Source organism: Mercurialis annua, linkage group LG7 (genome assembly GCF_937616625.2).
Source record: "Mercurialis annua linkage group LG7, ddMerAnnu1.2, whole genome shotgun sequence".
NCBI classification, from domain to species: Eukaryota; Viridiplantae; Streptophyta; class Magnoliopsida; order Malpighiales; family Euphorbiaceae; genus Mercurialis; species Mercurialis annua.
The window spans coordinates 42,636,882-42,781,060 of NC_065576.1; the positions used below are offsets into that span (position 1 = coordinate 42,636,882).

Genomic DNA, 144,179 nt, shown 5'->3' on the forward strand with positions numbered 1-144,179 from the left:
CGTTCGGGCTCTTTGTTTAAAAAATAAAATACCTTTCTCGGTAAAATTTTTTGCTAGTATGTATGGTCTAGTTTTTAATGGCGAGTACGACTTCGCTTATTTTAAAATTCTTAAGTCGGAGCCTAGGCGAATAGTTGAGAATGTTACCACGTCCCTTAAACGTTTTAGGGTGGATTGGTTTAGACTTAGGCATCCCTCGGCTTTTACCGAACTGCCTCGCTGCTGGTCATGTGTATCTCCGGAGCATACTTTCATTAGGAGGGATAAGATCCGAGAAACAGCACATGCTCGTCTTCAGGTTTTGTTGGGGCAGATCGGCCCTGTGAATACTGAGGAGCTCATTCCTCGGTTGAGGATTGTAAAGTTTAACCCTAATCGCCAAGGTTGTTCTCGGTTTTTATTTTTGTAGTTTTTGTTTGTCTGTTGTATTCGCTTTGGCATAAGTGTGTCGTTACGTTGTACGTCGGTGGTTTTTAATTTATTTTGTTATTTTGCTTTTGTAGCGATGGATATGGCTGCTTTTACTGCTGGGAGGCGACCTAGACCGACTAAGGGACAGACGTCCCGAACTGTGGATGCTTCTCAGCCGAAGATGGCTGATGTTCTTAAAGCTGGTGGTCCCGGTATAAATTTGGAAGCGGTGCCTCCTCTTGCTGAGAAGAAACGGAAAAGGGGGAAAACTGTTGGCAAGAGGCCTTCTGATCAGGGTGTTGACCCTTTATCTGCCGAGATTGACGCTTTTCAGGATGCGTCGGGTGACGAGAGGCCGAATGAGCCTGTTGTGTTGGCTTTGAATGCTGGTATGGCTGCTGCTGGACCGGGGGTTGAGTCCGTGTCTATCCCGGTTTTCAATGCTGATTTACCGGTGACAGATAAAGGTCTGTCTCGGAAGGGGAAGGGTAAGGCTGTGGATACTGTTGAAGTCCCGGCCGAGAATACAGCTGATCCGGTTTTGACTTCTTCTGTCATTGCTCGGTATTTGAAGAGGAAGACGTCGGCGGATACTGTTGAGAATTATCCTACCGCTCTTTCCCTGGCCCGTCTCTGTTCTCTTCCGAAGGATGTCGATGGTATGAAGATTGTTCATCCTCGGGATTTTATTGATGGGGGTTGTTCGTTGGCCTTTCAGGTAGAAATTTTTGATTTTGTTTATATGTATTTTTATGTGGTTTGTGCTGATCCTGATTTTTATTTTTGATAGTTGATCAACCACCTGCTCGGTGCCCGTTCGGTTCAGGACGATTTAGTTAATCAGGCGTCTGCTGATCAGGAGAAAGCCGAGTCTGCTGCTGCTGCCTTGGAGTCTGAGCAGATTGCTCGAGCCAATGTTCAATCTGTGCTTGATAATCATATCAATGAGTATAATGCGCAGATTGCCGATCTGAAGAAAGAGGTGGCTAGTTTGACCGAGGCTCGAGTTGAGCTAAAACGAAAACATGAGTTGGAGCTCATCAAGCAGAGAGAGCAGCATGATGCGGTTTTGGCTGAGCAGAAGCGGTTATCTTCGGAGGAGTTGGAGAAGGCTATGAAGGCTGTTCGAACCGAGGTTACAGCTGAGTTCGGTCAATTGACTGACCTTCTGGAGGATGATCTGAAAGAGAGAGTGGGGCCTCTGTTGCTCCCTGACGCTGATTCGGAATGTCTTTATCTGGACGTAGCTGCTATGTATGAGGTGTTCCTGCGTAAGAAGGCCGAAGTGTCTGATGCGGCTACCAAAATGATAGCCGAGCTGAGCAAAGAGTTTGATCGGATAGATCAAGAGAACGCCCAAGTTGCTAGTGACCAGAGGAATGGTCAGACAACTGTTTCTCCTTCGGTGCTCGGCCAGCTTGATGTGCGTCATTATGAAGAGGCCGGGCTGAGCGAGGGTGGTGGTTCCATGTCTGGAAATGGTGCGCAGTTGCCCGATGATATTTCTCAGGCTGTAATAGATTAGTTTTTGTAATAAATCAACTTTTTGTTTGGATTGTTCCCAGTGATCTATATATATAGTTTTCCTTTTTTGTTTGTATCTTTGTGCTCGGTTTTTATTTGGTTATTTGTTTTTTCTGTGTTTCTATGTTGTTTTAACTTATGAGTTTGTTCGGAGAAAGCGATTGCTTTAAGTCTTTTAAAGCTATTGCTTTGTCTAGATAAAGCGATTGCTTTAGGTCGTTTAAAGCTATTGCTTTGTTCGGATAAAACGATTGCTTTAAGTCGTTTAAAGCCATGACTTTGCCCGGATAAAGCGATTGCTTTAAGTCGTTTAAAGCTATGGCTTTGTGCGGATAAAGCGATTGCTTTAAGTCGTTTAAAGCTATTGCTTTGTGCGGATAAAGCGATTGCTTTAAGTCTTTTAAAGCTATGGCTTTGTTCGGATAAAGCGTTTGTTTTAAGTCATTTAAGGCTATTGCTTTGTTCGGATAAAGCGATTGCTTTGTTCGGATAAAGCGATTGTTTTAAGTCGTTTAAAGCTATTGTTTTGTTCGGATAAAGCGATTGCTTTGAGTCGTTTAAAGCTATTGCTTTGTCCGGATAAAGCGATTGCTTTGTTCGGATAAAGCGTTTGCTTTTTTCTAACTATGGTGTTGCACATCTCGTTTTTGTTTTTTCTTTTTCTTTTATTGATAGGTGAAAAACTTGCATTTTGGGCCTACAGCCGACTTTGACCTAAATGCGAGTGAAAAAACCCCTGACAGACTCGATTAACTGAATGTTGTCTACTGGTAGAATCTTTTGAGAACTCTGGCATTCCAGGTTCTTGGTAGGTCTCTTCCGGACATGTAGGTTAAGTGGTAGGCTCCACCTTTTCCTACTTTCTTCACTTGGTAAGGCCCTTCCCAATTAGCTCCGAGCTTGGAGATGCCTGCGTTTCCTCTTGCTATATCGGCTCGTCGTAGTACCAGGTCGCCTACTTCGAATGTCCAAGGTTTGACTCGTTTGTTATGATATGTTGCCATCCTTTGTTTGTATGCTTCGATGTGCATTAATGCTTGATCTCTTCTTTCTTCTAGCAGATCGAGGCAAATTTTGGTGTTTTCTTCGTTTTGCTGTTCGTCGAAGTATTGTACTCTGATGGTGGGCATGCCAATTTCGACTGGTACCATTGCTTCGCACCCATAGGTCAAACTGTATGGTGTTCTTCCTGTGCCAGCTTTTGGGGTGGTTCTGTATGACCATAGTACGTTATGTAGCTCGTCGGCCCATCGACCTTTAGCTTCGTCGAGGCGTTTTTTCAGGCCATTAACAATGGTCCGATTGGTGACTTCTGTCATTCTGTTGCTTTGTGGGTGGGTGACCGAAGTGAACCTTAGGTCAATTCCTTTTTCCCTGCAGAATTCTTTGAAGTTTTTGTTGTCGAATTGCTTCCCATTGTCGGTTATGATGGTTTTTGGAATCCCAAAACGACAGATTATTTCTCTTCGGACGAAGCTTCGAACTCGCGCTTATGTTATGGTGGACACAGCTTCGGCTTCTACCCATTTTGAGAAGTGGTCAACTGCTACTATCAGGAATTTTCGCTGTCCACTTGCCGTTGGAAAAGGCCCGACAATGTCTATTCCCCACATGCTAAATGGCCAAGGGCTTACTATTGGGTTTTGTTCCGCTGTTGGCTGATGGTGGACGTTTTGGTGGTACTGACATTTTTCGCATTTTTGTACCAGATTTGCTGCGTCTTGTGCCAGTGTCGGCCAGTAGTAACCTTGTAAAACAGCTTTTCGGCAGAGAGCTAGATGCGAGATGTGACTCCCACATATACCTTCGTGTATCTCAGCCAATACATATTTCCCTTCTTCCACTGTGAGGCATCTGGACCAGGGGTGTGAGAAGGATTTTTTGTACAGAGTCCCGTCTCTGTATGAGAAGTGTGGTGCTCGGCGCTTTACTTTCTTTGCTGCTTTGTTATCCTCGGGCAGATTTCCATTCTCGATGTATGAAATGATGTGTTCCATCCACTGATCTAAAGGGTTTATGAGGAATGTGACTTCAGGATTTTGGATACTGCTGAAGTTTTGAACTGAGCATGGTATGCTCGACATTATCTCTCTGGATGCTCCTGCCTTTGCTAGTGTGTTTGCTTCGGTGTTTTCTTCTCTGGGGATTTGCTCCAACTCCCATTTCCCGCCTTCTTCGGTAATTTTTGTAAGTAGCTCTTTCACTCGGTCTACGTATTTTTTCATTTCCGGGTCTTTCACCTCGTATGACCCGAGTACCTGATTAACCACTAGCTGAGAGTCACTCTGGATTTTGACATATTCAGTCTTGACTACCGTAGCCATCCTTAGTCCATTTATCAAAGCCTCATACTCTGCTGCATTGTTGGTTGCTGGGAAATTTAGGTGGATCGAGTGTTGCATTTTGATTCTGTGTGGTCCTCTTAGTATTATGCCTGCTCCGGCTCCGGTTATATTTGATGCCCCATCGACCTGCAGTGTCCAGCTGGTAAGACCCTTGTCTACTTCGGTGGGTTGGTCGTGTGTTGTTGTTTCGGCTACAAAGTCGGCTAAGATCTGGGCTTTCATTGCTGTTCGCGGCTCGTATTTGATGTCGTACGATCCTATCATGACTGACCAGTTGATTAGCCGTCCTGATGTTTCTGGTCTTGCCAGTGCTTTTCGTAGGGGTTGGTTTGTTCGGACTATAACAGTGTGAGCTTGAAAGTATCTTTTTAGCTTTTCCACTGTTAAAACCAATGCGAGTGCAAACTTCTCAATTTTACTGTATCGGATCTCGGGACCTTTTAACACCTTGCTTGTGTAATATACCGGCTTTTGCTCGGTCAATTCCTCCTTCACCAGTACCGATGCCACTGTTTCATTAGTGACACTTAAGTATAGGTATAATACTTCTCCGGTTTCCGGCCTTCCGAGCAATGGTGGTGAACTCAGGAATTTCTTGAGTTCTTCGAAAGATTGTTGACATTCCTCGTTCCACTCGAACTTTTTCACATTTCTCAATGTTTTAAAGAAAGGGAGACATCTTTTGGCCGAGTTGGACACGAATCGACCGAGGGCCGTGATTCTTCCATTTAGCTTCTGAACTTCTTTAGCTGATTTTGGCGCCTTCATATCTAGGATTGCTTTCGTTTTTTCCGGGTTTACCTCGATACCCTTCTGGGAGATGAGATATCCTAGGAATTTTCCTGCTGGGACTCCGAAGGCGCACTTGTCCGGATTTAGCTTGAGTTTGTATTTTTTTAGCTTTGTAAAGACTTCTTCCAAGTCTCTCGCATGATCTTCTACTTTTTTGGACTTGACGATGATGTCGTCTAAATAAACTTCCATATTGCGACCGATCTGGTCTTTGAACACGAAATTCATTAGACGTTGATATGTTGCCCCTGCATTTTTTAGTCCGAATGGCATTTGTTTGTAGCAGTATGTGGCGTTGTCGGTAACAAAGCTAGTTTTTCCTTCATCATCTTTGTGCATTGGGATTTGGTGGTATCCTTGGGCTGCGTCTATGAACGAGTAGACTTCGTAGCCGCTGGTTGAGTCGACCAACTGGTCGATGTTTGGCAAGGGATAACTGTCTTTTGGGCATGCTCGGTTTAGATCTGTGAAATCTATGCACAGTCTCCACTTTCCGTTCGGCTTTTTTATGAGCACGACATTGGATAGCCACTCCGGGTAATATACTCTTCTGATGAAGCCTGCTGCTAGCAGTTTGTCTACCTCGGCTCTGATGGCGATCTGTCTGTCTATTGTGAAGGCTCTTTTCTTTTGTTTGACTGGTTTGTGTTTTGGGTCGACATTGAGTTTATGTGATATTATGGCCGAGTCGACTCCCTCTATTTCGCCTGGTGTATTGACGAATTCGACTTCGTTTCTGATCAGCATGTCAGTTATCTCCTGTTTTACTGGCTTAGGTAGTTCTGCGCCTAACTGGACCGATCTTGGTGTTATACCTGCCAGACTAACTCTTTCTATCTTTCCGTGTGGTTCGAGCTTTCCTTCATCCGAGTCTGGTATCTCCATTGTTTCAATGGCTAGCGTCTCTGATACCGCTTCCATCGATACCAAGTAGCACTGCTTGGCTATGTCCTGCCTTCCCCTGACTGTTACCACTCCTTCCTCGGTTGGTATTTTCATGCACAAGTATTTAATGCATGTGACAGCTCCTGTGCTATACAACATAGGTCGGCCGAGTATGACGTTGTAAGCAAGCGGCATATCAACAACCATGAACAGTGTTTTAAATTTCTTAGTGATGCCGACCAGGCCTCCTTCTGTGGATCCGTTTTCTTTCCCCAGCTCTACCGTTAATTCTGCTACCCTTCGGCTTGTACCGGTGTTCCCCCTAGGCCAACTAAGGGGGTTTTGACTGGTTTAAGATTCAGTATTGAGCAGCCGATTCCGAGATATGCCTGTTTCGTGATGAGGTTAACTGAGCTTCCTTCGTCTACCAATTGTCTCATCACCCAGAAATTTTCTATCAAACCCGAGATTACCAGCGGGTCCTGGTGGGGAAAATCTATTCCTTCCCCGTCAGTTGGACCGAAGCTTACTTCTGGCATAGTTTTCGCCATTGATATGTTCATTACCATCTTCTGCCTTTTCCGTCTTCCTCGTTTGTATTCTGGGTCCGTCATTCCGCCTGCTATTGTGTTAATTATTCCTGACACGTTTTGTCTTTTTGGTGGCGGTGCTTCCTCTCTTTTTCCATTGTTATCCCTTTGGTTTCTTCCTCCTGAGTTGTAATTTTTGCTCTGTGCTACAAAGTCTTTTAACCGACCGACTTGTACCAAACGGTCGATTTCTTTTTTCAAGCTTCCGCATTCGTCGGTAACATGGCCGTGACCGTCGTGGAACTGACAATATTTTTTCCTGTCTCCCTCATATTGTAGTTTGGGTGGGTATCTCACTGGCTCATTGTTATTTTGTATCCACATCAAGATGTGTGATCTCGGGGTATTGAGTGGAATGAAGGCTTGGTCTTCTACTTTTACTGGTCGGTGTGGGTCTGCTCGCTGTGGACCGGCTTGTTGTTGGTTTCTTGGTCCGAATCTGTCGTGCCTGGCACTTTGATCGAAGTTAGGCCTCGGTGTTCGGAACGATGTTGTAGTTTGTGCGGCTTTTCGCCGCTGTTCTTCGTCTAAATTTATGTAGTTCCAGGCTCGGTCCATCAGCTGGGAGTAAGTTTGTACTGGGTTTGTTATCAGGTTATCCCGGAAGGCCATCATTGTTGTGTTGTCTTTCATTGCGTCTATCACAGTATCATCATTCAAATTTCCCACTTCGACCGCTTCTGCGTTGAATCGGCCGATGTAACTCTGCAGACTTTCTCCTGGTTTCTGGTAGCAAAGTTTTAAGTCACTGGACTTTTTCTTTCGTTGTATGCTCGGTGCGAAATGTGTTCGGAAAGCTCTTGCCAGCTCGTCGAAGCTTCGGATGGAGCCTTCTTTTAGGCTTTGATACCAGATGGCAGCTGGTCCTTTTAGGGTAGTCGGGAAAAGTTTGCAGACGGCCGCTTCGGACAAACATTGTACCATCATGACCACTTGGAAACAACTCAAGTGCGTGATCGGGTCCCCTGTTCCATTGTAATCGTCTAACTGCGGTGTTTTGTAGTTTAAGGGGAAGGGTTCTTCTCGTATTTCTGCCGACAGTGGGTTTCCGATGTTTAGGAAGCTTGTGTTTCTCGGCTCTCTCCTTCTACATTTTTCCATCTCGGTTCTGACTCTTTCGGTGATTTCTTGCTCCAGGTTCTTTTTCTTTGGTGAATTAGCGCCCGAGCTGTGTACGCTCTCCTCGATCTCAACCCGTTTTGGTGTCTTTTTATGCCCCTCTGGAGTTTTATGTCCGGTCTGTGCTGGCTCTGGGTTTTGTTCTCGTGGATTTTTCTCGCGGTTTGCTTCCTCGGGTGTTTTTTGGCCTTGGTAGAATTTATGTGGGTAAGGTGGTGCGGTCGGTATATATGGTGGAGTGGTAGTGTTATCCTGGGTTGCAGTTAGGGCTGTTGGTCGAGTATGGACCTGTTGTACCTGTTGAAGGAAAGCTAGCTGTCGAGTATGAAATTCGATGTATTCTTGGATTTGTGCTGGCGTAGGATTTTGGACTTCTGTGGTGGTTTGTCCAGGTGCGGGGGTGGTGTTCGGGGTGAATGTGAGGTTGATGGGGGTTACACCCGGTCTTAAGAAAGTTTGAGTGGTTTGGTGCGTAGGGGTGGAGTATGATGTTGGAGGAACGTTACCCGACGATGGCATTCCCCACGGGTAATGAGTGGTAACCCCTGACATAGGGCTCGGGTGAACGCCCGCCATCGATGTAGTGACCGGGCAAAACGAGCTTTCGCCGCTAGCTCTTCTCGGTGGAGCGTTGAGCCCCTCTCCCGTTCTACTGCTTTGCGTATTATTGTCTCCGATTGCGGGATCATCTCCTTCTACTCTGCTCATCCTATTAGTTTCCAGAAGGATAGAAAGGGGGAAGCTTTCTTATTTTCTTTCCCACAGACGGCGCCAAATGATAACTTGTAACCTTGAATCGTAGCTAGCTCTGATGAATACTTCTAGGCCGTACCTACAAGGTGCAAAACAACCGTGAGAAGGGTGCCGGAAGGGGATTCCGGCAAACCACTCCGACGGTCTAGTTAGTAACTGTTTTAGTGAGAGAAAGAATAAGAAGTGAAAAGAGGCTAAGAGTTTTAGAGAGAGAAAGAGAATTAACCTTTTTACCTACTTTTCTTTTGCCTTTTATACTAAGTTCTTTGTTTCTCTTTGTCTGGGCCGACAGGTCTGACTTCATTCTCTTTGTCTGTGCAGCTGTTTTGTCTGGAATGTCAGAGTACGTTCTGACAGATTTGTCCCGTGTGTTCGGAGTGGTTGTGCTCGGTGACTACAAGGATATGCTCATTTTTAGGTTATCGCTGTGATCGGTTTGTGATGTCGTGACATTCCGGTTTATTCTTATTAGTTGCGTTTGGTGTACTTCGGTGAGTCCGAGATGTGTTGTGAGTCGCCCCTGGTGTGCTCTATTTGTTATGTTTGACCTATCTCGGTGGGTCCGAGATGTGCTGTGGATTGGCCTTTGCTGTTCTCGGTCCGTTTATATGTTTATCAATAAATAAATTTAGTGGACTACTATTCGCCGCCCAAAATTACTATCCACGGCCCAACTTTTTACCAAGATACCCCTAAAAAAAAAATCAATCCTCTCAACTCAATTAAAACCCCAACAAATGTCCGAGCGGATTTATAATAAAAATATTAAAATCGACTAAAATAATCGATTTTTAATTTTTTAATTTTTTTTTTTAAAAAATTAACGGGCCATCGCCCTGAAATGGCGATGGCCCAATGGACCATCGCCATCTTAGGGCGATGGTCCATTGGATCATCGCCATCTCATGGCAATGGTGGCCATTGTCATGAGATGGCAATGGCCTTTTGGGCTATCGTCATTTTTTGGCGATAGCCCAAAGGGCAATTGTCCCTCAGGGACAATTGTCCTTCTGGACCATCGCCCTGTGCAGGGCGATGGCCCATAAAAATTTAAAAATGAAAAAACAAAAAAGAAAAAACCGATTAATTATTAAAAGTTTTCGTTCTCTATTTTTAATCGATTCTAACATTTTTATTATAAATCCGCTCGGATATTTGTTGGGTTTTTTAGTTGAGTTGAGAGAATTGAGTTTTTTTTTTAAAAAACTGAAAATGGTTTAGGGGTATCTTGGTAAAAAGCTGGGCGGTGGGTAGTAATTTTGGACGGCGAATAGTAAAACCCTAAATTTATTTTAACTTTAAATTTTCATTTTAGGAAAACTAGTACTGATTATAGCCATGAACCGTAACCAGTAGATTCTAACTTTGTATGAAGTGTGAATCGGATTAGGTCTTGTTTATAAGGAAAACGGTAAAGTTTAATCCTTATTCTCAACTTATAAACTAATTGTTCACTTAATTGGCAATTTTACCTCTCAACTTATAAATTAATTTGCCAAAATCGAGCTAATTGACTATAATCATCAAATTTATGGCTAATTTGTCCACAAAGTTAATTTATATATTAATTGTCTTTTTTTTTTTATAATTTAAGAGAGGTGAGCGTTTATAGGAGGATTTAAACCCACGATCTAACAGTTTGTTTCCCAGTATAAATTACAACTTATTATTTATTGATAACATAGCCAGTAACAGAAAGGCAGCAAAGCAGCCTCACCTACATGGGACCTCACCAAATAAAGCAAACCAAGGAAACTGGACCGAGATACCTTCACTAACTGACATACCGGAATGCAAATTACACGGATGACCCGATCAAACAAAGGTTATCAGATATAACTGATGCGGTAGACTGAATGGACTTACCAAGCTCGGTACCCCTTTCAAGACCGAGCTGGAGTCCATAGTAACAAATTCTCTTATATCACCAATAGTATTTGACACACGGAAAGTTCTCCGCATCACGTTTCTTACTCGATAAACGAGACACAATGAGGAGCTGCCACCTCAGCTAACCGATTTTGTGGGGATCAAGAGAAGAGAAATGATTCACTATGACAGGTTTGTACTTGGTGAACCTATATAAAGCACTTTATGTACAAACCCTAAAGATAATTCTTTTCTGACTCTACACTCTTTTTCTCTTCTCTTCTTCCTCACTTTCTTACTCAAACTGACTAAACCGTCAGAGCGATTTGCCGATGTCCCCCACCGGTAATTTGGCTGGCGTTCTTTGCTCTCCTCTTATCTTTTCAGGCCATGTCGATCGGATCAGGCGGCGGTGATTTATCACTTATTAATTATGCATTGCTTATAAATTGAGGGTAAATTGCTACTTATGACCATAATATTATGGCCTACTCACTCAAAAACCCCTCACCTTTAAACTTTTTTTCAATTCCACTCCGACGTTGAAAATTTGTCAATTTTACCCACTTTTGAATTTTCCGTTTTCAATTGAATAAAGTGTGCGGTAAAGACGTGGCTGATCTACATCCTTCTGAAGCAGGTAAACTCCATGCACAGGAGTGGAGTCAATTTACACACCAGCTTTACCCCAATATTTTAATTTTTGTTAATTTTTTTACTTAAATGATGAAATCATTCAATTAATTAAGTCTAAACATGAAATTAAATTCTTTTTTATTCAAAAAAGTACAAATAAGTCCTTTATTTTTAAAAACTAACTAAAAACCATAATCAAATTAACACTAATTTAAATTCTTAATTAATTTAACTAAATTTAAATAAATTTTAAAAATATACAATCAATATATGCGAGACATGGAGAATGTTTTAAACAAATTTCCAAACGCAAAAGACGTTAATTTAATTTTTCAGGGTACAATTGAAACACAAAAATGCAAAATAGGGTAAAATTGACAAATTTTCAACGTCAGGGTATGATTGAAAAGGGGCTAAAAGGTCGGGGATTTTTAAGACATTAGGCCTAATATTATTAAAAATAACATTATAAAACACATTAGTTAAAAGGAGAAATTCTTAGGTAGACTCAGTCCACCACGTCATCCGTGGACTAACCAATCATATCATAACACCTCATTAAAATGTGGGTATTCTTGTAATATCATTATTCAAAAGTTATGTAAATGACAAACGAAATTACAAGAATACCCTCATTTTAATGAGGTGTTATAATATGATTGGCTTAGTCCACGGATGACGTGATAAACTGAGTTTACATAAGAATTTTTCTAGTTAATAGATTTTTTTTTCCGATTCAAATGTTAGTTAACTGATTGTAGTATTGTTGATGCTAATTTTAAGCGGACGTTCATTTTCCCGACAAGTAAGCTACATGATGCCTTCTTTTGTAGAATCAAATGCAACATGGGTATAAATGTAGCACTTGATTTATAAATTATAAGTATATGTATTTGGCACAATTTGTAAAAACAATAGATCCGACTAGTAACAAAATCAATATAGAGCATGAAAGGCCGTTCGATAGAAAAATAAATCTCTCCAAAACAAATTATCGATGAGTTATAAGTGCAAATAATTTAGCCCTTTTGTTTCAATTATCCATATCCATATGTGTATTGTTAAGCATTATTCTCTCTCTTTTAAAATTCACATAACATTAATTAATACATTTGGTGAACGTGCTGATATAACCATTTATTCTTTTAATAAAAATAAAGGGAGTTATAGTTTTAAAATATAAATTTGATCACATTATTAATCGGCCCTTTCTGTTTTTTCAAAAATGATATAATGCAAATGATGTTTGTGTTACGAAGACAATAGTGAAAAATTAGACGGTATAAATGGTAGGATAATAAAATGGATACTCTTTTAGCATAAGTGAATCCCATTACCAAATTAAGAACTTCACTAAAAACAAAAGAGAAATAATCACATTAGAGCATCCCCAATAGACTCTCTAAAATTGTCAAACTCTTTAAATTAAAGAGTTTGACAATAAATTAGGAGTCCAATGGACTCTCTATTCTTTATATTTAGAGTAGAGAGTGAAAATGGCTCTCCACATGTAGAGAGTCATTTTCACTCTCTACTTCATTTTTTAAATAGTAAAATTTTAAATTTTAAAAACTAAGGTGGTTATTTTTATTTTTAAATATTATATTTTTACTTTTAGTAAAAAAACTGAATAAATAAATGAATAAAAAATTAAATAAAAAATTATTTTATTAATATTTAATATTTTATTAATATTTTTTTATGAAAACAAAATAAAATAAAATTTAATATTAGAGAGACAATTAATTTAATATTATTATTATTTAATACTTTTATTTTATTATTAATTATTAAAATTATATACAATAAAAAACTGATATTAAAGAGTCCATTGGAGTAAAATTTTAAATATCACTCTTTATCTTTAAGATGCTCTTTATTTTACAAAAGATGCTCTTTATTTTAAAAAATACCATTGGGGATGCTCTTACCCACAACCCATGAGTCGGTTTAGTTCGACCTAACCTTAATAAAGGATTTCAGAAATTAGCCATAATGAATTATTTTGGTTTAATATATAATTTGACCCTTAAATTTATACTCTTTTACCCATCTAACTTCTAAATTTAACGTATCATTTATCGAACTTCTAAATTTTTTAAATAATCCAATTTGACCCATGAACTTGATAAATACGTAAACATTAAACCCCTTTATATCCACCTAACACTTGGAAATATTTTAGAAGACTTTGTGTAGGAAAGGTTCAATGTTTACGTATTTATCAAATTCAGGGGTCAAATCAGATTATTTAACAAGTTCAGAGGTACGATAGGTGATATATTAAATTTAGGGGTTAAATGGGTAAAAGAGTATAAGTTCAAGAGTCAAAATATATATTCAGCCATTTACTTTTACGGAATACTCTTTTATCATTTCGAAAGAAAAAAAATTAACATTTTTGGGAGAATTTGATTTTATAATTTTTTTTAAAATACTCAGCGTGTATATCATTTAAATTATAGATCATTGATCGTGAAGACAAATATAGAATATTATTAATAATGGGAACAACTTAAGCGAAATTTAAATTCAGAATTATTCTTTTAACTAGTAATTCACTATTAATATTTTTCATTTACAGTATTGAAACTAAAAATCGGATATTGATTTTAAATTAATTTATCCTCTAAATTAGCACATATTGATTAATTAGTATAAGAATTAATTTTATTACTAAATTAATTTTTTTTTATTATTAATTACTATTGATTAACTTCTTAAATCTCATGTGTATATTTCTAAATTATAATGCAGTGTAAGTTAGATATTTATAGCAAAACTAATACAAATAGTTAATTTTATGATCAATTTGGTATTAAAGATAATAAACGTATTAAGTGATCAAATGTATAAAATAAAGAGAAAATTGATTATATTTTTTTTTATTAAATTGAGGTGGTCATTTTCATATGATAGTGAAGATTAATGTAAGCTCAATAATTTGAGCACAATGATATTTAATTAGAGTTGACTATTCTACAACAGATCATGATGTTGCCTCTACAACTACACATATGCTCAAATTAAAAAGATAAAAGGATTAATTGCAAAAGAAAACATAAGTTTTAGTGTCACAAAATGAATTTTAAATTTTAAAAATATCAGACGTCAACAATTAATTTTTTTACAGTTGCCGAACAATATTTCGATAAAAAATGTTAATATAAATGCCGAAATAGTATAAATTCCGATGTCCACAACAATGTTTTAACATAATATTGCTCGGTTTTTGAATTGCAATTTGTTAAAATTTAAAATTCATATTATAACCCTCAAATACGCTAAATTTTATGACTTAGCTTACATTTAATTGAAGATAAAAATACAAACCCTCAACAATTACACGAATAACATGATAATTAAGAACAAAGAAAAATACAACACCAAGAAGGCAAGAACCACAACAGAAATGTACTAAAACTCAGAAATATAACCAAACTATTTCTAGTAATGTAAAATAGAAACATTACATCTCATCGTAGAATAAACAGAAGTCATGTCTACAAACATAGTTTCCAATGTAATAAACCCGCTCGCATACCTGAACTGACCGGTTCCCGACAGAATTGGAATCTCTCTAACCTTATCGAACTGCTTACTAAGCCCTTGTAACACCAATGTACTATCGTTATACTTATCGTTAGTGAACACGATCGACATGATCGCCAACGAGTTAAATCCGTCCAAACCAACGATCGCATTCACACCTTGTGCTCGACCAACCGGAGTCGAAGTGTTATCGGGTGTTTCAGTTATTTCGTAATCGTTTACGAAAATTGTTCCAAATTGCACGAAGGAGGCTTCGTTGTCCGATAAGCCGGCTACGGGGATGACGGTAGATTTAGGGCCTTTGAAGATACTTTGCAAAAAGACTGTCATATTTGTTTCTTTGAACTCTTTAGAAGAAGCTAAGTTGACAAATAATATGGCTATGAGTATTGAGGAGACAAAAAATGTTTTTGTTGCCATATTAATTGATGTTTATTTGCAGAGAAAAAATTTGTATTTGGGTATGAAATTCCTGAAAATCTGGAGTGGTGTTTTATAGATCAAAGAGTTTGCTATGAGATGTTGGCGACTACTACTAATAATGTGTGATAATGATAATGTAAGTACCATTCAATATAAATAAAAAGTTCCAATTATTTAAATACTATGAAAGTCGTAATTAGGTAAGCATGATTATTATTGAAGAAATTAGAAAGCACATGGATGTGAAAAAGTCAAAGATACTTGTTTTTATTTGGGTTAATTGCTTTAAAGATCATCAATTTTAGTTTGTTTTATAACTTTACAACGAACTTTTAATTTTGGCAATTTAATATACATGTCTTCTTACAATTTGAAACATCGAGCGATTTTGTCTCACATGCTAATGTGGACACTGAAATAAACACTATACCGGTGTCCATATCAACATTTGTTAATAATAAATTGTCCGGTGTTTCGAATTGTAAAATCTCAAAAATTGATTTCGAATACTGTCAAAATTGAAAATTCGTGTCAAAATTGCAAAACACATTAAAGTTTGTAATTTTTAAAAAATTAATCTTTTTATTTTAGTAAATAAAATGATTCATGATGAAATGTATAAATCAATTATTGGGTGCTTTTTGTGAATAGTTTATAAATAAATATTACTTTATTTATATTAAATAATGAATTTAAATCAACTTTATTTGATGATAAGTAAACAAAAAAAGTTAAAAGTAAAATAGCCATAAAAATAGCTTGATTATTGGATTACAAACAATGATAGATCCAGAGATTTTATATAAGGTGGCTAAGAATATATGGGCAAAATATAAATTTTAAGATAGAAAAACTATACTATTAAATTATATATTTATATTTTTACAAAAGTTCAAAATAATAAAGTAGATAAATGCTCACCACAAAAAGCTCTTTTTAGATCCGTCCCGATTTTAAATAAAATTGGAAATTCTCTTGCCACTTAAGCAACCCAATCAACCACAAATAATGAAAAAGATGAATCAAACAAGACATACGTTAATTATAGAAAAAATATATACCTTTTTTTTTATTATTATGTGCAAATGGCTAATAATCACCCATGTCACCTCAACTTTGGGGGTACGGGCGCTAAACCCACTGATGTTTAAAAACGGACGCTAAACCCCCTAATCTTTGTGGCGGCGCTCACAAAACCCCTTTTGCTCCAAATTTGACCAAAATACCCCTGGCGCCGTTTTTTCAGTTAATTGTCATTTAAAAAAAAATCTGACACGCCAGAAATATACCTTAAAAATTTCAAACACCCAAAATACCCCTAATTTAATTTAGAAAAAGACAAAAAAAAAACCAACTCAATCTAATCTAGTGAATTAACCCAGCAACTAACCCGACCAATACCCCAACCCGACCAACCGACCACCGCCGGAAAATTTTCCGGGCATCTTCTCCGATTCTAAGACGACCGGAAAATTTTTCGGTCATCAAAAAACCGACAACCTGTTCCTCAGAGGAACAGATCAGCGCCGATCTGTTCCCTGAGGAACAGATGTTCCTCTGAGGAACATATTTTTTTGATGACCGGAAATTTTCCGGTCATCTTCAAATCGGAAAAGATGACCGGAAATTTTCCGGTCATCTTCAAATCGGAGAAGATGACCGGAAAATTTTCCGGCGGTGGTCGGGTTGGGGCATTGGTCGGGTTAGTTGCTGGGTTAATTCATTAGATTAGATTGAGTTGGTTTTTTTTTTGTCTTTTTCTAAATTAAATTAGGGGTATTTTGGGTGTTTGAATTTTTTAAGGTATATTTCTGACGTGTCAGATGATATGACAATGTCAGATTTTTTTTTAAAAAAATGACAATTAACTGAAAAAACGGCGCCAGGGGTATTTTGGTCAAATTTGGAGCAATAGGGGTTTTGTGAGCGCCGCCACAAAAATCAGGGGGTTTAACGCCCGTTTTTAAACATCAGGGGGTTTAGCGCCTGTACCCCCAAAGTTGAGGTGTCATGGGTGATTATTAGCCTGTGCAAATAAATAATATTTCAAATTATAATCTTTTACATTAAAAAAAATCATTTTTTTCCCATCAAATTTTTTTTTTACTTATATTTAATGATAAATGAACTTATAATTTGAAAGTTAGAAATGTATCCCTGTAATACAGCTTACAAATCTCAAAGGACAATTTAAAATTAAGAATAAGGCTTAAATGCACAAAAAATCACCAACTTTCGCGTGTTTTTGGTATTTAACACGAACTTTTAATTTTGGCGTAAAAATACATGAACTATCAAATTTTTGCATATAAGACCAAACTTGCATTTTTTTCAAAAAACGATGTCGTTTTAAGGCAAAAACGGCGCCGTTTAAGGAGAGAAACGGTGTCGTTAGATAGTTCGTGCATTTTTATGCCAAAATTAAAAGTTCGTGTTAAATACCAAAAACACGCGAAAGTTGGTGATTTTTTATGCATTTAAGCCAATTAAGAAATAAACAACAATAAAATTGAAGTTTAGTATCTTATATACACGTTACTGGATATTATATACGTAATGCTAGAAGCATGTTGAGTATTTTAATAATATGTTAATGACAGAAACATGTTTAATAATTTAATTTATGTTAGGATGATAAAACAGTCCGACTATGGCATTACCAAACAAACCTGGCAAATCTTGCCTCTCATAGCTGGCCAGCGAACTTAGAAATTAATTTTTCCTGAATTATTTGCACAATTGAGACCCTCATTATTTATATCGATTATTAACTTAAATTTTAATAGTTTTCTTATTCTAAATTGATACCTAATGTTACTAAATGTAAATAATTAAAACCTTCTTCCGACAGATTTTAATTTTACCAGTATTATGCAAGTGTTGTTAGGAAAGATTTTGACATTACACATTTTTAGGTCCATGTATTTGTCATGTTTTTGGCATTGGATCCTCTACTTATATTTGTTAATATTTAATCCTTACAACTTTAATTTTGTGTCCCTCCGTCACAGAAATATATTGAAGGTGTCATTTCAAACCAAAAAAACCCAATTTAGGTAATGCCAAGAATAAAAATAATGCAGTGACTAAATTTTAATAAATCAAATTAAAAAATGAATAAAAGACTCATCACATTCGCACAAATGACGCGTGAAGTATATGCAACCTATATCCACGATGGAAAGACCCAATGTCAATAAAATTGAAAGTGTAGGGACTCAATGTTGACAAATAAAAATATTGGGATTCAATGCCACAAGTGAACAAATGCAGGAGTCCAAATATGCTTTTTGCCAAAGATTTAGTGATTCCACTTTAGTTTTTATGTTCCCTCTCTTTTTCATCAAAATAAATACCAATTACAATCAGAGCAAGTCTACTGCTACATGCATTATCTAGTTTCATGTGTACACACAAACCAGACAACTAAAGCATCATTTAAATGTTAAAGAATAATAACATATCCACACTAGTCATATAGTAATTTAATTTCATTGATACTTTCGAAGCTATAGCTAAACATATTTGGTAAATATTCTGTTGGAAGAGGGAAAATAATTAATCCATTGCCCGACTGACACGTGCATCTTTCACCATCAAGTTTTGAAAGGGACCAATTACCATTTTCCGTGATATTTGGTAAATTATATACTGATTAAAAATGAGAACTCGAACTTGATTATAAGACCAGACAAATGTTAGGAACCTAAAAGGTACGGGTGAGCAGAAATCCTCTGAAACCAAAAAACCGAGCATCCAAATCCGGTTTGGTTCGATATTATAACAAATTCGGTTTTCTAGTTCTGTTCGGTTGGACATACAAAAAATTCAGTCAAGTTTCAATTCATACCAACAGAAAAACCGCCGGTTCGTTTCAGTTAAAAAAATTACACACGGAGTATCAGTTTGGTTTTAGAAAAGAGGTGAATTTTGGTTTGGTTTGAACCGAATGCACACCCCTACTAAAAGCATGTAGACTAATGCATAGAAAATGCTTATGAGTTAAACTGCACATAAAACATAATGATGGCCTGATGCTTGAGAAATTTTCTAACTTAAAATGGTGCCATCATATTCATACAACTCTACAATGAACCAACTTCAACTCTAAAGCTGTCTCATCTTTCCAAAATCAGAATTCATATAACTTTACTGCATATTAAGTAAAAAGGGAAATTTGGATTAGATAATTACTTGCTCACTTGTTCTTGCCATCAGACTCTGACTGCATTTGATCCATAGACTCCAACTGGTTCCTCAGGTTTTGATTGTCCTCGAGCAAGCGATCATACTCGATAAGCAATCCTTCAGACTGTTTTCGCAAAGCCTCCACTTCGGTTCCCACAGCCTTTGCCTCCTTTGACTTTGCCTCGACTTCATATTCTAGATTTTGTATTTTATGTTGGAGGGTCTTAATCTCCTCAGTCAGCGCCTTGGCCTCCACATTTTTTCCATCATCAATTCCCCGGCTCTGTTTCTTAGCAGCCTCCATTGTCTTCCTGAGCATACGCAGCTCTCTAATGTAATGGTGCAATCTGTCTATCATCAATGCCAAGAACAGAACAAATCCTGCATGAAATTGTTTGTCAAATTAAATACTGAACGTTTAACAATAATTTTGACATGCATAGGTTGAGGTTGAGAAGAAAATAACTAGTCCAAGTGATAGTGCTGGCAATTAAGTAAGAGACCGCATGCAACAAGATATAGCAGTATCCATATTACAGGAAACAAAAAAATTGACAAGTTTTCAAGACTTCAGTGCGCATGCCAACCCTTGTTTTTCTGGTATTCAAATAAAAAAATAAATCAAGTGCCTATACATATTCAAATATTTTGAGGCACCAACTTTAATCAGACACTTGAAGAGAGAAGACAAACAAGACAGTGCACTTAAAACATCAGCAGCAAATACTGAAATTGATCAAGCACTTTAGAATTTTGCACAAAATTCAAATGTATGCTCTGATTTCTTGCACTGCATAATAAATAGGCAATAGATCATAAGAAAGTATCAGTAACCCAAATTTGAAGTAAAATAATGTCATGTGCGTGCATCCTAATAGAAAATCCTAGAATGACAATCCTCTAAAAGGTGCCTAAACTGCAGATTTCCCTGCTGTCTATATAAGCCAAAGGAACAACATGACACATCTAACAATACACTATCACCATCAATTGTTCAAGTATACACATAACATTGAACAGAACATATCAACAAGCATGTCATTCACTTAAAATCATCTATGAAAACATTCTCAAACTGGAATGGATGAATGATAGGTCAGAGTCACTGCACAGATCAGATGAGAAGTTCTGATAGTTTAAGAGGCACCAGTATAAGCAGTTCAATCTACAAAATTTGTCCATTTGGTAACAGTATCAAACTTTATTAGAAGTGATAAAAATCACAATTTGGATCACTCTGATTCTTTAGATATAATATCTCTTGCAAGAATGCCTTTTTGAGTCTTTTTTGTATGCAGTTAAACAATATTAGAATCTGAAATCACAGCTTTTATGTCATTTTTGAATCAACTCAAGATGAAAACCATGCAGATTGATGAAATATTTATGGTAGAAACCATACAGAAAACTCAGTTCTTAGTTTTATTTGGATGTCTCTCTGACCAAATTATGTTCTAGACACAAGAAAATAAACCTGAATCCAGAAGAATAGTTCACAAATATCAAAAGCAATCTTCTCCAGGAGAAATATCAAATGCACTTACCATTGGTTTTATCAGCTATCAATTTAGTTTAACGTCTAGTTTCAGAACAAGAAACTAGCACATGATTAAAATTTCATGAAGCATCAAGCATGAAGCATGAACCTAACCATTAGGGTTCAGAAACTCAAGTTAAGCACTTGAATGTCAACAAGTCCTATTATCAAAATCCAGTGCTATAAAACTTCTATATAGACGACAAGGAGATGGTGTCTTAATCATAATTTAAGGACAACAATAACTGAACATAGAAATGGACACAAGCTAAACACACAATTATCCACTTGTCTACAAGCTAAAGCTTCTAAAAGACACAGTGCTGTCTTAGACCCTTGTTTTGTTTTTTGGTGACAAGGACTCACTCCGCTGAGCCAAATCCTAGGATGACTGTCAAACCCCGGGATATGGTGGGCAGCAGCCCAGCCTCTACCACTCCATTTTGTCAGAAAGGGTGTAGCCGGATTTGAACCTGCGACCTTGGCGCCCAACCACTAGACCAAACCCGTGGGAGTCTTAGACCCTTGTTAACACTTAAAAGCGCCAAAAATTAGTGGAAAAACAAGCAATCAAAATTGTAAAAGAAGTAAACTTTTTGATTACCCATGAGAGAGGCTTCAAGCATATGCTTAGACATGAGAACCTGATCAGTAGGATTAACAGCACCCATTTCATCAGTCCGGTTTTGGATATTCACCATACTGTAAACACTCGACAAAAACACAGCAAACACAGTCCCACCAACTGTTTTAACCATAACCGGACCTCTCCCTCTCTTCAAACCATCCAAAATCATAATCACCAGCTTTCTCAAAGGGGTTTTGAACAATAGGGTTAAAATCAACCCCATTTCTCCAAAAATTACTGTATAAAGCAGGTGTATCATACTGATATCTGTGGAAGATTATTATTTTTTGTTTGGTTGAAGATGAGCTCAGTGATTGATTAGGGTTTTGTAACTCTGTAAATTCGAAAGATGAAAGGTTTCAACACGTGGAGGGTTTGTGGGGCTGCAAAGAATTTGAATTGAAAATTCAGCGGTTAGATGAAATTGAGAAACTTTTTCAAAATTGAAATTATTGCTCTGCTCGGTTTCTTCGGCTAAAATTGTCGGCAGAAAATACAAGATTGAATTCTGCTCTGAGTTTTCGTCAGAGATAGCAACGCCTACTATCACTGTTAAAAGACAGACAAACAAACCAATCACTTCAACCAAATAAATTCAAAAGTTACGGTCCAAATAATTATTTATTTTTTTCTCAAAAAAGTTAAATTAACAGTAAGATTACTCAATTTGTTTTTTTCAAAAAATCAATAAATCAAAACTAGACAATGTTTATTTTTTAGTTTATTTTCTGTAAAAAAATTAATTTTATTTGGTTTACATCCAGTAACTCAAAATTAAATACCAAAAAAATAATTGAGATACACATTAAATATTCCAGAAAGGCGTTTGAAATGCGCATCAGAAAAGCGCGTCAATCACGCATCAGTGAGTGTCAATATATCAGCAATATTTAAATATGTATTTCTTATTGTTACTGGCGTTTTGCGTTTTTGTGAAAACCGTAACAACAAGTGGGAATGCGGGCGTGCCAGGAAGTAGATTCCAAATTGTGAACTTAACTTCTTAAAGAGCGATTGGGGTTTGGTTAACCTTATTACAAGTACACCAAAAAGTAATGCTGAGAACTTGAATGAAAACAAATAAATTCAATCGTAAAGTTCTTTACTGATTGATAGTTGAGAATACAGAGTGTTTGTGTGTTTTTGCCTTTGGCCTGGTTTTTGTTGGATTTGATCGGGACTTTTTCTCTTCCTGCTCTTGTCTTATTTATAGATTTTGTCACTTGAAAACTGCTGCTTTATCTTTCAACTGCACAGTTCTTTCCCACCTTTAAAAACTGCCAATCGTGTCTATTGTTGCTTCTGCACGTGCTTTTTGACCTCTAATCTTCTGAAAATAACCTTTTTGGGCTTATGGGCCATTTAAAACATAATTTAGTGGCAATTTTAAACATGGGCTTAACCTTCTGAAAATAGACTTAGACCTTCTGAAACTTCTAGAAACAACTCGTCAACTTCTGAAATCAATCTCTGAAATCAATCATCTAAAATCAACCTCTGAAATAGATTGAGTCAACTTTTGGAAATTAACTTCTAGAGTCAACCTCTAAAATTAAACTTCTGGAGTAGTCAACCTCTGGAAATCAACTTTTAGAAATTAACTCCTGAAGCCGACCTCTGGAAATTAACCTCTAGAAATTAACCTATGGAAATCAACTTCTGAAGTCAAACTAATCAACCTCTGAAAATAAACCTCTGAAATTATTTTTGGTCAAATCTTAGCCAAAACTACTGAAATCAACCTCTGAAATTATATTTGGTCAAATCTTGCTCAAAACCTCTGAAATAAACCTCTGAAATTATCTTTGGTCAAATTTTGGTCAAAACCTCTGAAATAAACCTCTAAAATTATCTTTGGTAAAATCTTAGCCAATTATTCACGGTAGCTTTTTCGTATCTTTTAAAAGAATATGGGCTTTTATAGCCTTTTGGCCATATTTTTAATTTTGGTGCAAACAATGCTCCCTATATAATTGGCTTTTTAGGAATAAAGCCATTTATATATTTTCTTTAAGCAAAATTATTTTCTTTTAGAGATTTTAGAAGGTCAAGAGAGTTTCACTCCTTCTTCTCCAAAACCTAGCAAATCTTAATCTCCAAAAATTTTAAATCAATTTTTCTCTCAATCCACCAAGCATCGATCCCTAAGATTTGTCTAGCTTAGTTAAATAAAATCCACCAACTCCGGCTACCACCACATTGCCGGCAGTCAGCAGCCAGGCAGCCGCCTCGTCTCGCGCTCTCCAAGCTTTCACAGCGGCAGCAGCAACCTCCAGCTCTTCTCACTCAGCTCCAACGACAGCCTTCACACCATCCACAACACAACTCCCATGACGTGCGACGATTCTGGCGACCCAACAGCAGCATCGTGGTTCTCCTTTGCTTCCATCAGTGGCAACAGGTTGCTCGCCATCGTCAGCGGTAGAAGGTCGCTCGCCATCGCCCAGCTGCTACAGCAAATATCTCGCCAGCCAACCCAGCCAACGCTTCGCCCAGTAGCTTGCAATCTTTATACACAGTGGCTCTAAAATCAGCGGTAATTTTTTTATTTTTTTTCAATCTTAATTTCATTAATATGTTTCTGAACATCTTGGCCAACCTCTGAAATCAACCTATAGCCAAACCTCTAGAGTCAACCTCTAAAATCAACCTCTGCCAAACTTCTAGAATAAACCTCTGGTCAAACCTCTAGAATCAACCTCTGACCAAACTTCTAGAGTCAACTGTTAGCAAAAATACTAACTTGTAGTAATCCGGAAATACGGAATCGATCTCACGAAGACAAGAGGTTTAAAGTGAGCAAACACGTATTTGGAAATTCAATTCGGAAAGCAACGATCGATTGGAATTATAGTAATGATTACGGAATTTAAAACTAGTGAAATTAACACTTGAAGCAATTAAAAACTAAAGCAATTAAATAATAAACGGGATAAAACAATAGGTAAAAGGCGTTTAGAGGTTGTTAAATCGATTTGAAACGTTCTAGCTAACCGGGGTTGATTTGGTAATTAGTTTGGGTCAAGTTTTTCTAAAATGCCTAATCCGCTCTCTCGAGTCCGCAATTAGAACTAATTATAATTAAATTAATACCCCGAAATCTAAATCGCTCTCGCGTAATTAGATTTCGATTATACCAATTTAATCCAATCACGAAGTTTAACCTAAAACCGATTAAGCCCTAAACCGCTCTCGCGTGATTAGGCCCTAATTAAGTGATTTGCTAATTCCGGGTTATTAAGTGACTCTCGCCTAATTAATTACCCTCTTAACCTAGGATTAGGAGATCAATCTATCCTGGCCATTAAGCATACAAATCACTACAAACCCTAATACCCAAATCAAACCCTAGTCAACTAATCACAACCGAACTTCATCAACAACCCCTAAACTAAAGATTTAGCTACTCATCACAAACATCATAGCAATAACTAATAAGTAAGCATTAGGAGTAAACATAGTTTAGAGATTAATTACCTTGCAATAATTGAAGATCCAAGCATAAAAGAGATAATGAAGAACAATAATAAGGAACCAACAATCTTCTATTAATAATAATAATCTTCAATCCATAACATAAAACTCAAAATAGCACTAAGAACAAATGTAATTCAAAAAGCTGAGAATAGTAAAAGGAAATGGGGGCTACAAATTTAAATCTAGTGCATAACCCTAAAAAGGAAAATAAGGTGTCCTTAAATAATACTACCCAAAACAAGGAATAAAGTACAGCCCAATCTTGGATGTTTGGCCCAATAAGGAAAAGTCCAAAAGCTGAAATCCCCTCTTTTCTTCTTGTCTCGAATCGAGACACACAACTTATGGATGTGTCTCGATTCGAGACACATCTCGCATACAATTCTGCTTCTCCTTTTCTAGTGTCTCGAATCGAGACACACATATAAGTGGGGTGTCTCGATTCGAGACACCTCTTAACAAAGGGGGGGGGGGAATCACGTCGCTTGCTTCCGGCTTTAGCTCCTTTCGCGCTTGACTTCCGCTTCCGCTCATTTTCCATTATTCCGGCCTCAAAACTCTCCGTAATGCTCTTGATTCCCTGAAACATACACACCCTCTATAAGGTATACAATTCCAATGAAAAACAAGGTGAATGCATATAAAAGCATACGAAAAGACATCCTAAAGATAGGAGTATTTTACTCCTATCATCAACCAATGAACAAAGGATCACTTTACCCCCTAAACTTGGAATAAAGTATCAAAAACGTCCAAATTAGCGAAACCGGATCACTTTTACCCTGAACTTGGCAAAACCGTCTTAAAAACCCCCCATACACTGACTTGGAACCTTAATTGGAGAGTGAGTTTCTAATTATTTATTATTACTCTAATTAATCATACTTAAATATTGATCTAGGGGCCTTTTTTTCAAAAAATTCAATTTTTTTTTTCAAATTTCCGGCGAGCTATTCCTCGTCGGAGAAGAAGAGCTGGTGCAGCTCCGGCGTCTGTTCTTTGAAGAACAGACCAGATATGTTCTTTTGAGTATTTTTTTGAGTATTTTTGATTTTGATATAAAATATATGAAAGGAGATATTAATTTCATCTCAATCTTCCTAACTAGAGAGTTCTTACAAAATAGGTCATGCTGTCTCTCAAAAAGAGTAAGGACAAAAACCCTTAAAATTACCCTCTATAAACATCACATCAAAAATCAATCAAATCCTAGATTCATATGGTCGTCGAAGAGCAAATCATAATAAAATTCTTCTTCAAGTACTCATCCTAGTTCTACAGCTATCTAAGACTGAGTGACATCTCTTTCCAAATTGTTAGAAAATATTACTGGTATTACAAAATCTTACATCCCAACCAGCACCGACAGAAACATTAGGTATAACATCTGGACCCATTTTTACGAACAAAGAGAAAGTATTTGATTGTAAAACATTGCTTCTCAAAACAATTTACAAAGTAACTCAACACAATCTTCTCAAATTGTTTTAAGTCAGCAAGACACAAAATCGGTTTCTCAGTATTTTTGAAACAAATCTTCAAAATGTACTAACCATGGAGAGTGACTTTTTTCATAAAAACCCCCTCATGGCAGTACAAAATATTTTTCCAAAGAGCTGGTATTTTAAATTATAGAATTTACAAAAACCTTAGTTCTACTACCAAATGATTTTGAAAGTGATAAAGTCAACTGCTTTCAAACATTTTTTACTTTGCAGATAAGATCCATCAAGACCCTGCATATCCAACCTGCAAAACACAAAAAATCTTGTCTCTAAGTCAATGGGGTCAAGATTTAATAAAACCGAAATTGTTCCATATTTTTTCCAAACTACCCAAACACATTACAAATTTTAAAATTATTGGGACTATTAGCATGTCTAGTCCAATTCATTTCTTATATAAAATTTTGGGAGAAGTCACTCTTGGTTATCCATTTTGACGAGAACAAGTGTTTCAAATTGATTTCACAATGGTGGATTATTTTGGGGTCATCCAGAAATTCTCCTTCCCCCAGCCCAAAATACATATGACTATTTTTGCACCACTTACAAACCAACAGACGAAGAAAAATATATTTTCCAGCCTTTTCCACTTCTATTCAAAATTGTTTACTCATTAGGTTTTGCCTTGGTACTTTGACTACAACATAAACTCAATGCTCTTATCATTCTGACTCGAAAATTCAAAATTAATGGTGGGATAAGTACAAGACTATCAATATATGTTCTCAATCTGTGATACATAACTAGTTAAGAGAGTCCATGTTCAACATTACAAATCCAACAACCTCGACATGTTTGGCCTAAAAGTCTCATGCCCAGACTTTTCTAGCCCCAAGTCAAAAGCGAAAAGGAATACTTTACAATCATGTAGCAACTATTTTGGACTAGGCCCAGTTCGTCTGCATCATCACAATCGAACCTATAATAAATGTAGGAGACAATAATAATAATGATCGCTTTAGTTTCTCTCTCTCTCTTGTTTCCAAAAGGATATAGGCTCTACCATTTATATGCATAGTTTGCTATATATATATATATATATATATATATATATATATATATATATATATATATATATATATATATATATATATATATATATATATATATATATAAAACGACAAAAGATAAAAAAGGACGCTACCTATATGGAACACCGGGCAATCCACATAGAGTGCAGCCTTATCATTTACAAACATAATTGAACACATGACATTGGCCCTTACGCCAGCCACCCACACCAAATTATTCAGTCCACTACAAGAAAAATTTCAGACAGCTATCACTCAAGACAAGAGGGTCCCTGCCAGCTACTATACCTTACAAACTTCTAAATTGAAGCACATAGCTTGGATCACAAGATTTTAATAATGGAGGAGCATCTTACAGACCTAAGGCCACGAATCTCTATAAAAGAAAGAGAAAAGCCTTAGTTGAGGGACACCTTCGAGAGAGAGAAAGAAAAGGAATTGCGAATAATTTTTAGAATTGTATCTCGTGTTTTATGGTTATTTACTTAATATATGGACTTTACAATTGATAAGTAGTAGCTTGCTTTACAACTTGGTTTTACAGAAAACTTTAAATAGCACATTTATAAATCTTCAATACAAGTAAGTTTATGTTTTAGTTTTATAATTCACCTTTCGTTTTAAATAATTTTAGTGTTATATATATTTATGGTTATTATTATGTCTGTTCCATGCATCATACATTATCTTCACTCATTTGCATTTCAAAACTCTAACTTAAAGCGTGAGTTAGAGTTTTTTTTTCAAACGATAGAAATTCATTAAGAAGATATGATTACAACATATGAAAGTCATATCACAATACATTATGATCTTTCAAATTTGAAACCATTAGAAGCTAAGTAACAATTCCGGATAAGCAAAAAATAATCAAAAGTGCGAAAAAATCTGTGACTATGTTTCCGCATAAACTTAACAACGATGAAACTATGTTTCTCGTAGACGGAGTACTTGGATAGTTCTTCTTCCGATTTGCTTTTGAAACCGCTTGATCTGGTTGAGCATAGCATTCTAATCTTCATCTTCAATGAATTTTTAACAAAGATAACCCAACAAACCTCCCTACTTTTAGATCAACCAAAGTTTAAATGGATTTTCAAAACTCTCTGAATATAGATCTACAAGAACTTTGATAGATCTAAAAATCCTCATTTTTAAGATCTTCAAAAACTTGTATAGATCTAAAAACACCCCACATATATTTTAGATCTTAAAGAATCAGATCTCAAATTTAAAAACCCACCAAAAACCTTGATAGATCTAGTACCTACAAACACCAAAGACCTTCTAACTTATTCAATTATGAAAAATACAAATCACAACCCAAAAACTTCAAATCCAAAGACTTTATTCAAATAAAAAAGAACATAATAGATCTATAGTAAATAGTGTTATGGGCGGGAGAGAAAATGATTTTCCGGCTATCCGGAAAGATCATCTTCTTCCACCCTCAAAAAGTAGAGAAGATGTGAGTTTTTCTAGAGAGAAGGGAGAGAACAAATTTTAGAGAGAAGTTTTTTTCAAGTATAACTCAAAACTTCTAAATAGTACACACTCTAGTACTCTCCGCATCTATCCAAGTCTGGTGTAATATTTATCTGGTTTATATTGTCATGTCACCAATGTATATTCCTATCCGCATTGCTCAGAACAAATGCCGTTTTGTCCTATCATTTTAAGGATAATTACTACAACAATTCAGTTTAGATTGAACAAAAAGATAAATTCAACAATGACAGGGCATTTATATTGAATCAGATTGATATATATTGAAGAAATATTTCACTTTAAATGCTGACTAATATAAATCAGTAATCATTATGATTTAAAATCATAAGGATTATAATAATGTTCCATCAATTTATCAGAAAACAATTTATCAGAAGTTTAAATGAAATAAGCATTTGCCATGTCTGTTCCAACCATATTTTCGTGAATTATTCAAAAAAATTTGTTTGAATATTTTAGGTTTAAACCTTTTTCCCTGCTGCTGTTAAGATTAAATAAACTAACGTTCATGAACTACAGCATTGATCTATCTACATCAATATCCGGAGAAGTCTTATATGAACTACTCATTAATTAAGTGACAGGTAACACTATTAAATGTAATTGAACAATCAATAAAATCATTTAATTTCTCATAAAATATCGTATTAATAAATGTGATACTTATTGATCGACTAATTATATTTAATAATAACACATGCCATGCAATTAATAAATTGTTCATAATCTTAAAAGGCAAACTACGTTCATGTAATAATCTGATACCCACTACCTCACCGTAACACCTCGACTCGACAACAAGCACATGGCAGATGAATAATGGTGCCGATCATGTATTAATTAGCACCAAATAATTTACAAGATAAATTGGCTAAACTGTTGTAACAAAAAATTCCAATGTGAAACACCAATATCTGTATACACAAACTAGGAAGTAGTTTCAGATTTCCTAGAGCAAAACCTACTATGATTATTTACAAAATTATGAACACAACTCGCCTGATTTCAGGTTCTTCAATCCGCAACGTTAAATATCCTTCTAACTGCTAAACAAAAATCGCATATCAGCCTCTGTCAGTTTTCCAAGAGCCTCTGAATTGCCACCAACAGTCCTGTAAAGAGCCATCATAAAGACAATTGAATAGAAATTGCACGGTTAAACCCAAAATTTGTAAATAAGAAATATGGAAGACAAATTAAAAGAGACCAACCCTTCAAATACTAATTCCTTTTTGTCTTGTAGCCGCAAAATCCTCTCCTCAATTGTGTTCTCGATAACGAATCTCACAATTCTATAAACACCCACAAAAATGTAAGCCCTCGAGAAAATTACTAGAGAGATCTAAAATTCACTTTGCCTAATTATAAACCTAAATGCGGCACCTTATTGGTTTATATTGCCCTATACGATGAATTCTATCCTGCGCCTGTCGCTCCACAGCTGGGTTCCACCAAGGATCCATCAGGAAAACCTGAACATGGAGCTGTGATTTAGAACGGTACTCATAATTCACAACAAGAGGGATCTCTATGTACATCTAGGATTTTACAAACACTTTAATTACAATGGTAAGAAAACTGTCACAAACTTGAGAATCTCGGCCCCTATCATTATATTGAAAAAATGAAAGCTGACCAGCAATCACTCACTTTTCTTATTAGCACGGAATTGAATAAATAAGCAAACTAATTAAATAAATGACTTTAAATAATGTTAAATGCCTTACTATTGGAAAAATTACCAGAGCATCATGCATAAAGTCAAAACACCAGAACAAGGAAAAGAGGAGCACTAACATGTGATGCTACTGTTAGATTGAGAGCGACACCTCCGGCTTTCAAACTCATCAAGAAAATTCTGCAATCTGGATCCTCGGTAAAATTCTTGATAGCATTATCTCTTGCAGGCAAAGTCATGCTTCCCACTAACTGAACACAATTTATGCCAGACTGTACAAATGGTCCTCCATTAAATTGAAGTCTTTTCAGAAAATTCAAGTAAATAGAAATAAAAGATATGCATGATAAAAGAAAAATAATTTACCTTTTGGAGAGAGTAGCTTATAAGATCTAAGAACGAAGTGAACTGACTAAAAACAATTCCTTTTGCAGAACCATCCCTTTCAACCATGAACCTAATTTCTTCTCTCTGTAGCCATATACATTTCTTAAATTATGAGAAAAAAAAAATCCTGTGAAACTGTGATCAGCACTACAGTAGAAAATATGACTATTTATGAATGAAGCTATCCTAAAAGGCAGCATTATTTTTTTCACAGATTTTTTTGCCTGCCCAGCAGCTTCCATCTTCCATATCAATAGTTTTCACTCAAAAAACATTCTTCTCTAATTTTAAATTCTCTCTTAAGAGGATTTTCGGACTTATACATCACCAAAACTAACATCAATATCAAATGAAATTAACAGAATACTTCAACAAAATACATACCAGAGCCTCTATCTTTGTGCTTGTCTGAAAATCCTCTAAGTGTATTCTGTTTATAATACTAGAACTTCTAAAGCCCTTTGTTGTTGTTTTAGTAATCTGACCTCCAGCATCCGCTTTCGTAGTCAAATCAACAGTAAGTAGACTAGAGCAGGTAGGGCATGAGACTTGTCCCAAAGAAGCAGAGAAATCAAGCAGACAGGCCTTACAAAATACATGGGCACAATTTGTAACCTGAAATAGCAAATAAGGTTAAAAAAAAAAAAAGCTTGTGATAAGCATGGTTGTAAATTTATAAAGGCACAATGCAGAGAGCCCCCATGTACAAGCAACATTGAAACTGAACTGCAGGATACTTTTGGCTTGTTAGAATACTTGATGGGGATAATTGAACTGCAAGATATTTTTAGCTTGTTAGAACTTAGAATACTTAATGGAGATAATTGAACTGAGGATCAACATGTATGTATTCTTTGCTTTTTTAAGCAATCAAGCTACAATAGCATGCATAGACAACAAAATGGCTGAATAGAAGCACACTGATGCAAATAAATATTCCTTATTTCTTAATGTGGACATTTGCCGAGATGACTTCTAATTGTTTGGCAAACATGTCAATGTCAATGTCAAGTCTCATGCATGAAGATCTGCATAGTTAAACTTTAAAAGATAGAGGCAGCATTAACTGAAAATTTTAATTCAAAAAGAATTACGAGCCAAAGCGTAATGCATTTTAATTTATAAAAATGGACATCGCATGCATAAGACCCAATTTAATGTGAATTCTGAATAATCAACCGAAAAAATCTGATTGCAATTTGGTCAGTCACATCAGCAATTTAAAAATTTATATAACATACATATACATAAAAAGAACGACGTGTTAGCTCCATATAAGGACACATGTCTTGCTTTTTATATATAAGGATTACAAAAATATATGTCTGTATAATGCTTTCCAGATTAAATCCTACCTGAAGCTCTTCATAAAATTTGAGATAAATGAGCAATTTAATAATATAATTTTATTTTATAACAAATATATGTAAATATAACATTTCTATTCAATTTGATACTAATTTTGTGTTATGATTAGTATATATGACAAACTATATAAAAACAATATAGTATATTTCCTAATCATGTAAATGTAAAAAAAAAAAATTATTTTGAATATATGCTTATTAATATAATAATCAAGTTAAAGCAAATAAAATTTAAATAAATTCTATTTACTAGAGAAATTTTAGTTTAATATAAAATTATCTATTCAAAATAAAATGATTTATTTATAATGTAGTTAATACTTATATACTGCTCTAAATAATTTTCAATAGTTAATTATTTTTCATTTTTTTAAGTTAATAATTATAAAATTCAATTAGATAAATAATTTGTGGGTGGCACGAGATCAAGAGCTAGTTCTATAAAATCATGTAGATTTAAGGACAGCATGAAATTCAGGGCCCCGTAACTCAGGTACCCCCAATGGTTTTTGAACAAAAGATAGACATGAGAATCAAGTCTCCATTTGCTTTCATTGAACGTTAATGTCTGGATAACAAGAAATGAGAATTACATACTATCAGAACTATAAAGCCTAATCTCCTGATTTTTAACTGTGAAAGGAATCAACCTTTATTTAGTTTCTCACCATATTAACCCCACTAACTAGCAGAACCTAAAGAGTATAGAAAATATCATAAAGGGGCTTTAGCCTAGGGAGGAATAAACTAACCAAAAGATTGAATGGGTGCAGAGAAAGACAAACTAAACTTCTAAATATGTCAAAAAAGAAAAGAGGACTTAATTACAGATAAAGAAAACTAACCACAGGATCTTCAGCAGGATCATGGCAAATGTCACAGACTTGCTCTGCATCATTAGCATCAGCCAAGTTTCCTCCTCGCAATGCTGCAGTTTTGGAGTACACTACAAGGTAAGGATGATCAACTGCCTGCAATTGAGTACAAAGAGAGTCTAGTAATCAGCAGACAAGAATATTCCCAAGGACAAAAAGTTTAATGGGACACAGCTTTTCATTTCTTCTGCTAGTGGAAGAATTTCTTTCCAGTAGAAGGAAAAAACAAAAAATAACGAACTCGTAATTTTAAAACAAAAATTATATCATTATTTAAATTATGAAAAGAACTTCAAATACTTATTTTAACTGAGTCAAACAAAAAGAAATGCATTTCAGAAAGACAGAGATTATCATGAAATTTCACAATGAACATAGTTTCACATTTATAAATTGAAACAGGACTCTGCAGTAGAGTCAAAGAGACCAAAATCCCCAACAAAACCCCCTAAACCAAAATTGTGAAGTTTCTCCCGCTATTGTTTTCAGAGACAGTTGATCAATTGGACAGATTTGCTCAGCATGTCCATTCATGCCCCAACTTGACAAATTAACTTTTCATCATGAAGAAAATAATCACCTGCCGTAAACGAATAAGAAGTTCAAATATGTGCGCGTAGTTATTCATCACAGTTCCATCCTGGACATATCTGTAGAGAAAGAATAGCTGGTTAGACTTGTGGCATTTTCACAATATTTTTGGTCATTAATTTAATTCATTAGCACAGATAAAAGCAATTTAACTAAAAGAAAAATACAACAGCATAAAGCATTAGCATGAAAGAATTTTAGGAATGATATAATGGAGCAAACTGAAGATGATATCAACAAAGCAAAAACATCACTTACGCATTAAATCGTGCCTGGCTTTCATTATATAAGGACTGATAATAATCTTCTTCTTTGACATCCAGTGTATCCTGCCTCAACTTAACCTAGAGAAAAAACAGTCAGGATTAATATAAGACTATCTAGAATTTGCTACTGAGTAAACATTGCTAAAAGAATGAATATTCCAGATACTAGTTGGAAACTTACCATCCTAGGAGGAAGAGCAAGATCAGCAGCTCTACCCTTTTTGGTACGTCTTAGCACTATGTTCTTCAAAACTTTGTATTTAAGCAATGTCATTGCCCTTCTTCCAATCTCATTAGCTCCATGAGCTTGTATCGGATTAGAAACATACTAAACAAGGATAAAAATTAGGGGCATAAATTAGATTTCCTCACAGAACTATGACAACGGCTTACAGAAAAAAAATGCCTTATAGAACATATATAAGAATGCCTTACATATGAATGAGGGCAGTTAACAGAATTAAAAAAAATCCTTACAGAGCACAAATTAAAATGCCTTGCAAAATAAGATGACAATAACATGCTAAAATATAAATATGATAATTAGAAAAATGGAGAAGATCTGTCGAGCTTACTTTATTCCACCAACAAAAATGCCTCACAGAATTATGAGGGCAGGTTGAGCATTGTGCAAACGACCTATAAGCAAGCATAGGATTAATACCCATATGAAAAAAGGTCTTTTAAAATTTCAGCCAAACATCATTGAGACTTTATACAAGAATCAAGTGAATACAAATTAGTCAGAGACAGATGGTGAGAAAAGAAAGGAAGAGAATAGAATAGAAATGAGCTAGTCAGGGACCAAAACAGCTGCTCTGTGGATTGAAGAACAGAATACATGGTCCAGACTCTTGCTTATTAACATGTGAATACAACAATTAGCTTGAGTTTCCCAAAGGATTCAAGTTTAGAGAGCTTTAATACCTAAATTGAAGGTAGACCGTAGAGTGTGATGTGAAGGTGAAATACAGCTGTAATAAGTAATGATTTATTACATGCTCGTCAGTCCCCATTATGCAGAACAACAATTACTTAATGTGAGAGGTCATTCAGTAGAAGTGGTGGACACATAAAAATGTAATTCCATTTTCTGCTACAGTTAACATAGGCGTATAATCAACTCTATTATAGATTCACAAAACAGGCAATCAGATAAAGAATATTTTAAAAATCAAACCATACTTATAGTTGAGGGTTTGGCAATCGCAATCTTTGCACAAGTAATAAGAGTATGGGACTATTTGCAAGAAGCGAACCTGTACATATGGAAGCTCAGTTAAATAGGTCGTAAAGTGCTAACAACTGAAGTAACAGTTCTTCAAATACAATAAACTCACCAGAGAATAAAGTTCTCCCACTCGATTTTGAAGGGGAGTGCCACTTAGAGCCCATTTATATGAAGATTCTAAAGCGAAAATAGCTTTTGCAGTATTACAGCGTCTATCTTTCACATAATGAGCCTATATTGGAAGCAAAGAAGGAAAAAGAAAATAAGGGAATAACAAATTTGAAAAAGAAATACAGGAAGTAGATTAAATGAGTTTATAAAGGCAAATATTTCCACTTTAACATTTCAATAAGTAAAATGAGTCAAATTTTCTGCAGAACGAGTGAAAAATACTAGTACAATACACGGAAGCTGTCAAAAATTTTTTGATAGAAAAAATAATACAATCAAATGTCACAGCACAAACAAAAGAGTGCTATTTGGTATTACATACTTTAAAATGTTCTTTGACTAACACCGATACAAGTTATTAGGATGAATTGACTTTGTAAAGCACTAAAATTAATGTGATTTAGGATTCCGAAAATCTATGAAGCCAGTTTCTTAATTTGTTGATACAAAGTACGCTTAAGTTTAAAATTTTACAAACAATAAGAAAATGCATGAACATGAAATGAGTAAAACAGAAAACTCTGTTCAATCCTGAAAACATTTGTCAGTTACAAATTTCCGTTTAATTTTCAAAAAGAAAAAATGTAATAAACATGAAATTCATTAGTAACAAATAACAAAATGTTCCTTGTCTTCATAAACTTTCATCAGCCATTTACATAACATACTCAATAAAAATTGTCAAAAAAAAATAGAGCCAATTACATTTATTAATAAAACAAACAGACACATTTTGGATGGCATAATTATCATTGGTAAATGTAGAGTTACAGAGAGTGAGATTAAACTGAAATAGAAGAAAGCCTTCTGCTTTGATAAATAATACAGTTTCTTATTCCAGATTCACCACAAGAACTATATCACATACTCCAAGTTATTGGTCTAAATGCAGGTAAGACATTGTTACTGATAAAATTCCTACAATCAGATTTGTTTAAATGGCTTCAATTAAGTGAACATGATTCATGATGTCATTATCACTTTAATGAGAGGAACCTCACCACAATTTCAACTATTTACAGAATAAATCAAATATGGAATGATAAGATATAAACTAATCTAAATTAAACATTATCACTTTTGCTGATTAATTCAGTATTTTAAAGGCAAATATTTCATACGGCATGAGCTACAGCAAATTGAAATTTTATATTGGGAGGAAAGCCAACAGAATTTTTCGAAATAATTTAATCACTTCCAACACAGAAGCAATTAGAAAACTCGTTAGGCTAATACCAGTACATTCACCACATTTGCCAATAAATCAACCTAGTATAATGAACTGATTAGCATATAGATTTCAATTTAGAAAAGTGCAAGGGACTGCTGAGGATTATAAACCTGATTTATTGACTAATTTAAATAAAATAATTTTCCTTCAGCCTCGTGAATTTTGTCCTTTTATTTTAAACTCAAATTGTATCATCAAAGTCAATTGCATATTCAGAGGATGTAATATAGAACTCAGAACAATAACTTCATGCCAACTAACCTCATCCAAAATAATACGATCCCACTTCATAGAATGCAGAATTGATTTCTCTTTAAGTAAGGCTTGTTCAACTTCTAAAATTTCAATATCATTTCCACTATCATGCTGTTTCCGTTTTCTCTTACCCCTCAATACATCATCCTGAACTTTGGTAGATTTTTCTTTCTCCAGAGGTGATAATTCAATTTTTAGCTTTTTCTTGTCTTGCTTAGACTGCTTTGCAGTTCTAATGGCATCCGGCCCACAAAAATATTTCAGGTGAGTAGCAAGCTTGTTTGCATAAAATGGCTTCCCACAGTAAGAACACTTTATCTTGGGAGGCATCATGTATTTTCTGAATTCTGCCTCAACAGTACTATATGTTGTTATCACAAAATCATAACCAGAAAATTTTTTAGGGCTCTTTCCTCTATTAGTCCCATGATAAACGAAGACATTTGTGCTTCCTTTTGTGGTAAAACGATCAATCTCACTTACCCACTGACTCACAGCAACCACAGGACAAACTACTAATGTGGGCCGGCTTACATCAGGATCAATGGATGTACCAGATACCAATGTGGGTCCATTGGACTCGTGAAATTTTCGAAGAATTTCACGTTTCGCAAGCACAAGGGAAATTGCTTGAATAGTCTTCCCCATTCCCATTTCATCCGCAAGAATTCCACCCCTGGTGGGCGACTCTTCCTGTTTCAAAGCCCAGGCCAACCATTCCTTCTGATATCTTAACAAAGGCATTATCAACTCTGCTGGTGGCTCAACTGTTTCAGTAACAAATCCCTGTTGATCATCTGTGTCAACGTTTTCCGATAAATGCTCGTCTATCCATTTTTCATTCTCTTCCTCCCAAATTTCCCACATCAATAATGGTTTTGACTCATCCTTCTTCCTTTTCGAGGGATATTGCTTCTTTTTGACTGGAACAAAGTTTACTTGAGCTGCTCCAGATGTCTGTGCCTGTTGTTGTTGATCATCATTTGTCGCAGCCGCATCTCCCATATTCCTTCGCATGGAAGACTCTGCCCGATCAATTTTGACAGAAGCCGGTACACTATTTTCTTCACCTACAAGTACATTCCAAAACATAAATAACATAATATCACTATGCACTAGCCTACCCTTTCCTTACACATGCCTCATCTATCTAACCAAAATACCAATTCCTTAAGCCCTTCTTCAAAACAAATCATATGCAAGAATCCATTTAAATTCATGTACTTTAAAGTTTAATTTAACCAATTCCTAAAGCCCTTCTTCAAAACAAATCATATGCAAGAATCCATTTATAAACATATACTTTAAAGTTTAATTTGATTCCTTTCAAATAAAACTAATACTTCTAAAAAAATGCTAGCAATTGAAATTCTTCAACAATCAGTATCAACCAAACAAGCATTCATTTCAATTGACTAAATACATGTGTACGTGTTCATTACCCGAGCTACTATCATCGTCATCGCCATCATCAGAATCTGAAGGCACAAAACACGATTCACTATCCGAGCCACTGTTAACCACATTGACTTCATTTTTTTCATCTTCATCACAATCATTCCCTGTTCCACCATAACAAAAAAAAGACACACACATACACTATTAATAAACTAAAACTAAAATAGCACTAACTATAACACGATCAAACCACTGAACATAACATCGATTCAACAATCCAACCAAATAAACCCTAAATATGAATTTCTAAGTTTTCCGCATACAGAAGAAACAAAAAAAAGAACAGTAAAGAAAAATGTACCGTCGGTTAAGGGTTTAGCGAGAGCTTTACGAGAACGGAGATTCATGTTAATGAATGGATTATCGATTTGACAGAATGAGAAGAGATTAAAGTTTTTCCGGTGGGGGATTTTCCGGCGGGGAAGATTAAAGGTTTTAGTTAGGTTTTGGGTTTGATAATAGTAGAAAAGAGTGCGAGAGAAGACGGCGGGAAAGGGTTAAAATGAAGAGGGGGGCTAAACGGCGCGAAACACGAAGAGTCCTTAAGAAGATACCTGTATATGGCAAAACTCATTTAAAGGTCCCTATAGTATATTTTTTTATTTATTTGGTCTTAAAAAATTAATTGAGATTCATCAAGTTTTTATATTTTTTAATTAAAAAATTTATATTTTTTAATTAAAATTTTTATATTTTTAATAGAAATCGAGTGAAATGAAAAACTTGCAGCCACTGATAAAATTTATAACCTTGTAGCGTTAGTTAGTGTCTATAATTTATAAATTAATAATAAAAAATAATGTACCCATTATTAAATATGAGGTTAAAATATAATTCAACTTAAATAATTATGTTTTAAATGTGTAATTTTTTTCCAGCTCAAATTTAAATTATGACTATAATTAATAACGTCTGACTGTAATGTTTTTATTTTGGTTAAGATAAGAATGTGATAATTAACATTGTAAAAATATAATAACATGATGGGTCTTAATTAATTTTAAGAGCTAAATAAAGGAAATATTATAAAAAATCTAAAAAAAGGGGGGAAAATTACAAAATTACATACTTTCCAAAATATGTACATTGAAGTTTATAAAAATACAAAATAATTTTTCATTTTTTACATATTGTATCAAAGATGTATTGATAATATATCGAACATGTATTAAACATGTATTAAAAATGATTTTTTTATAATAAAAAGAGTACGTAAATTATATAAAAAAAATTAACGAACGTTTATTTTTTTATATTTGCGGCAATGATGTGAAAGCTTTTCTTTATATATAATCGGAAAGAAAAAATAATTATGTGAGGAATTGAATCAACGGCTAAACAGTTTGTTGTCTAGCGCTTACACCATTTGATATATAGTCCATTGGTGATGTATAAGACTATAAGTTTTATGAATCACTAACTCAAATTATATGGCTGTAACATGGAAAATATATATTCATCTCATTTGGTAAAACACTGCTGAATTTATGGTGAAAACAATTGTTTCAGCTGTTTATTTATAGGTTCAAATTTCAATCAGAAACCATATGATCATATATTTGGGTTATTTTCTTCTTAATAACGCAATGAGCCACCATTTTCCAGTTTATTGTGAAATGCATTTAGCTACTAAAAGGATTTGAATGTTGCCAGTTTTACATTTGTACTATAATTTGAATGACAATTAAGATTGAGGAGTAGATAAAAACAATTCAAACACTAGTAGTATTTTCAAAATATTGTTAACAAATTAATAATACATGAAACCCAATTTAATTGGGTAGCAACGAGTGCATAAGCAATACAAAAATTACAAACAAAACACTGAAAAAGTTGCACAAATTTGGTTTTGAAGTGCTCAATTACCCCCACCACCACCTCTGCCGGTTCCTGTACCAGTGCCGGTTCCAGAACCAGAGCCAGACCCAACTCCTATGCCGATGCCGATTCCAATTCCAATTCCTCCACCTCCTCCACGGCCACCACCAAGACCACCTCCTGCACCTCTACCACCGCCTACCCCACCACCAGCCCCAAATCCACCTCCATGTCCTGATCCTCCACCAAGGCCTCCACCGCCGCCGCCTCCTCCACCTCCACCACCACCCCCTCCGGCCCCACCTCCAACACCACCACCTACACCACCTCCGGCTCCAAACCCTCCACCATGACCTGAACCGCCACCAACACCACCACCACCTCCTCCTCCTCCACCTCCACCGCCTCCTCCTCCAGCACCACCTCCAAGACCGCCACCGACACCACCCCCAGCCCCAAAACCTCCTCCATGGCCTGAACCACCACCAAGACCGCCTCCACCTCCTCCCCCACCTCCTCCACCACCACCTCCTCCCGCACCACCTCCAACACCTCCACCTACACCACCTCCAGCTCCAAAACCTCCACCACTGCCTGAACCGCCACCAACTCCACCTCCTCCTCCAGCTCCACCACCTCCTCCGACTCCACCACCTCCTCCTAGTCCTCCACCTGCTCCACCTCCTAGTCCTCCACCTGCTCCACCCCCTCCTCCTAGACCTCCACCAGCTCCACCGCCACCTCCTAATCCTCCTCCAGCTCCGCCACCACCTCCTAGTCCTCCTCCTCCACCAGCTCCACCACCTCCTCCTAATCCTCCCCCTCCTCCTAGTCCTCCACCTCGTCCACCACCAATGCCTCCACCCCCACCTCTACCTCTACCACCTCCACCGCCAAATCCACCTCCTCCTCCACGTCCTCCACCACGACCATAGCGACCGCCACAGCGTCTACCCCAACGACAATAATCATCACCATCACGAAACCGAGTCTCATCAAGCTTGTCATCGCCAAAAGTGACAGCACTCAACTCAAAAGCAATGCATAACAAAAGAAGAAGTACAGTAACCCATTTCTGAGAGACACCCATTACTTCACTTGATTGATACAAAACAGATCAAAATCAAATGGATGAGTGTAGTTTGGTTGCTTACTCAAGCTCGCAGATGTTTGCTTATATAGGGCTCAACAACTTGCTGATTACAAACAACCCCACTGAGTAGCCATTAATATGGGAACGTTTTTGCTACGCGTTGGAACCGTTGGGCGATAAGCGGGAACATTTATGGAAGTCAAACAGAAGGGTTTCAGCGTAGTTTTTTTCTTCCAATCTTGCATTGCATGGAGGTGTACGTTAAAAGTTTTTAACTTGAAACATGGGCAATTCAGGGAAAGTACTAAAAATTTATAATACCATAAAATTGGTAAAATAGAAATTTTGAAATTGATAAAAGTGATGAAATTATACCATAAAATTAGAAAAACATAAATTTTGAGATTGATAAAAGTGATGAAATTATACTATTGAATTCAATGTTAATTTTTTTAAAAAATTAAAATTATTAGATAGATACATATGCTCTTTCTAAACCCGTATGCGACTTATTTTGTTTACGGTTATTAAACAATAACATTTTTACAAGAATAATAATTTAATTTTGATTTTCTTTTATTTTGGTGAAAAAAGTATATGACTTTTAGATGATGTGGCAAAATTGAAGTAAATTTTTTTTGGCATAATGTGTTTTTGGATCAATGTGCTTGTTCTTTTTTGTCATTTTTATTTATTAATATTTAATCCTTATTTTATAGATATTCCGTCATAAAATATTAAGAGTGTCGATTTAGCAAAAAACAAAAATAAAAATTTATCAACTAAATTTAAAAAAAAATTAAATTTATTCTGCTTGCACTTACAACACTTAAGGTACACCATTTTATTTTCGTTATGGATGAACTTAATATTTACAAAATTTAAAGTAAAGAGTTTCGATTTATTTAAAATATATAAAAACTCAATATCAGTGGATAAATGTGGGGATCTAAATATGTATATTTTTGCCTTTTGTTGTTCATATAAGTAAAAATATATGATGGAAAATTATTTAGCTAGCGGGTATTGTTGGAAAATAAATGTTTGGTTAGTGGTATAAAAATAATATTTTTTCGATCCGCGTCGCGCATCTGACATAGTGGATGAGTCTGCCAGTGGGAATTTTCTGCATTTATAAGACTCCAACTCGAGACTTTGATTAAACGATATCGAACCGCTTACCACTTGTACCAACACCGTTATTCATTCGACTGATATTTTTACAAAACTTTAAGCCGACAGTTTGCATGTAGATATAGTAGATGTTTATTTATGTGAAATATATCCAATAAAAAGCTGGTGGGATAGCAATGAATGTGATAATTGAAAGTGTCAAAGGAAGGGGCATAAGGCCATGCATATACATGTAATGAGTGAGTCAACTATCTGACTTCATCTAAATGCATTTATGGATATTCAATTTCTTCATCAACTCTACTCAATAACCAAGATCTGAATCTGGCTCAGTAAGTTCTTAAAAGAATTTACTGGTGAGTCATGGTGGTAACTCGCTTTTCCTCTATGTTTGGAACGATTTATAGTATTTGACAGTATATTTATACAGTGAAATGCTTCGTCACTTTAGATAAGCAAAAGCATGGATAACACCAATGTTAGTTTATTAGCTGCATAATCAAGCTCCATGGATGTGCAGTTGCACTACCGAACCAACATTTTAGTTTTCTTAACCCTTTTTATAACTGAATCTAATTTTCAAAAACGTTTTTTTTCAAATTGAACCGGTCGGTTTGGTAGAATTTTTTTAGCTCAATTCAATTATTCCAGTTCAATTTGCATTAAAACTTGATTATTATTTTTTATCCAAGCTGAACCCAAATAAAAAGAGTAAATGTTTAGCTTAATCACTCAAAAATCCCCAATTTTTAACATTTTTTATTTATGAACAAACTTTTTTAAAACATGTTTAATTTTGATAAACACATTTAAATTATTAGTGTTATGAATACATTGAACATTCCTTAAATGCATAAAATAAGGAGTGTTATGAATACATTGAACATTTTTAAATCACCAACTTTTTGCATATTCAATGTATTCATAACACTATACTGTAAATTATAATAAATGTTATAAGAGTGTTAGAATAATATTTCTAAGTGATTAATGTGGTAAACCGAGGAAATCGAATTTCTGGTTTGATATTATTCCGCGTCGATTCGATTTTGCACACAGATATATTGTTAATATCTCAGGGACACAACATTTGAGCTTGAGGCATTAATACTTTGCAAAAAATTAAAAATTGATTGTATGCTAATTTAATAAATTTCTTTTGCACTATTTAAAATAATTTGCAAGACAAGATATAGTTTTACTTTTATACTTTCGTTACTATATTAGTACTTTCTATTATAGTAAAAACAATATAGTATTAAAAAAGTTGGAGTTTTTCTGTCATTGGGATTTCCTACTTTATAATGGTGGGAGTTCCGAGTTGGGATATAGTCAAAATATATATTTATAGCTGTAATAGGTGTGAAGTTGTGAATGTTAAATTTTCAAAGGATTGATAAAGTTTCATATATGGCACATTGCAGAGAATATATAGAAGTTCAACATAAGTAGGGGTCAACAGAAGTCGAACCAGACAAAAAAACCGAACCGAACGGAATCGAAGTTTGTTGTTTGATTCAGTTATTGGTGAAAATGGTTTGGTTTAGTGGGTAATTTAGAAAAGTTTGGAGTTTTGTTAATGGTTCGGTTTGAGAGTTTAAAACCCCAAAAAAACCAATAAACCCGATGAACCGAACTTTTCAAAATTAATAAGGATTTTTTTAATTTTATATCTAAATTTCGGGGCTTTTTTTTATATTTTACCTAGAATTTTAAGATTTAATTTGATTTTGGAAATAAATCCAAACCGAACCAAACCAAACCGAGCCGACCAAAAAGTTCGGCATTTGGTCAGAAAAACTATGGTTCGGTCGACCATTTAGAAAATTTCGGCACCGGTTTCGATCGATTCGGAACCGAACTGAACCAACTGAAGCTAACACTCCCAAACAGAAATTAAAATTACAAAAGAAGAGCCATTTTCATTTTTCAGGCTTCCAATAAGATGATAATCAAATAACAAGAAAATGCTAATATTCATAGGCTAACAATTTTGAATCATACATTGAATAAATACCAAATTCCATATGTAATATGATAACTAAACAATCTAGCTAAAACTGTTAAAATTAAGAGTCTGACAGTAACAGAGAACTCATGCCACACATAGCGTGAAATAGGCTCGAGTCGAGCCCTTTTTCAACACGAATCCGCACTCCTAGATCTCTAAGAACATGTCAACCTTTCATGACACTGTTTGTATCAATCAAATCAAAAACCTACTGCTTTACCACAACGACGAGCATTTGATGGGATCGGATACTCATCTCTCCATGAATTTGCTGGCGAATACACTCGAAGATAGAATTGCTGTCCTAAATATTGTTGAGCCCAGTTTTCAGACCTTACATTCCACATTCCAACATTGTCCAAAGGCACGTAAACTGCAGTCCATGACTTGGGATATACCTGTAATTTAGAGACACAAATAACATGCCTGAGTTAGAACATAGCTCGAACCAATATACACACAACCATGATAAAAAAATTAACTCGCGAATTGTTCAAGAAGTAGCGAACTAGTTGAATAATTATCCCATTGTTAGTTGCAAACTGTGTTGCAAGGAAATGAAAATGAAACTTTGAATGGAAAACAGCAACAGGATATTTGACATAAACATAGACTATAGATGTAAAGTTTCAGAGTTTGAAACAAAACACTGAAACATAGGACTCAACAAGTTTCCATGCAACATAGGTTGAGTGTAAGCAAGTTCTTAGAGCTAGCCAGTTAAAGCTTCTGAGATAATTTGATATTAGGCAGAAAGCAGAACGAGTTAAATCCAAAACCACTAGCTGGCTATTTCTAGAAGTTTCGCACATCTTGGCGAAATAAGAACGAAGATATTGATTTTGTTCTGATACTATTCGAGACGAACATGTGCCTGAATCACAAAATATCACATACTTCTAGAAGCTGGTAACGAGTTCATTCTCTACCTGAACAGTGGAACGAGAAATTGTGTCTCTTAAATTGTAAATTAATCTGCTGGCTGGTGACCATTGCCCACCATCCATCCTGTGCATCAGAATATGCAAAAAGGTTATGAATACATTGAACATTTTCAGTGTGTCGTAAAGTAGCAAGTAAAAATGCAACCAAGTGGAGCAAAACTTACCCTACGACAAATAAGATGTGGCCGTCAACATGCCATGACTGCAGAGTGTCTTCTGGATTCTCAAAAACAACCTCAGCAAAACCTCTGAAATCAGCAGCCATGACAGAAGTCTGGAGGTAGGCACCGCCGCCAGTGGGGTTGTCAGAAATACTTCCAAGGGAGAAAACTCCAGGTATATTGAAATGATCCGCAAGTTTAAGAGGAGTGTCGGCAGGGATGAATGATACACTATTGACAGCATATCTCTGCTTGCCATTAATCACTGGAGCAGAATTTTGTAATCTAATTGTTCGAGTTGTATTAATCAATCCATAATGGTAAGACCCTTGGGGGTTAGGTCTTGGGCCACTTGCACTTAGATTTCGCCTGATAACGAGTATGAGATGCAAAAAATTAACATAGGGTAGCAATACATCCATGATGATAAATCATTCGGGATTGAATCTATGAAATTATGTTTCTTTATCAAAGGATCATAATTTAATACATTGATATAATAGAAAACATGTATTCAACCGGGCATAAGAAAAGAAATAAACAACTCAAGACTGAAAAATTTGGATAATACCTGACAGATCGTGCTTGCTCAAGAGACCAGTCGATTTGAATAGTTGGCCCACCAGGAGGAGGACCTGAAACACTTCCTGCAGAATTACTGTAATGAAGAATGGAGGTTGTTGAGAGCACTTGGGAGGTAAACCGTGTCGAGACAGCTATGTAATAATCTTGTGCTGGTTGATCAGCTGTAACCAATACGGAATAAGATTGCCCCAAATGGATATCGAGGGAATCATAAGTGTTCTGAAGTGTGTGAGTTCCTTCAACTTCTACCAGTAACATCTTATGCCCTTGGATTCTGAAATTTATAGAAGTCGTAAGTCCCACATTAGAAATCCGGAACCTGTAAGTCTTGCCTGTCATATATTCAACCCAAAGTGGTATTAATATCATAAGGACCACCATATAAATGAAGGTTTTGAACTCGGAAAACTTCTGCACTGAACTTACCTTGATCCACTGTAAACGTGTACCCATTTGCCCCACGGCCATTAATAAGCAGCCCGTCAGGGAAAGGAAGATCACTGCCGCCATCCAAAATTGCTTTCAAATCCTGTTAGATTCAATATGCACCCATAAGAGACAGAAGGCAATACACCAATTACAAATACTATTAATATTTCTTTAACATTAGTTCTGAATGATACTTACAGTGTGATTCTTCTTGAACCAATCACCTGCAAGAATGGTGAAATCGCCAGCCGGAGGAGAGAACGGAACAGGAATGACAGAACGGCTTGCGATTTTGAAGCCACCATAGCCTCCTGCAGCCTTGTGCATGCCGAGTGAAGGGAAGTAGAAATAACTGCCAATCTGATCCTTCACTTGGAGCACATAAGTAAGGTTCTGTCCAGGCGGAATAGGGCAATTTGTGCCGTAAACTCCATCTTGCCACGAGTTCCTTCTCTGCTGCACACCATTCCTGATACAGATAACATGGATTATGGTTTACTAGAAGAAGAGTTTGTTAAGGTATGTATTAGCAAATAACTGAAGATGATGCTCCGACAATTACATCATTCTTAATGATCTAGAGTCAGTACTAATGTCCTTAGTTTTGAAATGCAATTACCAACATTCACAAATTTCTTTCTGAAAATTGTATCCACCTAATTGTTCACTTGTTTGAGAAAATGAAATTCAGGTCTCTAACACTAGCACAAAAATTAAATTCAGTTGCAATGGTTCATTTAATTAGAAAAGACATAGTAGCATATATCTAATAACAGGGCCTAATTTCATATAAACTCCAAAACAAAGAATTAAACCTGCAGCTGATCCAAAAAGGTTCAAAAGAAGAACATAAGCATCTGTACAAAACTGAATAAACCCTTGACTAGGAAGCATGAACTAGATTCCAGAACTTTTGTCCATTCATAAGATGGTAAGAAACTGAGAACTTTAACCAACATGTAAGTATCTAATGCCATTTTTGAGGATAAAAACAGATCTGCACATGTCCTAATACCAATTATGAATCAAGCCTAAATATTTTTCTTTTCTTGGTGGTCCAAAACTTGTCACATTCTGCCAATATCCATTAAGATTCACTTCATTATTCAAATAAATTTCTTATTTTTCTAACAAATAAGGGCATTTCTCATATCACCTTTTTATACACAGAACATAAACAAACTGAGTTTACAATAAATAAAACAAAACATAAGTAAGATATGAAAAATATTGAAGTTTTTGTAAACAAACCAAGAAATAAGGAAAGGCTCATCCAAGCTATTGAAAACATTGATAATCAAATTATCATTGGTGACAGAGTCAATCTGTGGCCCTGGAAACTGTCCATTTATTAATATTCCCTGCCATTATCAAGATTAAAAAGTTAGACATTAACATCTAATTAACAAAATAAACCAATTAGAAACAATATTATAGGCAGCAGTTTGCTAAGGTCGTGGATTCGGTTCCTCCCACAAACGCCCTCGTTACAAAAAAAAACGTTAATTACCTGTTGCTTTACACCAAGTGGGTAAATATCACCATAAGTGACATTCCAAGAATAGAATCTATAAGGGTCTTCTCCATTAATGCAACTCACTAACAACTCAACCACTACCAAGAAACACCACAGATTTCTATACTTCACCATTTCAAAATGTTATTACAGAACACCAACAAACAAGAAATGGGATTCAAGTGCAAGAATGAAAAATAATAAAAGAAATCTTGAAAAAGAGAAGCAAAACTATGGAGCCAAGTTAAGCACTTGCATTTTCAAACTATAAACTGTAAAGTCTCAGTCTTTTTCTTTTTCTTTTTCTTTCCCTTTTTTTCAAAGGCAAATGTTAATTTGTCGGTGCCAATAATAAGAAAATGAGAGCATAGATTCTTGTTTAGGTTGGTGATGAGATTATTAAGCAGAGAAGTAAATAATTGAAGTGAAAAATGAGCTGTAGCCAGTGGGTAGTTCAGTACTGCACTGGTCAGTGTAATTTATGCATTAACTAGGCATGGAAAATTTATGTCTTTTTTTAGGCTCTTTAGTCCACAGCCGCGTCCGTCGAGGAGACCAACTTGATTTTATTGACGTCACTTTACTCGAGAATTAAGGAAATTAAGGTAAAATATACATTTAGGTTCATGTACTATCATTTTTTTTAAATTGAGTTCCTTCTTTTTTATTGGTTAAGGTTTAGTCACTATACTTTTAATTTTATAGACAATAGGTTTTTTCATTACGAAAATGAAGTGCGTATACTACATGTTGTTAATGCGACCGGATTCATTTTCTATTCATTTTTTCTATTATTTTATTTTTAAGTTGGGCCCGTGCATTTTTTAGTGGACTACTATTTACCGCCCCAAATTACTACCCACCGCCCCAATTTTGACCAAACTACCCCTAACCTATTTTCAATTCAAAAAACAAAAAACCATCCTCTCAACTTCCTCTCAAATCAAATTCTCTCAAATCCATTACAAAATCTCAAGCGATAATCGGAGCCGATTTATGTCGGAATTGACGAAAGATAAAAGACGGGGACCTCCGGTAAGTAATTTAATTTCGTTTTTAATTTTTTTTAATTTTTTTATTTATGGAAACCGGTCATCGTCCGTCGATGGCGATGACCGGTTGCACCATCGCCGGCCGATGGCGATGGTGCAGCAGACCATCGCCATCGCCCAGCGATGGTCTGCCGGCGATGGCGTGCACCATCGCCGACCATTGCCATCGGCCGACGATGGTCTGCTGCACCATCGCCATCGCCGGGCGATGGCCAGGCCGCCGCCGCCGTCCGAGGGCCGCAAACCGATTTAATTTTTTTTTTTTTTTAATTTAATAAATTAAAATTAATCGATTAATAAATAATGAAATAACCTAATAATTAATTAAAAAAATTTAATTGAAAAATACAATTAAATTTTATTAGTTATAGGTGTAATTAAATTAAATTTTAGTAGTACAATTTTAGGTTGTATAATATAATTTTTTATTTAATTAAATTTTATTATATAGATTTAATTAAATTTAATTTTGGTAGTGCTATTATTTTAGATTTTAAGAAATAATCTTTAATTTTACGGACTAAATAAATTTAAGTATTTGCAATTTAGAATTTTATTAATATATTTTTATTTGCTTAAGTTTAATAGTATAATTTAATTAATATTATTGTTTGTAAAATTGATAATTGCAGAAAGAAGGACCCGGTAATGGTGGCAGGGGAAAGAGTAAGCCTATTATAGCTGAAGCTGATTTTGAGGAGTCGGGACAGCGAAATGTTTGAAAGCGTGGTGTGAGTGCCTCAGTCTGACGACACAAGAAGGGGGCTCCTGCTATTGAGGGAGCTAGTGAGACGCCAATGGATTATCAGATACAGGATGATCGGATGGAGGATGATGAGATGGAAGATGATCGGATAGACGATGCTGATTTTGAGACTTCTGAAGACGAGAGTTTAGGACCAATCGTGAACATTCGACGGAGAAAGGGGAAAGATGGACGATTTGTTGCTGAAACGTCATCAGGTAAATAAAATTTAACTATATCTCTATAGTTGTGCGTCAGAAAGCGTCCAGTGTAAATAGTTGTGCGTCAGAGCCAAATGAAAAAACTGACCTACCATATCTCTATCCTCAAAGCTGGACTTTCTCAAATTATCTCTGTAATTATAAACTTGTCTTCTTGTAGGGTTGTCAGATGGAAATTTTTCTTGAACAGCAGCCAAAATAGCACACGGCTTAACTTGTGCCGCACTCATATCACACACAATCATTTTGGCCGCAGCACTCAGTCCGCTCATCTGACGGTGTCCCTCAGGATGCACAGCTAACGCATGATTGTGCATACTTGAAATCCCAGACTTCGCAAGAACAGTCCATGTGCCATTAATCAATTTCACCACAATTTCGAAAGGGCATTGGCAGGCCTTCGTCTTCATATTCTTTCGTGGAAAAGAATCTGAATCTGTGTGCGACCCTCTATATCTCTCACCCCGACAACATCTCAAAAGTTTTACCAACCCCCCTTTCTTGTGAGACGAAATAACTAGCTCAAACCCAATCCGTATAGCAATTCCCTTTGCCCAATTTATTGCTTCGGTATCACTTTCAAACCCGTTTTTATAAAAAAAACTGTTCACTGTAATCGATACCGTCACTGCAATAATCTTCTAAATGAACCTGCAAAACGTAAATAATTAATATAAATAATTGTAACAATTTTCAGGAAAATAAATTAAAATTACACTAGTTAAATAAAATCAAAATTATAAAATAACATTAAACACATGAATACAAAAATTCGCTAACAAAAAAAGTTAAATTTAATCGAAACTCTAATTAAAAACACTAACAAATAAATAGTAGTCCACATAAAATTTAGTTAAAACACTAAACTTATATTAGAACTAATAGAATTTAATTAATCTCTAACTAATAAAAATTAATTAATTTAAAAACATTTAATTATTTATTTCATTAATTAAATTTATTTATTTATTTAAATTAAATAAAAAAAATGAAAAATATTGTCCCTCAGGGACGGAATCGTCCCCGAGGGACAATTGACCCAATGGGCCATCGTTGGGCGATGGCCCATGTGGTCCATCGCCATCTTTGGGTGATGGACCATTTAAAAATATTAAAAAAAATTAAAAAAATTTAAAAACGAACGTAAAATAGAAAAAATACCTCGGCAAATCCGGATACGCTAGTTTCGGATGGTGGATATTCGTTTCCCGACGAATTACGAGCGTTATTCGTCATTTTAATCGAATTAGTAAATTCATTTGAGAGAACACATTTTTTTTTTGGTTCAGAATTTTTTTTTTACAATAAAGGTAAAATGATAATTTTTGGGGTGGTGGGCAGTAATTTGGGGCGGCGAATAGTAAACCCTTTTTTTTATTGAAAGTAAGTTTTTAATTTTTTTAATATGATTTGACACTGTTAATTTTTTTTATGACAAATAGACTACGTCTGTAAATTTAAAAATATAAAAATTTAATGTATACAAATTATAATAAAGAGATCTAAGTCAAAAAAATATAATAATATATGAACTCAAACTTTATACCTCTCATCAGTATCACATTAAAAGTTAATTACTAACCACATTAACATTAAATTTAAGGTTTAATGACAGAAAAGCCAACAAAATTTCGAACGTCTCAATTTTAAAACGACTCAATAATGTTCAAAATCGTATCAAAACGTTTGAAAATGTCTCGACTCGAAAAGGAGTTTGCTGATATTGATATGTCGCAGACGTAGACTGCCATACATTTTCCATGTATGAAAAGTATTTTTAAAATTTAGAAAAAACATGGGTGTGTCGTTGGCGGAACGAAAGCAGATACACAAGCGGTGATTACACAAGCGGTAGATACGACAATCGAAATGAGCCCACTCAACACTACAAGAGCCAACATGCTGATGTGGATCAAGGAAAACATTGACCCCGATGACATGGCCACGAAGGGAAGCACGGGATGAGAGCAGGTATTGCAAGTTCCACAAGGATTATGGACATGACATGGAGGAATGCTGCGACTTGAAGAAAGATATGGAAACTGATTGAGTCGGGATCTCTGAGGAAATTCACACATCGGAAAAAAAAGAAAAGGAACATCAAAAAGAGGAAGCAGACAAAGAAACAAAGAAAGATGAATAGAAGAACAGGAAGAAGGAAGTTGCAGTAATTATCAATGTAATCATAAGAAGAAGGAACTTAAGAACCACAAGGAAAAGATCAATGACAGAAATCACACAAATAGCTGAAAGGGTGGTATACTACTAGAAAACAGGTGTTTAGAGACGAAAATTTCCGTCGCTAAACACATGTAACGCGTCGCTAATTTACAGTAGCGACAGATTACCGACAAACTTATTCCATTGATATAGTAGTGGTCGCTAATGATTTAGGACACAAAAAATAATTGTGTTGTTAAATTAACGACAGAAATGTTCGTCGGCAAATTAAAATTCTTCCAGTATTGCGTCAAAATCATTGACCAAGACGCGACATTTTAGCTATAGAAATTTCGGTCGCGAATTTCCGCCTGTATTATTTTAATTTTGCGACGTAATTTCTGTCGCTAAAGACCAACTTTATCGCTGATTTCTTGGGCTTTAGCGACGGAAATTCCTTTACTAAATTGAATAATTCTGTCGGTATTATTTCAATTTAGCGACGAAATTTCCGTCGCTAAAGACCAACTATGTCGCTGATTTTTTGGGCTCTAGCGATGGAACTTCTGTTGTTAAGTTATAATATATTTACATTCTTATCTTTCGATCTCTTATCAACGAAGACTGTCTGATCAGTTTTAGGCGAATGCAAATGAACATGCAACTCAGTCACGACCGAGCTCCACAGCTTAGAAGACAAAATGAGAAAATTAAATTAGTAGACAACCAAAAACACGATTTTCTTATTTAACGAAGTAAAATAACATTCTTTGTAGTTGTTCATATTAAAAGTAACAGTTATTAATCAATTTTGTAAATTTATTACAAGAACAATAGTATAATTTATTTGTAATAGAAATAAACAATATGTCTTTTAATCGGTTTGTTTATTCGGTCGGTTTGGTTTTAATTCCACCACCGCTCCCGCTCATAACTTGAGAAAAATGGGCAATTTTGGCGCTAGGACTCGGGACAAAACATGACGAATCTACTACTACTACTCACGTTCATCTTTCATCAAATAGGAATTTTTTTAGTGGTTGGGTGATGCGTCAAACAATTAAAATAAGCATTGATGGATGCTCCATTACGCTAACCATCCACCAATCAATATCTTTGGAATCCCATGGTATGTTTGCAAATGTTGAAAATCTGCAGAGAAATCAGATACTCTTTTTTTATCTAATCATACGGTGTCCTGAACGGATTTCAATTATGAAACGACAGCTTTAAACCTTCTACATTCATACTAGAGCCGGATAAGTACCTTACGGAAGGTTCTAAGTTTTAAACGGCTGCATACATGAGTACGGTTCGAACCCGCGACCTCAACTAAGTTAGAAAAGTACCTTAACAACCCATCTACGCTTTGGAGTTAAATCATATACTCTTTTAATTGACCTAATCCAAATTTGAATATATTGTATAGATAAAAAATCTAAAACTACTTAAAATGAAATAAAATATTCTTCCTAAAAAAATATTATTTTGATAACTTGATCATTTTTTTTATAAAAATCAAATTATATTAATAAAAGTGAAGTAATTTTTTTTTAATAATTTGGGGATGTGAAGCGCTTGTGGGAGGAATCGAACCCATAACCTAGCAGTTTGCTGCTTAGCGCTTATACCATTTGACCTATAGCTCATTGGTATAAAAGTGAAGTAATTAAATATTAAAAAAATATCTAATTAAATCTAATTTTAATCTACTAAAATATAAATGAAACAAATAGTTTAAAAATAAGAGGAAGAAATTATGACCATGCAAAATAAACAGATAAAATTTCGTGCACCGTTTACATATATAGAGTAATCCTGATTTATTTTACACTAGACCTCAATAAAACTTCAAAAAACTTTAAATTTTTAAAAATATTTGAATTTAGAGATCGAACAAACACCAAAAAAATCTTAAACAATCATGGAATCTACACCAACAAACTTAAATTAATTTTATACAACGCTTAGACCTCACCTAGTTCAAAAGTATATCATTAGCAAGTATATTTCCTGAAAAGTTAATTTATGAGGAAGTTAGTGTGGAGAAAATGAATATTTTTATTACTTGGTTCACTTAATAACTTTCTGAAAAGTTGTATGTTATTTTCAATTCATTAAAATTTAAAGACAATATTATTTTTAATAATTAAATTGTATTTTAAGCAATTTAACTAGGGAAGTGCAATTTTTACCTATATTTTGTTAGGAAAGTTAGTTAAAGGAAAATAAACCCCTCATTTTTTAAAAAAATAGATTGACAAAAATAAACTAAATAAAAAAAAATTCGAAAAGTTATATTTTTTTAGTGAACTTACTCTCAACTCAATCATGTGAAACTTAAAATATCATGACAATTTATCTATATCTATGCTATATATAAAAGCACGGATGGGGGGGGGGGGGGGGAATTTACTGAATAATCTTTTTCAGTATACTACTAAATAAAAGTTTTATAGTCATTAACTAATTAGTTATTTAATTAATCAATATTATAATTAAAGTCCTAATTAGAATAGGTAGCTAAATTATCTCCAATTTAACTTTTATTAATTAGAATAAGCAGTTAAATTATCTCCATTTAGCTTTTAGTATGTAAAAAATATTAAATTGTCTCCAAATTAGTAGGAATACCTATCTTTTAGTTTGATTGAACTACAAAATTAAAATATTGTATTTGGTCAATATATTATTATTTAAATTTCTATCTTATTATTTTTAAAGATATTATTAATAAAATTAAGTTAATTATTTAATTATGGTTATTATAAAACCAAAAGAAGAATAAATTCAGTATGAAAATAAATTTAATAATTGAATATATTATATTTATTTTTACAAAAATTCTTAATTAATTAAATATGTGGTAATTTCTCAAAATACATGTTTTGGCATTTTATTTACGACTTTACATTGTAAGTTTTGACTTTTCTTTTTTGAATTTTTTCATTTACGAAAAATACCTTCCTTTTAATTTCATAAATACCTTTTTCGGTTTTCAATTTTGGTTTTCGGTTTTTTCGGTTTGGTCGACCGAACCGACTAACAGTTTTTTTATATAGTATAAGATTAGTGTATATATAGTATTAATTTTTATTTTTTATAGACTGTCTTCCTGGAATGTTTTATTTTATTTTTTATAGTGTAACAGTAGTGTTTTTATGGTGTTTATATAGTGTAAAATTAGTGTATAAATAGTGTATAAGTAGGGTATAAGTAGTGTATTTATGGCATTTTGTAATGTTTTTGTGGGTTAACCATGAAACACTGCAAATACACCATAAACACTGCAAATACACCAGAAACACTGTAAATGCACCATAAATATACTAAAAAACGGCAGAAATACACTATTAATACACCAAAAATACACTAAAACGTAAATATATTATAAAATTATTACAAATGCACCATAAAACAACATTTTCTTTACAAAATCAGTAGCAATAAACAAATTTATGAATAAGAGAAGACAAAATAAATAATTATATGAATAATAGAACAATTTTATAAACAAAAAATTATGATCTACAATAATTTATTTACAAAATATTTAAATCATTACAAAAAATCTTAAAATTACACAAATCTAAAAACGAGTAGAGAAATCCATAGCGTGAACGGAAAAGACGAACGGACTAGCGCGAACGGAAAAGACGAACGAAAAAACGACCGGAAACGACGAGAAATCCATCGGAAGTAGACGAACGGAAGCGCGAACGGAAAGACGAACAGAAAAGACGAACGGAAAAATAATCGGAGGAGATAAACTGAAATTCAAATGAAAAATAAGAAGAGAATAAGAAGAGAATAAGAGAGAAGAAGAGAGAGAAGAGAGAGAAAAGAAAAGGTGGTTATGAAAAAGTTTAACTTAAAATGAGATAAGCCTTTTTTATACAATAGGTATTTTTTATAAATAAGTTAGCTTATTATGTAACATAAGATAAGAGGAAAAAATGAGTTAAAATGGTGTAAATACTTTACTCAAATCAGGTATTTGGAAAATAATCCCATTAAATATTAATTATAAATAAAAAAATTGCTATAATTATAATAAATTTATTAATATATTCATTGACGAGTTATGTTACGAGCCACGTTCGTAACACGTAATGCGAAACTAGTTCAAAAAAAAAAGGCTTAAATGCATAAAAAATCACAAATTTTCGCGTGTTTTTGCTATTTAACACGAACTTTTAATTTTGGCATAAAAACACACGAACTATTTGATTTTTACAATAATAACACGAACATCATTTTGGGCATAAAACGACACCGTTTCTCTCCTAAAACGGCACCGTTTTTGCCTTAAAACGACATCGTTTTTTGAAAAAAATGCAAGCTTGGTCTTATATGCAAAAATTTGATAGTTCATGTATTTTTACGCCAAAATTAAAAGATCGTGTTAAATACCAAAAACACGCAAAAGTTGGTGATTTTTTGTGCATTTAAGCCAAAAAAAACCCATAAAATATATCAACAAAAAAATTAAGACTTTCGTTTTAAATTCGAAAATCGTAAATTCGTCGCTGAAAAAACTAGAAAATTAATTCGATTTTTCGATTGAGAATTTTTTATTTTAGAAAAAGAAACAAATGCTGGGAGAATATATACATATTTTATGTTTGATTCGAACAAGAATTAGTAGTGAATTACCAACTAATTGATGTAATATGAATAATTGAACCACAAACCGGTTTGGTTTTGAAAAGGATTGTTTTCACTCCATTCTATTTCCTTGCATTTTCTTTCCACCTCTTATCTTCCCCCAAACCAAACACCCACTTAATCATCTCATTAATTTTCTTGGCTCTTCTCTTACCTCAAGACTGCACAACTCTTCAAAACAAAACCCTAAAAAGTTGCAGTCTTGAAAAACAGAGACATGGGCGCAATCAAATCCGCCATAGGAGACGCAATCTTAACCTCCATGTGGGTATTTTCCTTACCATTTCTCGGCATTTCATCCTCAATCATAGCCACTTATTTTCAAATCGAACCCAAATCAACCCTAAGTCTACTCATAACCATAAACCTAGCTACCCTTCTCTACTTAATCTTCAGCCTCATGGGCGCCGCCTTGGGCGGGGCAAGCTTCAACCCAGCCACCACACTAACAGTCCACGCAGCTGGGGTCAAACCAGATTCCTCTCTCTTATCCATGGCGGTGAGGTTTCCAGCTCAGGCAGCCGGCGGAGTAGGCGGCGCGTTGGCGATCTTGGAATTAATGCCGGAGAAGTATAAGCATGTTCTTAAAGGACCGTCGTTGAAGGCGGATCTGCATACCGGAGCTGTGGCGGAAGGGGTTTTGAGCTTTGTGGTTTGCTTTTGTTTTCTTGTGATTATGTTTAAAGGGCCTAAGAATTTTCTGGTGAAGCTGTGGTTGTTGGCGTGTGTGATCACTGGGCTGGTGATTACCGGCGGGAAGTACACCGGCCCGGCGATGAATCCGGCGAATGCTTATGGGTGGGCGTTTGTTAACAATTGGCATAATTCTTGGGAGTTGTTTTATGTTTATTGGATTGGTCCGTTCATTGGGGCGGTTTTGTCTGCTTGGGTTTATCGGTTCTTGTTTAAACCGGCTGCTGTCTCCACCAAGAAAAAACAAGCTTGATGATTAACAAAAACAAGAATGGTTTGTAATTTTATCAATTACTTAAATTAATTGGAATTTTCTGAAATTTTCTTTGTTGTTTTTGGTGTGTTTTCTTAATAATTATGAATTTTAACCATCTTGATTATTGACCATATAAGGAACTTGTGGAAAAAGATGAAAATAATTGGAAGAATTGCATAGGATAATGAAAAAGGAAAAATTACGATATTTCTGATTTTGAATTTGTCTAGCAAAATTGAGCTAATTTCACCTAACTATAAGACTTTGCATTCTAATTTTAAGCTGGTTATGTCTCATAAACAAGTCTTTACATCTCCATTGAAATTGATTGACCATTTTTATAGCTCAAAAATATCAAATTTATAGCACAAAAATGTATTAGAATTAGGAGGCGACAATAGCATGTCTAGTTTAAAAGGAAAAGTCAACCTTCCAGCCGCAAGCTGCTAGAACAAGATCAACTGAATACCATTACTCTTTTGCTCAAAGCTACTATTGATGAAAATGACCGTCGGTTTTAATCGAAGTAGTTGAATCGGTGGATCTGATTTAGTTCTTAAAACAGTTGTTACATATAATGTTTTAAAAATCAGAAAATATTGATTAGTTGAGTTTTTAGTACACAGTTAAAAATAGTATTTTCAAAAATCGGACCAAATCAGCCGGTTCAACCGAAAAATAAAGACTGAAAGATTAGTTTGGAATTTTAGCTAATCTAATTTGTAAAAAGCGATCTAATAAATATAAAAGTAAAATTATAAGATTTTGTAGTAAATTGTTTAGATTAGTTTATTCAATTGAACCAATCTAATTAACCAAAATATGAATCGATAACTCAACTAGTTAAAACCCAGTTTAATTGTTAAAATATCAATTAACAGTTCAAGCTTTAAATATTGCTGCGGAGTAGGAAAAATATATATAACTTTCATATTACTTTATTATTATGTTCTCTTATTCAACTTGAAGAAAAATCAAATATTTGACAAACAATCAAAATTTCTCTTTATGCTGAATAAGAAAGGCTTAAGGTCCGTAAAATTACCGACCTTTTAATTTTTTTTCAATAGCACCCTAACCTTATAATTTTTTCAGTAGCACCCCATTTTGTATTTTTGGCTTTCAATAGCATTCTAAATTAAAAAAGTTAGATGATTTGATTACTATAAGGATGAAAATTTAAAAAAAAAACTAAATTTAAAGGTGAAATCATACTTTTTTCTACTTGTACACTTTTAAACAAGTCTTTTAACTTAAAAAAAATTTCAAATAAGTCCTCGATAAATTAGTTTAATTTGATGATTTATGGTGCTATTGAAAGTCAAAAATACAAAATAGGGTAAAATTGACTGTTTTACAAGGTCGGGGTGCTATTGAAAGCCGAAAATACGAAATAGAGTGCTATTGAAGCAATTACAAGTTGAGGGTGCAGTTGAAAAATTTTTGAAAGGTCGGTAGTTTTTTAGATCTTAACTCTAAATTTTTTAACCACCTGCTTATATATCTCACTCATTGACTCATTCGTATTATTCCGCTCACACCTGTTTGGTTCTTGCCATGTCATCTTTAATTTCACACGTGGTAATATATTAAGGGAGTATATGTTAGTTAAATGGAGAATGCAGTCATGCGGTAGACAGATTTTTACCTAGGGACCAAAAAAGATGATAAATAGAAGTACATGGATTAAAAAGATTCAAATAAAAGTTGAAATGTGTATTAATAAAATATTAGATAGTTTAGAGATTTCAAATTTGGTTAATCCTTATCATACGCGTCTCATATGTGGCGTTCCATTTTGAGACAACGGTCTTGATTGGAGAGTGCATCCACAACTTCCACGTAGGGAATGAAAAGAATGATAAATAGAAATACAGGGGTCAAAAAAATCCAAATAGAAAATGAAGGGCGTATTAAACAAAAACCGGATAGTTTAGGGATCTTAAATTGAGTTAATCTTTTTTATTGTTTATTCATTTTTTAATATTAGAGAATCGAATCAAACCAACTGATATTGGTTTTTAATTTTGGCTTGGTTACCGCTCTATGCTAGAACCTGCGATTCATACTAGGGCTTTTTACCCAATATACTGAAAATTGGCCCAAGTTTACTTATATACAGTCCAAATCCAAAGTTTACATTTCATACCATCCAAAATTAAAATTGTAACCTAATTTCTTTAAATTCTTACTTTTCTACTGTTTCTTCTTTTTCTCTTGAATTTTGGCGGCTCCTTCTTCTTCTCCACGAGTCCAGCAGAGTTTCTCCACGTTCTTATCCCTTCGCTTCCGCCGTTCTGCCTCCGCCATTCCGCCTCCGCCGTTCTGCCTCCGCCATTTCGCCTCCGCCGTTCTGTTTTTACTGTTCCATCTTCGTCGTTTCGCCTCCGTCGTTCCACCTTTATCTCGCCGCGCCATCTTTCTTTTCTCTTTTTGATTTTAGATCTGAAATTAGCTGTTCTTTTTTTTTTTTCATTTTCAGATCTGTAATTTGTTTATTTTTTACTGTTGTTTTCAACCATCAAACATGTATAAAGATTATCTTTAAAGAATCTAATACTCATTTCATGTAATGTAGAATAATTTTGTGATTTTATGGAATAAAATTCTGTTATTTTTGCATTTTCTTGTGTTTCTGCGTTTTTTTTAATTCTGCAGAACGATTTGTAGATGGTGATTGATTGCTGAATTATTGTAATGTTACAGTGTTGTTGACTTTATGTTGATATTATGTTGATATCAACTAATTTTTTTTATTTTAACACTGACGAACAAGATAATATTGTCTGTGAAATAAATGCCTCCTGTAAGTTTGCGGAATAGATGTCTATTTGAAAAGCAGCAGGATGGAATGTGGAGTGCACATATTTGTTTGAATGATTGATCTCTTTGTGTTTTTTTCTCGATAAACGTTATGGAATTCCCTACATAAACATATGCTATTGGTATTCAGCCATTTTTTTATAACTTTTATTTTCTAAAGTGTTAATTTATTAGAATGTACTAAATTCATTTCGGCATTTTTGAAATTTCGTTGGTTTTTTTACTCCTTATATTATGTTCTACGTACAAACTTTATTATAAAATTAAGGGTTAAATGCAAATTCATACACCAACTTTGACCTAATTTGCAATTACAACATAAACTTTGAAACTTGGCAATGTCAGTAACCAACTTTACACTTTTGGCAAATCGATACACCAAACTCAAAAAACACTAACGTGGACATTGTAATAAACCGCCATTTGTCGTTTTATGATTGGTCGGTGTACCAATTTGCCAAGAAATGAAAGTTAGTTACCGACATTGCCAAGTTTAAAAGTTTATGTTGTAATTGCAAATTAGGTCAAAGTTGGTGTATGAATTTGCATTTAACCCTAAAATCAATGTTGAATTTTATTGATGTACAATTATTTAAGTTATATTAATCAAAATCAACGCAAAATCAACTCGATGTCAACCTAAAATCAACCTAAAATCAACATGCGCATATCCCTAAAATTAATTGAAGATCAACACAAAATCAACATAAAATCAACATGTGTATACTATTTGTCATCAAAATTAATCAAATATCAATTCAAAATCAACATAAAAACAATATAAAATCAACATGTGTACATTATTTATTGTTGACATTTTTGTCAGTTTTTATATCAACACAATACCAACATAATATTAACAACATTTAATAAACTGGATAGTATTAATTTTGTAAATCTTTTTCAACACTAATTTTTATTTTTAATATTTATTTACGTTTATTTTTGCTAATAATTCATCAAAATTTATTATTTATCATATATTTAATTTTTTATATATATCAATATTAAATCAACATTAAACTAACCAAAGATTAATAAATTATTTTTCCAATCTAAAATACCAATACAAAATCAACATAAATTCAACATAAATTCAAATTTGTAATATTATAATAATTCAAAATCATTATTTATATATTTTACCATTACCAAAATCAACACCATGTCAACACTATATCAACATAAGATCAACATTATAACATTACAATAATTTAACATCATTATTGTCTTCTTCACCGATGCTAAAATCAACAAAATATCAACCGAAAATCAACACCATATCAACATTGTAACATTACAATAATGCAACATCATTACATGTCTTCTTCCCCGATGCTATCATATCATTATCTAGTCTCAATTTAATTTAATTTAATTTTTTTAGTTTATTTCACAGACAATATTATCTTAGTTGTCAATGTAGAAATTAAAAAAAAAATCAGTTGATATCAACATAAAGTCAACATAAAATCAACAACACTATAACATTATAATAATTCAACAATCAATCATCATCAACAAATCGTTCTGCAGAATAAAAAAAACGCAGAAACACAAGAAAAATGCAGAAATAACAGAATTTTATTCCATAAAATCACAAAATTATTCTACATTACATGAAATGAGTATTAGATTCTTCAAAAATAATCTTTATACATGTTTAATGGTGAAAACAACAGTAAAAAATAAACAAATTACAGATCTAAAAATGAAAAAAGAGAATTAAAAACTTCAGATCTGAAATTAAAATGATAAAAGAAAGATGGCGGAACGGCGGAGGCGAAACGGCGAAGGCAAAACGGTGGAGGCAAAACGGTGGAGGCAAAACGGCAAAAATGGAACGGCGGAAGCGGATTGGTGCAAAGAACAAATCTGAGATTTGTGTGAAAGGTGAATTGAAAGAGAAAGGAGAGAGAAATTTGAGGAGAGAGAAAATAATTGTAATTATGAGGGTTTGTGTTATGAGTTTATATGGATGGTATAAAAGTAATAATTTCTCCCTTGCATGGTAGTTTTAAAATGTCAAATATGTGTTGGTATAAAAGTAAATCAAACATGAATGTTGGTTATTTGAATAAAAAGCCCTTCATACTATTATAATGCCACAAAACGAATAATAAAAACATAAAAATTAGGTAAAGAAAAATGAAAGATTCTATGAAGCACAAATATCTATTAAATATAAAAAAAGCATGGATGGCGGAACTTCAAAGCGCCCCACCTATATTTTGAAAGAAAATACACATGTTGAACATGAAGATTTGTTCTTCTTTGATTAATTTTTAAGTTTTATGAGATTTGTTGAGATTTGTTGTTTTTCTGATCAATACTATCAATTCTTTTAACTTTTTAATTGATTTATATTTCAATTGTAATTAAATGCATTCATAGTGATTCAATTGAACATAGTTTTGTTAATATATGATATTTATTGAATAATTATCTAGAATATTAGATTCATCCAACTGAGATCCATAGATATTCAAACTATCATTTTCTTTTTAATGATTAGATTTTTGTTTATTTTTTTATTATTAATTTTTATTTTTATCTTTTAAAAAAAATTCTCGGCCAAATATGGACGTGGCAACCGGATTTTGCCACACGACATTTAAATTTTACTAGCTTTTTTGAAAATTTGTCATTTATGTATAATTTTATTTTGGAGAGTTTTTAGGCTAAATTATGCACATATGATAAGTTTTTATATAAAAAAAAGTAAAATCCAAATGCTCATGTATGTACTTTTGGCCAGAAAACCCCTCGTGAAAATAAAATTAAAATTTAATAAAAGAATTAAAAAAAATCCCCGAATTACAAAAATGGTCATTTGGTTTGGATACCCTTCCAATCTATTACCCTCCAATTGAATTAAGAAATGACAAATACTATATCAAAAAAAGAGAGAAAGAACTATGCAATAGTTGTTATGTATTTTAATTAATGGGCTTAATACATAATTTGACCCCTGAACTTGTACCCTTTTATCCATCTAACCCCTAAATTTAACGTCTCACCTATCGAACCTCTGAAGTTGTTAAATAATCCGATTTAACCCCTGAACTTGATAAATATGTAAGTATTGAAACCTTCGTGTCCACCTGTCACTTGAAACGTTTTAGAAGAAATTGTGTACGGAGAGGTTACATGTTTACATATTTATCAAGTTCGGGGGTCAAATCAGGTTATTTAACAAAATCAGGGGTTCGATAGGTGAGACGTTAAGTTTGAAGGTTAGTTGGGTAAAAAGGTACAAGTTCAGGGGTCAAATTATATATTCAGCCTAATTAATGCTTAACCACACAAAAATACCATTTTTTTTGCTTGCCGCTAAACTTTTCTAACTTACTAGAAATAGTCCGATTTTTGCATATTACATTCCTTTTGTAGCTATTTTTAAGCATTTCGTTTTTTTGCCATCATGTCAGCCACGTCAGACTTGACTTAAAAAAACGACGCCATATTGAATTAAAAAAGTTTAATTGTACATAACTGACACAACACGCAAACATTTGATATTTTATTGCGATTAAGTTTTTTTTAATGTTGTCTTTTTATTGTTTGTTGTTTTATTTAAGCCTTCTTTAATGTTTAACTCATTACAATTTTTTATTTTTTATTTTTTATTTGGATATAATTGACTAAAACTATATAATTATCGAATTAAACTGTTAATTTTTTATTGAATATATAATCGATAAATGCACTATAATTTTGGATATATAAATTATTTGTTTCTAAATAAAATGATATCCATTAAATGAAATACGATATTGATGCAAAATTATTACATTAACTATTATTGGTTTTCAATTTGTAATGTGTTCGGCTAATTTCATGCTATCATCTTACTTGTACAACCAACAGTGGATATATTTGATAGATTTTTTTGAGTCCATGAAATTTCTTATAAGAAATTTGGAAAAAAAATTAAAAATCCGATAATCTGACATGAAACAAGCAACTTACGCTAACATGATGTCTGATTCACAGATCTATTTATAGAAACAAAAATTATGTTTGTTTTGTTAATAAAATGCACTCATCGATTAAATGTCTTCAACACCTTCAAATTATCAAAAAAAAAAAAACTACAATCATAACATCTCGTTCAGTCACTACCTCACAAACCCTCCATAAAAAATGGATGACAAATTTTCATAAAAAAGACAACAAATTTGTCATAAAAAATAATTTTTTATAAAAAGGAGACAACAATTGAAAAAGTAACATAAAAATAATCACAATAAAATATCAATTTTTTGCGTGTCGTGTTAGTTATAATTAAACCTTTAAGTGTTGTATCAGCTATAGCCAAACATTTTTAATGCAATCCAACGCCATTTTGCTGAGTCAGATTTGATGTAAATGACATGCTGGCAAAAAACCGATTCAGTTTAAAAATAATTATAAAAAAAACGTAATATGTAAGAACTGACTACTTTTGGTGAGTTGAATTTTTTAGCTATAATTGTTTGGAAACAAGGGGTTATTGATTCTGGGAGTCACTGTACTTTCTTAAAATTGTAAAATGGTCACCGAACAATTTTTTGTTCCAAAATGGTCACTGTACTTTGTGATTAGTAACTTCCGGCGATCACTAAATGAAATCCGGTGACTTTTGTCCTATGTGGCTTGCCGGAAGCTGACTCACACCTTTCTTTTTTCCGGAAAATGTTTGAAAAATTAGGGAAGAAGATGATGATGTATAAAAATAGGTGATATCGACAATGACATGGAAAAAAGGAAGGTGTGAGTAAACTTTCGACAAGTCACGTAGGATAAAAGTCACCGGATTTCATTTGGTGATCGCCAGAAGTTACTAATCACAAAGTACAGTGACCATTTTGGAACAAAAAATTGTTCGGTGACCATTTTAAAACTTTAGAAAAGTACAATGACTCCCAGAATCAATAACCCGGAAACAAGACAGGAAAAAAAAAACTCTCTCTTCTCTCTCTTCTCCCAAACGTCTCTCTCAACTTAAAAAACCCTAACCACTTTAATTAAGGGAGGTGATTTTGGCCATTTTATGGTCTAAAATCACCTCCCTAACTCTCAGATCTCTTTTATTATAGTATCTGCATTCAATAATTTAAGATTTGAGTTTTATTTTGTGTTTTTTCTCTTTCTTTATGGAGTTTTTGTCTCCATTTGTGGAGTTGTTTTTACCCTCTACGGAACTTGTTATCTCCTTTATGAAAATTATCTTGGAGTGTAGATATAAAGTATTATCAAGATAATTTTTATTTCTATTATTCTATCAATCAGACTCATACAAAAATCAAAGATCGATTTGTGGTTTAAAATAATCACCGAGTGGAGCGGGCGGATCACCGAGTTGCACATTTAAAGAGCTCCATCAACGCGTTTGAAGAATTTAGATATAAATTTCTGTTATTTTACAGATGTCATATTCTCTATGTACTTTTTGAAATCGTTTGGCTTAAATTTAGATCAAATTGTACTTTATTTATCTATTAATAAAATATTATTATTATTATAATTTTTTTAGCTATAATTGATACAAGCAGTAAAAATTTGGTACTTTTTAATAATTTGGCAATTAATGCAATTACATAGAATTTTATTATAATTAAAATAACATCATTCAAATAAAATATTAATTAAAATTTTATTATAATTAAAATAACATCATTCAAATAAAATATTAATTAAAATTTTATCCAATGAAATAAGCACACTTTTGGATTTTTTTGTGTGGTTTAAACTTACATATTTTATGTCAAACATTTAACAAATATTTGCATTGTTTCATATGAATTGTCTATTTCCTCATGTTGGCAATTCTCATTTTTCTTTTAGCTCACAACACTACAACCAAAGATTCTTCTCAACCACTCAAATCCACTATAATTCAAGAACCAACTTCATTGAAGATCAAGAAAACAAATCAACCATGGGTTTAATCAAATCAGCAATCGGAGACGCAATCTTAACGTTCACGTGGGTCTTCACCACTCCACTTCTCGGCGTTTTAATCTCCGTCGTATCATCATATCTCGCCGTCGAACCCAAAACACTACCGTCTCTATTCATCACTATAAACTTAGCAACTCTCCGCCTTTACATGTTCACCTTCATCGCCGCTCTTCTCGGCGGCGCAAGTTTCAACCCTACTGCAGCTCTATCGTTATACACCGCAGGTCTTAAACCTGACGCGTCTCTCATGTCCATGGCTGTCAGGTTTCCGGCTGAAGCTGCCGGAGCAGTGGCCGGAGCCGTCGCAATCCTTAAATCAATGCCGGTGAAGTATAAACATATGGTTAAGGGTCTTTCTTTGAACGTGGAGTTGCAGACCGGAGCTATGATCGGAGTTATTTTTAGTTTTTTGTATTGTTTTTCTTTAATATTTGTTTTGACCAAAGGGCCCAAGAATTTGTTGGTGAAGCTGTGGCTATTGGCTTGTGCTAGGGTTAGTATTGGAATTGTGGTTAATAGTGTGAAGCAAACGGGTATTATAATGAACCCGGCTAGTGCTTATGGGTGGGCGTATTTAAGTAATTGGCATAATAATTGGGATTTTTTTTGTGTTTATTGGATTTGCCCTTTTATTGGAGCAGTTTTGGCTGCTTGGTTCTTTAGATTCATGTTTAGAGGATCTATTAAGGCTAAGCAGGCTTAATTAAAGATTAATGACTGTCTCCATAGCTTTGTTTAGTTGTTTTCATGTGTTTATTTGATTGTTAACTTAATTAGTTATGGACTAGCAATTAATTGCATATAAATTGTTTCAGTTTTGTGAGAAGTCATACTCCATCTGTTCTCTTTTAATTGTCCCTTTTTAAAAATTTATTGTTCTAAAATATTTATCAATTACAAATTTTAATGATAATTTTTTTTATTGTTGCCCTTTAATTTAGTAAATTAGTAGAGTAGAGATAGCATTTATCAATGTATGAACTTTTAGTATATCAATATAAGGTTATTTAGTTATTTATATGAAACATTAATGATTTTTTTAATATGTGTATTTTATTAGAAATGGACATTATGGAATGAGATCCAACCCTCCTTCTGTTAGTTCTTTTGTCATATATTGTTAAATTGAAAGGTATAATTTAAAAATGATTCACATTCCACATCTAACACGTCGTAGAAAAGGATTGGGATTCCCTTAAATTCATTTTGAACTTAAAAGGGTCATGTTCACGATCTACACCGTTCATTACAAAATGAACGGTGTAGATCAAAAAAACACAATTTTAATCAAATTAATCTACACTGTTCCTTTTGTAATGAACGGTGTAAATCGTGAACATGGCTCTCTCAAGTTCAAATGAACTTGAGAGAATTCCAATTCCATAAAAAACTTTTTTATAAAATCCTATTAAAATCAGACGTGGTAGTTAAAAATGATTTAAATTCCATATTATCTGAAACCTCGTAGAAATATTTTTCACAAAAAATCTTAGCTAAACATTTTTTGATGGTAAAACTTTTATTGACCTATGAAAAATTAGAAAAGTTAAACCGAAACTAAAATTTAAAAAGTTTAATGATAGAAAGTCCAAAAGTAAGAAAAGGTGGGTGATTATTAGCCACAATTAGGGGTGAGCATGGTTCGGTTCGATTCGGTTTGGTTTAGTAAATTCTAAAACCAAATCATATTTTAAGGGAAAATATAAAAACCAAACCACGCCAAATATCTACGTAAAATTTTGGTTCGGTTAACCAAACTTTGACATCGGTTTCGGTTCGGTTTGGTTAATATAGATTTAGATAAATATTATATATAATTATACGTAAAAATTAAAATTATACGTAATAATTTTTACTTATATGTGTGTATTAGTTTATATATTTTTCATATATGTATCTATACACACATATTATATTTATATATAAATATTTCACTAAATAAATTTTATATTTATTTATACATATATAAATATTAATAAAAATAATATTATTGTAAACTTCGGTTTTTCGGTCGGTTCGGTTAATCACTAGTTGAAACCAAACCAAAATCAAAAACCATATTTTTTTATAATTTGAAACCAAATCAATCCATTTTAACTATTTTAACCAAACCAAAATTAATTTCGAATTGGTTTGGATCGGATTAATGGTTTAGTTCGATTTTTGCTCACCCCTAGCCACAGTGTAACACAACCTACATATATCAATACCAAACTATTAAAGCTTATGACGAGAAAGTTAAAGTGAGTGAAGAAAAATAATAATTTTATGAGGTACGTGACGTGGAAAATCGACATTATTGCTTGTCTAGCCTCATTTCTTTTTCACTAATCAACCCTATTGTTTATTTAAGTGTTTAAAATAATAGAGCATACAATGACTATGTATTTTGATAAAATAGAAATTCTAAATTTTGACCATGAAAGAAAAAATTACTAAAAGGACAATAAATTAACATATTATATATATATATATATATATATATATATATATATATATATATATATATATATATATGTGCAACATACAAAATAGAGGGTTATATGATAATGTGCTTACTCTTTATAAAAAAAAACTCTCCCTTCTCTCTAAAACTTTTTCTTCATTTTAATCTTGTAGAGGATAGGAAAAGGTGATTTTCCGCCCAAATTATTACTATTTCTACGGCTTTCTTTATATTTATGTCTTTTTAGATTTATAAATTTTTCTAGATCTAAAATTTTATTAAGACTTGTTGAAGTTTTTGTTGAATGTTCTTGATGATTGAAGGTGTTGTGAGGTAAAAATTTATCTTTTTGAGATGAAGATCGGAAAACATGAATTTTCAAGAGATCTACCTTTCAAGAATCAAGCGGTTTCAAGATCGTATTTTCAATATTTATGTATTTGGGTAACCTTTTGATGGTTGGAAAAGCCATATTCGATGACTGTATCAAACAGCTCTCATCATTATTCTAGATTAGCTCTTCAATTTGTTGATGAACTATTCATTTATGTAATTTTCATTTTATCAATGAAAGTTTTTAGTCTTTAAAAAAAAAACATACAAAATAGAGGTTAACTTGGCAACAATTAAAATTCATTGATGCAATAAATTAAATTAGTAATTCTAGAATCAAATGAGTAAAAGTGTATGTTCAAACGTTAAATAACATTTTTTTTGGATAAATGATAAATGGATTATCTCACCCGCAAAATTACATAATATATTAAATCACTACTTGATTCAATTCCTTCAAAGACAGTAAGAGTAGAAATAACTATTATAAATAGTCGTTTCATTATAATTTGACCATGTTAGACCGATTGTTAGTCACTGTTTGGAAATTAAATGGACAATAGTCAGAAGTTTAAATGGATTAAACGAAAAAAATTTAGGTCAAATAAGTAAAAGCATATTATATAGGGAGCTTAAGGTAGGTTTTGCCAAAATTAAACAACAACTTTAGGTGTCCATTATCAACCGTTGCGAAGATTCTCGTAAAAACTTTTGCTTTCAAAGTTGGCGTCAAGAATTCTTTTCATTTTTGGTGTCTGGTGCTATCCGACGCTTTAGTATAGTGACCAGGTTCAATGAACCTGAAACCCCTACTCCCTTTTTAACCTCTCTTCATCCATAAACATACACATAACATAACCATCTTCTTCATGAAATCAGCTGAGCGCCAAATCAAGAAAAAGAAAAAAAAAACACTCAAAATTCTCTGTAATTCTCAGTAATGCATTCCCAATATTCCATTGATGCACTCTTCAGTCAACTTTTTGGTAATAGCAAGAGCTTCATATTTATTCAGGTATAATTCTTTCTTTGATTTTCTTGAATCCCATTTTGATTTTTTTTAATACAATTTTTTTTTGATAATATTTAGTTCTGTCTCTGGCAGCTAAATTTTTCGTTATAATTTTTTCATTTTAGTTATTTAATTGTATGTATGAAATCATGTGACAAATATTAAATACTATATTTTAAAATTGAAATGTTGAATTGCATTGGTCAATATTTAGCAGCGGAGTTGCGGAATAAATGAGTGCAGTCTGCGCAATAGTATTAAATTATAGCAATGTGGAGTTAGGAATTTTAAAATAGGGTGGCTAGTTGGTACAAATTTATTTTGAGGGAGCGAATTATATAAAAATTATACTAATTTTCAAAAAATTTGATGGAGCGGTTGCCACTTCAGCCATAAGGCTGTGTCCGTCCTTGAATGTGTTTGTTGTTGTTCTTTGGTTGACATATATTGTATTTGCATCAGCGCAATGGACGGTGAAGATGCGTTGCATTGGCAGGATGGTGTTGCAGGGCTGCTATGGCAATGACATGAATGTGGTAAAGATGCATAAAGATTCAGATTTATGTTGACAAAAGAAGAGAGTTCCCCTTTTGAAACTTCAATTTTTTTGATATGTTTGATCAATATGGAACAAGAAGAGAGTTCCCCTTTTGAAACTTCAGATTATTTTCAGTTGTTTGATCATTGGATTGGAGGCTGTAAATGTGACCAATCTATCAATCAATCTCGAGAAATTAAGAAATGGTTCGATTTACATTTATGTAGTTTATTATGTGAATTTATATTTATTCTATATATATCCACTAAAAAGTTTATTCAGGAAATATTTATTATTTTTTCTTTGTTCTGAATTCTTTTGTAGCGGACGATATATATGTTGAGACTTTTTTTTATTTGAAAAAAATAAATAAAAATAAAATATAAATTTCTAAAGAAAAGTAAAAGTATGAATTTTTAAATAGAGTAAGGAAAAGGAAGGAAAGGAAGAGTTTTTTTTTTCTTTCTCAAAGGCTAAAACTTCTATTAATGATAATGAAAATTACAAATATAAACGGTTTCTCAATAAATTGAAAGAACTATTATAAAATAATGATGAGAGCTTTTAATACAGTTATCGAATAGAGTTTTTTCAACATTAAAAGATTACCCAAATATTTTATATGATTCAAATATTTTAATACACTTGAAAACTATTATATATGATTCAAATATTGAAAATACGATCTTAAAACCGCTTGAATCTTGAAACTTTAAACTTTTCAAGTCTTTTCTTTAATATAGATCCTAATACAATCCGCTTGATCCATTGTATCCTAATTTTCCGATATTCAACTTCAATAGATCTCACAAAAATATCTCAAAAAAACTTCATTCCAACACAAAAAAAATTCTGGGTAGAGAGATTTATTTAATAAAGAGAAAATATAATAGAGATAACTTGGACAGAGAAAAGATGATTTTTCGATTAAGATCGGAAATCATTTTTTTTCATCCTTTAAAGATCAAGATAAGAGGAAGGGTTTTAGAGGGAAGACGGAGGTCTTTTCTAGGAAAGCGAGAAGTTAATCTTAACTCTTCCATATTTGGAAAAAAAAATATATTGAAGTGGTTCGTAACAAAATTTAGCTGCAATAAAAATTTGTTTTCACTTTTCTTGTATTAATAAGAAGTTAAGATAAAATCAGCCAATCCAATGCAAGATGAAATATATTTGGATAAATTTTCTACCCAGACATTCTGCTCTCATTCTCAAGGCTAGGGCCTTCGAAACTGTAACCTGGATAAGGGCATATATTTAAAGCACAGTTTCGCCCAGAAGCTCATAGGGATGCTTCCCTAGATAAAGTATGGGCAACCTTATTAGTATTTCTACTAATATAGCAGTAGCCAGTAACCAGAACATTGATGATTTTTAGCAAGCAGAGAACAATCTTGAACTAACAAAACAAGCCCATTTAAAGGGAATTAGATTAGCCTCTAAAGCCAAGAGGATACCATCATGAATTGCTACAACTTTCCCAATCTTCTCATCTACTTTTCCGGCATACTTTATGCTTCCAGCAATTGCAACCTCACATTTCCAGTTCCTAATAACTGCTCCTATGCTGAAAACCCCTTATTCTTCATTAAAGCCAACATCCACATTGACAATGAAAGAATTTTTTTTTGGAGGAACCTATCTAGAATCAGTAGGCATGTTCTTCTGTAGATTAACCGACTTAGTTTTCAGATTTCTTTCCAAATTCTGCCTGGTAAAATCGTCAACATAGCTCATAGCCCAGTATGACATTTGACTAGCTAACTTAGCACACTATTAAAATCCTTGCATTTAGTACGACGCTAAATTCTTTACAAAGCCACTACCTCCATCAACATTCCTTAATTTTCTTTCCAAGGTGGGTTACTTAACTTATATCCTTCAGCTCGAGGGGGGGTTGGAATCAACATCAGAATCACAACAACTGATCGAGTATAGAAGCAGTTGATGTGATCAAAAAAAGTAGAAGGACTTGGTTTCAGTTAGTTATTAATTAGTTAGTCTTCTATAAGTTAGTTATAAATCAGTTTAGTTTGTTTATTTACCGTTAGGAGTTGCAACTTTTTTGTTGGTGTTGTTTGTAGTATTTTTATGGTGTTTTCATATGGTATTTTTATAATATTTGTATGGTCTTTAGTGTAAATACACTATAAAAATATAAATCAATTTGTTGTGTACAAAATCAGTAGAAAAAACACCACAAAAACACCATAAAAATAAATCAATTTATTGTGTACGAAATCAACAGAAAAAATAGCCTAAAAACATAAATCAATTCATTGTGAACAATAAAACAATTATATTAATAAGAGATCGATAGAGCTATAATAATTTGTGTACAAAAAATTTAAAAAATCATAAAAAACTTAAATAATATAAAAGAAAATCTAAAAACGACTTCGAGTAATCTATTGGAAGAAACACGGCGACGAAAAAATCGGCGAAAGAAACACGACGACGAGAAATCCACTAAAAAACGCGACGGCGAAAAAATCATAGCGAGACGGAAAAATACAACGATCAGGGAAGAAGAAAATAAGAGAATATTTGAGAGGGGTAGAGTAGAAAGTAAGAGAGAAATATGAGAGGAAAAGAAGTAGAGAGAAAGAGAAAAATCGACTTAAGTAGCAATTTGCCCCTTCAACTTGTAAGCAATGAGCAATTAACACACAAATTAACTTTGTTGTCAAACTAGTACACGAACTTGTTGATTATGGGCAATTAGCCCGTTTTGACAAATTGACTTACAAGTTAAGGGGGTAAATTGCCAATTTAAAATCAATTAACTTATAAATTGAGGGGGCAAATTGCTAATATGGAGCAAATTGCCCATAATCATCAAGTTCGTGTACCTATTTGCCTATAAAGTTAATATATGTGTGAATTGTCCATTACTTGTAAGTTCAAGGGACATATTGCCACTTAAATCGAGAAAAATCATTAGAGGGGAGAGAAAATAAAATGATAAAATGATTTAAAATAAGTTGAAACCTTAATATAAAATACATATTTTTAAAATTAAGTTTGTAATTTAGGTAGAAAAGAAATTATAAAAACATGACAAAAAATGTGAAAAAAATAGGATTTTATATCAATAATCCTTTATATAAATCAAGCTCACAAGTAAGATATTATTTTATAATTTAAATACGAATTTAAACTTCCTAAAATAGTATACGAATATAAATATTCAAAGAAAAAGTGATTTAAAAAATAATTTGCAAAAATTCATAAAATAGAACATCACCCACACAACAAAAGGAGACATATTGCTCACTTCCCCTCCACAAACCACAAATCATGAATTATCCAAAACCACAACTTTTCTCTTTTCCCATTTCAACTCTTTTCATCTCTCCCAATTCCTCCTCCTTACACAATAAAAAACAACAAAATCAACAATCCCACCACCAAAAATCATGCTTTTAAACTTCTCATCACCATCTTCTTTTCTCAAATTCACAAACTCTAGTAAATCACCCAATATTCACCCCTCACTAAGACCCAAAACCCACCTCTTTGAACCTCATTTTTCTCCATTTTCATCCTCACAACTCACTCTTCACTCCAAAAACAATCTTTTTAGCCAATACCCACTTCAAAAAAGGCTTGATTTCAGGTCATGGGCGTTTTCAGGGTTTGATTTGAGCAACTTTGAGTCAGTTCTTGAAGCAGCTGGTGTGTTAACGGCTATAATTGTTGTTCATGAGAGTGGTCATTTTCTTGCTGCTTATCTCCAAGGAATTCATGTGAGTAAATTTGCAGTAGGTTTTGGTCCAATTTTAGCTAAATTTAATGCAAATAATGTAGAATACTCTGTTAGAGCTTTTCCTTTAGGTGGGTTTGTAGGGTTTCCTGATAATGACCCAGACAGTGATATTCCTCCGGATGATAAGAATTTGCTTAAGAATAGACCAATTTTGGATAGGGTTATTGTAATTTCTGCTGGTGTTGTAGCTAATATTATATTTGCTTATGCTATTATATTTATTCAAGTGTTGTCTGTTGGTTTGCCTGTTCAAGAGGCGTTTCCTGGTGTTCTTGTGCCTGAAGTAAGAGCCTTTTCTGCTGCTTCCCGCGACGGGTTGCTTCCCGGTGATGTTATTATTGCTATTAACGGAATTGAGTTGCCTAAAACTATACCGAATGCTGTTTCGGAAGTTGTTGATGTTATTAAGAGGAATCCGAATCGGAATGTGTTGCTTAAAGTTGGTAGAGGATCGACGGATTTGGAAATCGGGGTAACGCCTGACGAGAGTTTTGACGGGACTGGTAAAATTGGAGTTCAGTTATCGCCAAATTTGAAGATTACGAAACTTGTAGCTAGGAATTTGGTTGAAGCGGTTAATTTTACTGGAAAAGAATTTGGGGGTTTGACATTTAATGTTTTGGATAGCTTGAAACAAACCTTCTTGAACTTTTCGCAATCCGCTAGTAAGGTTTCGGGTCCAGTTGCTATTATTGCTGTTGGTGCAGAAGTTGCGAGGTCTAATATTGACGGGCTTTATCAGTTTGCAGCTGTGCTTAATATTAACCTTGCGGTGATAAACCTTTTGCCCTTGCCTGCGTTGGATGGGGGTTCGCTAGCTTTGATTCTTGTAGAAGCTGCTAGAGGCGGGAGAAAGCTGCCGTTAGAAATTGAGCAGCGCATTATGTCATCAGGAATCACGCTTGTTCTAGTTCTTGGATTGTTCCTTATCGTTCGCGATACCTTAAATCTCGATTTCATCAAGGATATGCTGTTGTGATGTCAACTAGCCGGTTTTATCCGTTTGGTTGCGGATTTCTCGTTCGATAAGGATGAACACATTGCTTCGATTCTCCAATTGAGTTATAGAGGAGGTACTTATAGTTTCTTGTTCACAACTACTGGTTATTCGCTTTGTAGATCTTTTCTTATATTCCTGGTAGTCATAATACTTGTATGATAATGACAATATTGAAACATTCAGTAAACTTCCAAGGCTAGAATTCGATAAAGATGTGCATAATGCTTACATTCTTTTATTACTGATTTTCCGTAAACTCATTGTTGCTGATTAGATCTGTTCATGACCGGTTTTGGGTGGGTCCATGCGGGGCTTGGGCAAACTTGACTTTTATAAATGCAGGTCCGAGTCTGGTTCGTATTTCAAATTTACTATCCAAGTTTAGTCGTACATACTATATGTACGGGGTCGGGTCGGACTTGGATGGTACCAATTGCTGGGCTATTTTCAGGCTCAGTCTAGATTAAAAAAGAAAAGGGACGATGACAAAAATACCTAAAATTTTAAAAATATTTACAAAAGTCCTTGTAAACTTTTTTTATTTACAAAAATACGACTGATTTAAAATTAATTACAAAAGTATCAAAAAATGAAAATTAATTACAAAAGTACGATTTGTATAATGTCGGTATAATTATGGTATAATTTTGGAATATTAAAACTATAAATCAGATAATTTAAAAATAATATTTGGTTTATTATTGGTATAATTTCAGTATATTTTTGGTATATTGATTATAAATTTTTATATATATTTTCTAGTTGATAACATGTATTTTTTTTTATGTGTATTTTTCACTATAGTTGGTAATGAACAAGAAAATTTGTATACTCTTGGTATACTGATGGTATAATTTTGGTATATTATTAATTTAATTTTCAGTATACGATTTGATGTAATTTTGGTAAATTTTTATTTAATATTAATAAAGTCTCAGTATGTATAATGTTGGTATAATTTTGGTACAATGTTGATATAATGTTAGTTTATTAGTATACTAACATTATACCCACAGTATACACCGTATGTTTGATATTATTTTTTATTTTTTTGTACTTTTGTAAATATTATTAATATTTTTGTAAATGAAAAAAGTCAACATATACTTTTGTAATTATTTTCATTTTTTTTGGTAAATGGTGTAATTTCCTCAAAAGAAAATTGTTCAAGCCCGGCCAAGGCCGCCGGGCCGGGTGGGTACCCAGACCCATAGATAGGTCTATTGCTGATATATCCATAACGGTTGCAGCAAGTTTCACCGCTATTAATGTTTTGCTCTTACTTATTAGACTTGATTTCTTAAAGCAAGAAGCAGGTTTCAATTTGTATGCATGTGCCATTGCTAAATCCACAAATTATAGAGCAAGTGGCGTGCTAAGCCACAGAAGTTATGTGGCTCAACACGCTAGTGAGTGTAACTTGACCATGTTGCTTCAAAGCAGCATTGTTAAAGCACCACATCTGGCATACTGCTGGGTCTTCTAGGCAGGATTCCGGCGCTGGTTTTTCTGTTTCCGGGCGCTGATTAGATTTTCTTATACAACCAACCGATATATAAGTAACATTTAAGATTCTGGAATGTTAGAAGACATGTATATGACAATAAATTAAACCTTTTATATCCATACCATGGATATAGCATGCAATCTAGGTATCTAGTTCAAGAATGTAAAACTGTTAAAAACGCTAGAAGAAGACATAAATTAGAATTAAATTGAAATAATAAAGCAATGTAAAACTTATGCAATTATGTGAATGCTTTTAGGGTCTTCAGAACCCGCTTCAGAGGCCTTCAAGGTCCTCAGAATGCAAACGAAGTAAAAAAAATGCTTATGTAGTTAATTTACTCTCAGAGTACATAATTTGTTCTTTGTCACAATAAATTCCAATTGTTATCTGTTTAGAATGTTCGATGTATTTGTTTCTTCTTCAAAACTTCATATTTTCTCATAGTGTTCTTTTGATATTTGTTCTTCATTGTACGACGTAAGCCTACCCTTAAAAACAAACCCGACTACTCAATGTTCATAATAGTATCGTAATCGCTAAAATTTAAAATTATGCGAATAAATTTTGCTGCCAACAATTGTAATAGAATTATGAGAAGGGTTATAAACGAAGCGAGCTGTAACTCGGCGTTCGGCTCGATAAGAGCTCGGTTCATGTTTGTATCCTAAACGATCCGAGCTCGAACTTGATTTTATGTTCATCTATACTATATATAAAAGCACGGATGGGAGGGGGACAAGCAAATTTACTGAATAATCCTTTTTAGTTTACTACTAAATAAAAGTTTTATAGTCATTAACTAATTAGTTATTTAATTAATACTATTGTAAATCAAATTAACGGAATGGCCTCTCCTCCTCCATTAAACCCTAAACCAAAACCTAATATCATCACCAATACCCTGGATCATAGCTTACCTTCTCGGCTGCCGGCGAATCACGTTATCTATTTCGAGAATTTTCCTCGCTCTTGGAACCATTTAAACCTACAGAATGCTTTTGAGAGATATAATCTCTATGGTCGGATTTCTATTGCCAGGAAATTGAATTCGGCAAATCGGTGCTTTGGATTCTTGAGGATTGATTCAACAATCAACATTGATTGGATTATTTCACAAATTAATATTATATCGATTGGGAAATACAGATTAAGAGCTTTTATCGCCAAATTTCCAACTCCTAAGAGTTCACGATCAGCTGCAACTCAGGTGACGAACCCTAATGTTTCATCCAAATCAGTTTTGGGAACTGCAAAGCCGGCAACAACCCCTTCTCTGAGAGATGGTAGAAGTTTCAGCGATGTTCTACAACAAAACACAGTGAAGGAAAACCCTAATCTTATTAAGGAACAATTCTCTTACTTTTATTCAGATTCAACAGAGGTTTCAAATTGGCTTTCACGTTCAATTGCAATTTCTCTGAATTCTCCTCCTTCACTTATCACAATTAATGATTATATCATTAATCTAGGGATTGATTTTGAGAAGATATCAATCCTCGGAGGATCTGATGTTTTGCTCACGTTCAATACACTTGCTGAAGCGGAGCTTTTTATGTCAAACAGACCTGGATCACGAGATTGTTTCATTCAAGCCTTTTGCAAAGCAGAAAATTATGAACTTACGACGAGTCGACTTGCTTGGATTAATGTTACAGGAGTTCCTTTACATTTATGGACAGAAGATTTTTTCATGTTTATTGGCAATTTGATTGGCCAATCAATTATTGTACATGAAGAAGTGGCTCTTAAAGACAGACTTGACGTTGGGGCGGTTCTTGTTTCCCTGACGGGCTCTAGGGTTAATAAAAAGCTCCAAATTAATTACAATCATCATAATTGTTCGGTTCATGCTATGGAAACTGATAGAGCTGTAACTTTTTCATCAGATAGAGATGACTCTGAATCTGTTGATGAATTGAATATGGCAGCTACAGGCAATACGTCAGATGAAGGCTTGATAAATATTCTGCAATCCCCCTCTCTATCTTCTTCTTCTTCTGTATCCATTCCACTCTTAAACAGCAATCAGATTCCTTCTTCAACAAGGAATAACCAAGACAGCAACCAGATCCTCTCACAGGATAACCCTTTAGACAGCAAACAAATCCCTTTGTCAGCAAGGGATACCCGATCCTTAGAAATTGATTTAAGGTCTCCTCACAATGATTCTATTGTTCAAGACTCTTTTAAGAATAATGGTGATATTATTCATGGACAATCAGCTATCAATGTTACTATTCGAAAGAAGAATAATGTGAAACCTTTGGCAAACAAATCAACAGGTGATCCCCCTTTGCTTTTTGTTTCAGCTAATCTCCCTTCCTTGGATGTCAGGTCTGAAGACTTCCCAGTTTTAGAAAGTTCTCCTATTCAAAATGTTTCAGCAGCTGTTAGGTCTCCGGTATTCAGTCCTACTAAAACTCGAAAGGTTAAATCTGTTAACCCAGCAGGGAGTATCATCACGCCAGCTTTATCTCTCTCAGCAACTTCTTCGTCCTTGCCATCTGCTTCCATTAACAACAGAAATAGAATTATTGATTCTCAGCAGCAAATGGAAGAGGAAGTCACAAAAACATGGGAAATTGGTTTGAGTTTGGGGCTCTTTTTAGCAGCTCACGAAGAGGATATTATTAGACTTCTCACCCAGCAAATTGCAAAAGGAAACCGTACCGAACATCAGGTTTAAATCTGTCGTCTTTATCAAGGATTCATATTCTTTTTATGTCGTTTCCATTCAATTTCTTATCCTGGAATTGTCGAGGTGGTATTACTTATTCTAGGAAACAAAGGACTATTCGTTCTTTTATCTCAAAGTTTAATTTATCTTTGGTGGACATTATTGAAACTAAGCAGGAATTGATTGATGATTTTGTTGCTGGTAGGCTTTGGCCTAATTCTGATTACAATTTTTGTTTCTCTCCTTCTTCGGGAGCTTCCGATGGTCTTCTTTGCATGTGGGACAAGCAGATTATTTCGGTTACTAGAATAACTTCTTTCTCTAGGTGGATTTGTATTGACTTTGAAGCTTCAGGGATCCGCTTTCGTTTTCTATTGGTTTATGGCTGCTCCTTAGCTATTGATAGAGCTAATCTCTGGTCTGAAATTCTGCCTGAACTCCATTCTGACAGGCTTTGTATTATGATGGGAGATTTTAATGAGATTCTTTACCCGTCCGATAGATTGTACTGTACTGGATATTCTACTGGTATGAGGCAATTTATGGATTTCATTCAATCTTCTAATCTCGTGGAGGTTAATCTTCAAGGGCGTCTTTTTACTTGGCATAATAGTCATTCTCGCTCTAAAATTGACCGGTGCTTTATATCAGCGTCTGCTTTTACTTCATGGCCTAACCTGTCTTTAGAAGCATTGCCGAGGAATTACTCTGACCATCATCCTTTACTCTTCCGTTCTTTGGTGGCTAGAGATTGGGGTCCTAGGCCATTCAAATCAATCAACGCTTGGTGGAGTAACCCTTCATTTTTTGATTTTGTTGCTTCTTCTTGGAGAAATATTTCGGCTAATCCCGTTTACAACAGCCTTGTTGGTAAACTTAGAGCTCTTCGCCATCTCATAAAGGACTGGAATATCAACACTTTTGGAAATTTAAACTCTACTTTGGCTTCAGCTCAGCATTTGGTCGACACCCTGGAGTTGGCAGCTGATTTTCGCGATCTGTTGCCAGCAGAAATTGACGATCTAGCTGCTGCTCGTAGTCAGTTCTCTTCGGTTTCTAAGCAGCTCGAAACCCTGTGTCAGCAAAAATCCCGCCTGAATTGGAATGTTAATGGAGATAAAAATTCCAAATTCTTTCATACGGTTGCATCGGTTCATGCTAGCAACAACTTTTTGGCTGAAATTATTGTTGATAATCAGAGGTATTCGTCTCCGGAGGAAATTAAATCCAATATTCAGCTGTTCTATAAGAATTTGTTTAAACCTCCTGCTCATGTTATTTTTTCACTAGATGATTTATCTTTCAAGTGTCTATCTTCAGAGCAAGCTGATTTTCTTTCCGCGGCTTTTACAGAGGAGGAGATTTACCTAACACTCTTAGGGTGTGATGATAATAAAGCGCCCGGGCCTGATGGGTTTAATTATTTTTTCTACAAAAAGGCTTGGAAGATATTGAAGCATGATATTATTGATTTGTTTATCAATTTTCATCAGTCAGGTTATTTTCCTGCTGGTCTCAACACTGCTTTCCTGGTCCTTATTCCGAAAATGAGGGGTGCTTCGGACATTAAAGACTTCCGTCCTATTAGCCTGATTAATGGGATTTTCAAGCTTCTTTCTAAGGTTTTGGCAAACAGGTTAGCTACTTTTCTCCCTTTTGTTATCTTGGAAAATCAGTTTGGCTTTATTAAGGGGAGGAATATTCATGATTGCCATATGATTGCTTCTGATTTAATTCACCTAGTTCACATGAGGAAAGAGCAAATTTTTCTGGTGAAGCTGGACTTTAGAAAAGCATTTGATTCTATTTCTTGGGATTTTATTCTAAAAATGCTTGCTAGATTGAATTTTGATATTACTTGGATCAATTGGATTGCATCTTTTTTCAAATCATCCCAGCTATCTGTTCTTGTTAATGGTAGTCCAGGTAAAAATTTCGGTATGAAAAGAGGGGTCAGACAAGGCGATCCTATCTCCCCTATGCTTTTTGTTCTGGCGGTTGAATGCGTCAAGTCTCTATTTGTGAAAGCTGCTGATTTGGGTTTGATTGATGGTATTCATGTGGATGATTTTGCGGAGCCTATTTCTATTCTGCAATTTGCGGATGACACGCTTCTTTTTATCCCTAATAACATGGAGATGATAAGAAATCTTTTGAGAATTCTTAGATGTTTCGAGCTTGTTTCTGGCCTGGAAATAAACTATCACAAATCTGCTATTTTTGGTATTAATGTCGATGATGATTCTCTTTCTGAAGCTTCTAGCATTCTCGGATGCAAAATTGATAAATTTCCGACTTCTTATCTTGGGCTTCCTCTTTCTCTGAAGCCAGTTAAGGCCAAGCAATGGGATCCTATTATTAGTAATTTTTCATCTCAATTGGCGGGATGGAAAGGAAATCTTTTATCTCCAGCCGGTCGTCTGGTTTTGATCAAGTCAGTCCTTTGCAGTATCCCGGTTTATTTTCTTTCATCTTTTTGCATCCCTAATTCGGTGGTTCTGTCTCTGGAACAATCAATGCGTCGATTTTTATGGAGTGGTTCGGCTGCTACCACTGGTTTCAGTAAAGTCTCTTGGACTGATGTTTGCATGTCGTTTGCGGAAGGGGGTCTGAATATTACTCCCTTGAAAATTCGGAATCAAAGCTTACTTTTGAAGTGGATTTGGAAGTTAATTGTTGCGGATAAACTTTCTCTTTGGTTTAAGGTTATTTCTTGTAGCTCGGGTTTGAATTTCTGGTTCGATATTGAAGTTTTGCATGCCCGTAGATTATCCCATTTGTGGAAAGGGATTCAATCTGTCTGTTTTAAAAATCATGATATTTGGCACAACTTCAAATTAGGAATTCAAATCAGCATGGGAACAGGTCTTTCAACTCGTTTCTGGGTTGATCCATGGGCTGCTAATGAACCTCTTAAACTGCTCTATCCAGGCTTATTTACTCTAAGTAGATTTCAGCAGCAGTTTGTGGCAGATATTTTTGATTATGAGCAGCAGGTCTTCCTCTTCTCTTGGAAGCGCCGGCTTCGTCTGGGTGAGCAGACTCAGCTAAGTTCCTTAGCGTCTTTGATTGAAGCAAATTTACCTACTTCCAGACCTGACCAATTTTATTGGAATGGTAAGCTTTTTTCTCCTTCTGCTTTTGTTCGAACTGGGCAGCGTCTTATGCAGAATCATAACTGCAACTTTGGTAGATTTTGGAAGTACAAAATTCCCCCTCGCATTAACTTTTTCATGTGGCTTTTAAATCGAGATAGGATTTCATCTAATGCAATGCTGGTTCGTCGTGGAGTTCTTACGGCTTCTAATTCTTCTTGTTTGTTTTGTTCGGAAGAGGAGACGAGCAGTCACATTATTCTTCACTGCAGATTTGCTTGGAATACTTGGAATTTAATCCTGAAATCATGTAATCTCCAATGGGCAGCCCCGGTTTCAGTCCATCATTTTTTTGATATGTGGAGTTACTTTGGTAGCAAGCGTTATCGTTCTCTCTGGCAGACTATATGGTTCTTTGGTATTTGGGAGTTGTGGAAAGCGAGAAATGCTAGAGTTTTCAGGCATGAAATAGTGGACATCAACTCTTTGGTGTATTCTATTATTTGCAAAGCGGTAATCTTCTACAAGGATAACAACGCGGGTTTTGATTATTCGGCTAATGATGTTTTTAGAAATTTGAATTTATTTTGTAACTTCTTGTAGCCTGTCTTTCTTCGGTCTTTTGCCTTCCACTGCTTTGTGGTTGTGCTAATAAATTAATCATTTACCCAAAAAAAAATTAATACTATTGTAATTAAAGTCCTAATTAGAATAGGTAGCTAAATTATCTCCAATTTAGCTTTTAGTATGTAAAAAATAACTAAATTGTCTCCAAATTAGTAGGAATACCTATCTTAATTAAAGTCCTAATTAGAATAGGTAGCTAAATTATCTCCAATTTAGCTTTTAGCATGTAAAAAATAACTAAATTGTCTCCAAATTACAAAATTAAAATATTATATTTGGTCAATATATTATTATTTAAATTTATATCTTATTATTTTTAAAGATATTATTAATAAAATTAAGTTAATTATTTAATTATGCTTATTATAAAATAAAAAAAAGAATAAATTCAATGTGGAAAATTTTTTTGATAACCGAATATATTATATTTTCTTTTACAAAAATTCTTAACTAATTTAATATTAATTATAAATAAAAAATTAATATAATTATAATAAATTTACTAATATGTTCATTGACGAGTTACGTTACGAGCCACGTGCATAGTACGTAATGCGAAACTAGTTTATTTAAACGAGTCGAATATGAACATAATTGTGTTCAACTCGTTTGTGTTCACGAACAACTTGTATATTAGCTTGTTTGATTGTTCGTGAACGAGCTCGTATATAAATTCAATTAAAAGTTGTGAACTAACTTGTATATGAGTTCGATACAGAGTTCGTAAAATGGCTCATATAGAAGCTCGATTAAGAGTTCGCGAACTACGTCATAGTTAAATTAAATGTAAAATATGTTTTTTCATTTATCAAATTTACATAATTTTAGACAAAACTATGTAGTTTTAATAAACAAACAAAACCATATAATTTTGATAAAAAAAGCTCGTGTTTGTTTGCTTTGGTCATATTCATATTTGTTTGTTTTGGTTGTTAAACGAATCAAGTTCGTATTCATTCGTTTAGTTGCTAAAAGGACGAGCTCGTTTATTACCTTCACGAATTCGTTCGTGAGCTTGTTCACGAGCTCATTCGTTTAAGCAACTAAACTACCGAATAATGAACCGAACATGAACACTATAAATTTAAATGAACTAAATATGAACATTTTATCCACATAACAAACTGAACATAAACACTTTAAAAATCGACTCGGTTCACTTACAGCCATAAAGCAGACATTGTCTTCTTCTCTTTTCAAAGTAAGGCACACAATTTACAGAATGTGAAAATACATACACTCTTATGGCAGAAAATGGAAAAGAAATCACAAAGCTTAACCAAAAAGAGACAAACGACAAAATGAAATTGCAGAAGAAAAAACTCCTTTACGAAATTATTACAATTGTCAGCTAAAAATATGTATGTACATAATAATGACCATCAGACTACATTTATATACATAATGACAATAATGCACATGTACCCACTGACTTTATTTTCAAAGATACAATTATTCAGTTTTAATTGGAAATATAAATTAAAAAGATACAAACTATAGTCAAACGCGATTGATAGCTGATAGCTGATAGTTGATAGCTGATAGAATATATATTTGATAAGATATTATTAGTTGTTGCTGTTGGATGTTAAATGATTTTAAAAAAATACAACTTTTATCTTTTACCAACGAGCTGTACCTCAAATAGTATAAGCGTTCAGTAGAAAACTGCTAAGGTCGTGTGTTCAATTTCTTCCACAAACGCTCCCCCACCCCCAATTATCAAAAAAAAACTTTTATCTTTTATTTTTGATATAATAAATAAATTCATTTAATAAAAATAATTATATAAAAGTTATATTTAATTTTAAATAATTTAATTAAAAAATTTGATAAATTTATGATCAATTTGATAAATTATTTAGTTATAGCTACAATAATATAAATAAAATAGTTTTATATAATTTATAATAATTGATCATTTAAAAATAATTATATATATTACAGAAAATATATATTTTATTAGAGATTATGTAGTCTAAATAGTTAATAAAATTAAAACAGCTATCGACAGTTGGTAAAATGTTCAAAAATAGACCTCTTCAAAACATGACCCCTTAAAGACAATGTACAATCCTTGTTTTATTATATGTATTATTGTTTTTATTTTATTTTGAAAATTAGTTAGCTAATAATTCATTTTTCTACCTTCAAAACAATCTATTATTTTCCTTTTGTTTGATTCGAAATTAAACTTTATGATTTCGAGATTCTTTTTAATTTGAAAAATGACAAAATATTTATTTCAAAATATACAATGCAAATTATCGAGTGTTATTCTACTTCCAATTTTATATACCAAGCTTAAAATATTGGCATGGAATCCTCCTCATGAATGCTCTTAAAAAATATTGTACTGAATGCAAAATTTAAAAGGTCAAATATAAATTAACTTTTTATTGGTTAAATATAAAGCAGTCAAATTATATTGGGTTAATTGCAAATTAAATTACGAATTTTAGCGTAATTTGCAATTATAACATGAACTTAATTTAAATCCGATAATGTCGAATACCAACTTTCACTTTTTGGCAAATCAAAACATCGTTCATTTTCCGATACAAATATGCTAAGTTGGAAGTCGATATTTCCACGTAGGCTAACACGTTGGAAAATAAACGGTGATTTGATTTGGTAAAAATTAAAAGTTGATGACAGTTTATGCCAAAATTTTAAAGATAGTGTTGTAATTGCAAATTACGCTAAAATTAGTAATTTAATTTGCAATGTGTCAAATTACGTGTCAAATATTGAATTCCATTGTGTTAGTATACATGGAAATTCCGACTTTCAACTCAAAAAAATGTCCCGAAAAAATATCGGTGTATTGATTTGCCAAAATTGCAAAATTCGTTGATGACATTGCCAAGTTTGAAAGTTTATGTTGTAATTGCAAATTAGCTAGGCCAAAGTTAGTGATTTTATTTGTAATTCACCCAATTATATTTAAAAGTCAAACTTTTGTATAGCTTTTTTAAATTTGACTGATTCTTAAGAAGTTACTGTAATGTCGCAATTTGATAAATCCAGTACAAATTTGGCCAATTTTAAATTTAACAAATAATTTTATTTGAATTATATAAATAATTTTACTTTATCATAATTACTCCGATTTAACTTATTATAACCCATAATTTTTGAAGATCTTAATATGTCTCTCATTCTTACACCACTTGTTTCTTTGGTCTAATTTTGATTTAAATTCAAAATTGGTTAAATTGCTATAATTTTATTAAATTAAGACATTATAAAATGGAAATACATATCAATCGTCGAATAAGTGGTTTATACACACTCGACACAAATTAAAATATACTAAAAAAATAAATGGAGTATGGATATTCATATGTAGGTGTGTATTGTTTCCGGTTAAATATTTTTACGATTATTAAACTATATATATTTTACAAAATAGTTACCGATGTTTCATCCATTACATTTTAATAATCAAAATTTTATTTTTTCAACAAGAAAAGATTATCCAATTTATTCCAGCTAATAAATATGGTAGACGATTTGTTCGATATCCAACAATCCGTCATCCGCATTAATAATTTTTGGCCGGAATTAATTGAGTAACCTCTCGTGATTGGAAAGAAAATAAAAGTTTAGTTATTAAAATGTTAGAAATGAAACATCAGTAACTATTTTGTAAAAAGTATATAATTTAGTAACCGCATAAATATTTAACCATTATTGTTTCCGTCTAAAAGTGATTAAAGATTAGGGTGAAAACGCGTGGAAAAGAAATGAAACAAAGGACGTAGCATTTACCATGCAAACCGGAGCGAAATATAAGCTCACACCTCTACTTCTTATTTCACCATTTCTAATTCTTTTTCTTACATTATTTTTTATTTTCAACTCTTTGATTATTATTATTTTAATAATAATAATAATAACAATTATTGTTATTATTATTACATAATTCTAAATCTACATTGAGTCTTTAATATTGAGAACCGAAGAAGGACAAGAAAGACAAGAATTTTTTGTTTTTTCTTTTCTTTCTTTGATTCTTTCTCTCCTCTCTTTAATTTTCCAATTATCTCTATTCTAATTTATTTCTCTCACGTTCAGAGAGGAGAGAAATTAATTAACTCCCCAAAAACAATTTAATTATTACAATACAAATCCAATTAAAGATTTTGCTTCATTACACTAATTAATTAAACACACACACATACATATACACATACACACTCTCTTTTCCATATATATAGAGTAGTGTAGGATCGAACATTTTGAGAATGATTAGCAGCGGCGGAGGAGCGGTGATGGAGGCGGCGGGGATGATGAAATCGGGGGGCGGGAATGTTCACGGAGGATTAAAGAAGGGGCCGTGGACCGCGGCGGAAGACGGAATATTGATAGAGTACGTGAAGAAACATGGGGAAGGGAATTGGAATTCTGTGCAGAAGAATTCAGGGTTGATGAGATGTGGTAAGAGCTGTAGGCTTAGATGGGCTAACCATTTGAGACCAAATCTTAAAAAAGGTTCGTTTAATCCTGACGAAGAGAGGATCATCATCGAGCTTCACGCCAAGCTTGGTAACAAATGGGCTCGCATGGCTTCTCAGGTTTATACATTTTAATCTTTTTACATAAATGTATATCGTTTTTTAGAGTTTTTTTTGTTTTATTTTCAGTTGACTATATGTTCATATGATTATATGAAATTTTTTTATATAGTAATTATTATAATCATTATCTTTCAAGAAATAATAATTAAAATTATGATTTTTGTAATGTTTATTTTGATTTGTTTATGGAATTTGACTATCCCATCATAATATTCTTTTCTGGTCTTCCTGTCTTTTTGCCCCACCCACCTAATCTTTTATTTTCTTGTGTATTTTCATTTCTTGATTCTCTCTATTTTATTTTCTTGTGTATTTTCATTTCTTGAATCTTGTGTATATTTTCATTTCTTGATTCCTTCTCTTATTTTTACAGTTACCGGGAAGAACGGATAATGAAATCAAGAATTTCTGGAACACAAGATTGAAGAGACGACAGAGAGCTGGTTTACCTATATACCCTCAAGAATTTCAAGAAGAAGCTAATGCATATCATATACAACAACAAAATCATCATCACCATCATCATCATCATCATCAAGATCAACAAAACCACCCGAATTCTTCGTCTTCTTCATTCTCATCCTTGCTGTCTTCGACTCGAAAAAACGCGTATAATAATCCGTCTCTTTCGCTACTCGATCCGATTAATTTCTCCCAAGTGCCGTTGGATCCTACCCTTCAATACTATTCAAATCCGTCCCTTCAATTCAAGTCATTTAGCGACAACAATGCGAATAATAATAGTCCTTTAGCTTTGCCTCTGTCTCCGGTCTCTCAATATGCACGATCGCCTTCGTGTTTAAGTCCGTTCAGCCAAAACTACGTGCCTCAACCGATCCCAACGACGCCCTCTTCGCTTAATTACAGTACCGTGGATTACGAGAATCTGAGCTTTACTTCATTGATAATGGGAGGTCAAGTTGAGCCAAATGACGGCTTTAATATTATTGACGGTTTGAAGTCTGAGCTCCCTTCAGTCCAAACTCCGCCTTCGTTCTCGTCAAATACTAGCGGAGGTGGTGTCTGTGTTGGGGAGGAATCGAGTAAAAATACCGACAATGGCGGAGACAGTGAAACTGCTCTAACCGAGATGCAGGAGAATAGGAACAGTGGGTTGTTGGATGCTTTGGTACTGGAATCTCATAATTTGTCTAGTAAGGAAAAAATGAATGGTGATAAGGGGAAACAAGCTGTTAATTCGCCCCCGGATGGCGAAGAAGAGAGTGACAACGATGACGAAGAGGTGGTGTATGCTGCGAAACGTATCAAGTTGTCGCCGACAAATGACGGCGAGGCGTCCGGTGAAAACCACTATTCTGATGAAATCAGTTCTTCTCAATCATCCATTGGTAAGTTAAATAGTATACAAACTTGTTTATTTTATTTTATGCGACGTTACTTCTTTGTTTTTAAATTTGATATAGTAATGTTTCTTAAAACATGCGATAATATCATTTGACTTAGCAGTTTTCTGCATAGCTCTTATAACATCTGAACTATAGGTCATTGGTAATTGTAACGTTGTTCATCATATAATTTAACAGTTTACATATTGGCATATCCTATGCTGCCATCGATTTCTATATGAATTTATTTTAATATAAAAGTTCAAGATGTTTTATCTAAAATAAAAATTAATTTCTTAGTACTATTTTTGATACGAATTGAAGTTTAGTTTGATACCAAATTGAAGGATTAGACCAAAGTTTACCACTTAGGCTTTTGACTCACTAACATTCATTATTTACCAGACTTCAATTAGATGTAATTCAATTAGTTCTAATTTTTTTATCTTAAATAATTGTGAGATTTTGAATTCAAAGCTTGAGCTAAACCAATTCATTTGAAGATACACAATGTACTAATTTATAAAGTCTTGTTTATGGCATTGGATTAATGTAATCATTTATGTGTAGAGATGAAACAAAGTGAAGAACCAATGGAGGAAATGAAGGCCATGGATGATGATGACTTATCGAGTTTGCTCGACAACTTCCCATCATCGACACCCTTGCCAGAGTGGTATCGAAGAAGAAATGTATCAAATGAATTGTCACCCACCACGACGGGTGACGGTAGAGGAGTTGAAGTTGATCAACAAGATGTTTCGCTGCCTCAACCCACAACCACACAAGATAATCCAAATATTGAATGGGGATTTGGATCTTCATATTGGAATAACATGCCAAGCATTTGCTGATGAATGTTGCATATATATCCTCTAGGGTTAAAATTTAACACGATTACTGAGTTATAAGGTCTTTTATATAACAATTATCATCGTTTCATTTATTACATTGTGATAATCGAACTTTTATTTTTATATCAACGAGAGGTTACCACAGTTATTTGTGACAACAAACACGTTAGTTTCCTCTCGTCAATATAAAAATGAAAATTCAGTTATTAAAATATAACAAATGAAACGGTGATAACCGTTCTGTAAGATTATAATTCAGTGATCACAATTTTTACAACCCGTATCATTTACAAGGAAACTTGTCAAATGATCATGAACAAAGAAGAAGAAAAAAAGAGAAAAAGGTGATAGCTAGAAGAAAAGATCAATGGTACTTTATGTGCATGGTTTTCTTTATCCTCTATCTAGAGAGATAATTAGGTATTATGATATTTTAGGCTTTTTTTAATGTTGTTGGTAGACTTAATGTTAATTTAGTGTTTGCTTAATGTTGCTTCTATGCTTCTAGATTTGTAGAAGAACACCAAAAAAATCCTTAAGTCAGCGTATCTTTGTATATATCATGCTTGTAGAACATTAATTAGTGTTTGCAGTATAATAGATTAGTTTTAAGCCACTGATTATTTCGATTGTTTTATATTTTTTCTTTATATTGTAGCCATTTTCAAAATCAATTTTAACTTTTTTTTTTCATTTTTAGTTTTAATTATAGCTATTTGTTCAAATTTTAAAGTGAAAAAAAATTCAAATATGTTTTTCATACGATTTACGTTTTTACCGTAAAAATTCCAAACATTAAGAACATATTTGAATCTTTTATTGATTCAAGTTGAACAAATGGCTATAATTAAAATTAAAATTAATAAAAGAATTAAGTTGATAGATTTTGGAAGTTTGTGCTATTAGAAAAAAGTGGGTTCACTGGTTTAGCCTTTCATATTTGTATTTCAAAAAAAAAAACCCCCTCAAATTTGATTATTTTTAATCAAAAACTTCAAGGGCCATTTTAATCTTTAGCGAATTCCACCTTGGATTTAATTACAATAATTAAACTTTGAATAATTTTATAGATTCATTTCATTCAAATAAGAAAATATATATTTTAGATAGCATCTGTCTATTACGTCATCCTCCGTTGATATTGTCAATAATATTATAAGACATATTATTGAATATGTAAAAATAATAATTAATTGATTAGTATTATTAATGTTATTTTATAGATGTATTATAATATTAATAACTATATCCACATAAATGTGGGGAGAATTTTTGTTCTTCTTTCTAATGAGTCCATCCAACTAAATATAGAAACTCATGCCAAAATGAGGATAGAGTCATGATAAAGTTAATGATGCAACTTTTGCACTAAAAGGTGGCTAAAATTAGCAACACAAAGTTGATAAAAATTGAGATCTTTAAAATGCTAACTTGAGTTGGCATTATTTTTTGGCTTTGAATGTTAATAGTGAGATGAAACATAAATTCATGCATAGCATCTTTTCCCCAATCATCGCCAAATTCTGTGTTTTATAAAATTGGATTGATGTGAGAGCAAACATAGGAGCTGCTTCCATGGAACGTGTTTATCTTATTTTTCCTTTTGTTTTTGCATATTTTCAGCATCATTTTCTTATCATTCTCTCACTTTTTCTTTTATTCATTTCTTCTTCAAGATTGCATATTAATTCTTATTCTTTACTACGGATCATGTGCCACATTTCGTCACCTTTTATTTTGCCTGACTTTGTCACACATGTATATAAGACCTAAATATAAGCCCAATGGTTCAAATACATACATAAAAGATTGAACAAAGGATCAATTCACCCCCTCAACTTGGTACGAAATATCAAATGAGTTCACCCCCTCAACTTGGTACGAAATATCAAATGAGTCATTATTGCTGCTTTTGCTACAAACAAACTCAAAACTTGCGTTTTCGTATCAAAAAACCCTCCGCCGCTCACACCAAGAAAGCGAGCTATACTCTCCCTAAAAAGATGAAAAAAGTTTAAAAAGCCCTCAATATTTTATTTATTTCTTAAATTAATTTTTGAAATTTTCAATTATATTTTAATAATTTTAAAAATCTAAAAATTATTTTATATTTTAATTAAAATATAGAGACCATTTTTTCCCTTTTCCCCTTTCTTTTATCCCTCCTCCTCTTCTTCTTTTTTTCTTCTTTCCTTCTTCTTTTTCTTTCTCCGGCACCGTTCGTCCTCTGTCCGCCCCCAAACACACCCGTGTATGTCTCTACTACCATACATCTCTTTTAGGGATGAACAATCTGTTGTTCGTTCCTTTTTGTGGATGAACATGTCAGTTCCCTTTTTAGGATGAATGATTTGTTCATCCCAAAAAGGAATGAACGAAAACGGTTGGTGGGATTCAGTCGGGCAGAGGCGTTCGATCAGTACTAGAAAACAACGATTTTTTTGATATAATGACGGATTTTAGGCCTTTACCAACGGAAAACTTAATTTACCGACGGATTTCAGCCTTTCGCGACAAAAAGATCCGTTGCTAAAATGCAGTTTTCTAGTGGGGATGGAGTGCCAATGATTTTTGATGGGTTAGGTTTAGATTTAATTAATTTTAATTAAATTTGATTAGTGTAAATAGGGTCTAATTTTGTTAAATTAGTATTAAAATAGAATTTATTAGGTCTAAAAATTATAATTAATTATTCCCACTCTCTTTTGTATTTTGATAGGAAAATGCAAGTTGCGGATTTTTTTGATACAAAAATGCAAGAAAACAGTTAGATAATTTATATTTTATTTTTGTAAGTACATTTACGAATAAGGCAATATGTTGTCTGTTACATGTTAGGTCATCGGGTTTAGTTTTCGATTTTTTCTGAATTTCTTATATCTGTTTCATATTCAATTAATGAAGTTCGATGAATTCTAAAAAAAATAAAATTTGTTTCTATCAAAAGGGGCAATATTGACTTATTTGATATTTTGTGCAAGTTGAAGGGGTGAATTGATCCTTTGTTCATAAAAAATTCTAAAAAATAAAATAAAGCCATTTAAATTGATAATTAAATTAAATTAATTTAAAAGATTAATAATAATTTTAACCCGATATAAAAGGTTTATAATTTTTTTTATAAAATTTTAATTTATTTTTTGTAAGGTTTTTTGGTATATTAATCTAAAATATTATTAAGACCAAAAACGATTACAACTACAACACAAAGGAATAAAGCTGCTCAAAGGCCAACAACCAACACGCCTAGTGAATATACAGTTGACTCAGATGAGCTTGTATACTAATACTAGATAAACCAGACACTAGATTTAGAATCTGGATTTATAGATAAAGGATGTAACCGAATTCTTTATCCAATTAATCCCTAAAAGATAGGGATGATCAACTTCAATCGAATCAGTAGAATTCAAAATGAATAGAAAGACACACGAAGATGATTTTAAGTTAATGATGAGACAAAACCCTATAAAAAGGGGCCTAAGCCAAAGTATAAGTTCTAATTCATTTACTTTAACGATTTGACTTATTTTCGATCTATAAGATATTTAACCTAGACATCATAGTGTGGTTGGACAAACTAGTCTAATTCATTCTGACACGTACTTGTGATTTCATGTCAATCAAAACCCTTCCATCCGGAGTAGCCTTGGGGAGAATAAAGTAGTCTTTATCCATAGTGCATCCCTGGCTAATGAATATGGACTTAGGAATGTCCTTCCTCGGACGTTGCTTGGGAGTGGAAGCAGAATCTGGATGTGAGGTGGCTGGATGTTTCCTAGAATCTGCCGCCTTAGTGGTGATGGCCAAAGGAGTAACAACGTAGAAGAGGAGGGCGGTAAATGATATGAAGAGGAAGCACAGTTGGTAGAGATACTGAATCGGTAGTTATGGAGGAAAACTTGTCAACAACCAAACTAGTGGACAATATAGCACGAAGCGAAGTAAGAGAAGCAGAAGCAGTGGGAGAGAGAAACTTGCCAACATCCGGGGGATAGTATCCTCACCGTCCTAGATAAAGGACACAAAAGGGGTCAAAGGACGATCCAAATGGACAAAGTCATGACTATAACATCTTTATCATTGTGTAGATCATCATCCGTAGCGTCGAAGATATCTTTTGCCATTTTAGTGAAAGGAGGTTTGGGAAAAGAAAGATTAGAAAAAGAGAGAAGGTAAAAAAAGTTAGAGGCAGATCTCGAAAACAAAAGGAAAAGAGATAAAAGAAGTAAAGAGAAAGAAAGATAAAATGTGAAGAAAACAAGACCTAATTATAAGAAAAAGGAAAGAGAACGAGTCAGGAAATCCAAGAGATACGACCACTAAGAATTCAAAGAATTTTCAAATCCAAACATTATCATTAACTGCGGCACGCTACAAAAGAACCCAAGAAGATGAAGCGACATGAGTAATTAACTGTTAAGAATAATGATGCAGTAATGGTAGGTACACGACACACGGAGAAGCATTGAACAAACCACAATGAAAACAGTTGTACAACATTATGAATGGAGTATAAATACCACGAGAAAAAAAGGAGAAGGAATATTAAAAAAGAGAGATAAACAGAACATCAAAGAAGAGTACGGAAAAAGGAGAAGGATAAACATTCTATTTGATCTTTGAAGTGACTTTCGGATTTGAGCATCGTCCAATCCGAAATCACTTCGAAGATCAAAAGGATCATTGTCAAACAAAGAACACTATATTTTTGGATTTAGCGATCCACCTAAACCCGCATATATGCCTAAAGTTTGGAAAACCTACGAACTCAAGACATAACTCTACATCTGTAATATCCCGTAAAATTTTACATTTAATTTTCGATAATTTCCGACAATTTTCCGGTCGTTTTGAAATAACTTCGATGATAACGGTTTGATTTCGAGTTGGTTCGGATTGAGGTTGATTTTATTGGTTCAATCATTTTTTTAATTTAAAAAAAAAATTTATGGATTCCCGTTCGAGAATTAGGATTCTCGAACGAGAATCCATCTTTTAAGGCCTGGTCTCGTTCGAGACCAGAGGTTCTCGAACGAGAACCAAGCCCAAATGGGCTGTTCTCGTTCGAGAACACAGCAGCTCATGCGACCCTTTCGTCTAGCCCACTTTGCACTCATTTTCGACCCATCTCCTCTCGATATTTAAAGTCGACTTCTAAACAGAAAACCTTCATCACGCTGCAAACAAACCCTAGCCGTTTTCCTCTTGTCCATTCGCTGAGAAACGAAGCCGAAATCATCATCCAAACTCTGCTGTTCCGGTAAGTTTTATAATTCCTCAAATTTCAGTTTTCGGTTTGAACGACATTCCGTATTTTTGATCGTTCTCTCTCGTTTCTAGATCGAAATTGGTTTCGTTTGATCCCGTGGATTCTAGACTCGATTACCTTCGATTCCTCACCTCATTTTCGTTGAACGGTACGTGATCGACCTCGTTTCCATTCGCCGTACGGTTTCCGTCTTGAGTTATTATATTCTGTTTTGGGCTACTGCCGATGCTTTCTTCTCTTTTGATTCAAGATGTTTCTTGTTTATGACTATATATCCATTGGGTATGATTAGGGATTAATAGTTAAAGCTTTTGAAATGAGTTACACCATCGTTCTTGCTTGATTGAATTTGGCCTATTATGAGTTTTGTTTACTGTTAACGTTTTTAAGTTTGGTGGATGCCTAGGTTGAGTTTTTGGATTGATTTCATGCCATAGATTTGTGATGTAATTAATTCATGAGGTTAAGATGTTTTCGCTTTGGGTTTCAAGTTCAGAAACTTGAGTTAGGGGTATGAATGGAGGTGATGGGCGGGATTTGTGTTTGCTTGAAATGAAAGAGATGGTGAATGGGTTATTTTAATCACCTAAGTTGTTTGGTGAAATCAATCAAATCCTTTAAGTTAATTCCATTTTGTTTCGATATTAACTTGATTTTAAATAGACAAATTGTTTACGTAAATTTTTATAACTTTAATTAATATAATTACTCGGGTAATTATATGTAATTTTTAATTGTAATGACAATTTGGTTAAATTGCGGTTTAGCCCCTAAAATTTTAAAAGACTTAATTAAGTAAAATTTTATCTAATGGATAACTTTTGGTTTTGGTTAAATTATGAATTAATAAATTGATATCGAATAATTAAATTGATTTAGTCCCTAATTGGAAAAAGTACAGTTTAGTCCCTATTTGACTAAAGTGCAATTTAGTCCCTAAACTTTTATAAATTTAATTGGTTAGATTTTTGGGGTGTAACTTGGGTTACTTAAAATTGAAGTTATTGAGTTCCGCTTTTAAAATGGTTTATTATTTTATGGAATTATTGTATAAATATAGACTCGGGTTTATATTTGATAAACGTTTTGAGTCGGGTTAGACTTGGGTCACCCGACAAGTGAGGTTAGCTTGGTAGTTAATGATAGCTCGGCTAACCCACTATTTGGAAATTAATTATTATTTAAAGTTTATTAAATAATATTTATAAATTGGATTTTTAAGCGAGAACTCAATAGACTTATATTGATTGGGGTTTATTACCTAATGAGTATTTTTGTGTGTTCTGACTTGTTTATTTCCGACGTGTTAATTGTGCTAGTCCTATGTGGTGTCTAGTACTCTCTAGAGTTGGTCTGTTTTTAATAATTATTTTATTTGTCTATACCCGTCTATTGTTCGTGCTCTAGAGGCGAACCAGGATTAGTTGCTTGCCTGTATTCACGTGAATTAGCAAGCAGTGAGTTTGTACTTACTATTTACCGCTTTATTAAGTAAATTGTTATTTTAATATTAAATATATATATATACTGTACGTATATTTCGAACTGTTTTTATATTATGGCTTCTAGTTGGAACATGCTACCTAATGGGCATCATTAGGACTGCGTGCGCACCGGTATTGATCTGGGTAAGGTATTGATGGTTCCGGTGATGCTGGATCCGGTCTTGATGTGGCCGGTCTGAGTGTGATCTTCAATCTACACAGAAAAGATAGATTAGAAGGATTCAAGCCGGTCTTGACTCGAACACCCTCCGATGCCTAAGTCAGATAGACTGAATTCATAAGAGTTTGGAGTGAATATGAGTAATCAAAAGTGTTCTTTACCTGACCTAGGTCCATTATTATATAATAGATAGTCATTGTATTGTAGTATGAGTCTTGTTACTGATTTGAGTTCATTTTCTTGTTAAGATTAGGTAAAATCCGTCCTTATCCCTGATTTCACGGGATAAGGGCGTTATTTGGTCTTCTGGTAACACTGCGTACTGAGTCAGTGACTTCAGACTCGTCCCTGAGTCAGTGACTTCGGGCTTGTCTCTGAGTCAGTGACCAACGCCACCTGTGTGGGTCTTGTGTACAATTCTGGTGGTGTATCCATCAGGTATATATGGAAATGTGGTAACTCGGTGTGAGCGTAGCTCTCGGGACCAGGTAGAGTAACTCGGTGTAGCTCAGCTCTCGGGACTCTGGTATAAGTGTGGTCAGTGGTAACTCGGTGTAGCTCAGCTCTCGGGACCAGACCTATTGGATTATGTTTATTATTTAGAATTGTAGATTAAGGTTCCAACTATCGTATTTAAATGTTTTAAACGGTTTTAAAGGTTTTCCACTTAATAAATGTAGATAGTGGTATAAACTCATCTCAGTATATCTGACCCCGTTGTTTTCCCAATTTTTTCAGGGTTATGATCTGAGAGAGTCTGGTGATCTCCGCATTTACTTTTCCTTGGAGGTTCCATTTATTTTAGTAGAACTGTCAAACTATTTTATTCTTAGACCGCAGTAGTTGACTAGACGTCTTTATTATTATTACAGTTGTTTGTCGGATTGGTCTGATTAGTTATATTGCTCTGACATGTTATATGATTATTTCGGATTATTTATATTATGCCTATTTTTAGACTCAAAATTGGATAAACATGTTATATTAATTATTGAATATTATAACTGCTAGATTTAGGCTGAAGTCTCGGTTGCCCCCGAGCATTGGTTTTCTGCAGGTTTAATTAAATGGTATGTTATAAGAAAGGCTAGGTACGAGTGTTGGTACTACATTACCCATGCCCTAGCGCCGGTCACGATTCATGAAAATGGGTTGTGACAACATCCACCCCATTAGATTGTATCGAGTCAAAGTCTAGACATGATTATCTAGTCGACACAAACGCTTTGTAGGGGAGGTTAATGATGGAACACTACAAAAATCTCATATTGCCAGAAAAAGAAAGACAACACCAAAAGGCACAATAAAAAAGGTAATAATAATATCACTTCTCGTTTTTTTTTTGGTATAACACATTTATTACCCATTTAAAATACCACAACTACCCTTACTGATTTAAGTATCGGAGTGAAATCGAGATCCTAAGCCCAAGTTCCCCTATTTTACTTCCGCCTTTCGCAAGTTACTTTGATCATCCCAAGACCAACGGAAGACGGATATCCATCGCCGTACTTTCGTATCCATCAATTATTTCACAAAATAATGAAAGAGCAATTATATAGAGTTATTATTTCATGAACCAAATTAAAAAAAGCTATTCTATATGGAATAACAATTTGATTACGAATTTATTCTATGAACCAAACATAGATGCATTCTACTAGTTTCTCAATGACAACAACTGCAGTTAAGTTTACTATTGCAAGAGCATATAACCTTTTTATTTCTTTAAGTTCATTACAAAATAGTTTCATCTAGGATTGTTTATTCTGAATAATGTAGTAGCATTACTGAACTTTAATGATAACTTTTCCAAAGTTAGAGCTAGAGAACATGGATCCTAAGGCATCTAAAAAGCTTCCTATCCCATTGAAGATATTGTGTTTGAAGCTTATTTTTCCTTGACTTAAATACCCTTCCATTTCCTTCACGAAATCTGGGAATCGATTGAAATATGTACTTATCATAAACCCTTCCATCCGAACCTCCTTCCCAATCATGTTAAACAAATTTTTAATGCTGTCTCTTTCTGTGCTAACCTGCATTTGTAAAACAATAATAATAATAATAATAATAATAATAAATAATAATAATTTTAAATCCTTATAACTTTAGACACAAATTATTTATTTTTAACGATTAAAAATATCATACAATTTTCCGATAAAAAAAATACTTATATAGATGGCAGAATAATATTATAGATTGTGATGATCACATCAACACTTTTTAATCGAAAAATTATTCAATGTTTCAAATTGTAATATATTAATAATTTATGTCTGACATTATCAATATTTAAAAATCATATTGAGTTGTATTATGTTATAAAGTTCATAATATTATTAATTTTTTTACAATAATTAATAATTTTAATAATAAAGAAAATGTAATAAATACCTTGTTGTATTGAGAAATCATTCCACAAAGTGGGATTCGAGCATGACGGTTGACGTGTTTGAGAACGGCGTCCAACATTTTACCCCCGACGTTATCCAAATATAAATCAATTCCATTTGGAAAATACCTGTTTCATTTTAACGTAGTTTCTTAGTTAATTAAATCCCAACAAAAACTTCTCAATCATTCAAATTTTTCTAAAACATTTAAAATAGTTAAGTTACTACATATATTACTAAAGGACATTAAAATTTTAATTTTTTTTAATAAAATATGTCATAAATTGTTGCTGTCCAGCGACTAATTAAACATAATTTAATTCAACAGCTTAGCTAAATAATCACTAAAAATGAGTAGAAAAATAGAGGGACTATATAAGAGAAGAGAAAAATTGGGAAGGACTTATGAGTTACTTTGTCAAAGCTGCATCAAAGTCGGTTTCTTTGTGGTAGTTGAAGGCATCGTCGTACCCAAATTCATCCTTCAAAAGTTTTATCTGTACGTAAAATAAATCAACTGGACTTGTAAGACATATATGCAAAAGTAGAAGCATGTTTGTGGAAATTAAAATTATGATTATTTTTGCAGTAATTCATGTTTAGATACTTGTACTTATTTATATGTCTTGCCTGTTGTATTGATAATCTCACTAGTAATTTCTTTCACATCTAGAATTCATTGACTTTTCAAGTTATTTATATTGAAAATGAGTTTCATGAACTTGCAAAGCTTACAAATTAGAAGAGTTCCAATTTTATTATAATTGATTTAAAATTCTACTTTAAATTCAAATTTATTAACATTAGTGCATATATTTGATTATTTCAGAATTAATGTAATGAGAAAGTTAGATTACATTTTTAATTTAGAAACTGGTTCAAGAGTTTGTAGAAGAAAAAAAAAACACGTGATGAGCAACCCATATACACAAACATAGTTTAGGGTTAAAAATCTCAATGGTACTAAAACTTAATTCTATATTTTGATTTAGTACCAAACCTCAATTTATAATTATATGAAATATTACAATTTTTTTTAATTCATTGTCAAAGTACTTGGAATTTATTTAATTCAAAATAAGATGATAACGCAATGAAAGACGGCATATATTTTAAAAATAAATTGATTTATAACAATCAATGTGGAAGCATATTTTGAAAATATGATTCATCCAGGTGTTCTATCAAATAAAAAGACTACGTAAAATTGTCTGAAAAAAATTAAAATTCCATACCGCTACTTTGATATGAATTAAAATTTTATACGTAACCGAATATAATTTTTTTGTAAAAGTATCAAAGAAGCTACAATGGGTGAACATGAAGCATGAATACAAAAATATACCTTTTCATCAGATCCAACACTTCCGATAACCCTGCAACCCTTGAGCCTAGCTAATTGGCCGGCGACCATTCCAACACCGCCGGCTGCAGCTGAGATAAACACATTGGATCCTGCCTTTGGTTCACCTATCACCTCTATCGCCACCCATGCCGCAAACCCGGCTACCCCTGCCAATTTTACAGCAAAAAGGGAGACCAAAGATAAAAAAAACGGCTACTATCTATAAAAAAAGACATAAGATTTTGTCAGTTTAATCTATTATTTTTTATATTTTTGACTCGTTTAAAGCTGACACAATGCAAAATTATATATCAACATGTAAAAACTGTAAGATATTTGATATACAAAATCGTACCACGTCAGTTTCAAATAGAGTATAAATATATTTAATAATACTTTTAAAAAATAAATTAAATTAGCAAAATTTTAAAATTAGTTATAAGTTAAATAGATGACTGTATTTATAGTAATCATTATTTGTTTTTTAAATGGTTAAATCGTAAAAAAAAGAAGTAAGAGAAAGAATAATTACCAAAGCAACTGAGGTAATGTGGCAGAGTAATATTTTGTGGCATTTGGTCAATCGTACTGGTGATGGTGGCCGATGGTATGACACAGAATTCACCCACTGGAAACCCAAACCCTAGCACAATCTCACCCTTCTTATATTTACTATCTTTTGACTCGATTATTCTTCCAATTCCAACTGTGGATATCACCTGCACATTTACTCTTATTTTATTCAATTTTATTTCATAAATTATTTTATTTACTTTATTTAGATGATTTGAATTTTACTTTCTATATTAACAAAATGTTACTACAGCAATTAAAGTTAGAAATTCTTTGCGGCAGCAAAACTTGTGTAGTTATCTAATGTGATTGTAGCCACAAAAATAATTTATGGCAGGAGTTGCTACTATAATCTCGTGTTGATGTGAAAATAAAATGGAGATGATCATAGTAAAAAAAAAATTATATTTCATTAACTAATAAATACGAGATTTTTAAATTAAAATTGAGTATTCTTACTGACTATATTTAGGGATGATAATAAGTAGGATATTTTTGAAATTCAATCCGACTCAACTCTATAGAATAGAAAATATACCTGACCGAGGTCAAAAGGAGTCATATCAAGACCGTCTCTATAACCAGTCATTCTAGTACGTTGATACGGATCAACGGAGAGCCACAGGATTTCGACGGCAACATGACCCTCCGGAATGGAATCACCGGCCACCGGTAAACTGACAGTCCGGAGTTTCAGATGTTCAGAGGTGGGAACACCTTGAGATGCATACGCTGCCATGTACCATTCTCTGTTATCTACAGACATTTTATTTTCTTTTCAAAAACAAATAGAAAATAATTAAATGTTGTCTAAGAAACAGAGCGGAGAACTCAATTTTATAGACCAATACATGTGAGAGCTCAGAAGTAACGCATAATCAAAAAACACTGTAATGATGAAATTTTAACATTTTAGGAAAATAATCTGTATTCTAGTAATTGTTTTTTCATTTAACCAATTATAGAAATATTTGACAGCAAATTATTACTTGCCGTAACAACATACAGTATTAACGTTGGGAATAATTTCATTAGTCAAAAATCTCTAGAATCAAAATCAACTTCCACACTGTTTGAATTTAAATCATTTACGTGAACGGTGAACAAAGTTTTTTAAATTTAAATAAAGTTAATTAGCTTTAAAAAAATTATCGTCATTTAACATTTTACTTCTTGAATGAGAAATTCATTATTTTTATGGGTGATGAATTGTTCTAATAATTTATTATTTTTGGCTGAACATTTTACCAAGGATTAGCTATGCTAAGTTATTAGAATTGCTGTGGATTATTATAGTCTGAGAGATTTGGAATTGCAGGAACAAGAGAAATTTTCAACAAAAGATAATGAAGGTGGAAGATATTATCTTGAGCGGTATTCATAAAGCGGTCTTTTATTTTGTTAGTTGTAATGCTAGTTTTTCTTACTCGGATTTGGACTTTTTAGAAGTTTTGATTGTATTTTAATTGGATGATTTGCTTACTCTCTAAGTCGTAGCTTTTAGTGTGCAACTAATTTGCCTCTTCATATGCGAAAGCTTGGTGTAGTTAAGCGTTTTTTGCCGCTTCTTGTGGCCTTTTATAAAATTTAAATTCATAAAAAAATATATATTATTTTTTATAACTTTTTTGATTTTATATTCAATTCAAACATTAAATTTTTAAATCCATGCATTTTACATTTCATGAATGCAAAATTCTTAAATTTCATATTTGTATGTAGTTCCTTAAAAATATCTCTAATAATTTACATTCATATAAAGTGTGCTTTAAATTTTATTAATTATTATTTAATAAAATTATGAATTATTCAATATGAAATGAAGTGAGTTTCCTGAAATTTTATTAATTATTAAAATTATATTATTAAATATTAAATATAAGAGAGTTCTGTTATAATAAAATATTTTTGTATGTTTTTTTTTGTAATTTTTTAAATAAAATATTCAATTATATGAATATGTTTTATTTTAAATTTTTAATAATTATATTTTTTGGTGTGTATTTTTTATGATTAAATATTCTATCTAATTATATCCTACTGGAATTATAGACTGGCTTCACAATATATATGTTAATGGAAATAATAGGATAGATAAGTCGTGTCAGGATTATTATATTTTGGAAGAGTAATGGTAACAAGTGATATGAAATTTATATATAATAAGCTAAAAGGGAAAATAAAATCATTTTTGAGAAACAACCAAAAAAGTTTCATATAAAATTTCTCCATCTTGGTCTCTATTCTGCACAATTTTTGACTTATATAGAAGGCATTCGAAACTCCAATGATGATTTATCATTTCGCAACTCCACATATCCTCTGGACGTTATTATATTTATATCAGAAATCTTTACGTTATCAAACCAAACTTTAGTGACACATGGAGATGGAGTTACGAAATGCCTTGAAAAAAAATAAGGAAAAGGGTAAAAAAAAAATGGCCCAATTGTAGTCCTGCATTTTTTATAAGCATCTTGTATATTTCAATTTTAAAAAAAAAAAGATAAAAAAAGATACAAAAATATGAATTGCTATGTGAGAAAAGTCGAATTGAAGTTAATTCCCTTGAAATATTCAAGTGCTAAATTCATAAAATCCAACGTGATTTGGGTATCTAAATTTTGAATTTGTTTCTTTTAGATGAAAAAAAAATGCGAATCTTAAAATCAAATGGTATGTTAATTGGTGTGACATTTTACAGAAGCTTGATTTGGTTTGGATTTTTCCTGATACTGTTGTGGAATTTATGATTCAATGGCTGAACATTATTCATAAAGGTCTTATTGCAAATTATGGCAGATTCTATGATTCATTGTGATTTGGAAAATTTGGAAGTACAGGAATGGCAGAGCCCTTCGAATTGAGTAGCAAGCAAGGAGTCGATTATTTTTAACTGCTTCAATAAGATGGTTTTTCATTTTAAAATTTGTAATATGATCTTTTGTTATTTTGGTATGAACTTTTGTTATTCTAAATAGGAATCTGATAGGATTAAAATACTCATATGTATGTTTTACCGTGCTTTTCTAGTATTTTGTATACCTTATAGCATGTGTGAGTGTTTCAGGGATATTGGAGCATTGCAGAGTGTTTTGGCATAAAAAGAGGGAAGAATCGACGAGCCGGAGAAAAGGCGAAGCTTGAAGCAAAGAAATGTTAAAATCACATTTGACAATCTGACCCCCCCTACACTATTTGACAATTATGAATTAGTTAGAAGCTTCTAACAAGTTTGTGTTCTTCATAAGAAATAAAGTACACATCCTAAGTTTTCCAGAGGTTCAAGAACCAACTCATGTGGACGTTTCTACACCGAGTTATGAAGTTTTGAAGTTCGTGGTCGTGCAGCGGAAAGAGTGTCTCGGATCGAGACACCAAACTTTGGTTTTGTCGCGATCTGAGACAGAATGTTAAATGAAAATCTCGGATCGCGACACACTGCAAAGAAGGAATTTCAGCTTTTGAAAATCCACATGGCTTGAGTCACACTTTCATTTTTAGACACAACTTGTACGTGGATGTTTTATTTCCTCATTTGTATTGCCTATATAAGGCACCTTATCTCAAATTAGGGCATACACTTCATAGAGAATATGTCATCCACTTTTAGTTGTCTATTTTAGTTAGGAGTATAGGAGTTTTAGGGTTTTATGCCTCCATCTTTTCCATCATTGTTGTGGTGTTGGAGCTTTTATGATTATAGAACAAGATTTATCTTTGAATGCAAGTGCTTACTTTGAATCTTATTCTTCTAACTAAGTGTTTCTTATCTTTCATTTCTATTTGTTTAGTTGTTAATGTGATGTTTAGCATGATTGGCTAAACCCCCATGTTTGGGGGTTAATATGAACTCTTAAATGTTGCTTTGAATGGATTTGCATGTATGGCTTGAATAACATGTTTTAATCATTATTCTTAATGCTTGTTTTAGATTGATCTCCTAAAGCATGATTAGTATTTGTTTAAAGCATTGAGAGATGGTTAAATAGATAGACATATGTGATTAAAAGACTAAGTCATAACACCGTGAGAGCGGGTTAGGGATTAGGTAGCCGTTGAGTTGGAATAATTATTGCTTGTTGGTTAATTGATTACGTTTAGTATCATGAGAGTGAGTTAAGCTTTAATTGATTGCTCGATATGTGGTTTTGTTTGAGATTCGAAAGAGCGGGAACGATGCTTTAGAAACAACTCGGTTCTTGTTGAATGACATGATATTCATTTTCGTTTATTGCAATGTTAATTAGCTAGTATCAATCTCTATGTGCCTTTTAATTCTTGTTTAAACCCATATTTGATTAATCGTTGTTTAATTAGTCTTTCAAATTCCAATTCAATAGTTGTTTAATTTTAGTTCTTTACTTATTTGAAAACCAAACAAATGTCATCCTTGTGTTCAACGAATTGAATAACATCTAAGTTCATTCTCGTCATTTCTTAAATCACTCTTCGTGGGATCGACCTTGTTCTTATTGAGTACTACTAGTTGCGATATTGTATACTTGCGGTAAATGACTAATAGAAGCCTCAGTGTATCTTGTACTCTGGTATATGACTGTTTTTGCTAATTCTATAAGCCGTAGACTCTAGTGTACCTCCTAGTGTGCGCCACTTCTTGTGCGAAAGTTTAGAGATTTTGGTTTTTGCCACTTCTTCTGCCTTTAATATATATCCTATTCATTAAAAAATGGTATGTTGATAGCGGTTGCTCAAGACATATGACATGTCATTTCCCCAATTTCACTCATTTGGCACCTAAAGATGGAAGGAGCGTCGCTTTTAAGGGTGATGCAAAAGGCCATGTTGTGGGGATAGACAAGATAGGCAATTCTCACTCTTCGTATAGAGAATATATGTTGCTTGTAAATGATCTAAAAAACAATCTTTTGAGTGTAAAGTCAATTATATGAAAAAAAAACTATAAGATGACTTTTTTTTATCTAAAACTTGCCATGTTATCCAAAAATTGGATACTGTAGTAATTTTTTAAGAAATCAAAAACAAAATATGTACATAATTGATTTGAATATGTTTGAGAATCAAGAAGGCTAGTGTTTACTATCACTTAGTGAAGAATCCTGGTTGTGGCTGACAATATTAAAATTATGAAAATAATATTTAAATAGGAAGCAAATTATCCTCGTCTGAAAGCTTCCAAAAAGACAAGACTTGGTGTAAACAGTGTATACACATCTTCATCAAACCAGATACACATATCGACATTGATGACAGTGAAGTTGAAATTCGTCTAATTGGTCAAAAGACAGAAAATAAAAGAGTAAAAGAAAAGATAAGGTAACGAGTAAACGAGACAATAGAGATATGCTAAGAGGTGGGAGCAAAATTCAACAAGACAACCTAGCCGCCATGAATAATTTTAGCAACGATTTATGTATTTCTTTTCAGTAATATGCCCCCCCCCCCGAATAATAGTTCTATTCTTAAAAACAAACATATTAAGATATATAGTTATTATAGTTATAATATTGTAATTTTCCAATTTTATTCCTAACTATGATTAGATATGACTTTATAAGAAAAATCAAAATATTAAATGATTATTTAAAAATACAAAATTAAATTAATAATTGTCAAAATCAATAATTTATAAATATTTTCATAGTTAAAAAAAGTCAACAAATAAGTTTTTTAAGTATTTCATTTAATGCAATGCATTTTTCAAGTATTGCACTTAGTAATATTTAAATAAAAACAATGTCATAGTAATATAGAATCAAACACAACAAAAAGCTAAATAGGACTATTATTTTAAGAAGGATGAAAGTGGCAAATGACACTATTATTTTGGGACGGAAATAGTATTTATTATTAATTATCAATTACTTTATTTGTTATTATACTCTCTCCGTTTCAATAGAGTTGTCCACTTTCTCTGTATTTTATCTCAAAATTCTTGTCCATTTCTATGTAAGTAACAAACTTTAAAATTATTTTTTCTATATCAAACTTATTTAAATCCACTAATGAATTAGCATTTATTATTATTTATCGAAATATATAAGCAAATAAGAGATAGTGGCTATATAAAATAGGAGTATCTTAAGAAAAGTAGAATTTTTTTTATAAAATTTATAATATTAATTATGTTTTCTTAAACTCTATGATAACAGCAAAGTGAACAACTCTATTGGGACGAAGGGAGTAATATATTATTATTTATAAAAGAGTTGATGCAATAAAAATCCACCAACTTTACACGTTTTTTCAATTAAATCTCGCCTTTTAAAACTTGTCATAAAGATACACCAACTTTCATTTTTTTCCAAATCAATACACGGTATGGCATTCATTTATTGTTTAAAAATAACCTCCACCTCAGCAAATTATACCAATAAATGAGCTCATCTCAGCACCGTGCATAGATTTGGAAAAAAATGAAAGTTAGTGTATCTTTATGACAAGTTTTAAAAGGCATGATTAAATTGAAAAAACGCGTAAAGTTGATAAATTTTTATGGCATTACCTGTTAAAAAATAAAGATATAGTATTTTTAATAATTTATAATATATTTTATAAAATAATAAAGTCTAAAATATAAAGAGGAGTTTAATAGAAAATTGATGTGATAGTCATCATATTCAAAAACAGTCTAACGATTGTGGATGTTCTTGTATTAATAGTCATAAGCAGACTTACATATAGCACATGATAAATGATGGACCGTCATATAAATTTATATTTTAAAATAAAATTATTAATTTAAATTTGTTTATTTTAAAAAAATTATTTTGCCTGCTTTATAATTTATTTTTGATGAGTTACTTTATAATTTTATTATTTTCATCCTTTTAAATTATAATAAAACATATAATAACTAATATTTTTATCCGCCATAAAGAAGAGCAAATTACTCTAAAACCTCCACATATACTTACAGTTTGATATTCTTTGTTTGAAAATCCTATTGTATAGCCTTCACTTTCAATTTTGTTAATAGTTAGGAGCTTATGTTAACTCTGTTAATAATTTAATATTCATTTTCAAATGATTTGAGAATTCACTTCAATTTCGTTAACGATTTGTTACCTCACGTTCAAATGATTTGTTATTACAGATTAGTATAAACAATTAACAAAAATCTTTAACTATTTATTTAATTGAAAGTAAAAGGTTATTAAATTAAAAAATTTAAATAAAAATATGAAACTATAATTGATAATATATTAGCCACCTGATAGTGGTGAAGTCGACAATGTGGACCGTATCCAAATACCCCCATGTGATTATTACTTTTAGGCTAAACTCATTTCGGAGTTCCTCTACTCTTTACTTTTTTTTTCATCATGTCCCTATACTTCAATTTGACGTTTACGGGTTTTTTGAACTTTAATTTCGTTATTATTATACCCCTAAATGGATGTAATGTGGCGAGTGTGCCACACTCTCCGTTAAATAATAAATTTCTTTTAAATATTGATAAAAAAATATCGCTAAAATTCAAAGATTAATTAACACTTTTTTCTTTATTCTTCTTCTCCCTCGTTTATCGTCAGAGTCAAAAAATGGTCATCGATACCCACCGTCTAATTTTTTTACGACGGAGGACATTTTTTTCCAAAGGAGGAGGATCAGAACTGCTCCTCACTTCTGAGGAGCAGAAGAAGCTCCTCAAGCGAGGAGCTGAAGGGTAGCTCTGTTCCACAAACAAAAAGCAGAAGCTCCTCGCCTGAGGAGTTGAGAAGCTTGCTTCTCTTCTTCCGTCAGAAAAAAAATTTCTCCCTCGAAAAACAATTGGACGGTGGGGTGTGTTGGCGGATTTTACTCACCAACTTGTAATAAAAGTGGACTTTAAGTCCGGGTTGTCGAACCCACGAGGAATGTAGAGTTATGATGAGAATGATTTTAGTTGTCACTCAATTCGTTTAGCACACAAATAGCATGAGTTGCAATAACACTAACTTAACACAACTAAAAGTAAAGAAGTATTAAATTAAGGAAATAACTAATTAAGTAACGGTTAGCTAAACTACGGAATAAACAAGAAGTAAAAAGCGTTTAAGGGTTGCTAATCAAATCTATGAATCCTAGGTAACCGGGGGTTGTTTGAAATATTGGTTTGGATCAAGTCTTTCTAAAATGCCTAATCCGCTCTCTCGAGTCCGCAATTAGAGCTAATTGAAATTGGATTAATATACCGAAATCTAAATCGCTCTCGCGTAATTAGATTTCGATAATACCAATCGAATCCAATCATGAAGCTAACTTATAACCAAATAAAACCTAAACCGCTCTCGCGTGATTAAGCCTTAAACATGTGATTTCTAAATCCGACTAATTAAGTGACCCTCGCCTAAGCAATTAGTCCAACAACCATAGATTAGGAGATCAATCTAACCTAGGTCAATAAGCACAAAAATCACATCAAACCCTAATTACAAATCACCCTAATCAACTAATCATCACACAACTATCATAAGCAACCCCCAAACAAGGGGTTTAGCAAACCATAACTATTCTAACATTAATCACTAAACAACATTCAATAAACATATTAAAAGTAAGAAAGATTACCTTAAGTAGGTTGTAGAGCACTAACATAAACTAGATAATGAAGATTCAATAATAGAAGCTTGCATTAATAAGGATCAATCCCAAAAAGAACAAAATCTGGAAATTCTTTATGAAGAACACCAAGAACAAGAAAGATTCTCACATAAAAGTGAGAGCAAAAGGAATTACAACTACACTAAAATTGATGTCTCCTACACTAATGAGACATACCCTAAAAATAGAGATAAAAGTGTTTATATAGTACTCTCCAAAAAGGGAATGAAAACAACCTATTACATGAGTGTTTGGCCAAATAAGGAAGTGGGCCTCAAGCCTTGTGTCTTCAAAATTCGAAATCTGAGCCCAATGTTTAACCTTTGTCTCGATCGAGACATTCATTAAAGGAATGTGTTTCGATCGAGACAAGCTTCTCCAAAAGCTACTGCCTGAAATTCCTCTCTTGTCTCGATCGATACACTTCCATAAGTGTCTGTCTCGATCGAGACAGGCTTCAATCATGGCTTTTTCGACAAGACTTCGCTCCTTGTATTCTTTGTCGATTCCTTCACATTCTTTGGCCAAAAACGCTCCAAAACGCTTCAATGCCCTGAAAAGCTCAAACACATAATAAGGCACACAAACACCTCAAAATGCACGGTAAATAGCATAAAAACGTAATGAAACGACTCGAGTAAATAGGAGTATTTTACTCCTATCAAACCTCCTCACACTAACCCCTTGCTTGTCCTCAAGCAAGAAATGAACCTTACTCGAGGACGCATGTTAACTAATGAACTCATACCCGCAACATATCTACAAGATGTTCCAAACAATGAATGCCCGAATGAATGCTTCAAGGATTTACAACTCATGATGATGCAAACAAGCGATAGATGCAATGTCAACGACATAAGATGATAGCATTAAGACTACAATCACGAAAGCATGCTTATCAACACAATACACATTACGAATTTGCTATCATATACGGGACGTGTAAACAAATTGGATACAAGCTATTTTTGGCAAAACAAGGCATAATTGTCTAGTTTCAAGCAATGCATACTCCTCTCTAGATTTCACTCGCTCAAATATCAAGGGGTATAAACAATACGCATGCAAAGTCACCATAGGCTTGCTCAAAGTCCAAACTCCACTACTTAGTTCGGTTCTCAACAATCATCAATTGGACTTTTAAGGGTTGTAATGGGGCTAAGGGTTTGGGGTAGGTAAAAGAGGTAGTTTTTTTGGTTAAAACTTGACTTGACAAACACTTTTAATACACAAATGATCTAACTTGGAAAATTTTCTAACACATGAACTTTTTCAAATTATTCAATGCCTTTATTCACACTATAAATGTTTGTTTTTTTTTGTTTTTTTCTCTTTTTCTCTTTTTCTCTTTTTCTTGATTTTCTTTATTCTTTCTTTCTTTTATTTTTCTATTTTTCTTTTTCTCAAGGCAACTTTTCTTGAAGCACAAGTTCATAAATTTTTCATAGCCATCAAGCTAAGATTCATTTTTTTTCATATAAGCTCATCAAGTCAAATTAGGGTATTTTAGAGGTAAATTTTTGAAAAGGTCTAATTGTGTGAATTTTAGATTTAAAACAAGAAATTGGTTTTAGGCTCAAACTGTGTTATCTAGGGGTAAACGGGTAGGCTTTTTAAAGTGGGTTTAGGAAAGGGTTAATCCTAGTGCCAAAATCATTTGATTGTTTAAAACTCAACAATGTAATCTCAAAAGGACATAGGAGCAAGTTCTAGGACTTAAGCATGCAAAACACACAATAAAGAATTTTTGGCTCAAAATTTTAAGTAATAAGCTTGTGTTTTTCCATTGCTAGAGACTTAACAACTATGCCAAGCATGCCCAAATTTTACCTAGAATTCAACAATACTATTACATACACATCATGAATCCGCATCAAGCTAGGTCGATCATGCAATAAGGGTCAAAATTGCTCACAAGTGACTTCATCCTAATCCTATCAAATTATGTCATCTAATTGGCATCTCGCTAAGCAAGCATCACACAAGAATTGTAAGCCCGAGAGACACCATTCAAACATTCATTATACGGGACATAAAATTTGATACAATTGCAAGCATTTGATCAACTTAACTAACATGCTCAAAATACTAAGCTAGGGGGATATGCTAAAGGTTTGACCCAAAATTCTATTAAAAGACATCAATCAAAAAGAAACATAACTAAAACAACACACAAAACAACAAACAAAAAACAAAAACATCCTAGGCAACTATATTCAATTTTCCAACCCTCCTCACACATTTCTAAGCAATGTCCTCAATGCTACGAAATAAGACATAAAAAAATTGAATAGGAGTTGAGTTAGAAAATCAAATCTTGTTCAATCGAAGTCCGGAAGTGGTGGTGACGGTGGAGGAGAACTCATAAGCCAATTCCTCCACATAATCATGCGAAAGTTCCGCCATATGTCATAGCCCTAAGACATCCAAATGCCGCTTCACATCCCCGTCAATCCCCAAATCCTTCATAGCTCGCCAATCAATCTTGAACGGCTTGGCAATACCCCTCTTCCTAAGTTTCTCGTACTTCTCCCCCTCTTGCACCGAGCGGCATTCAAATGGAGTCTCAAAACGTCTTTTAAGAGCTCTCGGAGTATTCGACCCAAACGCTCTAGCACCGGAGGCGGATTGTTTTCGGGTAGCCCTCTTGGGTCTTGGTGGTGGTGGTTGAGAGGGTGGATTCGTACTTGTGGCGGCATTGGTTGTGGCGGTGGAGGCTTGCTTAACGGTTTTAGCGGTTCGAGCCATATTGAGAGCGGTGAAAAGGGTATCCGGTAATGTACTTTATTTGGAGTTTGGTGGTGGTAAGGTGGTGGTTGAATTTTGTTGGAGGAAAGATAGAGAAGCTTTTGTTTTTGCTAAAAATGGCAAAGTTTGATGGAGAAGATGAAGTGGTAGGTAGGCATTTATGGATATGATTCTCAATTCAAAATCAAAGCCTAAGATGTTGCCACTTCAGCAATCCATGTCTTTTGTGTTTCTCAAGAATGGCTAGGATCGTGCCACCTCATCTATCCATGTGGTTGTGTTTGAATCAAAATCAATCTCCCCTTTAAATGATTGTCTCGATCGAGACACCTGGGTTTGGTGCGTGTCTCGATCGAGACACTAATAGCTCAAAAGCTACTGCCCATTTTTTTCCTCTTGTCTCGATCGAGACACTCTCTTTAAATGAATGTCTCGATCGAGACACCCATATCTGAGTAGAATTGATTTTTTTTTTCTTTTTGCCTACACAACACAAATCAAACACACCCGGCATAAGATTGAACAACAAATTATTAAAACAACAAATAAAATACTGAAAATAACTAAGCTAAAAACAAGTAAAAAGACAAGAAATTAAATCGAACCTCTCGGGAATGCCTCCCGAGCGCGCTTGTTTAAGGTCGAGAGCTCGACCCTTCGCGAAAAATTGTTAAAAATACAACCTAACATGCGGAAGCCGTCTTGGTAGCATCTTCTCCCTCTTTTTCCTTGTTGGCTCCTTCAAATAAAGATTAGATGATATAGAATATGCTTGTTCTCTATAATAATGAACATGAGGAGCATGAAGCATATTCTTAGGTTTGGTATTATTTCCATCATACTCGGAATCAAATCCCTCTAAGTATGGATCTTTATAATCAAAGGATTTGTTGAATTCCTCGTAGAGTACCGTAATACCAAATTGCTCTCCACTTTCATCATTTAAGCTCATGCGACAAGTAAGTGGCTTGGAAATTGGTGCTTCAAGTTCAACATCCTCACACTTTTCTCTTTCGATCTCTTTGTGAACCTTTGTGGGAGGATGTTTTACTAAAGCATTGTCATCTTCAAACTCGATGGCTATAACATGATGTGTTGGAGTATCTTCTATTACGACCGGTAATCCTTCTTGGTTTGCCTCTTGCAAATCACTAGCTAACCGAGCAACTTGTATCTCTAGGTTGTGAAGATGTGTAGATTGAATTTCATGATGTACCTCCATTCTATCTAACATCTCCATGATCTTGTAGATTTTGCTAGATTCATCAAACATTTCATCTTGTTGAAAACCAAGTAATTGTTGCGATTCATTGTCAAAATTGGAATTGAGGTCCCATTGGTTTTGATGTGGGTGATAGCTTGAATCGAAGTTCAAGTTTTCATTGAAGTTCTCCCAATTGTTGTCCCAACCATAGTTTGGAGGATTGTGCCACCCCGGATCATACATGTCGGAATAAGGGTTACTAGCTTGCCATTGATCACCCACATAATTGACATGATCATTCCAATTTGAATAGAGTGTAGGACACTCGGCTCCAATATGCCTAAAATCCCCACAAATCTCACAATTCGGATCCCAAGCCATCATTCACGTCCAAATAGATTCACCATAAAAATAATATTTGAAGATCAACCAACAAATACACAATTTTCCTACACAACCAAAGACAAGAGCACCAAGCGTAAACCACGAAAAAGGCAAAAATGAACAAAAATATAAAAAACAGAAAATAAAGCTAACTCGACCGAGTGTCAACTAATTTCAATCAATCATAAAGCGCTCTCATTCCCCGGCAACGGCGCCAAAAACTTGTTGGCGGATTTTACTCACCAACTTGTAATAAAAGTGGACTTTAAGTCCGGGTTGTCGAACCCACGAGGAATGTAGAGTTATGATGAGAATGATTTTAGTTGTCACTCAATTCGTTTAGCACACAAATAGCATGAGTTGCAATAACACTAACTTAACACAACTAAAAGTAAAGAAGTATTAAATTAAGGAAATAACTAATTAAGTAACGGTTAGCTAAACTACGGAATAAACAAGAAGTAAAAAGCGTTTAAGGGTTGCTAATCAAATCTATGAATCCTAGGTAACCGGGGGTTGTTTGAAATATTGGTTTGGATCAAGTCTTTCTAAAATGCCTAATCCGCTCTCTCGAGTCCGCAATTAGAGCTAATTGAAATTGGATTAATATACCAAAATCTAAATCGCTCTCGCGTAATTAGATTTCGATAATACCAATCGAATCCAATCATGAAGCTAACTTATAACCAAATAAAACCTAAACCGCTCTCGCGTGATTAAGCCTTAAACATGTGATTTCTAAATCCGACTAATTAAGTGACCCTCGCCTAAGCAATTAGTCCAACAACCATAGATTAGGAGATCAATCTAACCTAGGTCAATAAGCACAAAAATCACATCAAACCCTAATTACAAATCACCCTAATCAACTAATCATCACACAACTATCATAAGCAACCCCCAAACAAGGGGTTTAGCAAACCATAACTATTCTAACATTAATCACTAAACAACATTCAATAAACATATTAAAAGTAAGAAAGATTACCTTAAGTAGGTTGTAGAGCACTAACATAAACTAGATAATGAAGATTCAATAATAGAAGCTTGCATTAATAAGGATCAATCCCAAAAAGAACAAAATCTGGAAATTCTTTATGAAGAACACCAAGAACAAGAAAGATTCTCACATAAAAGTGAGAGCAAAAGGAATTACAACTACACTAAAATTGATGTCTCCTACACTAATGAGACATACCCTAAAAATAGAGATAAAAGTGTTTATATAGTACTCTCCAAAAAGGGAATGAAAACAACCTATTACATGAGTGTTTGGCCAAATAAGGAAGTGGGCCTCAAGCCTTGTGTCTTCAAAATTCGAAATCTGAGCCCAATGTTTAACCTTTGTCTCGATCGAGACATTCATTAAAGGAATGTGTTTCGATCGAGACAAGCTTCTCCAAAAGCTACTGCCTGAAATTCCTCTCTTGTCTCGATCGATACACTTCCATAAGTGTCTGTCTCGATCGAGACAGGCTTCAATCATGGCTTTTTCGACAAGACTTCGCTCCTTGTATTCTTTGTCGATTCCTTCACATTCTTTGGCCAAAAACGCTCCAAAACGCTTCAATGCCCTGAAAAGCTCAAACACATAATAAGGCACACAAACACCTCAAAATGCACGGTAAATAGCATAAAAACGTAATGAAACGACTCGAGTAAATAGGAGTATTTTACTCCTATCAGATACCGAAGGATTAAAATTACAGATTCGAAATAATATTTAAATTTCAAAATAAATTAAAATTAAATTAAATTAAATAAATTTTTATGTAGTGGTCGGCCATAGTAGGGAGGGAAAAAATGACAGTATGTTTAAAATTACAGACTGAATTTTATTTCAGAATAAAAAATTATGTCTCGAAATAAGTTAAAATATAATAAAGTAATTATAATTCTATCTCAAGATTAATTATAATTATTAAATTAATTGAAAATAATAATTATTTGTAAATTTATCAATATATAGAAACTGAGTTTGATTTTTGTTTGTAAATTAAGTATAAGGATTTTAATGTATTATAAACAAAATATAAAATTTTTTAATGTATTTTTTATTTTATTTTAAAATTAAAATGGCATATATTTTTTTCCACACTCAATAACAGAGAGTGTGGTCGCTCTCAAAATTCCATCATAAAAGGGTATAATAATAATGAAATTGACGTTCAAGAAACCCTTCTTTAATATCGAAATAGAGAGATTTATTGAAAAATAAAAAATAAAGAGTAGAGGAATCTCAAAATGAATTTAGCCTTATTTTACTATAATTGTTGGCATGTGAGATGTGAACACATTGAACTTTAGGCACCGTTTGGTTGATGGATTTTAAACGATGGATTTTAAACAAGAGAAATTCTTAGGTGGACTCGGTCCATCACGTCATCCGTAAACTAAATCTATCACATTATGACACGTCATTAAAATAATGACACTATCATAATATTACTATTCAAAGGTGTAAAAAAGTAATATATAAAATTACAATAGTGCCATTATTTGAATGACGTGTCAAAATATGATAGGTTAGTCCACGGATGACGTGGTAGACTGAGTCTACCTAAGAATCTCTCTTCTAAAAAATCAATGGATTTGGACAAAATCTATCGTTTGCCTAAAAAAAAAATTAATAGAATCCATGAATTTATAAATTCCCTCATTTTCTACAATCCATCATTTTTTTAGGGTTTTGACTTCCCACCTACTAAGTGGGAAAATCCAAATCCACTATTTTTTATGAATGATGGATTGTTATATTATTTATTTTTTTTCCATTAATTATGTTGAAAATTGATTGATTTTGTTTTCTATCCAAACGATGGAATTTTAAAATCTATAGATTTAAAGTCCATTGATTTAGAATCCATCGATTTTGTTAAAATCTATGGATTTTAAAAACACCCAATCCAAACGGCGCCTAGGGTATTGCTGGCATGGGTGACATACAAAGTTAACCTATAATATTATAATATGGCTTAAATGCACCAAAAATCAACAACTTTTGTGTGTTTTTGGTATTTAACACAATCTTTTAATTTTAGCAAAAAAGTACATGAACTTTTAAAATTTTGCAATTAAAGACATCATCACCATTTTGGATGTAAAACGACACCGTTTAGATTAAAACGGCGTCGTTTTGGATGTAAAATTGCACTATTTTTCAAAGGAAACACACACGTGCTCTTAATTGTAAAATTTTGAAAGTTCGTGTACTTTTTTGTCAAAATTAAAAAATTATGTTAAATAACAAAAACATGCGAAAGTATGTGATTTTTGGTGCAATTAAGCGTTATAATATTCCATGTTAACCATTTTCTTTTTAAAATGGTCCAATGATATTAAAAAGGTAAAAAAACTCAAGTTTTGGCATGAGGCCTTTTAAAATTGGATTATTTATTTGTTTAGCTTCTACGATCACTTCACAATCTCATTCTTTAAACAATCAAAATTATATTCAGTCAACATCAATAATTGAGTCATTTTTGTTGAAGATTATTTCTTTAATTACTTGATCAGAATTAGTTAAAGATTCAAAATAAGCAAAGAAGAAATGTGACGGTAACGAGTACAAAGTAATGAAACGAAAAGGAAAAAAAATACATGTGTACTTAGTTTTTTTTATAGGTCAGATCTCCAATACGAATTTTAAATATAGATAATGTTTGCTTTTAGATCCATTTTGGGTCGACTTTAGCTTAGTCTGAGTCTGGATTCCAAATAACTTTGACCAATCGAAGAGTCAGGTATCAATACATACACATATACATATATAATTTACTTAAAGATCGGTTCAGTTTAATTATAAAATAAAATGAATATTGGTTAGTTCAGTTTGATTTGACCCGAACGCAGGCCTCGTATAATGGGTTTTTGATTTTTGTGTGCCTATAAAGTATTGAAATTTCAGGTTTAGTGCCTCTTTGGAATTTAATTCCAAAAGAGTGTCTGGGCCCACACGTTCCGCATTGTGGGAATGCGGAACGCCATACAATGCGGAACGCATTAATTAGCTGATTAAATCAATAATCAGCTAATTAAGCAATTTTAATATTTGGGCACTTTAACAATTTTAAATAACGATACAATATTACTAAACGATTTTAAATTAATATTAACAAACGATATATATTAACAAATGATATAATTTTAAAAAACGATATAATATTAATTTTATTTAAACAATGATTTTCAAAATAAATAATATATTATAAATACAACATCTACTACAAATGAAAAAAAGGAAATATAGTGTACCAATATTATCTAAATAAAAATTTAATCTAAAAATTATATATTCATTTCGTCTCAATAAAATTTGATCAGTTAAAAAAAGTATATTATTAAAAATACCGAATTGACATTTATAAATTTAAAAAATTTGTATGGTATTGATAAAAAAAATTAAAACGCAATATGATATTTTTAACTCATATTAAACTGGGTTGTTTCAATTTTTTTATTAATATTAGCATACTAATTTTTTAAATCTTACAAATGTCAAATCGATTTTTTCAATAGTATATTTTTTTGTAAGTGATCGAACTTTATTGAGGCGAAATGAATAATAATTTTTAGATTAAATTTGTATGTAAATAATATTGGTACACCAATGATTGGGGAGACAAAAGTACTCCCCAATTATTAGGGAGTAATTAATCAACCGATTAAGTAATTAATCAGTTGATTAATGCGTTCCGCATTATAGGAATGCGGAACGTCACGTGTTCCGCATTTCCAAAATGCGGAACGCGTGGGCCCAGACACTCTTTTGGAATTAAATTTCAAAGAGGCACTAAACCGGAAATTTCAATGCCTTATAGGCGCACAAAAATCAAAAATCCTCCTATAATAGCAGACCGCTCATATACCAGTGAACCACTCTCATACATATAAATTTTATAATTTAAAACTATAATGATTATTTATATCGACGATTTTTATCATTATGACATATTAATTTGGACAGTCTGGTCCGTAAATTTAACGAGTTGGAACAATTATATCCAAATTCCAAACTCCAATTTAATTAAAATTACAAAATTTCTCTTTTATAGATGGACCAACCAAGTATATCCACATAAGTCATTTACGTAGGATAGTTTCCGAAAAATAACAAGTCATTGACTTCGTAAAACGGTCAACAATTATCTTAGAATAGCTCTTGTAAGAGGAATCTATGAAAATTTGATCTAGACTAAAAATTGTAGTGAAGAAAATAATTATAAATGGAGAGCTTTTGAAACTACATGCTTGAATATCATTCAACAATAATGGCTTCTTTATTTGATTGTTTCTTCCTCCTTTTTTCTCTTATCTTCTTCACTATTTCCCCATCTTCAGCTAAAACACTGCCATTTCGTCCAAATACAATAGTCATTCCAGTTTCCAAAGATAAATGCACCAACCAATACACCATCCAAATCAGCCAACGAACACCTTCTACACCGGTGAAGTTAACGGTGGATCTTGGCGGAAGGTTCATGTGGGTTAACTGTGAAGAAAGCTATACTTCTTCCACATACAAACCTGCAAAATGTAACTCCACTCTTTGCTCACTTGCTAACTCAAAAGTTTGCACTACTGAGCCGACTCAGTGTAGTTCTAGCCCTAGGCCAGGGTGCAATAACAATAGTACATGTACCAAATTCATCCAAAACAGAGTTGTGTACATCGGCACCGGGGGGGAGCTCGGTCAGGATACGGTTTCTATTCAGTTCTATAATAAAAACAATCCCGGCAGGATTGTTTCATTGGCCAGTTTCCCGTTTTTTTGCGGTATAACATGGCTATTGGATAGTCTTGCGGAGGGGGTCACTGGGGTAGCTGGTTTCGGAAGATCGAGCAACATTTCGCTTCCTGCTTATCTCTCCGATTCTATGGATCTCCCGAAAAAATTTGCAATTTGTTTGAGTTCTAATTACAAAAACAATGGCTTGATATTCTTCGGAAATGGTCCGAATTATGAACCGCTTACATACACTCCGCTGATCCTCAACCCCGTCGAGGATCTGATTACGGGCGGATCAGCTGACTACTACATTGGAGTTAAATCCATAAGGGTTGATGGGAAAAAGATTAAATTTGACGAGAATTTGTTATCCGTCGTTAAAGATGGCAGTGGCGGAACCATGCTTAGTACCGTAAATCCATACACTGTGTTGCATACTTCTATTTATAAAGCTCTTCTTAGAGATTTTACCAAGAAGATGGAATTAAAATTTAGATCTCTTGTGGTACCTTCAGTACCAGTACCATTTGGAGCATGCTACTATTCAAGCGGGTTCGGTACGATTGAAGAATTCTTGGCGATCGTACCGGCAATTGATCTGGAATTGGAAAGTGCAGATGGTAAAAATGTGTCTTGGAGATTCTCCGGTGCAAATTCAATGGTGGCAGTCAATAGCTACACTATGTGTTTGGCGTATATTGACGGTGGATCGCAACCCTGGGCTCCGATTATTATTGGTGGGCATCAGCTAGAAGATACTGTTCTACAGTTTGATCTTGATAAATCAAGACTTGGTTTCAGTTCTAATCTTGTTTATAAGAATACCACTTGCTCCAACTTTGTTGACTCCATGTAATAATCTTCTATGATTTGTCATTATGTCTTGTTCTTGCCTTGTGCAAGACCATAGATAAATAAAGAAATTTCTTATTTACATAAGATGAATATAATCAACACGTATTTTGGATGGTTTTATATTTTCTCTATCTCGTAAAGATTAAAAGATTAAAAATATGATTATGATTAAGCAGAACCAAACTTTGTAAACCCAATATTCATCAGAATCAGAACACTTTGAGATTTTGCCATAGAAGTGTGATGAAGTAAATGCTAATGAATATAAAGGGTCATCCGGTCTTTCAACTTGTGACTCAGGATTAAATAAATCACTCTCAATTATTTTTATAAATAAAAGATAATAATCTTAATTTTTTTATCAATTAAGTACAATACTCTCTTTTTAGGTCAATTAAAAACAAAAATGGATCATGTCGGTCCTTGAACTTATTCACATTGTATACTTTTGTCCTTAATTGATAAAAAAAAATTATCCTTAATTGATCAAAAGGATGACCTTGTTTATATTGTATATACTTTTGTCCTTAATTGATAAAATAATAAAAATTAGTGTCCTTAATTGATCAAAATCGATGAAATTGAATTACTCGACTTCGAATCACAAGTTGAGGGAAAGAGTTGACTCTACTCAAATGCTAACTCAAAGGAAGAAAGATCAAAGTGTAGAAGATTGTGCTGCAAATGATTGCATAGCAATCATTTAAAAGGTGCAAGAGGTACCACTTTTCTTACAGTCCAAGTTTCAATGATCTTCTCTTCCTTTACTAGAGTTTTCAAGGATATTGTGTAAAATTGTACTGAACTTTTCTTTAAGTTTACCTTGACAAAGTTTAGCAGAATAGAAGTTCACCTGCATGTAGGGTGATAGACCTGTTCAATGGGTTCGGTATCCGCCCAGGCTCAACGTACTTGGACCGAGGTTAGATAATAAATTTGTCTATTAAGCCTTACCCGAACTCACATTCGTATTAAAACAGTATTATTTTATGAGCACGCTTGCACTTTTATTTAAGGTTTTTTTTATACAGCTTACAGGAATACTATTAGAAATTCTGAATTTTACAACAGCCTAATAAATATAAGTGTTTTCAAAAATACTGACTTTTTACTAAGAAATAATGTATGTCGGACTGCGCCACCGTAATCTGTAGGTCGCCAGATGCTAGCAGTCGTAGTCGGTGGTGGTGATCCGATGATCGTTGGTTGTTTGACTTCTGACCTTATGACTTGACTACTTTGACCAAATATAAATATTGACTATTTAACTTTAACTATTGACTTTTTTTTAATTATATACTATATGGATCTCGCTTAGATTTAAAATTGATTTAAATAAATCTTATAGTATTTGTATTCATCTCTTATCAACATTTCAAAATTTAAATAATTTGGGTAGATTAAATATTATTGTATTCATGTTAGAAACAATTTAAAATTTAGATGGATTTAACAACAACAAATTCAAGTGGATATTATATTATTGTATTGATATCATATTTAATTCAAATATCTAAATGGATCTTATGCGGACTTTTGATGGGTCTTATGTAAATTCTAGATCTAGGTGAATTGTATTATGGGCTTTTTTTATAAACAACCAACATTTGGTAAATTATTACTTTTATACAGGCAAGAGTTTTCAATATGAAAACTACTGTACACGCTGAAAAATATTACTTTTATACGGATCTATATATATAAAATATTCCAAGTAAAATCCTCATAAATGAATAATTTTCTCTCTCATCACAATTAATTTTTCTCTCCTCTCTCTCAAATCATCTCTCTCAGCTCGTGTTTGCTCCATCGTTTTCAGCCGCTATGTCCTCTGTTCCTCCGCTCCTCTATCATCGTTCTCATCATCGTCTCCGCCAACGCCATCATCTCCTATGATCGTCGTCGTCATCAATTTTGATTTCAGATCTACAATTTATTCATTGTTCTTCTTTTTCTTTTTCCTTTTTATTTTCAGATCTACAAATTTTATACTGTTTTTTCACCATTAAACATGTATGAAGATTATATTTAGAGAATAGAATGTTAATTATATATTATGTAAAATAAATTTTTGGTTTAATAAAATAATTTTTTGTTATTTCTGCATTTTTTGTGTTTGGTTGTATTTCTGTGTTTCTTATTCTGCAACACAATTTGTTGATGATGGTTTATTGCTGAATAATTATAATGTTACAGTGTTGTTGATTTTATGTTGATAATCAGTTGGTAATTGTTTGATTTTAACATTAAAAAAATTTATTCTAGAAAAATATTGGTAAATTAGATAATTTTGACCGTGAAATAAATTAAAAAAAATAAAACTTAACTGAAATTAGATAATGATATGTTAGCATTATCATGTTGACATGTTGTTGATTTCTTGTTGATATTTTATTAATTGTCACCGTTTTTTAAAACTATATGTTCTATTTTATTTTTTATGTTGATTCGTTGTTGATTTATTGTTGACATTATGTTGATAAGTATTTCAATTTTTTTCATACTAAATTTTATGTTGACATGTTGTTGATTTGTTGTTGATTTATTGTTAACATTATGTTGATAAGTATTTCAACTCTTTTTCATATTCAATTTTATGTTGACACGTTGTTGACATAATGTTGATAACATGTTGATTTTTCAATCATTGAAAGAAAAATAAAGTTTAGTCTTAATTTGTTGTGTTGATGAGCTGTTGAAATGCTTTTGATAATATGTTGATTGTTTATGACTTAAATCAATCAATGTTCTCATTTTACAAATATCTTGACAAAATTAGCATTAATTGTTGATATCGTGTTGACATTATGTTGATAACTTGTTAATATGATAGTAGTAATACTACTAAAGAACAATAAAGGTACAAAATATTTAAAATAAACGAATCAGATAAAGAAATTATCAGAGTAAGCAATCAAAATAATATAAAAAAACAACAACAATAATTCAAATGAAAAAATAAAATTATTCTTACATATAAAAATAAAAATATATTAAATATACACCAACACAATAGTTCACAAAATATTAAAAGTTTATTTCACAGACAATATTATCTTATTTGTCAATGTTGAAATAAAAACAATCAGTTGATATCAACATAATATCAACATAAAATCAACAACACTATAATATTATAATAATTCAGCAATCAATCATCATCAACAAATCGTTCTGCAGAAAAAAAAAACACAGAAATGCAAAAAAAATGCAGAAATAACAGAATTTTATTATATAAAATCACAAAATTATTCTATATAACATGAAATAAGTATTAGATTCTTTAAAGATACTCTTTATACATGTTTAATGGTGGATAAACAGTAAAAGATAAACAAATTACAGATCTGAAAATGAAAAAAATAAAAGAAAGATGGCGCGGCGAGAGAAAGGCGGAACGATGGAGGCGAAACGGCGGAGGCGAAATGACGAAGGCGGAGGCGGCGGAACGGCGGAAGCGAAGGAGCAGAAATCGTGAAAATTTTCTTTCACAGCTCAAAAGAAATCGTGTAAAAGAATAATGATTGAGAGAAATAAGTAAAATCGTATAAAAGAAAAAAATTTAAAGTAGAAGTTATTAAAGTAAGGAAATGTGGTAGGTAAAGTAAAGATTTGGATTGAGCCGTATAAAAGAAAAGAGTGGCCGATTTCCTGTATTTCATATAAAAAGCCCTTGTATTATTATTATATTGATATCATTCAGAATTTAGATAATAATTTAGGTGGATTTTATATTGTTTTTACATCAAATCAACAATTTGTAGTAGCCTATTTTAAAGTCTCTTAGCTTTACAAGTTTTATTTATTTGGTCCCTAAACTTTCATTTGGTGTTATATGGTCCTTTGACTTTACATTTTTTATTTATCTAGTCCCTGAACTTGCATTTGGTCATCCCTAAACTTTGATTTTTCGTTTTTTCAGATCCTTAAAAATGTAAAATTAAAGAACCAAATAAATAAATAAAAACATAATGTTAAGGGATCAAATAAAAAAAAACATAAAATTAAGAGACTAGATAAGCCCAAATAAAAATTCAAAGACTTGATAAACAAAAAACGTAAAGTTAAGGGGCCAAATAAGCTCAAATGAAAGTTCAGAGACTAGATTAATAAAACCCGTAAAATTGAAGGACCTTAAAATGGGTTAATCCTTATAAATTTAGGTGAATTTGACATAAACTTTAAGTGAATTTTAAATTATTTTATCTATATCATATTCAATTTTAAATTTTAAATGGATCTTACATATGCACATGTTGCCAACTGTTATGTAACTAAGGTGGACTTTGATTCTAAGCAACTCACATTTAGTCAAACATACCTAAATGTCCTGTGACTGGAACAGAGAGTCAACCTTCGGATTTACAAAAACCGAACTGAATCACATAACATAGCCGAATCGACTTCTGAGTTTACGGTTATAAAATTTTAGTTTTCGGTTCAGTTCACTTTTTATACAAACCGAACTGAAAAGAAAACCTGGTTTCAATGAGTGTTTTCCCATACATTAGTTATGCCATGTCATATTTACAACAAACCAATGAGCATTTCCGAGAGAATCTTTTAAATACTACTTAATTTTTTTAGGGTTAATTACATATAACATCACCACCTTTACACGAAATTGCAAAAAAACACGACCTTTAAAACGTGGCAAATCAGGACACCTCTATCATTTAATTTCAAAAACGACATGGCACATTTTTGGTGGCGTTTTTGCTGATGTGGCATGATTCGTGGCACTCCCATTGGGTGTCCAAGTCAGCAAAATTTTACCTAAAAATGTGCCCATATTTTTGAAAAGAAATGAAGGGTGATGCCTTGAATTGACACGTTTTAAAGGTCGAGTTATTTTTGAGATTTCACGTAAAGGTGGTGATTTTATATGTAATTATCCCATTTTTTTTATCATTAACTTTTCCACATGGCTAACGCATCATTGATTTGTTGCACGGATGACATGGCACAATAATTTTTCAGTTTCAATATTCAAAATTCTCACAGAAATGGTTTTGTTCAATTCTAAAAACAAATTAAAATTTTGATACAATTCCGGTTGCATCATAATTCCTATGCAAACCCCTGGTTCTAGCAAATAACCAAAAAATATATCACCTTCAAGTAAAATGCCAATCCCTCATTGAGAAGGAATGAAATATGAAAATGGAAAAATATTTAATTTCAATTAAAAGTAATTAAAATTTGAATGTACATATTTAGAATTTCAGAGATCAAATAATCCGGAGGTAATACCAGTATAGACCATAATGTCAAGAAGGTTTACCTGCATGCTTGTTCCTGCAAGCCTTTTAAGGTTTTAAACTGCTATAAATAATTCCTTTTAAAGATTAGCATTCGAGTCTTTTCAGTTTTACTGGCAGCTTTAAAAGCAACGAACCATCACTACATAAGCTCCTTGCCAACTGGATCAACAGAGTAATGAATTGGAAGAGTTTTCTTGATGATGTGCTCGAATTTTGACTTCCACGTCTGTATTTTCATAATGCAGACTATTTAAAATAAATTTATCGGCTAAATACATGCGTAATACTGTAAGCGAAAAAAAGTAAGATGAAGAAAGAAAATATCAATGTCTATAAGCTTTTTGCAAACTTAAGTTCCAATAATATATCCTAAACCCTACATCTGCACTATTAAACATATAATAGCTCTCTAACTCTCTTGATAACTTTTATCTGGAGGAATAACCTAGAGAGATGGTTCAGTAACTTCAACTAGAACATCAAAGTAGTAGGGACTATTAGCAATATAAGTAACAATTAAGAGCCGGTCTACCAATCGAGATGCACAAGCATGCTTAGCCGTTTCCTTGAGGCTAAAAATCTTAGTTCTCAGAACCTTTACCAACAAGTTAGAAATTGGAAAATCAAAGAACTATTAAGCAGGAAAGAACAAACTCACTTTCAGGCTATCAAATGATAGAAATTTTTCGAAAGAAAGTTCAAGAGAAACAAGCCAAATTCATTAGTTTGTTCAGGTTTCTTACCTCTTTGTATTCTGTGCTGCCCATAAACATCTCAAATGCCTCAACTGCAAAATTTGCCAGCAACTAATTTAATGATAATTCATAATTCATAAGATGATAAAGACTTTTGGAAAAAGACATACATGATCGAAATCTGGTCACTAGCCCATGAGTATATTCCTGACTGCTGGTATTAAAATTGGAGCCTGATCACCACAGAAAAACAAGACAATATCCCGCAGTATGATGAGAAACAATTACTTGATCCTACAAAGATTCATTAATTCGAAAATATAAAATAAATTCCTCATTCGTCGATAATTAGAACACGATTGGAATTGATTCTTTAATTGGCCAATGAAATAAAATGTGCAGAGGAAGGACAAAAGGCGGATAGCTGTCTGAAACAAGATATATTGCACCTCTTGTTTCAAAATCCAAACACACCTTGAGTAGATTGGACAATCAAGGATGGAAATTCTTCTGTCAGCCTTTTATGAAATGTTAATGCCTCTTTTGCAGGTGCAGCAAATGGATTCTCAGAAAATGCTATAAGATGTAGAAACTCCACGCCATAGTTGAACTCCTGCCAACAAGAGGTTCAGAGCACATTAATTCCATGTCGGGTTTTTCCGGCACAAATCAATAATTTGATGGTATTGCAAGATTAGAACATAATACCAGGGGGAAAACACTAAATATCGATGTAAAGTATCAACTTAGGGGGAAAAAGTGCTTAGGAAGTCTACAAATCCTTCTTAGATACACGTTTTCAGCATTTGCATGATAGTATGTCTACAGTCAGGAGCGAAGCCACCCTTTGGGAAAGCTGGGACTAAGAACCTATTGCTTTAGGAGCTTATAAGCAGAACAATTGCCCACCTTTGAAAAAACAAAATTAACTATTTAAAACTATTTCACTTTTTTTTAATATATATTTAATTCTTTTTATATAATATGTTGCAAATTGCCAACCTTTATGACCCGACCCGATGTAAAAAAATCGCCCCCCATTCAAATATTTCTGGCTTTGCCCATGATTAATACTATTATAAGCCTACGCAGAGAAACACAAGTGACTCTAGGAACCAAATGTTTTTGTCCAAAATCAATTCATAAATATATAATTCCTAACCTCCCCTTTGCGAAATATAGAAAGGATATCATCTTCCACTTCAGATTCGTAGTCCACATTAAGTATTTCCTGACAAAATAAGCCAAAATGGGTCAAATTATCAGTACCTAAGAAATAGAACTTAAGTTATGCGGCTGGAAGCAAAGCAAATAAAGACTTTTGGGTAAATTAGTTTTGAGTGTTTACATGTTACAGGGCGTACTTGGCAGTGAGGCATAACATGCTCCTTGAGGACTTTCAAATAGAAAGGGTTCTCATAAAACCTTGTAACATCTTCCTTTCTTTCGAAACGCATGACGACAGCATGAGTATAATTTTCTACAATGTCACTCGAAATGCGTCCTAGAGAAGAAAATAGGGCGTTTACATGACTAAATAAGGTTAGCGAGAGATATTTTTATGACTTCCTCCAGAACCCCAAACTAATACAAAAAAGGTATTTCAAATATGTAACCATGGATTTAATCGACAGCTATATTTTAAATAGAGGATGGAAAATGAAGTCTTGCGGTCTTGCCATTTTGAAGTTTGCATTTAGTTAATAACATACTTTGAACCAAACATAGTAAATGGTATTAGGCATCAAATTTCCTACTTTAATTGTAAACAATGAAGCCAAATTACAGATTTTCAAACAAATCATATTTGAAAGCAAAGCGTAAATGAAAAAAATGAAAACACTCACCTAAAGATATTGCAACAATTCCGCGCATTTGATATTGGGAAGTGTACAAATAATCCAGCATGTCGTTCTCGTCCTTCTCAGATAAATCTCGCTTTGCTTTCAACAAACAAATATGTTCCACAACTTTTCTTTGTGATCACAAAACATACACAAATTCAGTAATACAGAATTTACGTAAATTCAATACCAAAATCAAACTGAATCGAATCGAATCAAAATACCTAGCAATTTTGCTAGAGTAAATAAAATAGTTCAAACATTAGTGTAAATTATCAATTTATGCTAACTGACATGCCTCAATTTTACTCCGATTCTAAAATTTAGTTAAAATCAATTAATTATACATTACACTTCCATTTTAAAATTAAATAAAAAATCAAATAAGAAATAATTGAAATAAGACCTTTTCTTCACCGCATTGAAGGTTGAACTCTGACTACCAGAAGCTGAAACCGTACGTCTCCGATGCCTCCCGCTGCAAGACGCTGCCGTTTTAACGTAATTCAGTGGCGATATAGTAATGAATTAAAAGAGAATATTAGTCCAAACAGCTAAATAAAAATTGAATTCCGACTCAATTTCAGGTGAAACTCACCGTGTAAAGCGACACCGTTTGAGCGGTGATAACATTGCGCGCGAAAATCGGGAACTGGAATTCCAGTAGATAGAAGAGCTTGAAGACGCATTGTTTTACTCACAATTGGCAGATGATAATTGTTTTTTTGGTACATTTTCGAAATAAATAAATAACGAAGGGAGATTTCAGAAAAGAAATGTGGTGGTCATTTGATTTTCAGTTTATGGAAAAATAACGGCTCTGATTATTTAAAAGGTAGATGATGCAATTTCATCCCTGATGTTTTAATGTAGGGACAGATAAGCCCTTAATATGTTTAGTTTGGAGCATTTTCAATATAAAATAGGGACCAGGTCTAACTTTGCCCCTAATGTGTAGGTCAGGATGCAAATAAGTCCCTCGTAAACTTTCTATTCTTAATATGCCCTTTAACATTTTTAAAACAGCTCAATTATGTCCATCTTTTATATAGTATTAACAATTTGTTTCTAAATAAGCTATTTAAAATAAATAAGGGTATATATAAGATAAAATATTTCAAAGGGGCTTATTTATTTTTGAGATAAATATTACATCTTTCTTTTAAAAAATTATGCTACTCAATATAATATAAAATTTTAAATAAATTTTAAATGTTTATATTTTAAATTTACACTCCAAAATATATATATACTATCAAATATTAATAAAGATAACTCAAGTAGTTTAGAATAACTTTATAGACTTCTTATGTTTTAAAACTATTAAAATAATTTCTGTTTCTTTAAAATGAATTTTCTATTATTTTTTTAAGGGATATCTTTGTATTACGTTTTTTTAGGTAGCTCCTGGAATCTCAGAAATCAAGCAATTAGAATAAAATTTATGATTTAAACTTTCTATTTATAGTTTAAAATTAATATATATTTGTAAATTTTAATATTCGGTCTAATTTATTTTTATTAACATTGATTATTATTTACTTATTTGTTATTTATTTTAATATTAATAAATTAGTTATCATAATAATATAGATCTTCAATTAAAAAATTAAGTTTAGAAGAAAAATAGAAAAATGTAAAAACAAACAAAAAACTCTTACCATAGTCTCGAGAAATCAATATCCCCTCTTGAGCTTTCATTTTAAATATTGTACTCTCAAAGTTTTAAAAACATCATAGATGCCTTTTTGTAAAACGGAGTGTTAACATCCTTTGTGTCAGTGTTTTTAAAACCGGCTCGTCAGTCAAATCGGGATGCAGTCAGTGGATTGGAATTTTGGTCAAACCGGATTGGAGTGTGTTGGCTAAAGGCCTTTTTTCTAAGCCCTAATTTTGATGATAACTAAAACCCACTAACTTGTTTACTTAAGTGTTGCAAGACCCATGTTCTAGAAGGTTCATGATTATTCTATCTTGAAAAACAAGCAAAATTGTTGGAGGGCATTTTCGGAATTAGCTTGAAGTTTACCAGCTCAGCAGACAAGATCAGACTGTAACAGTGTACCTTGTACTACAAAATCAGGCTGTCAGGTCACTACCAAACAAGATGTTCCCAACCTGGTCTGATTAGCTCGGCTGGCAAAAGGCTCCTCTATTTGGCATGTTGCACACCTTGCATTTATGGATAAGAATTAAGACACATGACTCAACCCTAATTCTATAAGATTCTTGAAGCCTATATATACCTCTCCTTCAACCATTTATCAAGTGTGGGAGCATCAAGAGAGAAAATCCATCACCACCACCATTGTGCTTCATAGTTGGTTATCCATCTCAAAAAAACTAGGGTTAATTTTGAGTGAGAGTTTTACACCGCCAAATATATGTAATCACTTGTGAGTTATAGACTAGCTTCTGGGTAGAACTAGGTTTGTAAGCTCAAAGGGAAATAGTTTGCTGAAGCTAACAAATCAGCTGAGTTATAGACTAGTTTCTGGGTAGAACTAGGTTTGTAATCTCAAAGTAAAATAGTTTGTTGAAGCTAACAAATCAGCTAAGATACAGACTAGGTTCTGGGTAGAACTAGGGTTGTATTCTTAAGGCTTTATTTCTAGCCCGTAATAGAGATTGAAGAGTGAAGTACTTAGGGTGGGGATCCCTAAGGAGTGGATGTAGGCAGGGTTGCCAAACCACTATAAAATCTGGTGTCTCAGCTTTATGCTTTCATTTCTGTTTTAATTAGATTCACCATAAAACTGATTTCAAAAAGAGATTTTCTAAAGAATTTTTTAAAAGCACTTCTCAAACGAATCTGATTTCATTTTACTTAGCTTTGTCTCTTGTATTGATAAGTTCACAAATCATTTATATTTGATTAGCTTATCATTACTAATCTACATCAACTCAAACTCGCTTAATAGCTTAAAAGTTGTTCTTACTTGTCTATCAAATCCTCAATATTTGAACAGCTTTTCTTTGCCTTAACTTATCAACTTATGCTATATATATAGCTCTTTAGTTGTTATCTCAGAAGCTATCAAATCTCTCATATTTGATTAGCTTGCCCTGACTAAAACTCTATCTGCTTCATCTAATTCCATAGCGTATGATATTTTAGCAGAAAAGTTTTAAAGTCTCAATTCACCCTCCTCTTGAGCTACTGCTGGACCCAACAGACTGATTAGGGCCATATCAAACCTAACAAACCGACAATTGAACCGGTAATTGAACAGGTCAAACCAGACAAAAAGAATTAGCGACAGAAGAGTCCATCGCTTAAAACCTAAAATCTACTGCTAATTTTAAATGTTTTATTTTTAAAAATTCATTGCTCTAGTTCTACCGATATTGATGCGGTTAAATCAAAAACCGGTTGTTTCACCGGTTCAGCCAACAATTCAGTTTTTAAAATACTGCTATAAATATAGAACCAGGTTCGGCCCTAGGCCTAGGCCTATAAGGCCGTGGCCTAGGGCCTCAGAAATATGAGGGCCTCAATAATATTGTGACTACGTATTTCTTAAGTTTGAAACTATAGATTATACTGCACTAATATTAAAGAGTCAATGATACTAACTAGAAAAGTAAAGTCAAATATTATTCAACCAATCTTAATATACAATAATGTTAACAAAATCTCAATTAAACCAAAATCTTTTTCATTACCTAAAATTTTGCCAAATCATTTGATTTTGAGCAACAAATTTTTTTAAGTAATCAAACTGATGGAGTCTGCCTTCTGAACCGGTGAGTAAGACCTGCAAAACAGGGTAGAAGCTAACCGGACGGTGGTTGTCCGATTAACTCTCCGATGCTAAAGTCAGTTTAGAGCTTTGAGCAGCGTTTTTAGTATATGAATGTAATTGTGATTCTAGGCATACCTCGTGCTCCTTTTATAGTAGTCGAATATACCTAGTAGAGTTGTATTAGGCAGGTGAATCCTACTTTATAGGGATTCGGCAATATTGTAGAGATTCTCCTGATTTGTCGTGATCTACCTTAATCTGATAAGAGTCCTATTTAGGAACGTCTTCCTAAATAGTCTTATCTTCCTAAAGTAGAGCTTATCCTTCCATATGTAGCGTTTGTGTCCGAATAGGACAATACTTCCATACTTAGTCGATTACCCGAATCCCGGACCTGACGCGCTTTCGGCGGATCATGTGGGATTCGGTCTTTGTAGGCATATCTTCGAATCTTTAAGGATTCGGTCTTTATTAGCATATCACCGAATCTTAAGAGATTCGGCGTCTCCTTCATATCTTCGGATCTTCAGGGGGAGTCCGGTATCACCTGAGAGTGGATCTCCTGCAACTCGGCTCCATTATACTTACAATAGGATTCGGTATCCATCATTAGCCCCCCCGCAAGTGAGCTGAAGTAGTTTGGCATTTATGCCTTAGTGGATTTTAGCTCTTTTGGAGCTGAGTTCTCTTATACGGGCGAGTCGTTTTGTATTCCGGGCGAGTCGTTTCATATGTTTGTGGGTGACGTTTCTTCTTTAGTAAGATTCTGTGTTGCCACGTGTCGGCATTTAGTGATTCAACGGTTATTGATTCAAAAACTCTTTGTATTTAATCTCTTTGCATTTCTTCTTTTCCCTCTTACTTGCTTTTCGAATTTATTCTTATTTCTTGCAGCTATTTCCTTTTCGTTCTTTGTTTGATTATTTGGTTCTTCGTGACTTGTTTCATCCAGATTTTTCAGGTATGTTCTCTTTTGTCGCTTGGATGTTAATATGGTTTTCTTCTTTGTATATGTTCTCCATGATTTATATTCTGGAAATTCCCTTTCTGTACTTGGTGTTCTTCGACGTGTTCTTCAACGTGTTCTTCAATATATTTCTTGTTTGATCCTTATTCTGTATTTATGTTTGTGATTTCCTGTTCTAGGATGCCTCTTAGTCGAGTGGAAGATGCATGCGCTGCTATGGCTTTTACCAGATCAAAGCTTCGTAGGGATGAAGTCTTAGATATCTATTTTAAGTATAGCTTTCCTTTCGATTATAGGGTAATATTACCTGGTGCCGATATGGCTGCTTCCGATTCTCCATGATCTTCTTGTAGGGCGGTTCTCTTCGAAGAGCAATTTTTTGCTGGTCTTAGATTTCCTTTAGATTCATTTTTAGTAGAAGTGTGTAGGGATTTAAAGGTTGCTCTGGGACAACTTTATCCTGGTACGATTAAAGTAGTGCTCGCCTTTTCGGAGGCGTGTAGGCTCCGGGGTTGTGCCCCTTCTCTCAACGTGTTGTATCATTTTGTAGACTTTAGGAAGTGCGATGGTTGTTTCGTTTTCGCCCTTGGCAGAGAAGGGCGATCTCGTATTTATCTTCCTTACCTAACCAGTCGCTGGCAAAGGCGTTTCTTTATTGTTTACCATAAATTTGCTTTTCTTCATTTTTCGGACGGTTTTTCTTCTCACCAAGTTCGGAGTTGTCCGTCTCCTTTAGGTTTATCCGAGTCAAAACTTGCTTTCGACATATCTTCCTGTGGTGTTGTATCGCGTCCCATTCTAGATGTCTTGGTCAATAGTCATCTTCGGCGTCGATGGTTTCCTTTGGAGGATCCTCCTCGAGGCTTGGCGGATCTTTGCTACTCTTTTGTTCAAGGTATATTAATTTGCTTAAGTTCTTTTTGATGTTTCTTTTGTAGGATGTCTTCTTCTTCTGACAATTTCCTTTCCGGGTTTCAAGTAGATTTGGACGTTCCGATATCGCCAACATTATTCCTGGCGACATTGACGTGGATGTGGCTCCTGTTGATATTCCCATAGCTCCCGTCGAGATAGCGTTGCCTGCGGGTGGTGAGGTTATTGTTGTAGATGATGATGATGACTTGGCTGATCCAGTAGGTGACGAGGCGGTTCCGTCGCTACTTCCCCCTCTAGCATCATTTACCGTCTCGGGGGGAGTTGGGGGTGTGACTTCAGAGGGGCCGGTTGTTGCTGATTCGGGAGAGATTTCTCTGGGTCGAGCCCCGGATTCTCCGTCTAGGAAAAGAGGTCGAGTTGGCGATGGTTCTCCATCGAGGGAGAGTTTTCCTGGAAACTCTTCTTCTGCTCCAGATTTGGTGCAGTGGGTCGAAGGTCAGGATCCTGCTAGTTTGCTGAATCCTAGAGTGCTAGCGGAATATATCCAAACTTTGGCGATTCCTGATGATGTCACGTGGTTTTGTGGTAGGCCGGATCAGGAGCTTTCCAATCTGGCTTGTTTTCATGGTTTCTCTGTAAGTGCTTTCTTTCTTGAATATAATATGTTTTTTGTATTCAGTTGTTTCCTTATTTGCTTGTTTCTGGTGTTTGTAGGCTCTTCAATCTGTTCTGGTATTGAACGACCGCCGACAGTGTGCCGAGGAGGAGGTTGAGCGTCTGTCTTCTCTTTTGGCGACTTCCGAGTCTGAAAGGGCAAAATTGAAGGCCTCTTTGGAAGAGCATAATTCCCTTCTGGCGCAGCTTAAGGCGCAGGATGCGATTAATGATCGCCAAGTGAAAGTGATCGAGAAGAAGACCGATGACTTGACTCATGAGATTGAGGAGCTTATTCGAATCAATTCCCTTGTTGGTGGGGAGAGGGACAGTCTAAGATCGGAGGTTGAAGGTCTTCACATCCGTTTGCTGGATACGAAAGCTTTTTACTCTGCTTTGATAAGCGAGTATCGGCTTGCGATTGGGAGGAAGCTTCTAGAGCAGAATCCTAATATTGATATTTCTGGGGTTAACGGGTTGGATCCCCAGGCCATCGCTCGTGACCTTCTTGTCAAGATGTCTAAAGACCGTGTCTAGTAGTTTTTCTTTTGATTGTATTTGCTAATGTACTAATTTTGCTTTTTGTAATTCGCAATTTATGAATATATTTTCTTCGTGTTTCTTCGAAATGCGCTTTCGCCTTATATCAATTTTTATGTACTTGTCTTGCCTCGAGGGTTATTCTAAACCCTGTTCTTGGCGTTGCTTTTTAAAGAGTTAATCTAAACTCTTTTATTTTTGTTTTTGTTTCGAGTTAATCTAAACTCTTTTTTGGCGATTTGCCTTTTCTGAGTTAATTTAAACTCATTTTTTAGCCTTTTGTGGCGATTTGCCTAGTTTGGCGATTTTGCCTTGAGTTAATTTAAACTCATTTTCTTGGCTCTTAGCCTTTTGTGGCGATTTGCCTAGTTCGGCGATTTTGCCTTGAGTTAATTTAAACTCATTTTCTTGGCTTTTAGCCTTTTTTGAATTTGATCTTTAATTTATTTTTTCTTCTTTCTTCTTTGATTTAATCATTCGTGGCTGTTCTTGATTTTTATTTCTTTATTGGTTCGTCTGGCTAATCAGATAGTAGCAAAATTGAACTTTTATTGATAAAAAGATGGCATACAGTCGACCCTCTAATAGTTAATATTCTATAAATTAATAATTCTAATAATTAATAGAAAATTGAGAGAACCAACTTCGTTCCACGTCGGATAATTAATAATTCTATTATTTAATAATTAATAAAATTTAAAATATATTCTACATGAATATTAATTATTAGAGAGATTTTTTAAAGAAATATATAACAATTGATGATTTATTTGAGGCAATACTAATCTTAATTCATAAAATGTAAATTAAAATACCATCAAATTATGATTTTTTTATTCTTTTGAGAAATTTTAAAAAAAGTTATTAGATAAACAAATTAAAGTAAGTAAAGTATCCCTAATATTAAAAATATTAAAAATTATTTTATTTTATAAATATAACTTTTTAATAATTATTTTTTAGTTTGATATCAATTGATATTTCTTAAATTGAATATAAAATTATTTCTTTTAAATTGAGTGATTGTAAAGTGTATTTAGTTAGTTTTTTTATAATATAATATTAATATTAGGCCTATTAATGTACATGCTTTAGAATATATTTTATAATTTTTTTTTCTATAAATTCAATAAATTAATACTTCTAATAATTAATAAATTTTTGATCCACCATGTGTATTAATTATCAGAGGGTCGACTGTACAAAATATTAAAGATAGATTTGACGCCATCTGGTAAGACGTAAAGTCGTTACCGATGATGGGTCGTTTTCCGTTCCTATTCTTCCTTCTTTTCGGTCTTGTTTTCTTGGAGATCCACCACTGACTCGTCATAACACTTCTTGGCTATTCCTTGGTCTCCTCTCAGCGTCACTACCCCCTTTTCAGTTGGTATTTTCATTGCCAGCGCTCTTATGCTGGTTACTGCTTCCGAATCATGGAGGAAAGGTCTTCCTAGGATGGCATTGTATGTCAGTTCCATGTCCACTATGTTAAATAGTGACATGATTTTCTTGTTTATTCCTCTTTCTGGGCCGATTATTACTTCCAAGGTGACTGCTCCCAGTGGAGTGATGGAGGGGCCACCGAGTCCTGATAGCGGAATTGGGACTCGGCGTAGCCTTGACGCCGTTCCTCCCAGCATTTTGTATGCTGCATTTGTCATGAGGTTTACCGCGCTTCCTTCGTCGATTAGGATTCGCTCCATGTTCCAATTTTCAATGATAGTAGTCACTACCAAAGCATCGTTGTGGGGTGCTTTGACGTGTTCATGGTCTTCTACATCGAAGATCACTGGCGGCATGTGAGTTTCTCTTATGTTCATTACTTCCTTCCTCTGCTTCCTCCTGATCGTGGAGCTGCTATGTCCTCCACCGTTAATCATGTGTATGGTTCCCAGAATTTTGGATGGGCGCTCGTCTTCTTTTTCTTTCGGCTTGTCTTCTCTGTTTCTTTTTTCTCCCTTGTCATTGCTCTTCTCTTTTCGGGCCACAAATTTCCTCAGCTCGCCTGTGTCGATCATTCTTTCGATCTCGACCTTTAAGTCTCTGCAGCTATCCGTTTCATGTCCGTAATCGTCGTGAAATTTGCAGTACTTTCTGGTGTCTCTTACCTCTGCTTTCATCTTTGGTGGCCATACCACGTTTTTGACGTTTTCTTTGATCCACATGAGGACATTAGTTCGGCTGGTGTTTAGCGGAGTGAAGTTATTCTCGTCATCTCTGGGATCATATCTCGATTCATATCTTGTCTGGGGGCGAATCGTCTGTTTTCTTCGGGTCTTCCTCTCCTGTCATCAGGTTTGGACTTGGTTTTTTCTCTGGATCTCTCTTTTGATTCTTTTCCTTTTGCTTCCTTTCCGCGGATCGCCCTTTGCCCTTCGTCTAACTCGAAGTATTTCTGGGCTATGCCCATTAAGTTCGAGAAAGTTGTGGGTTTATTGATTAGCAGCTTGTCCACCAGTTTTCCGAATCGCGTCCCTTCTCGCAATGCTTCTGTCGCCATGTCGACGTTCGGGTTTTCTATCTTCAAAGCTTGCTTGTTGAATCGTTCGATGTAGCTTCGCAGGGTTTCTCCTTCTTCTTGGATGCAGGCTCTCAGGATACTGGTAGTGGTTTTAGCTGGGATGTTTGTGAGATATCTATTAAGGAACTCTGTTGAAAGCGAAGCGAAGCTTTTGATCGAGCCTGGTTTTAATTTGTTATACCATCTCTGGGCTGTGCCCGTGAGTGTGGTAGGGAAAACCCTGCAGAGAATGGCGTCTGATACGCTAAGTAGCCCCATGGTCGCTGTGAACCTAGAAGTATGGTCTCGGGGGTCTCCTTCCCCATTGAAAATTGGCAGGATCGGCATCTTCATGCTGTGCGGGATGGTTTCCTCCATGATCTCGGGCGAGAGGGGTGATCCTTTCAACCTGAGGTCGTCTATATCCAATTCTTCAGATTTTAGTTTTTTGAGTGCTTTGGCGATCTTCTCTTCTAAATCTTCTTCCACCACATATGTGGCCTTGCTTTTTTGGGGGTGTCTCTGACGATTCGCCCTCTCCTTCTTCGTGTTTTTTCTTAGTTTGCTCTTTCCCTGCATCTCTTTCTTGTCGTTTGCTCCTTGGCGGGGCGTCTTCTTTTTCCTTCTCCCTTCGTTCGTCTCTCTTTGAATTCAGACCGCTCCGGGCGTCCTCCTGGTTGTGCTCATTTCTGGGTGTCTCCGGTGATTCCTCGTTAGATTTGTCTCTGTTCAGACTTTCCTCGTCGCTGGTTCTATTTTCTCGCTGGTTTCTTGCTTCGTTTCTTTCTCCGTTCCCTCTGGTTCGGGGTTCCTTGCTTTTATTGTTTTCTGTCCTTGTCTCTCGTCGGCCTGGGTTTGCGTTTTCTGTTCTTTCTCTTCTTCTGGGAGCTGTAGGGCTGAAATTTTCCCTTAGGATTTTCATAGTTTCTTCGTGCCTGTCGTTTGTTCTTTTGGCTTCGCTAGCCAATCTGTCAAGATTTGCCTGTACTGATTCTAGTATCTTTTTCAGTATTTCGTTGTGTGGATCTTGTGCTGCTGCGTTTGGTGCTTGTTCTTCAGTGCCCAGATTGAAAGCAATTGGGTTGCTTCCCCTCATCGGATTAGTTTGGTATTGGGGTGTTGAAAAAGAGGGCCCTTCGGTATTGCTTTTTTCCCCGGAGTTGTGAAGCCCGTCTTCCGTCACGTTGATTATCTCCGGAGTGCTTTTTGGGTCCATTGGTTGTTTGTCTTTCAGGTTTACTCTTTCAGAAGTCATCTTCTTCAATGAGATTTGTTTTTGAGTTCAGAAAAGCTCCTTCTTTTGAAGTTTAGTTAAGCTTTTCCCACAGACGGCGCCAATTGATGGAGTCTGCCTTATGAACCGGTGAGTAAGACCTGCAAAACAGGGTAGAAGCTAACCGGACGGTGGTTGTCCGATTAACTCTCCGATGCTAAAGTCAGTTTAGAGCTTTGAGCAGCGTTTTTAGTATATGAATGTAATTGTGATTCTAGGCATACCTCGTGCTCCTTTTATAGTAGTCGAATATACCTATTAGAGTTGTATTAGGCAGGTGAATCCTACTTTATAGGGATTCGGCAATATTGTAGAGATTCTCATGATTTGTCGTGATCTACCTTAATCTGATAAGAGTCCTATTTAGGAACGTCTTCCTAAATAGTCTTATCTTCCTAAAGTAGAGCTTATCCTTCCATATGTAGCGTTTGTGTCCGAATAGGACAATACTTCCATACTTAGTCGATTACCCGAATCCCGGACCTGACGCGCTTTCGGCGGATCATGTGGGATTCAGTCTTTGTAGGCATATCTTCGAATCTTTAAGGATTCGGTCTTTATTAGCATATCACCGAATCTTAAGAGATTCGGCGTCTCCTTCATATCTTCGGATCTTCAGGGGGAGTCCGGTATCACCTGAGAGTGGATCTCCTGCAACTCGGCTCCATTATACTTACAATAGGATTCGGTATCCATCAAATTGATGGAGTCTGCCTTCTGAACCGGTGAGTAAGACCTGCAAAACAGGGTAGAAGCTAATCGGACGGTGGTTGTCCGATTAACTCTCCGATGCTAAAGTCAGTTTGGAGCTTTGAGCAGCGTTTTTAGTATATGAATGTAATTGTGATTCTAGGCATACCTCGTGCTCCTTTTATAGTAGTCGAATATACCTAGTAGAGTTGTATTAGGCAGGTGAATCCTACTTTATAGGGATTCGGCAATATTGTAGAGATTCTCCTGATTTGTCGTGATCTACCTTAATCTGATAAGAGTCCTATTTAGGAACGTCTTCCTAAATAGTCTTATCTTCCTAAAGTAGAGCTTATCCTTCCATATGTAGCGTTTGTGTCCGAATAGGACAATACTTCCATACTTAGTCGATTACCCGAATCCCGGACCTGACGCGCTTTCGGCGGATCATGTGGGATTCGGTCTTTGTAGGCATATCTTCGAATCTTTAAGGATTCGGTCTTTATTAGCATGTCACCGAATCTTAAGAGATTCGGCGTCTCCTTCATATCTTCGGATCTTCAGGGGGAGTCCGGTATCACCTGAGAGTGGATCTCCTGCAACTCGGCTCCATTATACTTACAATAGGATTCGGTATCCATCATTAGCCCCCCCGCAAGTGAGCTGAAGTAGTTTGGCATTTATGCCTTAGTGGATTTTAGCTCTTTTGGAGCTGAGTTCTCTTATACGGGCGAGTCGCTTTGTATTCCGGGCGAGTCGTTTCATATGTTTATGGGCGACGTTTCATCTTTAGTAAGATCCTGCGTTGCCACGTGTCGTCTGTCAGTAGAGGGTTATGACTGGATGAAGGACAAGTGTCTTCGTGCGCTATTAGTTGGTCCTTATTTGTAATTATGGGACCTCGTCTTTTCAGTTTCTTTGGTTTAGGCTATATAATTGCTCATTTTCTTTCATTTTCCTTCTTCTATCTTTGCTTTTTCTGCAACTGTTAAATTTTCGATTTCTTCAAGCTTTCTGTGGGTGTCCTTCTTCTGCTTTCAAGATTCCTCGTTTTCAAGTTGCTCCCTATCTTTCTTTCGATCCTGCGTATTTGCTTGCGAGGTATTTTACCTTTTCATTAATTTAATTTCTTGGTAGTTTGCAGTTTTGGTTTTGTTCCTCTTGTTCTTCTTGTTCTTCGTCTTTTCCTTTCTTTTGATCTTTTAGAATTTTAATTTCATCATCACTCCGTGTTTCCCCCCCATTTTAAAATTTTTAAAATGTCAGAGGTAACTGAGGGGGCGAAGGGTGCTCGTGACGAGTTAGAATATACCCGGAGCTCCTTGTCAAGAGAGCAGATACTTGGTTATGCCGAGGAATTTAATTTACCTGAGTCATATGTTATTCTGAGACCGGAAAAATTGTATCGGGCGAATCATAGCACCGATTCGCCTTCCAAGATAGTAATTTTTCATGAACAGCTTTTGGCGGGTCTTAGGTTTCCCTTAGAGTCTTTAATTGTAGAGGTCTGTCATAATTTAGGGGTTCCTTTGGGTCAACTTCATCCGAACGCGATTCGCCTTCTTTGTTCTTTTATGGAATCGTGTAGGGTTCGGATGCAGGAGCCTTCGCTTGCTCTTTTTAATTATTTTTATGTTTTCTCCCGCCGAAAGGGTGAGGAATTTATTTTTGCGGGTGGTCGACCGAATCGATCTCTTTTTAGTCTTCCGTCTTCTTTGAAGGATTGGACCCCTAAGTTTTTCTTGGTTCAACATTCTTCTTTTTCCTCTTTTTCGCGGAGTTTTACTTCTAGTAAGGTTTCGCTTACTGATGTACCTGATCTGGCTGATGGGGAGAAGGACTTCGCCTTGTCTTTGTTGTCGGATTGTCGTTTTGATAAACCCAAGTACAGCGTTCTTTTAGAACAATATTTGAGTCGCCGTGAAATACTTTTGGCGGGTCTTCCTTTAGAAGGTATTTTTCTAATCTTTTGTTGTTATGTTTTTGTTTTGTAGGATGTCGACTTCTCTTGAACATTTGCTTGATAATTTTCATGTCGATATGACTGTAGATATGGGCGAGGTCACTAGTGGCGTTCCTAATCCATCTATGATCGCCGTGCCGAATCCGACGCCTGATTCGGTGGATCTTGATCCTGCTTCTGGCGATCAAGTTCCTGCTACGACTTCCAAGTCGCCTTTGCTTCCTTCGAAGGAATCAGTTCCTTCTCTGAAGGGGTTACCTACCGCCGGCCAGAAGCGTCCTGCTGAGGACCAGGCTGGAGCTTCTGCCAAGCGTCCTAAGAAGAAGAAATCTTTTGGGGTGTCTATCGAGGAGGCACCTCGGTTTGCAGCTTGGGCGGACGCACAAAATATATTCTATAAATTACCTTAATAACTTTTCAAATATATTCTATAAATTCTGTTTGACAAATTACAATATTTCTTCAATGTTTTAAAGTCTCATAATTTTTCTCTAGATTCATTATCTCTTTTCCAAACTATTGTTTCTAGTTATCCATTATTTTTATTTTTTAATTATTAATTTAGCTTGTTATAAGTTATTTCAATAAGCTAAATTAATAAAAAAAATCAAAAATTTAAGGTAATGTATTAATTTTACATTATGCAATTTTATTATTCTTAATAATAAATATTATTAATTATCATAAAAATTAATATATAATTTATATATATTACCGCCTAGGGCCTTGTTTTCTCTAAGGCCGGCCCTGTATAGAACATATCTGAATCGTTTTAGTAGGGAGATTGACAATTTTTCTTAACCCCAAGATTGGATTACCTATTTACTATATTTCATGAACTCTCTTGTTATAAAATAGAATTGTAATTTATATTTAATGACTTTTCTTCTAATTTTGAGTTAAATAGAATTGTATGCATGACTAGATTTAAGAAGTTTAAATTTGTTCTTATCTTTGTTATTTTGATAAAGGATAACTTCGGTTCCAAGAATATTAGAGAAAGTTGTGGAAAAAGTGGTGATTTTCTTTTGGGTGCAAAATGTCTGGCTCTACAAAAAGAGGACACCGAAAGCTTTTATGAAGCATTATGTTTTCCATTGGCTCTTTGCTTTCCAGATCACAACAAGTGTCTATATAATGTGAGTATAAATAGGGCTTCACGCATTAATTTCTACTTCAATAAAATTATACTTTTCTAAATGTATGTAAAATACAAATTAAATACACCCAAAATTCCATTATTAGAGCAGAATAAAAGAGGTCTTGGCCCCTCCAACTCTTTGTAAATTATAATTTGACTTTTTTAACTTTTAAAAATGATATTTTCATATATTTATGTACTCCCTCTGTCCCATTTTTATTGACAAAATATGGAGTTTTTTGTGTCCCATTCTAATTGACAAAACTAACATAACTATAATTTTTTCCTTTAACTTTCCATTTTTACCCTCATTTAAATTTAAATTTAAACTTTTTATGGAAAAATGGTGAATATTTAATGAGAATTTAACTAATATACTAATAGCATTAATTAGCTCCATTATCAATAGAGGGGTATATAAATAACTATCTATGTCATTTATTAGTTTGTATTGGTTATTATAATGTACTCCCTCCGTCCCGTAAAGATAGAAAAAGCACCTATTTTACAAGAATTAAGAAAGTAGTTATTTATAGGTAACTTGTGATAATTTGTCTAAATTACCCTTTGTAATCAATTAGTTATGTACATTTTCCAAAGCCACTTTACTAAATATAGCACTTACAATTCCTTTTTTTTATCTTTTCAAAATATGCATTTAATGTTTTATTATAAGCATGTAGGGGTATTTTGATAATTTTTGACTTAACTAACTCCACTTTTTCTATTTTTATGGGACAAAAATAGGTGGTACTTTTTCTATCTTTACGGGACGGAGGGAGTAGTTATTTTGTCAATTAAAGTGGGACGGAGGGAGTATATTGCAATTTGGACTCTTTAATACTCCCTCCAATCCATAATATTTGTCGCATTTGTCTGTGACACAAGAATTAAGAAAACAATTAATATATCTTAATTTATAAAGATTTTTACTAAGTTAACCCTATATTGAA

General features: G+C 33.6%; 13 protein-coding genes, 1 long non-coding RNA gene and 1 pseudogene across 14 annotated transcripts; 6 read left to right on the forward strand and 9 right to left on the reverse strand.

Moving 5' to 3' along the window:
- Positions 1 to 2,699: 2,699 nt before the first annotated feature.
- LOC130014849 (uncharacterized) lies at positions 2,700 to 6,164 on the reverse strand (annotated as a pseudogene).
- Positions 6,165 to 6,250: 86 nt separating this feature from the next.
- On the reverse strand, positions 6,251 to 8,374 carry LOC126657209 (uncharacterized). The gene has a single exon (XM_050351868.1). The coding sequence runs from the start codon at positions 8,372 to 8,374 to the stop codon at positions 6,251 to 6,253; it is 2,124 nt and encodes a 707-aa protein (XP_050207825.1).
- A 10,563-nt stretch (positions 8,375 to 18,937) lies between these two features.
- On the reverse strand, positions 18,938 to 21,820 carry LOC126655867 (uncharacterized). The gene is made up of 2 exons (XM_050350209.2): positions 21,229 to 21,820; positions 18,938 to 19,468 (listed from the first exon to the last, which is right to left on the reverse strand). The coding sequence occupies exons 1-2, from the start codon at positions 21,509 to 21,511 to the stop codon at positions 19,098 to 19,100; spliced, it is 654 nt and encodes a 217-aa protein (XP_050206166.1). The 5' UTR covers positions 21,512 to 21,820; the 3' UTR covers positions 18,938 to 19,097.
- A 7,767-nt stretch (positions 21,821 to 29,587) lies between these two features.
- Positions 29,588 to 38,809, reverse strand: LOC126656460 (DNA repair protein RAD16). The gene is made up of 16 exons (XM_050351034.2): positions 38,586 to 38,809; positions 38,269 to 38,388; positions 36,833 to 37,896; positions 35,279 to 35,401; positions 35,124 to 35,197; positions 34,514 to 34,577; positions 34,120 to 34,266; positions 33,931 to 34,016; positions 33,662 to 33,731; positions 33,052 to 33,177; positions 31,224 to 31,454; positions 30,819 to 30,923; positions 30,572 to 30,724; positions 30,158 to 30,246; positions 29,986 to 30,066; positions 29,588 to 29,886 (listed from the first exon to the last, which is right to left on the reverse strand). Exons 1-16 carry the CDS (start codon positions 38,629 to 38,631, stop codon positions 29,814 to 29,816), a joined length of 2,652 nt encoding a protein of 883 aa, XP_050206991.1. The 5' UTR covers positions 38,632 to 38,809; the 3' UTR covers positions 29,588 to 29,813.
- Positions 38,810 to 40,142: 1,333 nt separating this feature from the next.
- Positions 40,143 to 41,192, reverse strand: LOC130014850 (glycine-rich cell wall structural protein 1-like). The gene has a single exon (XM_056103806.1). It carries the CDS (start codon positions 41,190 to 41,192, stop codon positions 40,143 to 40,145), a length of 1,050 nt encoding a protein of 349 aa, XP_055959781.1.
- A 3,094-nt stretch (positions 41,193 to 44,286) lies between these two features.
- Positions 44,287 to 48,455, reverse strand: LOC126656378 (L-ascorbate oxidase homolog). Its single transcript, XM_050350936.2, has 8 exons — positions 47,970 to 48,455; positions 47,711 to 47,820; positions 46,658 to 46,928; positions 46,457 to 46,559; positions 46,017 to 46,362; positions 45,449 to 45,814; positions 45,270 to 45,348; positions 44,287 to 44,738 (listed from the first exon to the last, which is right to left on the reverse strand). The coding sequence occupies exons 1-8, from the start codon at positions 48,108 to 48,110 to the stop codon at positions 44,541 to 44,543; spliced, it is 1,614 nt and encodes a 537-aa protein (XP_050206893.1). The 5' UTR covers positions 48,111 to 48,455; the 3' UTR covers positions 44,287 to 44,540.
- A 1,558-nt stretch (positions 48,456 to 50,013) lies between these two features.
- LOC126657212 (uncharacterized) lies at positions 50,014 to 51,229 on the reverse strand. Its single transcript, XM_050351872.1, has 2 exons — positions 51,155 to 51,229; positions 50,014 to 50,634 (listed from the first exon to the last, which is right to left on the reverse strand). Exons 1-2 carry the CDS (start codon positions 51,227 to 51,229, stop codon positions 50,014 to 50,016), a joined length of 696 nt encoding a protein of 231 aa, XP_050207829.1.
- A 5,634-nt stretch (positions 51,230 to 56,863) lies between these two features.
- Positions 56,864 to 57,834, forward strand: LOC126657677 (aquaporin SIP1-1-like). Its single transcript, XM_050352408.2, has one exon. It carries the CDS (start codon positions 57,039 to 57,041, stop codon positions 57,765 to 57,767), a length of 729 nt encoding a protein of 242 aa, XP_050208365.1. The 5' UTR covers positions 56,864 to 57,038; the 3' UTR covers positions 57,768 to 57,834.
- An 8,529-nt stretch (positions 57,835 to 66,363) lies between these two features.
- Positions 66,364 to 67,277, forward strand: LOC126654873 (aquaporin SIP1-1-like). Its single transcript, XM_050348874.2, has one exon. The coding sequence runs from the start codon at positions 66,376 to 66,378 to the stop codon at positions 67,240 to 67,242; it is 867 nt and encodes a 288-aa protein (XP_050204831.1). The 5' UTR covers positions 66,364 to 66,375; the 3' UTR covers positions 67,243 to 67,277.
- Positions 67,278 to 69,998: 2,721 nt separating this feature from the next.
- LOC126656309 (uncharacterized) lies at positions 69,999 to 71,084 on the forward strand. Its single transcript, XR_007633198.1, has 2 exons — positions 69,999 to 70,333; positions 70,793 to 71,084. It is a non-coding gene; the product is annotated as an uncharacterized LOC126656309 (long non-coding RNA).
- A 3,061-nt stretch (positions 71,085 to 74,145) lies between these two features.
- On the forward strand, positions 74,146 to 75,848 carry LOC126656553 (membrane metalloprotease ARASP, chloroplastic). The gene has a single exon (XM_050351143.2). It carries the CDS (start codon positions 74,288 to 74,290, stop codon positions 75,614 to 75,616), a length of 1,329 nt encoding a protein of 442 aa, XP_050207100.1. The 5' UTR covers positions 74,146 to 74,287; the 3' UTR covers positions 75,617 to 75,848.
- An 11,858-nt stretch (positions 75,849 to 87,706) lies between these two features.
- LOC126654859 (transcription factor MYB101) lies at positions 87,707 to 90,966 on the forward strand. The gene is made up of 3 exons (XM_050348856.1): positions 87,707 to 88,126; positions 88,503 to 89,478; positions 90,046 to 90,966. The coding sequence occupies exons 1-3, from the start codon at positions 87,797 to 87,799 to the stop codon at positions 90,327 to 90,329; spliced, it is 1,590 nt and encodes a 529-aa protein (XP_050204813.1). The 5' UTR covers positions 87,707 to 87,796; the 3' UTR covers positions 90,330 to 90,966.
- An 8,037-nt stretch (positions 90,967 to 99,003) lies between these two features.
- LOC126657602 (2-alkenal reductase (NADP(+)-dependent)-like) lies at positions 99,004 to 102,374 on the reverse strand. The gene is made up of 6 exons (XM_050352311.2): positions 102,122 to 102,374; positions 101,543 to 101,729; positions 101,011 to 101,177; positions 100,080 to 100,162; positions 99,667 to 99,793; positions 99,004 to 99,305 (listed from the first exon to the last, which is right to left on the reverse strand). The coding sequence occupies exons 1-6, from the start codon at positions 102,347 to 102,349 to the stop codon at positions 99,054 to 99,056; spliced, it is 1,044 nt and encodes a 347-aa protein (XP_050208268.1). The 5' UTR covers positions 102,350 to 102,374; the 3' UTR covers positions 99,004 to 99,053.
- Positions 102,375 to 119,617: 17,243 nt separating this feature from the next.
- Positions 119,618 to 121,154, forward strand: LOC126656292 (probable aspartic proteinase GIP2). The gene has a single exon (XM_050350827.2). It carries the CDS (start codon positions 119,734 to 119,736, stop codon positions 121,069 to 121,071), a length of 1,338 nt encoding a protein of 445 aa, XP_050206784.1. The 5' UTR covers positions 119,618 to 119,733; the 3' UTR covers positions 121,072 to 121,154.
- Positions 121,155 to 126,306: 5,152 nt separating this feature from the next.
- On the reverse strand, positions 126,307 to 129,636 carry LOC126654734 (stress-response A/B barrel domain-containing protein UP3). Its single transcript, XM_050348694.2, has 9 exons — positions 129,472 to 129,636; positions 129,280 to 129,361; positions 128,877 to 129,004; positions 128,394 to 128,533; positions 128,192 to 128,260; positions 127,504 to 127,642; positions 127,200 to 127,262; positions 127,078 to 127,121; positions 126,307 to 126,560 (listed from the first exon to the last, which is right to left on the reverse strand). The coding sequence occupies exons 1-9, from the start codon at positions 129,605 to 129,607 to the stop codon at positions 126,474 to 126,476; spliced, it is 888 nt and encodes a 295-aa protein (XP_050204651.1). The 5' UTR covers positions 129,608 to 129,636; the 3' UTR covers positions 126,307 to 126,473.
- Positions 129,637 to 144,179: the final 14,543 nt, after the last annotated feature.

Coding starts and splice junctions, on each gene's coding strand:
- LOC126657209 (XM_050351868.1), bottom strand. CDS start 8,374: ATGAGCAGAGTAGAAGGAGATGATCCCGCAATCGGAGACAATAATACG.
- LOC126655867 (XM_050350209.2), bottom strand. CDS start 21,511: ATGATACACCTGCTTTATACAGTAATTTTTGGAGAAATGGGGTTGATT. Junction 19,469..21,228: donor GCTTGAAGCCTCTCTCATGG/GTAATCAAAAAG, acceptor AATTTCATGCAG/GATTTGTTCTGTTCTTGGCA.
- LOC126656460 (XM_050351034.2), bottom strand. CDS start 38,631: ATGAATCTCCGTTCTCGTAAAGCTCTCGCTAAACCCTTAACCGACG. Junction 35,402..36,832: donor ATCGTATTATTTTGGATGAG/GTTAGTTGGCAT, acceptor CTTCCAATATAG/GCTCATTATGTGAAAGATAG. Junction 35,198..35,278: donor TGGGAGAACTTTATTCTCTG/GTGAGTTTATTG, acceptor CCATATGTACAG/GTTCGCTTCTTGCAAATAGT.
- LOC130014850 (XM_056103806.1), bottom strand. CDS start 41,192: ATGGGTGTCTCTCAGAAATGGGTTACTGTACTTCTTCTTTTGTTATGC.
- LOC126656378 (XM_050350936.2), bottom strand. CDS start 48,110: ATGGTGAAGTATAGAAATCTGTGGTGTTTCTTGGTAGTGGTTGAGTTG. Junction 46,929..47,710: donor GAGCCTTTCCTTATTTCTTG/GTTTGTTTACAA, acceptor TATCTGTATCAG/GAATGGTGTGCAGCAGAGAA. Junction 46,363..46,456: donor CACGTTTACAGTGGATCAAG/GTAAGTTCAGTG, acceptor AATATATGACAG/GCAAGACTTACAGGTTCCGG.
- LOC126657212 (XM_050351872.1), bottom strand. CDS start 51,229: ATGACGAATAACGCTCGTAATTCGTCGGGAAACGAATATCCACCATCC. Junction 50,635..51,154: donor GCGTATCCGGATTTGCCGAG/GTATTTTTTCTA, acceptor AGGTTCATTTAG/AAGATTATTGCAGTGACGGT.
- LOC126657677 (XM_050352408.2), top strand. CDS start 57,039: ATGGGCGCAATCAAATCCGCCATAGGAGACGCAATCTTAACCTCCATG.
- LOC126654873 (XM_050348874.2), top strand. CDS start 66,376: ATGAATTGTCTATTTCCTCATGTTGGCAATTCTCATTTTTCTTTTAGC.
- LOC126656553 (XM_050351143.2), top strand. CDS start 74,288: ATGCTTTTAAACTTCTCATCACCATCTTCTTTTCTCAAATTCACAAAC.
- LOC126654859 (XM_050348856.1), top strand. CDS start 87,797: ATGATTAGCAGCGGCGGAGGAGCGGTGATGGAGGCGGCGGGGATGATG. Junction 88,127..88,502: donor GGGCTCGCATGGCTTCTCAG/GTTTATACATTT, acceptor TTATTTTTACAG/TTACCGGGAAGAACGGATAA. Junction 89,479..90,045: donor TTCTTCTCAATCATCCATTG/GTAAGTTAAATA, acceptor ATTTATGTGTAG/AGATGAAACAAAGTGAAGAA.
- LOC126657602 (XM_050352311.2), bottom strand. CDS start 102,349: ATGTCTGTAGATAACAGAGAATGGTACATGGCAGCGTATGCATCTCAA. Junction 99,794..100,079: donor TTTGATGCAGCTTTGACAAA/GTAACTCATAAG, acceptor AAAATGAAACAG/GTATTTTCCAAATGGAATTG. Junction 99,306..99,666: donor TGATTTCTCAATACAACAAG/GTATTTATTACA, acceptor TTACAAATGCAG/GTTAGCACAGAAAGAGACAG.
- LOC126656292 (XM_050350827.2), top strand. CDS start 119,734: ATGCTTGAATATCATTCAACAATAATGGCTTCTTTATTTGATTGTTTC.
- LOC126654734 (XM_050348694.2), bottom strand. CDS start 129,607: ATGTACCAAAAAAACAATTATCATCTGCCAATTGTGAGTAAAACAATG. Junction 127,643..128,191: donor CTATATTTCGCAAAGGGGAG/GTTAGGAATTAT, acceptor TCTTGTTGGCAG/GAGTTCAACTATGGCGTGGA. Junction 127,122..127,199: donor AGTGACCAGATTTCGATCAT/GTATGTCTTTTT, acceptor CAAATTTTGCAG/TTGAGGCATTTGAGATGTTT.